This window comes from Lynx rufus, unplaced genomic scaffold (genome assembly GCF_022079265.1).
Source record: "Lynx rufus isolate CCGP_SWC_20201006 ecotype Redwood Valley unplaced genomic scaffold, mLynRuf1.p SCAF_8, whole genome shotgun sequence".
Classification (NCBI taxonomy): domain Eukaryota; kingdom Metazoa; phylum Chordata; class Mammalia; order Carnivora; family Felidae; genus Lynx; species Lynx rufus.
Genome location: NW_025814896.1, coordinates 78,484 through 219,465, shown reverse-complemented (window position 1 = coordinate 219,465; position 140,982 = coordinate 78,484). Strand labels below are relative to the sequence as shown.

The 140,982-nt window shown below is 49.9% G+C and overlaps 2 protein-coding genes across 7 annotated transcripts; both read left to right on the top strand.

The window, feature by feature from the left end:
• The first annotated feature begins 32,285 nt into the window (after window positions 1-32,285).
• MYT1 (myelin transcription factor 1) lies at window positions 32,286-72,274 on the top strand. The gene is made up of 21 exons (XM_047069568.1): window positions 32,286-32,340; window positions 33,330-33,360; window positions 39,289-39,351; window positions 40,039-40,286; window positions 41,601-42,533; window positions 44,258-44,392; window positions 44,947-45,037; window positions 46,072-46,185; window positions 49,035-49,249; window positions 50,713-50,837; window positions 51,364-51,633; window positions 54,528-54,682; window positions 55,714-55,776; window positions 55,888-55,956; window positions 60,645-60,707; window positions 61,071-61,154; window positions 65,652-65,873; window positions 66,926-67,017; window positions 67,652-67,755; window positions 69,857-70,000; window positions 70,356-72,274. The coding sequence occupies exons 1-21, from the start codon at window positions 32,286-32,288 to the stop codon at window positions 70,494-70,496; spliced, it is 3,417 nt and encodes a 1,138-aa protein (XP_046925524.1). The 3' UTR covers window positions 70,497-72,274.
• Window positions 72,275-82,970: 10,696 nt separating this feature from the next.
• Window positions 82,971-109,116, top strand: PCMTD2 (protein-L-isoaspartate (D-aspartate) O-methyltransferase domain containing 2). 6 transcript variants are annotated; one of them, XR_006960385.1, is made up of 7 exons: window positions 83,365-83,905; window positions 87,753-88,083; window positions 91,775-91,877; window positions 92,899-93,070; window positions 98,950-99,073; window positions 100,213-100,302; window positions 102,241-102,328. XR_006960385.1 is itself a non-coding variant. In XM_047069841.1 (6 exons), the coding sequence occupies exons 2-6, from the start codon at window positions 87,777-87,779 to the stop codon at window positions 102,618-102,620; spliced, it is 1,086 nt and encodes a 361-aa protein (XP_046925797.1). In that variant the 5' UTR covers window positions 82,971-83,079; window positions 87,753-87,776; the 3' UTR covers window positions 102,621-105,104. The 6 variants fall into 6 exon arrangements, 5 of the variants coding, with proteins under 5 accessions (XP_046925797.1, XP_046925796.1, XP_046925798.1 ...); XM_047069841.1 differs by lacking the exons at window positions 83,365-83,905; window positions 100,213-100,302 and adding an exon at window positions 82,971-83,079 and having other exon boundaries at window positions 102,241-105,104; XM_047069840.1 differs by lacking the exons at window positions 83,365-83,905; window positions 100,213-100,302 and adding an exon at window positions 82,971-83,079 and having other exon boundaries at window positions 87,492-88,083; window positions 102,241-105,104.
• The last annotated feature ends 31,866 nt before the right edge of the window (window positions 109,117-140,982 follow it).

The following is a 140,982-nucleotide window of genomic DNA, read 5'->3' as shown; positions in this document are numbered from 1 at the left end:
GCTTCTGCTCTAGAGGAATGCTCTGGAAGACATGGGGCTTCATGTACCCCTCTTACCTTGCAGGGGTCCATGCCTGGGGCCCTTCATAGCCTGGAGAGCCCCACCCAGTCCTATCTTCAGGCCTGCTCCAGAGTCAGTGAATGTAGGACTCCTGTTATGGGCCTCAGCCTCCACACACTGCACCCAGGCCTCCACCTGTGGGAGGTAGACACCTGCACCCAAGCAGGCAAGTACCTAGAGCTGAGGATGGGATGGGGCTTCCTAGGGAGGTGACATCTGAGTTGCCTCAGGGGTAAGTGGGAGCTTCCTCCCAGCATCGGGGAAATCTAGCAGAGGGGATGGCCAGGCTCTGAGTTGGTACTGTCCAGCCGGGTCCGATCCTTGTGCCAAAGGGTACTGGTAGGCAGTGACGGGTCATGGACATGGAAGGAGGCAAGAGGGGCCATGCCAGAAAGGCCTCCTCCACTCCCACCCTCCACCTCCACTCCCCCATCATCCCCACTCTTGGTCTGGGGAGCAGTTGAAGGTCCCAACCCAAGTTCCTCCCCTTGTCCCTGCAAGTTCCACACCTCCTAACTTTACATCTCTGAGGGAGTTGGTTCCTGGCCCTCCCATTCACCTTCCTTCACCCCTCCCCACAAGGCTTTCCACGTGGGTGGTAAGTAGTCCATAGTTCAGGGGTACAGGGGCCTGTCCCCTTGGCTCCCATTGTGTCAGGGGGAGGCTAGGACTCTGGGGAGTCTGGACCTGATCCCACCCCACCCATCCAGCCTGGTCTTCCACCAGGTTTCTGGCCTGACTCCAGTCTGGGGTGCAGCAAAAGAGAAAGGGAAAGTAGGAGGAGGAAGGGGAGGGGGAGAAGGAGTGGAGAAAGAGTGTGGAGAGAGGGAAAGTGGGAAGAGCCCCTCCCCTCCCTCATTTGTTTGTCCCCTGGCGTGAGGGGGCTTCCTCTTTGCTTTCCCCCACCTGCAGGCGGGGCTCATTGTCTGGGGTCTCCAGCCCATTGTGTGGGGAAGGGAGCCTCATTGGCAGGGCATCAATTTGTGATTATCTGCTCCCTGGCCCTGATTGGCTGCATGAGAAGGAGACTCCCCAGGGCCCTGTGACACAGAAGTTTGTGTAGCAACTTTTTCCAGCATGATGTGACCGTGTGTCCAAGCTTCCGAGTGGAGGTGTGCCCGCCCAGCCAGGATGATGCTCTGTGGGACCTTCCTGGGTGCGTACCTTTCTCCAGCCCTGCGCACCCCTCCCTGGGCCTGTTCACACATTTCTGCCTGGCTGCCAAAGGGACTAATTAGCTGTGTGTCCGTCAGCACTCTGTGCTCTTTTCTGGGCAGCTGAGGAGGTGACAGACATACGCTTGTTCCTGAGCGAGGCCAGGGTCCTTGGCCTGATGCCTCTCCTTTCAGCTGATTGCGTGGCTTGCAGACACCCCTGTTAAGGCTGCCCTGTTTGTGGGCTTGCCTTCAAAGGTTGAAGGTGAGAAGGACAGTGGGTGGGGGGAGGTGTATGTGTGCAGGTGTAGGGACCATGAGACTCCGGGAGAAGGTGGGGTGGAAAGAAGGCATGTGTGTATACTGACCAATATGCACCTGAGACTAACTGTAGTAAAGGGGCTTTGGCTGGGACTGCTGCTGTTTGTGTTCCCAGCATGTGCAGAGTTGTCCTGTGTGTGTGTGTGTTTGTGTGTGTGTGTGTGCATGTGTGTGTGAAACATTAACACAGTGTTAGAGCAAGAATTAGTGTGTGAGCCCCACAATATCCTCCCAAATTTGTATGTCTTCTTAGTATGTATGTTCACACAGTGTCAAAGGGTTCGTGTGTTTGATGTTCCAGCATAAAACCATCTCACAATATGAGCCAGAGAGAGAGAGAGAGAGAGAGAGAGAGAGAGAGAGAGAGTGTGTGTGTGTGTGTGAAAGGCTCACAACCCAGCAAGTGTGAGACAGGCAGAGTCAGCCCAGGGTGTTGGTAAGAGAGGCTCTCGGTTTTGTTTGCTCCATCTGCCAGAGCCTGCCTGGGGCAGCGGCCCCCTCGCCCTCAGCTGTTCCTATACAATATTAATGCTGACCATCTCGGCTCCACACACAACGGCCCTAATTGTCGTCTGCAGCTTTAAGGCGGGCGCCCATCTGCAGGGAAGCTTTCAGAAGGAAACAAGAAAACTCTCACCCCCAGCTGGTCACCGGAGAAGGTGCCAATTACAGATGCAGAAAGTTTAGACCAAAATTACTTGAAAGAGTTTTTATGAAGCAAATGAACTGACACTTGGAATGTCTGTGTGCAGATTTGCACAAGTAATTACATTTTATTTGAAATGATCTTACCAGCTAAGCAATCATTAAGCCTGCTTCCCCCACCTCCCACAAAGCACTTCCTTAGCAAGCAGTCACAAGTTTGGTTTTGCAAATCTCCCCCTTTTCTCCCTGTGTGGAGTTAGGAGGACCCTCCAGTCGGACGGATGTTGTTCCCTGTGGATCTCCCAAACTTAAAAGTCCTACGCAACTTGCCGACAGATTTTTACCAAATAAAGCTTAAAGAACAATATACTCCATTCTTAGTTATGGAAAAGAAAATATGTTATGATTAAAAGAGTCCTGGCAGTTTTCCACCCTGTATAAGAAAGTTTTCAGTTATGCCTTGCTGTTGTCCCTTGCAAGCGGGGCCCGGGGACTTGGGTTAGACCTGCTTCTCCCAGCCCGGAGTCCTGACAAGACTTCAGTGTGCTGAGAACAAAGGGCCTGGCTCCAGGGGCGGGAGCGCTGTCCAAAGTGCTGATCAGACCGCAGGCGCGTCCGCACCCACCGCTCGGGCTGAAGGAAGAAGCCAAACCTTAGCAAGTTGCCGGCACAGTCCCTTCCCTGCTCCTTGCCTGTAACCCCTCTTTGTTCTCTAGATGGAGTCGGCTAAAGATTTTGAACCTTTCCTCATCAAAACCCATCTTCTGAAACGGCTCATTCAACTGTAACCTCCCGGGGCTTCTCTCCAGGTTCTTGGAACAGGCAGCGATTTGAAATTTCCAAGCACATTCAGAAATGCTCACCCGAGCAGCCTCAGGTGGAGTCCGAAGGGTCCGTTCCCGGCCACCGGAGCTACACACCTCAGGAAGCCGTGGTTGCTCAATGGGGGAGGTGTGAAATGCTGAAAGGCAGAGGTTTGCACAAGTACAATTTATGTTACCTGGAAAAGAGTTATGCTGCACCGGGGCCTTTGGTTGCACATACTGATCTCTCCCCGTTGTTGATTCTGTTTGTTGTTGTTCTCTAAGTTTGACTGTCACATATCTGAATTAAATACTTTCATGAAACACTGGGTATTGTTGGGGAATACGGCTGATTCAGCACCGGCCCTCCCTTTGATTCTATCTTCCTCGCGGAACAATGGCGTGCAGGGCTGCCCGAGCCTGCAGCCTGCCGATAAGAGTTTAATAGAATTTCTGAATGCCAAAGGTTTGGGATGTAAAATATCCCAGCACTCACAGCGTGTCCAGAGGAGACAGAAAATGGCTTTTCAGGAGAGCTCTCAACTGAATATGTCCTTCTATGCTAATGGATGTGAGCTCACAAAAGAATAAAAACAATGGTAGGCAGTCATTGTAGGAGCCTCAAACTGTTCTCATTTGGCTAATTAATATTTCATCCTCAGTTTTACCAGTGAACGCTTGCGTTTATTTCCTTTTACTCAGTTTAAAAGATTGCCCCGAGTACATTATGCATTTTGTTTGTTGAGAATAATGTGTGTGTATATAAGAACTGAACATACTTGCTTTTAGTATGAAGCTCCTTGGTTTACGTGTAATGTGGCAACAACACTGCGTGTTAAAAATAATCGCTTGCGGAAGAGTTTCAGCTGATTTTTAGAACATGCTTTCTCTGAGGAAGCTGTTTTCTCTCTAATTCATGCTTTTGGTAGCCTGAGCTTTTTAATGCTGATTAAGTTGCCGGGGTGGGGGTGGGGGTTGTGTTCCTGCATAACGAACCAGGAAATGATATTTACTACGTTGAAATCTCTGCCCTGAACTTCAGAGCCAAGGGCTGGCCTGCTTTTGCACTGGTCTGAGGCAGCCGCTCTTCACAGGCATCTAAAACCCAGCTTGTGTCCTGTCTCACGGTACAGTTTCTAACAAACTGATTATGATAATGAACGTTTGTTTGCCTGATTTATCAGGCAAGTTTGGAAGGAAGTTTGGATAGTAAGCAAGAATACCCTGGCTCTCACTGAGGTAGTTCCTGCATTTATCCTTGAAAGTGGAAAACAATTCGGCTGTTTGAGGAGTAGGTGGGCAGTTCCATTATGTGTGTGATGCCTTTTCCTCCTCTCGATTTTCATTGGATAGCTCCTTTCAGGCAGTTGAAAAAGACTCAAAAAGAGCAGAGAACTTGAGCTGTGTGTTTCCCTCTGGTTGGGATAAGCTTAGTGACTTTAGGGCATAGAGTACTTGTGACCAAGATCTCATTAAGAGGATTTTATTATTTTAAAACTTAAACCAAAAACGGAATGTGTGATAAAAGAAAAAATATCTTTTCCTGATCTATTCTTTGTGTGTATGCCTTTATTTTTGGGTCTGTGGTCGTAGGTACCTTTTACGAACTTCAAAAAAAAAAAAAAAACAAACACATATCCTTGTAAGTCACTGATACTTGAACATGCAGATGAGCCACTATGTAACCCTCCTGGTTCATCTGAGTAATAAATTCTGCAGTCCATTCTTTATGATGGTAGGTCATATTCCTAACCACCAATAAATATTGTAAAGTACTTTCGCTGCAGCCGTGCTAACCCAGGGCATCTGTCATTCTGGTTGCTGCTATTAGGAATTATTGGACTGAACCACTGCTGGAAACAGCACAGGGGGGTGAGTATGGCGGCTGTGACGCTCTCTGCCCTTTTGTGTGTTTTGCATAAAAAAACCCCAATCATGCTGCATATTAATTATGATTCAGTGTGGGCAAACACAGGCACCTTCTGTTGGCTGATGCTTGGAGCAGGAGACAGGGGCTCTGCCGGCCTGGGCACCTCTCACTCCCCAAGTCAGCAGACCCATCTTTCTGATGCTATACTGTAAATTTATTTCACCTCGGAGAGTAAACAGATATATTGGAGCCCCAAGGGTTCATGGGTAGCGTATTTACAAAGGAGCCTCTCCGCCAGCCCGTGCCACCGCTGCTAATGAGAGCGGTCATTAAGTAAATGAGACGTCGCCTTTAGCTGGCTTAGGAGTCGCACACTAAGGGGAGAAGATATTTAATTGAAACCCGCACACAGGCTTCCCCACATGTGACCGCTGTAAGGGAGGCAGCTGCCTCCCCTCTCCTCCCCCGTCCACCCTGCACCCCCCATGTAAATTTCATGATTGCTTTCCGTGATGTCATTTTGAAGGAGGACAGACAATAGCTGTGGGGAAAGGTAAGTCCATGTTATGCTCTTTCGCTGACAAAGGCAGATATCCAAGCGCTTGGCTTTTCCCCTTGGACCGAGACAGGGAGAGGGCGCGCGAGCAGAGTTAATTTCTAAGATGAAGGCTTTCTTTGCAGGAAAAGCAGGTCTGGGGATGGCTTTTTAAAGCTGCTCTGTTGGACTGAGGCTTTCTTCTCCTACCGGGTCTGCCCGTGGCTGTTTTCCTTCTCTTTTTCTGTCTCTCCCTGGCTTGTTCACGCGCTCGGCCTCTCTGAGAGTCTAGTGGACACGTAGTGCGTCTGACAGAAAAGACATTGGGGGTATCGTGTACCAAGGCAAGAAACTTTATGTGCATTTCTGGAAGAGGAACCCAGCAGCTATGTGGTGGGGGGAAATGCTGCCTTGTTAAACAGAAGACTTCTCTGAAGTGGGGATCTCAGAGTTGGTACCTCGTGTGAGCCCCCACCCAAGACACCGAAGAGAGATGGTCATGTGAGCATTTTGTCTTTGCGTGTCATGTATTTCTAAACTTAAGGAGCAGCGTCTAGGGTGCATGTGTTTGTGGGGTAGGCGCACAGAACTCAATACTGGCTGTCCTTCTCAGCTCCGTTTCCTGCCGTGAGGGGGGTCATGAGTGTGGTTGCTTATAATATTAGTGTAACTGAATTTGTGTATTTAAAACTGAAAATCAGGGTTGGCCAGGAAAGATGGTGTGAGCTTTGAACAACATAATGCCGTTGCCCGTGGGATGATATGTTCTGGGGCGAGGGACTTTGTTTTGTCCGTTGGATTCATTTCCTTCTTTGTGAATCAGGAAATAAACAAGCCCATGGTGGCCCTAGTGTTGTGGTAGCGGGTCCTCACCACGAGGGTCCTACTTACTGTTTCTGAGTCACAGAGGGCTTTTCTGGTCTCAGTGCCTCCTTCGCATCAGTGGGCATCATTGGCTGGTCAAGTTGGGCATGTAATTTCTGAAACAAAACATCTGAGAGGTGTGTCTGGTAGTGGGCCGTCAGGCTGTGTCACTATAGTGGTGATAATGATAGTGATTATTACTATTATCCTTTTGGGAGAGGGAGGTGAGGAATTTTGCCCCAGTGGTCTAAAAAACAAACCTTGAGGTTAGAGGAAACTGAGGGCATCTCTGAGGCTGGTGGCTGAGCGAACAAAAGGCAGGAACAGTGGTGGGACAAACCTCGAGGAGGTGAGCCTCAGTCTTGGCGAGCGGCTATGCTCGGACTCTGACTCTTGAGATGCTGGCAGAGCCCGCCCTGCCCTCACTCCAGCCCTGTGTGTGTGGGGGGTGTCCTTGCCTGGGGCTGGGTGGAAGCCGGGGAGAGGCCCAGGATCCTCACCACCAGGGCTTCCTTCCCATTGGTCCTTGGCTGTGATTATCACCTCCTTCCATATGGCCCTGTTAATTAATGGTAAACAAAATAGTAGGAGAGCAGAGATTGGAGTTTTGTGGTGCCAGCAGGGAGGGTGTCACCAACAGGGCAGGACTCTGCCTGTCTCCCCAGAGTTGTTCACTGTGTAGAGGAGGCTGATCGGGGTTTAGAGAGCAGTTTGTTTGCAAAGACGAGGTGGCAGTTTCATGACCCGTTGTGTTCCTGGACCTGGAGACTGGAGGCCCCTATAAGTTCCCTCTCCACCCCCGGCACCACCTGATCTCACCGGATGTTTAAGGATCCAGGGACCTGAGCAGGGGCCGTGGAGAGCTTGACGTGTGTGAGAATTTGGCGTGGAGGCCTTTCCATCCTGGAACCACCTGGGCTCTAACTTCCTTGGACCACAGGGCCCAGATGTGGGCCTGGGAGCTCTCCAGGGCAGGGGAGCTGCTTCTGTGTAAAGTGTAACCCAGGGGGCCTGTGTGACCCTCAGGCATTGTCCGCAGGTCTGGAGGCAGCCCCAAATATTCAGAGCCAATGCTCTGGGCGCTCCTGGAAGATTCTGGTAAAAGCAGCTGTCACCCATTGCCCTGAGTCCTCCTGGTGCCAGAGGGGGAGAATCTGTGGGCAGAGCCTTTGGTGCTACAAAGTTGCTCTGTCCTGGAGCTGGGGCAGGGGTCTCAGCAGCTTTTACTGGAAAGCCCCGTCAATGCCCAGAGGCATCAGGGAGAGGCTGGCAGAGAGTGTTGCCATGGGAGCCCTCACTGGGCACTCAGATGCGCCCCAGGCAGCTGACCTATCCCCTGGCCCTGGCTGTGGGGGGCAGTCTTCCTTGGTGCCGCCCAGAGCCCAGCCCCTCCTCTCTGGGCCCTCTTGTCCTCCTCTGGCCTGGGGTCACCAAATGCGTCCATGAGGACATGGGTGGCTCTGAGTGAGCATGTGGGGTGGGGCAGGGAGGGTCTGTGCTAACTCTGGTTGGTGGAGTTGGGAGCGTGTGCGGCTCAGAGCTGGGCCGATAGCTGTCCTGGGGGCACCCACCCTTGGGCAAAAGTTTGTGCGGACCAGCACTGGGCAGAGACAGCAGGACAAGCTTCCTGCAGACTGAAAATGTACCAGACAAGTACCCCTGGGCCTCCCACAGCCACCCTGATGGCAGTGGGCAGGCTGGTGGGGCCGAGCTCCTCCCTGATGGACTCCACTCAAGAGGCGTGTCTTCTGGGTGAAGAGCGAGCAGGTCATGGTGCTGCTTAATTAACCCTGCCTGGGCTGGGGATGGTGAGAGCAGAGTCGACCAGAACACCTTGGTCAGCTCTTGTCCTGGAGCAGACCGGGAGGCAGGAAGCTGGCCTGGCCGGCAGGACCGAGGTGTGTCTGTTGGGCAGGAGGGGACAGCCAGTAGTCACCTGATCCTGGGGCAGACAGGGCACTGGGCAGCCAGACTTGCACATTACTCAGGCATATTGGAAAGATAAACCCTGTGCCTGTCCTGGCCCTGGAAGACCCATTCCAGATCTCCCTTTTGTTGGCTTTCATCTTGTAGAGTACTGGACAGGAGAGCCCAGAGGGGGCCTGGCTGGGGGTGCCCTCCCTCTACTCCCCTCAGCTTCTAGATTCTCCCCCTCTGCTCTTTCCTTGTGAACTCACTCAGGAATAAGCCAGAATTTAGTTGTCTACAGACGTAATTTTAATGGGAATTTTGTGGTGTGACTTTTACACAAAAATGGTCTTCGGGAGCCAGCAACATTTCGAGATTATCAGCCCCCAAAATGCTGTGTTTCCCAGAAGGAATGAGAACAGCTGCCACTGGTGGTGCCCCCAGGGTGGCTCTATGCTACTTGAAGACCACTCCCCCCCCCCAGGATGGCTCTGTGCTCCCTGAAGACCCCCCCACCCAGGATGGCTCTATGCTCCTTGAAGACCCCCCCCCCAGGATGGCTCTGTGCTCCCTGAATACCACCCCCCCCGGGGTGGCTCTGTGCTCCCTGAAGACTGCCCCCCTGCCCAGCTCTGTGCTCCCTCAAGACCCCAGGACCTGTTCTTTCTTAGAAGCCCCTCTATAGGGATAGCCTGCTACCCAGCCTAGAGTGCTTGCTGGAGTGGAATGTCTTGAGGTTCTCCACATATTTTCTGTCTTTTATGAACAGCTGAATTTCCCCAAGTCGCCTAAAGAAAATCCTCAAAACAAAACGGGATAGACGTTTTTCACCTGACTTGAAATGCTTTTGCTCTCAGACTTCCATCAAGCTTGCTTCACAGAAGATAGATTACTGAATACTTACAATTGGTGTCCTCTCTATCTTCAGCATTACTGAAGCCGACCCTGTGTTGGTTTCGCACGTTTCCCCTTGCTTGGCTTATGCGGTTAGGAGCAAAGATGCTTTACTTATGAGAACAGGGGCTTTAGCCATTGTTTCTTCCTTCCTGCCTTTTACAATGTGTACTTAAAAAACGCAATGTTATTTCAATCAAATGACGTGCAAGTAACTCAGAGGACAGTTCCAATGTGCCCCAGCCAAGCTGTGAATATACCTGCCTCTGTGGGGATTAGTCCAGCGGTTGGAGAGGTTGTCAAGCACTGACGAGCGTCCAGGGCCTTGTGGCCACCTTCCGGCCAGCCCTGGGGACCGGAAGGGGCGGTTTGCCCCGGGATCGCTCGGATTCGGTACGCCAGGGGGTTGTGGCCTGCACGGAGGGTGCGTGTGGCAGGTCCTTGAAGGACGGGCTGGCTCGGTCTCCCTGCATTGCTCAGGGTGGTGGGCAAGGTGCGAGTGAGCGTGTGTGATTTGGATGTTGTGAGGAAAAGCGGACGCGCCATATGGTCTGAGTTGCTGACAGATTAGCCTGCCGGGCTTCCACCTCTCACCCTCACGCCTGGCTTCACACCTTGATCGTGCTCGACATCAGTCTGAGGGTGCCGGCAAAAGCCATCTGGGTCCTCTCCCTTTTCCCCACTTTGTTGCCTAAAAACGACACGTGAGAGGAGTAGCACAAGGGAGAGGGTCCCTGGAGCCCCAGGGCTGCTCTGCCTCTGCCCTGGAGGGAGAGGGTCTTAGGTTCTCTCTGCTGGGCAGGACCATAGCGCCCCACCAGGCTCTGGTGCCTGTTTTAGAAGGTCCTAGAGGGACTGTGGCGCTCCCAGACCTCAAACGGACAGCAGCAAATGCCTCGGGAGTGATGCCCTGGGTCGCAGTGCACCAGACCCGTAGTTCTGAGGGTCCCTGAGGCGCATCGCTGATTTCGAAGCCCTTCAGTCTTTACGGGACTTGTTGAATCCTGACATGAATCGGCATCAGCAGCCAACCCGTGTACATCCGAGTGGTTCCTAACTGGAAGGGCAGGCTGTTCTCCGAAAGGCCTTTCATAGACTCAGAGCTTCTCCTGGGATGTGAATAAGGAGCCTAGGGACAGGGGTCTTCTCAGTGCCGGTTTTTCTGGGGCAGTGACCGTCCTAGGGTCCCCTAGACTAGGTGGTTCAAAGCAGCCTGCTCAGTCACAGGACTGCTAACTGAACAATTAATTGGTTTGTTGATCACTGTTTTGCACGTGGAACTGTGCAAAGTCAGAGTCTGGCATCCAAAGTAGAGAGTGCCTCTTGTTAGCACTTTTTAATGGTCTGACTTTGTTTTTGGAGAGATGGTTTAGATTTTTGTGTGATCTGTTTTATTTCCACAAAGCTGAGGCCCCAATCCCAGGAGCCCGATCCCAGCTGCGAGTGCTTCTTGAGGCCTCATTTTGCACCAAAGCAGATTAGCTGGGAGGGTTCTCCTCCCTGCAACACACACAAGCCAGCAGTTTCCACCATCTGTGAAGGGCCTAAAGCCTTCTCTCATCTAGTGGTTCTGATGCTTCCTAGAGAGGCCACTGAAGCAGTCAGAAAAGCCCACAGAGGCCCTGAAGTACTGAAGTTGGGGGTCTGAGTCCTCGGTGCATCAGCCCACAGGGAGAAGAAAGGTGGATTTGTTATTAGAACTTCATCCGGCGAAGCTTTGTAGCCCCCTGGAAGGCTGGAGCAGGTCATGAGGGATCAGCTGTCGGCTGCTGGGCCCTGGCTTTGCTTGTCTGGCTGCCAAACACACACGTTCGGCTTCTAAGTTCTGAACCTGTAGCTGGGTGTGGAGCTCCCTTCATGCCCCAGCATCTGGGCTCTCTGGCTCAGCTTGCGGGCTGCATCTCTGGCATCTAGAGGCCCAAATGGACTCTGGTAATGAGTTAGAGCCCATTCTTGGGATGCAGGATGCGCTCCTAGAGAGAGCACTCTGATGAGCACGTGTGTTAGCACAGGGCGGGAGGTTCTCCCAGCCCTGTCCTGCTTTGCACCCTCCCAGTGAGGGCCCCCTTCCTGCCCAGAGTCACTCCCAGGCCAGTGGCTTATGGTCTGTGTGAAGTGTTTTTGTTTTCTCCAATTTCTATTGAGTGCTGGTTCTCTGGGTGCTGAGCACTGAACACTCAGATTGGGAAATTAGCATGTGCACTCCCCAATATTTCTAAGCCTAAAAGGCAGCCAGGTGGGCTGTTGCTGGGCAGTGCTAGGAGGATGACAGGTGGGTCCCCCCCCCCCCGCCTGAAAATCGGGGGTGACTCTCAGCCCTGGAGCTGAGGCTACAATTAAACTCACCAGGGAAGAGCTGCATCATGTCAGCCGCCTGGGGGCTCACCCTTCTCTCCCGAAACAGGAATGCTTCCATGTCCTGCAGTTAGAGGGACCGGGGGTGGGAGAAGGAAAAGGGCACAGTTGTCGAAACTGCCTCCCCCACCCCTGGGGCTTTGAGCCCCCCCCCCCCCCCCAGCTGCCTGTGCCTGCCTACAGAATGCTCTTCCTGCCTGGATTTTCAGGTCAGCCGCCTGAGAGCCTTCTGACTGAGGGGGACACAAGCCAGGGTGCAGACAGACCCTAAAGGAAGCTTCAAGCAGCTTACTTTTACTGCTTGTACGAGAGAGAGAGCGAGCCCATTCTAGTCGGGTCACCTTCAAACCCTAAATAAAGTGTGTTTTCAATGAGGACGGAAGTGACCATCCTTCCTCTCCCTGGGCTGGACAGTTCTGATTAAGAAAGGCGTTTCTGGGACTCATGGACAGGAGGCACAGGAGCAGAATTCCAGAGAAGGCCTCTCCTGACCCTGGGAGGCCAGTGTGTGCTCTGAAGACCCCAGAGACCTACAGGAAGGGTGCCCAGAAACTAGCCCTCTTGGTTCTCAACCTGGTGGATGAGGCCAGAGCCGTCCTGTTCCCTTCTCACAGCCTTTGTTTCCCCGTGTGCTCTCTAGGATTGAGGCAGGTCACTCGAGATGTAGCCGGTGTCTCTGATCTCGGCTCAGTGAGGCAGGCCCGGGGTCAGCCTAGCCTTCCACACCCTCCTTTCTGAGCACCTGGCACGTCCCATGCTCTGGGCCTTGGAGAGCAGCAGCCACGGACACAGCAGCGGGTGGTGGGGTCCTGGAGGCTGTGAGTGGGTGTCAGTGATGAAGTGGACCCCTTCCCTAGCTCCTCCTCTGGCTTGCAGCCAGGCTTGGTCAGCGGGGTTGGTCAGGAGGAGTGGGACGGAGGTCCCCACCCCAACGCCTTCGCAGACAGGCTAGCTGCATCCATTTCCCTTGGGCTCCCTCCTTGCTTCTCCTAGCCTCCTGTTCTCTGTTTTTCCTGTTGGCCTGGAGGGGTCTGGGATGTGGGAATGCAAGGGCTTTTGGAAGCCACCTGGCTCCTCATGTGGGGGCAGAGCGCATGTGAGTTTGCTGGCTGACTCACCAGCCCGGGTGGAGGTGGCGATTGGGGTCACCATTGAACCCCACTTGGGGTGGAAAGGTTCTTGAAATTCCTGTGGACCTGCATGGAGGACCCAGTTGTGCCGAGTGGTCTGCTGCTGTTGCCGTCATTCCTGGCACCTGCCTGGGTGTTGGAGGCCTGGCCCAGGTGACTCTGAGGTAGAAGCAGGTCGCCACTGTTGTGCCCCTCCTGGGACACTTGGGCACCCTGGAGCTGAGCACTCTCCCCTCGATCCTGAGACGCTCCCTCCTCTGCTGGCGGGCTCACTGACAGGCCTCCTGGAGAGCTGTCCTGTGATTTCTTTTGGAAAGTCATTATTATGCCGAGCAGTTTAGCTGTTGTTTTTACAGCACTGGTAAGGTTAAAAGCAATAATAATAATAATATAGGAAAGACTCAGCCACAGTAACTGCCTGCAACATGCTATTTGCATTTTTAAGGAAACACTTCTTTGAGACAGCTTGGGTGAAAGGTCACTATTTGCATATAAATGGAAAAGAAAGTGTATGAAGCTGGAAGTTACATCTGTATTATTTTCCCAGCAGTGAGCTGCTGTTGGAGAGATTAAGGGACATGGCTTGGATTTGGCTTTTATAGAATAGAGAAAGTACCAGCGAGGCTGATTTAGAAGCAAAATAATGAGAGAAATGTGCAAAGCTATAGAACTGCCAACTCCCCTGCCCCCACCTCTCTCTTCCCTCATTTTCACCTAAACTCAGCAAAAGCAGGTCTGCTTTGCTCCACTCAGCAAGTCTCCATTTTACTTCTCTCTGAATTCCAGCTTAAAAAAAAAAAAAAAAAAAGAGCAAACCTTGCCCTCATTTTCCCCTTGGCCCTGATTGTGTTTCCTGCCAAAAGGTGGTCTAGTGGGTGGGATGCCAACACAGCCTCAAGACCTCCCAAACTCAGGACAGAGACCCCACTGCAGCAGAGCTGGCCCTTCCAGGGCCTGGAGCAGAGAAGGACCCCTGAGAAGTGGGGGCTGAGGACAGGTTGCTCAGGTCTGGGAGCTTCTGGGGGCTGCAGGAATATCTGGGGGGGGGGAATGAATGAGGGGTCTCGAGGGTGCCCCACCTTTCCTTCAGCCCCTACCTGAAATGTTCAGGGCACAAGGTGCCCCTTCCTTTAGGGTTTCCAGGGTTGTTAGACTCTCCCGAGGGCCTGCCCCGCCCTGCCCCACTGTCCCTAGGCTCTCTAGAGGGAAGTGGGCAGGCTGAGACAGTTGGAGCTGTTCTTGGCCCAGGATGTTTTGGCCATTGTAGGCTTTAAGGAGCAGTACTGGAGACCAGAAGGTGGAGACATGAAGCTAGAGGGGCCTGAGGGTCCCTGTCCCGAGCTCTGGCTTCAACCCCTCCTCAAAGAGGCCTCCCCTGACCACCTGTTGGTGAAATCACACCCCACACCCCACACCCCACATTTTAAAAATATATTTTGAAACAAGCTCAAGCTCATGGAAACGTTTCAAATGCAGGACAAAACCCGTTTTTCCTGAGGCACTTGAGAGTATATTTGCCAAGTCTATGTCCATGACCCACTTGTTTGGGTGTTTCCAACAAAGAAGAATTTCTCCTGCAGAATCACGGTCACCTGTATGGGCATCTGGTCCTCAGACAGTGTCCAAACTCCTCCAGATGCCTCGAAGGATGGGCTGAGAATCATGCTATGTGTTCAGTCTTCGTCATGACTTTTACCCTTCGGAAGAATGCTTGTCAGTTTTTTGTAGAATGCCTCTCAATTTGGGTTTATTGGCTGCTCCCATGACTGGACTTGGCTCATGTGGAAACACCCAGGTGTGAGGCTCTTCTCCATGCACCTTGATGCTGCTACTTTGGTCACCGGGTTAGATGGCACCATTCCACCCTTTGCTGCTGCAATGACACTTTTTTCCCTTTACAATTCCTAGGTATTTGGGAAGGTACTTGGAAACTATGGAAATACCTCACTCATCATCAAACTACCAATTTACTTATTTTTATTGATCCCTGTATTGACTCATTACTTATTTTATCCAATGGGCTATAATTGTTATTTCGATGCTTCTCCTTGTGGGCCAGTGAGACCACCCAAAGTGGCTTCAAGTCCTGATGCTTCCCCATTGCTTTCTGAATGCATCCTTGCTCACCCCAGGCTTCTGCTGTGCTTTCCTGTCCACAGCTTGGAACCCACCCCACAGCACGTTTTCGGGGGAGGGCTTGGTGCTGGGTGTGCTCCCAGCCTTTCAGTGGACATGTGTGTGCACGTACACACAGTTACACACGTGCATACTTGCACCTACATCTGGACTTACTTCTCTATTTTCTCTATATGTCAAAAAGCACAAGTTCACACTGATGCCCTCCAGTATGAATTCCCCCACAGGGTATATTCTAGGTTTCTGCCTTTCTGTGTAACTTCTTGCCCCAACAGCAAGAAACCTGGTTTCCATTATCCTTTTTTTTTAAATGAATATAATTTATTGTAAAATTGGCTTACATATAACACCCAGTGCTCATCCCAACGAGTGCCCTCCTCAATGCTCATCACCCACTTTCCCCTCTCCCCCACCCCATCAACCCTCAGGTTGTTCTCTGTATTTAAGAGTCTCTTGTGGTTTGCCTCCCTCCCTCTCTGTATCTACTTTCCCCACCCCCCCTTCCCTTCCCCCATGGTCTTCTGTTAAGTTTATCAAGTTCCACATATGAGTGAAAACATATGCTCTTTCCTTTTCTGACTGACTTATTTCACTCATCACAATATCCCCCAGTTCCATCCATGTTGCTGCAAATGGCAGGATTTCATTCTTTCTCACTGCCAAGTAGTATTCCATTGTATATATAAACCACATCTTCTTTATCCATTAGTCAGTTGATGGACATTTGGGCTCTGTCCATAACTTGGCTGTTTCCATTGTCCTGAATATATATACTTATTTGATCAACACCCCTTCCCTCCTCTCGGGTGCTGCCCACTATGCCAAAGCCCCCTCCTCATCCACAGTTCATGGGACAGCCCTGTACTCCACTTCAGGCCAGACCTTCTAGGGGATGCTTTCTCCTCCTGCTTGGAGTCTGACACTAGGGGGACTCAAGGGCCTAGTCTGCCCAGGACTGTGGGTTCATGGGCTGTGCTGCAGGAGAAACCCAGTGTAATGCATATATAGCTTCAGGGCTGGATTCTTCTGCTACCTTCCCTTTGAGCAACTTTCTTACATTGAGCAGCATCTTTTTTTTTTATCCATTTATTTTCACTGTTGGGCCAAGTAATATATACCAGGATTATTTCTCATACAAGTTTTTGTTTTTCTTTTTCTTGTAGATAATCATCCCCACCCCTCTCCCCCTGGCTTACTTAGTGTCCAGTGGGTGGCATGCTTTGGGGACTTATGTGTCTCTGGAAGTATTTTTATTTTACTATTTCCCTTGATTGATATATTGTCTGGGCATAGACAGCATACGGGTTGATTTTCAACCTTACAGTTTTGAAGTTCTTGCTTCCTCACTGAGAAACCTGATACCATTTTGACAATATCTTTCGTCTGTGACCTTTCCCCTGTGGAAGCTTGTAGGGCCCTCTCGGTACTCCTGGTAGTTCAGAATTTTACTGTGGCTCAGCTTGGTTGGAGCAGGTGTGTGTTCACTAACTGCTGGGTACTTAATGGGTCTTCCAATCTAAAAATATAATTTCCTTTAGTTCTGGGAAATTATTTTTTATTACTCAGTTCATACTTTTCTCTCCCATTTTTTTGGTTCTCTTTTTTCTGGACCTCTGGAGTCGGGTGGGAGGTCTCACCTAGTTTCCCTCCTTATTCCTGTCTCCTTATTTACTTTTCTAGTATACATCTTCACTTCTACCTGCTAGGTCTTGTACTGGATTCTTCATGTTGGGTTTACATTGTATTTCCAAATTGGGAAAGACAGACATGGTGCTGGGGAGCCTTCCCAAATAACTCCCATACCAGTCTCCAGCTTCTGCCACTGGCTGGGCCGGGCCAGGCCACGTCTACTCTGTCCAGCTGTCCTGGGCTCTGTTCTAGCTCCTGCTCTGCTGTCCATGCTGTGGAGGAGGGAGCCTTCTAAGACATGGGCCTGTTCATCCAGCACAGGTTCCTAGATGCACTGCACCCACCAAGGTTCTGGCCCATAGATGTGGGAAAGGTCCTAGGAACAAGGGTCTGGGATTGGGGTCTTAATTTGAACTTGGAGAGGTGCTAGATTGCCTTCTGCAGCCACTGGGAGCTGTGTGACAGGGGCCTTTGTGCCCTTTAAGGGCCTTGCCTACCTGCCTCCGGAGGCATGGTTTGGACCTCAGGGCTTTGGGTTCAGAGATTCTCTGGGTCTAGAGGGAGAATTCTGGGCTGTGCTCCCCCCAAATGTCTACAGTGACATGTGGTCAGTTTTGTGTGGGCCTTAAGTTATTTCTACAATTTTATCCTAACCTTTTTCTCCCTGCCTTTCTGGGCTTTGCCTTATGTCTGAGTGGCAGGCAAGGAGGCCTTGGAGCTGAGGGGATGGATGAAGATTGAGATGAAAAACAGAAAAGAATGTTTAAATGGCAAGATTTGTTTACACTCAATTCCAGGGCCCAGGTTTTCAATGGATATATTCAGTTCATGTCTTTGAAGTGATGTGAGGTAGAGGGGAGGAGGAATGCACACTGCCAAAGTTTCACCCTGCATAAGAAGCCAGGAAGGCTGAGGGGGCCTGCCCTGTCCAGGGCAGCAGCACCCCAGGCAGGGGCAGCTGGAGCATGCCCAGCAAGCACAGGCACGGGCAGGACAGGGGTCCCTGTGTTTGTTTAGTTACAGGCTGGGGTGGGTGAGAGATTGGCTGAGCGATAAAGCTGCCGACACATTCTGATGGCAGAGGGGTGTCTGTGCTGCACTCATGCTGACCCGGCTCATGATGCCTCCTGGTTGTCAGTGTTCACTAAGCTGCTGGGGTGGGGTCTCTGATGCATCCCCCTGCTCTCCATGGTCTCCAAGATAGGGAGTGGGTGGGGGGAGTCCAGGCCAGACCAGAACATGGGCTCGCAGAACCCAGGCTGGGAGAACCAAAGGCAACTCCCTCAGACCCCTGCCCTTTGCAAGAGTCTCTAGAGGTGGCTCCAGTGACCAGCCATATGCCTCCCGGCCAGGGGTCACACATCATAGCGGGAGGCAATCTATCTCTTGTAAGGTAGCGCTTGTTGTCTTATTGTTGTGAACATCCACTTGGTGGTCCTCCTAAAGCTACGCGGAACACACTGAATCCTTTGTGGATGGCCCCTGATGTGTGAGGCAGCCCTCACTCACCCCGCACCCAGTTTCTTCTGTGACCTGGTGTTCTGCAGGAGGACTTGCTCTCCCTTGACGTCCTCAAGATTCACTCCCCTGGGCTAAGCAGGACGTTGCAGAGGCCATCTGACATGTGCGGGCCTCTCCCCTCCTTAGAGCTGGTCGTTCTAGTCCCGCTGGTGAGCTCTGGTGAGTGAGAGCTCCAGTGTGTCACGAGATTCACACTTAGGCTCCTTCCTGTGTGTGTATGCCAGGAACTGTTAAAAAAACAGCACTCTTGCAATATAATTTACATGTCATATAATTCACTCATTAGAAGAATATGGTTCAGTGGTCTTAGCATAGTGATAGCCATGCCTCTGTCCACATTTAATTTCAGAACACTTTTGTCAGCCCAGAATGAAACCCTGTTCCCATTAACAGCCGCTCCCCATTTGTACCCTTGGAAAGGTACAATCTCCTAATCTCCTGACCTGCTTTCTGTCTCTGTGGACTTCCCATTACTGGGAATTCTGCAGATTTTGTTCCATAAATATGGGACTGCACAACATGTGGTCTTTGTGTCTGATTTTGAGGTTCACCACATTGTACCACAGAGGAACACCTTAACCCTTTTTGTTGCCAAATGCTAATAAGTGGCATTCTGTTCAGCAGTTGATGGACACACTCGGGTTGTTTCCATTTTTGGGTTAGTATGAATAAAGCTGTGATCAATAGTCGTGTACGAAACTTTGTGTGGATGTATGTTTTCATTTCTCCTGGATCTGTTTCTTGGAGTGGAATTGTTAGGTCATATGGTAACTCCGGTTAATATTTTGAAGATTTGTCAGACTGTTTTCCAAAGTAATTGTGCCATTTTGTGTTTCCATTGGCAATGTATGAGGATTTCAGTTTCTCCATATTATCTCCAGTACTTGTTATGGTCTTTTTTTTTTTAATTATAGCCATTTTAGTGGGTGTGAAGTGGTATCTCATTGTGGGTTTGATTAGCATTTCTCTAATGAGTAGCTACTGAGGATCTTTTCATGTGCATATTGGCCATTTATATGTTGTTTTTGGAAAAATGTCTATTCAGATAATTTGCCCATTTTTAAAGTGTGTTATTTGTCTTATTATGAAAATTTAAGAGCTCTTTATGTATTCTGAATGAAGTCTCTTATCAGATATATGATTATAGAGTCTATGGGTTGTCTTCTCACCTTATTGATGGTATTGTTTGACATGCAAAAGTTTAAACTTTGATGAAGTATGACTTACCCATCTTTTCTTTTATTGCATGCTTTTGTGTTGCATCTGAGAAGCCACTGCCGAACCCAAAGTCAGGAAGATTTACTATAATGTTAGGCAAGAGTTTTAGCTTTTACATTTAGATCTAGATCTGTGACTCATTGTGTGTTAATTTTTGTGTATGGTGTGAGAGGGGTTCAATTTCATTGTTTTGGTTATTCTATGTTCCTTGAATTGCCATATGAATTTTCAATCAGTTTGTCAGTATTTGCCACCAAAACAAAACAGCTGGAGAGGTGAAAAATGGTCAGATTCTGGCAAGATTCAGTAAATAGCAGTGGCAGGATTTGGGACCCAGGATGATCCCCAGTGATTGTGCTCAAGGAGCTGATTACTGAGACTGGGGAAGGAAAAACTTGAGTCCTGTGAGAAGGTGTTATGAACAGGGATGGAGTTGGAAGAGGAGTCCATGGCATGGCAGGTGGGCCAGTGAGTGGAGTCACTCTATTTATGGTGATGGAATAGAAGCTTGGGATACAGGGCAAAGTGGGGAGCACTCATGGGTCAAGGAGGGAGGGATGTGCAGGACAATGGGGATGTGGCATAGACATTAGTGGTGACCCTCCACTTGCTGTAGGTGGAGGACAATTGGAGTGGAGAGTGGGGAATAAAGTCAGCAAATTTGAGTTCCTTAAGAAACGTGGTTGTGAAGGGGGTGGGGATGCAGAGGTAGTGGGGCTGGGGTGTGGAGTCCAGACAGATTATGTTCTTTTTTTTTTTTAATTTTTTAATTTTTTTTCAACGTTTATTTATTTTTGGGACAGAGAGAGACAGAGCATGAACGGGGGAGGAGCAGAGAGAGAGGGAGACACAGAATCGGAAACAGGTTCCAGGCTCTGAGCCATCAGCCCAGAGCCTGACGCGGGGCTCGAACTCCCGGACCGCGAGATCGTGACCTGGCTGAAGTCGGACGCTTAACCGACTGCGCCACCCAGGCGCCCCCAGATTATGTTCTTTAAACATAGATGCCTCAAGCTTCTGAAAGGTTGAAAAGGCCCAGGAAGGGTCCAGGTTAGAGGGAGTGATCAAATATTCAAGAGGAATATGGGACATGGTTGATACTCTAGGGACCCTTTAATCAGTAGTGGGAAGGAGAGGATATCAAGCCCAGATGGAGAGATTGGCTCAGCTGGGATGCAAGGCCTCCCTTCCTATGTTGGGGATGGAGAGGGGACAGAGAAGGGCTGTCATGAGGGGCTGACATGTCCCACTAAACAGTGAGAATCTCTGATGAGTTTGTGTCCGTGGGGGTGGGGGGACATGGGAGAGGCCAGATGTGGGTTGTCTCCATGTGAAGACACTTCTCTCTTTACATGCTGGGTGAGGGGCAGGTAGGAACAGCTTCTGGCTCCAAAGGCTGCCTGTGGTTTACCAGACACAAAACCTAATGTGAAGACTCTGAACACATCTAGGCTTTTTGCAATTACCACTTGACCCTTTGCTGAGGCTTCTTGTCATCTGTTCTTATTTTGGGGTGGGTGAGGGAGGGTTTGAACTGAGGAAGGTGTCAGGCTGTCAGTGGTTTGGCAGGGCTAGAGGGAGAGTAGTCCAGGAAGCCTCTAGGAGGACATATCCTCCCTCCAGGAGTCTGTGGGGTTGGAAGTGGGCACAGAACACCAGCGTCTGGAAGGAGAAGTGGATGCCATCTGTGGGTTCCTAGATGGGCCACCTGGGGGTGTCCCCAGCTGTGGGAAGGAGAATGTGCTCTGGCTCTAAGGTTTCCTGCTGCCTTTTCAGGGGCCTGGCTGGGCTGGCTGCAGGTCTGCAGTGTTCTCAGTTGGGGTGGGTGGGTGTCATTAGTAGAGGGATAGACCTGGCTGTCGCCTGGGTCATGGCTCTAGCCTAGTAGAAGGAGAGGACAACTGATGGGTCAAGAGATTTTCTTCCCTGAGGACCCAGATGTATCTGCTAACAGGCCGTGTTAGTTTCCTGAGCTTATCTGTCTGCCAGAGTCCCATAAAAGTGAGTTTGGGGACTCTGTAGAGATAGATGTTGGGGCAATACAGAGCGGGCAGGGAGCACAGTGCCAGGTCCCAAAGATGGGTCCTGGCCAGTGACACTGTCCTTGCCACCTGCTCCTAATCGGCTTGTTTGACATCTGTGTCTATGAGTAAGGTTTCAGAAGACCTCATTAGAGACCCAAGAACCCAAAGAAAGCACCCGTCTTGAGGAGAATGTCTTCCTCACTTGCAGTTCCTGGTAATAAAGGAGGTGATATTCTCATGCATTCACTACGTGCCAGATGCCGAGGGGCCACTTTCTGCACGTGCTCTAATTCCCCTAACGCTTCTTCCCTCTGCTTCATGTGCAGGTGAAGAAGGTGGCTTGCAGGTCAGGTGTGGAGCAGGTCCCTGTCCATCCCCGCCGCCTTCTGAGTGTCCACTGGCAGCATGACTTCTAGAAGGGGCATCCTGATGGGACCCCTGTGTCTCTGTGCAGGGCCTTCCTCTGGCTTGGAGACTCTGCAGTTGTCTCGTGTGGGGGGTTCCATGTGCTGCTTCTGTGCAAGCTGGGGAGCTGGTTGTTCAGTGTGTCCAGACAGGAGGGGTCTTGTCTGTGGTAGGGCCCAACTACACACAGCCCCCAGCAGGGGGCAAAGGGGACAAAGAGGGCCTGTGGCCGTTGCCCAGCAAAGGAGAAGCACTGCCATACTTTACGGGGCTTCTAATAGTGACAATAGTTTGCTGCCAAAAATTCCCCAGGAAAAGGAAGGAATTGCGTCAAGGTAAAGGTGGGTCCTGGTAAATGAAGTTCTGACCTTGGGGTGTGTACGTCTTGCTTTACTTGGCTCTGTGTCCTGTGGGTGTGGGCTAAACGCATCACTAGGATGCTGTTTGGCTCTCTTGCCCAGAGGAGGCAGGAGTGGATGTTTAGAGGTGGTGATGCTGGAGCAGATGTTCTGAAGACCCCTAGTACTTTGCCTGAGCTGATGCGTGGCTGCAGAGAATTCCATGGGTCTCTACTTCCAGACCCCCAGGGGCAGTGAGAGTATCACAGAGAAAACTAGAGGCCCCTTCACAGAGACTTGCAGTTCATCTTGGCTGGGCTTCCCTGGGAAGCAGGAGAGACCTAGGGCAGAAAGAGCTTGGCCCTGCTCAGCTTCTCAGGTACCCTGCTGGGATATGAGGAGCAGAGAACAATCCTGCTTCTGCCAAGATCTTAGGATCTTATGTCCTTTCCTCCAGCTGTCAGTGAGACGTGCCCCAGTTACCTCATATTTTTACATATGTTATCGTGACAAGAAATTCCACTTGAGCCTTGCAGATCAGCCCCGTGTGCAGGGTTCTGCAGTGTCTTCTCTCCTGGGAGGTATGTGTATAAAGTGAACCCCACCTACTTTGTGACCTGGGGTCTTCCAGCTTCCACTGCCACCAGAGATGCAACTAAAGTGTGACAGGTGATTCTTGATTGCCTCCTAAATTTCCTCTCTTCCACCCCCTGGGGATGCTTCCTCCTCCACCCTCACCTGTTTGTTTGGGTTAGGGTTAGGGTTAGGGCATCCTCTTTGTGAGTTCAGGGCAATCCCCCACACTCCCAGCATAGGTTTGGGAATGTGAATACCCCGCGGGTGGCCTGGCCCCACTTCAGAGTGTGCTCATGACTGCTGGGCACCCTCCTGGCCCCAGGAAGAGCCTTACTGCTCACACTTCCCTGGTCAAGGCCAGTCCTCGCAGGGTCCCCTGCAGGTGACCCAAAGCTTAGTGAGGGGCAGGCACACAGTAGGTGCACACAGTAGGGGTCAAATCCTGGTGGTTTTACTCATTCCTTTGAAGACCTTGCATTAGGCTGTCTCCTTGACAACCAATCTGCTTCCCTCTGTGTCTGTGCTCCTTGAGGTCACAGGAGGCCCTTTAATGGGATGGAGACATTTTCAGACAAGAGGATGCTCTGGCTGGAGCCACAGGGCTGTCTGGGGCAGGAGTGGTGGAATTTTAGAAAAACAGCATTTGGAGTGCGCTCGTGAGGGGAGAAAAGATAACGGGCATGACAGCACTGTGCTGACCTACCTTCAGCAGAATCCAAACTTACTTCTAGAGAGAAGCAGAGAGCAGAATGCAGAAATACTCATTTCCTGTTTTTATTGTTGGTTACTTAATGACCTTCCTTTGAAAAGCTGCAGTTGTAGAAAGCTAGTTGTCATGGAAACAGGGAGTGCCATGCAGGGAATAGGCATTTCTTTGTCATGTCCAGCTGATGCCTTCAGCCTCTGCTTAGACACATGAATTTATGTGAGAAATTAAATGTCGACTGGAGACATTGCCCTGGAGAGAGGCAGAAAGGAGAGGAAAGATGGCGAGGACCAGGGCAGAGGGAAGGCAAAGCAGGCAAAGTGTTGGACTTGCACCAGCCCCCTGGTTGGAGTGGCTGCTCATGGAAACCACACCCACTGGAGGCAGGTTCCAGGAAGATGGTGCAGGAATGTAGGGTGCTAGGAGCCTCTGAGCATCCCAATCATAGACCAGTTTTCTTCAGAGAGCTCCTGTCCCTTGTCCCTGGAACAGCCACGGGGCCGTGACATTGTGTGTCTTTCTGATGGATTCCAGAAAAGAAGGTTTACATTAATGCTTTGGAAAAGAGTAGTCCAGGTTTTCCCTTTTCTCCCCTTGAGCTGGCACAGCTGCCTTCATTAGGTTTTCTTTTTCTGACCCTCAGAAAATGAGTTCCGGGGTGAGCTGCTGAGTCAGAGGTGGACACAAGGAGACAAAGCCAGCAACTGCAAGACCTCGAGGCTCCTCCTGGGCAGACGCAGCAAGGTGAGGCACCTGGAGGGCAGCCCCTGCCCTGCCACACCTCCCCCCCCACCCCCACCCCCAGGTCTGGGCAGGGGTCCTTCTCATTTCCAGGCATGGGCATGGAAGTGACTTTCAGTCTGGTCACATCAGTCTAGAGAGAGGGTAAGTGGGGGCTAGGACCATCAGTGATCTGGTCACTGTAAAATTAAAGGAAGAAAAACGACTCTGAACAGAGTAAAACTAAAATATGACAACAGACTGTCACCTCTGGACAGGTCCCTGCTCTGGATCTGGTCATACCTGGGCTGCATCCATAGCTGTTGCCCAGGTAGGCTGAGAATCCTTGGTAGACTTTCTCCTTGGTATGTTGATCATGTTTATTTCCATCTTCCCAAGTGGAGGTAGATGGTACATGCCCTTCTCATACCTGCCACCACTAGAACTCAGTGATGGAGGTGACTCAGGGTCCCTGCCTCCCCAGGGATGCTCCCAACCCAGGGTATCCCATATGCCTACAGCCACACCAAGCCTCCAATTCCGGAACTTCCCATGACATACTCTGGATGAAGCTGGATTTCCAAGATCTGGTGACCCTCAGAGATGGAAGTAAAAGTGACAACAGGCTTGTGGGCATTCCTTCCCAGGCCTCAGATTCTGGTCTCTCATTTTCCTGACGTGGAGATGGTCCCCAACAAAGATCCAAGCCATGATGCAGGCCATGGCCACCCAGATGTGATGGCCCAGGGAGTAGTCTGGAAGGGCTACAAAGTTTTAGGTGGCTACTTCACTTGAGGGTGCTTGTAGTTTGCTCTTAAAACCCAACACTTTTCCTTTGAATGTGGTGACTAGAATATATGTTCTAATGGGTCTCTTGTAGCACCCTGTTAAGTACTTCCACTCCCACTATTATTCCTGTAGGGTTATCACTGCTATGCTGAGCCATGTTGGAGCCTGAGGCAAAGGGAAAAGTCAGTAAATGCTGATCCTATCTTTCTTTACATTTTTAGTATTTTGTACATCATGTATTTTGATGTTTTGATGTTTTGAAGTATCGCATTAAACTGTTATTTATCTTGTTTTTTTTTCCACCTTAAATTTGCCTTCTTCATTTGCCCCTTTCCAGCACTGAGCATTCAAACAGAGATATTGTGACTGACAAAGTTATTTGATGTGAGGCCAGGGGCTCTGGATAACATGTATCTACAATTGTGGGATCTGTGTAAGGGACAGATAGGAAGGTTGCTGTCCCCCTGTGGCTCCAGCTGACAAGCGCAGAGGGTGTTAGGACCTGCTGTGAGCAGCCTGGTGGCCCCTGCTCAGGCTTTCCTGGCAACACTGGCTGTTTCACAACTGCCCCATTAGAGAGTCTTACTTCTAGTTTGGGCCTGAGTTACTGTTCTGAGCAGAGAAGCTAAGATGCCGGACAAGGAGGGAGGATGTTCCTTCGACAGAGCGGATTTCCAGAAGGACTGTAGGGTGGTATGTGCTGACTGAGGAGGCTGGGGAGGCCAAAGCATGGGAGCAGTGGAGGCCATGGGAGAGCAGAGTGCCACACAGCAAGTGGGGACTGGCTTTACATGGCTTTACATGGTGGGGGTGGGGTGGTGGAGCCTCAGTTCCTGGAGGGTGGTGGGAGCAGAGGAGTCCCGTGTGAGTGGGTGGGTACTCATGGCTTGGTTTGCTGTGTGCCTCTGGCTTCAGCACCAGGCATGTGGACAGCTCAGAGATGGGCTGTGAAGGGGCTGTTAGAAAAGATTAGGTGGTTGTGGGTTTGGGGAAGGTGCTGGGCATTGAGCTCTTTATTTTTATTTTTTAACTTAAGGAGAAAAGGAATAGGTGTTGATGGTAGGTACTTAAACTTCCTCCTGACCTTCAAGAATGAAACATTTGGGCCCCAATCACATAGTATTGAATGGAGGACTCCAGGTATGAATCCAGGAGAAGGTTGATTGCATGGACGCTTAGCAGCCCTTCCTCCTGACAAGGGAGGGAGGTGCCACTGGGCATGGCCTTTCTGGCCTGCTTCACTGGATGTTACTAGATTCCTACACTTGGGTAGGTAGATATTCCATTTATGTTGGAGCTTTTTCTTTTTTTTAATGTTTACTTATTTATATTTGAGAGAGAGAAAGAGCAAGAGAGCACAGGCAGGGGTGGGGCAAAGAGAGGGAGACAGAGAATCCAAAGCAGGCTCCGAGCTCTGAGCTGTCAGCACAGACTCCAACACAGGGCTCGAACCCACAAACTGTGAGATCACGACCTGAGCAGAAATTGGACGCTTAACCAGCTGAGCCACCTAGAGGCCCCTATGTTGGAGTTTTAAACAGATGGACCCAGACATGGCTGCTTTATCAGAGTGTCTACTATATAACTATAATTTTCTAAAAATTTATTTATTTAGTTATTTTTAATTTCCAGTACAGTTAACATAAGGTGTTATATTTAAGGTGTACAATGCAGTGATTCAACAATTCTATGTGGTACTCAGTGCTCATCACGATAAGTGTACTTTTAATCTTCTTCACCTATTTCACCCATTCTCCCCCCTCCCCCCAATGCACCTCCCCTTTGGTAACTAGCAGTTTGTTCTCCATAGTTAAGAGTCTATTTTTTGTTTCTTTGTCTGCATATAATTAAAAAAATTTTAAATGCTTATTTATTTTTGAGAGACAGAGAGAGACAGAGTACAAGTGGGGGAGGGGCAGAGAGAGAAGAGGACTCAGAATCCGAAGCAGTGTTCAGGCTCCGAGCTGTCAGCACAGATCCCGACAAGGGGCTTGAACTTATGAACCATGAGATCATGACCTGAGTTGAAGTAGGATGCTTAACCAAGTGAACCACTCAGGCACCCCTGTTTGCATACAATTTTTAATTTGGGGTTGGAGTGAGCCACAATTCCCTGCCCAGAGATGTTAGGAGAACCCCTCCCAAGACATGTGCTAGATAATGCTCCATGGGTTATCCTTTCTACAAACCAAGGCAAAGTCTGCTCTATTCAGCTGCCAGTAGGTCGAACAATGGGTGGGTGTCAGGAGAATTTCAGACATGCATTTGGACACCCCCAAAGAGGCGACAGAACTATAATTTCAAGGAACCAAGGGTGCTGTGGTAGCCATGGTGGGGAGCAGGGGTGTGGGCATGTGATTTAGCCTCACATATCAGAGAATGGAAAGCAGAATGTGTGCAGAGGGTTCCTGAGGTAGTAGAACCTGTACACCTTTGAAGAAGAAAGCTGCTCTTCGGGCTGACTCTTGATCTGTCATACAGGTATGTGCTCGAAAGAACAGGAAGCCAGGAAGATTGTGCAGGTAGGCAGCAGCATATGGGACTGGCACTGGGGGTTCTGGAGGATTCTATTGGAAAGCTTGATGGGGAGAAGGAACAAGGAAGACACTTTAATGCTGCTCCCAAATCCTTCAGTGAAGCTTCATCTCAGTGTTAGGTACATGGATCTGCTGGAAGGGCTTCATAGTGGTGATGTGTGAGTTGGGTTGGCATTGCCCTTGGCTGTGCACAATTGAGAGAATAAAACAGCCCATATTGCCCCCCCTTCCTTCCCCTGGAGAAAGGGGACACTGGCAGATGCTGTTGGAGCCAATATGGTAGGTGACAGCCAGTTCCCTGCCACACCCCTGTTATGTCCCTCCGCCCTCCGCATCCCATGTCACCCCTTCCTTCCAGGCAGGTTTGCCTGTGGTCTCCTGGGAGTCAGTGAGTGCTCCCCTCTCTTTGTCTAGGTCTTCCAGCAGGGAAAACACCAAAATCCTCCCACAGAGACGCTATAATCCATATAATCTTGTGGATTTAAAAAATTGTCCCAAGTCCAGTCTAATTTTCCAGCTTTGCTAGCTGTTGGAACACATTCTAAACAAAATGAACACTAACCTGTCTCTCCCTCCAGGCCAGGGGTGGGATGAATGTCCCCAGTGGTCTCAGGGGGTCTGGACCCCACCCAGCTTCAGGGTCTGGTCCCTATTCAGCCCCTTCCAACTGCTCCTGGCCACATTTTGCAGTTCCGGGATCTCAGACATGTTTCCAACTATTGTCATTCATCTTTTCACCTGTCTGTCTGTCCTTACATAATATGTGCTGAACAGTGAATGAAGCCATGGTACCTGGCTCTGTATAGGAGAGGCAATGGCCTTGAAAGCATGAATGAATGAGCTTATTTCAGACTGAAGTGAGGGCCATGAGGGAAATGACAAGGCACGGAATGGAGAGTGAGGGGGAAAGGGTGGGAAAATGGAGGTGCAGGCCTGACTGTTGAGAGGCCACCCAGGGATGTTTCCTGTTTCCCAAGACTGGAGTACCTCCCACCCTGAAGCTATCATCCCTAAGACCCTCAGGTCTTCACTGATTCATTGAGCCTCCTCACTCCCACCCAGGCTCCCAAGTCTAAGCAGTTCCCTCCCTCTTGAGCTCTACCCTGCCACCTGGGTGCTGAGGCTGGCTCTCCTCCTACAGGGGCTGGGGGGGGGGGGCGGTGCGGCAGGAAAGCTTCAGCATGAATTCTGTTCTTTGGCCCTTAGCCATCCATGCAGAAGGGCAGGGATACGGCATAGGGTGGAGAGGAAGGAAGCTGGAGTTGTGAATGCCTGGGAAGAGCCAAGAAGAACTGAGAGAGAGAGAAAGAGAAGAGAGGGAGAGGAAGGATATAAGAGAGAGAAGAGGGAGGGGCACCCCTTCAAGACCACCACGGATGCTCCTGAATGTGGGGGTGAGGGTAGGGCAGACCTGATCTCTGAGGGTAAAGGAGAAGATTGGCACGAAGTCTGTTAAGCATCATTGCACACCTCATGAACAATCTATGACTGGATGTTCTCGGACATTGAGAGTCTGCTCTCTCTGCTTTGTGACTGGCTGTGTGTCTGGGTTCTGAGTGCATTTCTGACAACCACAGCCTAAGAATCCAGACAAACCCATGGGTTTCAAGGCTGCATAATTACTGCATTTGCTTTTTTGGTTCCCAAGTTTATAAATGTCCAACTTAAGGAACTCAGTTTTGGCAAGGGTGCTATGCAGATAGGTCTTAAAAGGGGCTGGTCTTTGGAGCATGGTGTTGTGAGAACCGTTGGTATTTAAAAAGAGCACACCTGATTAATCTTGACTTTACAAAAAAATACATTACAGAACAAAATAGTAACACCTTCTTGAATGAGACCCATTATATGGTACTAACAAAGCAAGTTAAAAGGAAGGGTGAAGAGACAATTCTCTTTGGTTAATGGATGTGGCAAAACAGGATGTATTTGCATTTGTAAATTATTCTCCTCCCATAGTTTTCCTATTGAAGATGGAACTACTGAAATATTTATTAGAGTGGAGTGATGGTTTAAGGGGCACAGGGAAGCTGTTAGACATGCTCCTGGTGGCAGAATGAAGTTGGCTTATGGAAACAGCGCAGACAATGTTCTTGAGAGAGATCACTGCCCCACAGTGAGAGTGGGGGTTGAGGTTGGCTTGGCTGTGACAAGGGGACCTTCTCACCCTCCAGGTGAGAGGCCATTCAGTTATTTCTGGGCTGTACAAAAATAGGGACTTGATTGGCTTGTGCTTGGAACAAATGGTTTTTAAAAATAAATCAGTGAACCACTGGGAGTGTCTCATTGTCTTTGCACCAGTGAGTGGCCTGTCTTTGTGTGACGAGGGACAGAGGGCCCTGGGGGGCTGCCAGTAAGCCAAGCAGCACAAGCCTCGGCGGTGCTGGGCTGTATGGGCATCAGTTCTCCGTCTACAACACAGGGCGTGAGGCCAGAGGAGAACCCACCTCTGAAGTGCTTTCAGTTCTCCAGGAAGGAAAACAACGTAAATCGTAAATCAAGTGGAGCTGGTTTTATCACGGCTTTGCCCAGATGCTTCCGAGGCAGCCACCACTGCTAGTTTCAAACGGCTCAGAAATCAAAGTCTCCCTGCTTCGTTGTTGATGTCCCACGTCATCGGGTCTCACAGATTCATCCTCATATTAAAGAGCTAACCCATTTTTCTTCCTGTGGTTGAGTTTTTTCCCCCTTTTAAAATCAAAGCTACATGCACCGAAGAGAACTTCTCACTTATTGACCGTTTGATGCAGATAAATTGCAAATGGAAAGGTGCTCAGCAAAATGAATGCCACAGCTGTTAGCTTCATCAATGGGAGCTCGCAGTTTGCAAGCAGCGCCCATTACGCATCCCTGCAACTCTCTCTATTCTCTGCTCTTTGAATAATTTATCTGCAGGAAATCCAAATTGCCAAGGCACGCTTTAACCTAGCAGAATGATTGCCAATTTCCTTGGGAAAACTGACAAAAAAAAAAAAAAAAAAAAAAAAAAAAAGAGCTGTAGATTGCATTTCAGCTGAAAGCAGGCGCCCGGCAATCAGACGCATTAGCTCCATTGTGCGGCCTACATCGGAAGGCATTGCGCTCGGGCTCAGTGCAGATGACATTTGAAGGCTCATAAATGTAATGAAGTCCCTTTGACACCTGCTCCTCTCTTCACTTTAAATATGAGTCATTGGTCCACGGGGAACCTCTGCTTTAAAAATAGAGATTATAGTAATTGTCTTCCAAGCTTTTGGAAGGCTGTAATAAACGCAGAGCTCATGGCACCGTGGCTCTGCAGCCTGGGGTCGACAGGTTGCATAAATTACCCCAGGTTTTGATTTTTCTTCCTTAACAAATCACATAAATCACTGCATGTTAGTGCCACCGGGGGGGGGGGGGGGAGGTTCACTTTGCGAATTTTGTCGTACCTCTTGGGGGGATTCCTTCTCTTTCTTGGAGGGTGGTACCTCAGCGCTTGTCTCTTGCAGGTCTTGAGGCCCCACAGCCCCACTTTTGTAGCCCTTCCTTGCTTTCTCCTGCTTCTCTTCCCACTGTCTGGCTTTCCCTTTGACGACCTCGGCTACAGCCTGGGACAGATGGTGAGCCCTGTGGGCCCTGGCTCTCCTGGGGCTCCTGGGGTGCCTGGGGTTCATCCTGCCAGGCAGAGGTTCCTCCCCACCGGGCCTCTCTCCCTTGGAGACAAGGAATGTTTCAGGGGTCCACCCATCTCCTACCTCTTCATTACATATCTGCCCAGATTTGTCTGGGTGACATAGGTCCAAGATCCTAGGTGATGACCTGTAGCCCCTGGGGGCGTCCCCCACCTCAAGCCTCTCTGTGACCTTTGTCCCCAGGCTTCACCCTCCTGCAGGCTCTCCCTCGACTCCCTCATGGGACTACACAGGCAGTGTTCCCCTTGGAAGTTAGCAGGGGGCAGGGAATGTGGGGTATACTGATGGGCTCGGGTGGGGTGGCCAGAGGATATGAGGGGTTCTCCACTGTGTGGGGTGCCCCATCCCCCTTGGGAAGCTCTACTCACCCTCTCCTGGGAGAAAGGACATCCCTGGGAGGGTGGACTGTGGGTCCTGTCCAGATGGCCCCTTGGCCTGCATTCCTGTTTTTAACCGGCTTTCACCTGAGACTGCTTCCCACCTCTAAAGCTGGGCTATATGGTACAGTGGCCACGGGCACTTAACATGTGGCCGGTGACACTGAGATGTGCTGTGAATCCAGGAGACATGCTGGGTTTCTCAGAGTTAGCACAAAACAGAATCCAATTCATAATTTTTTATACTGATTACTGTTGAAATGATGTTTTGGATAGGTTAGGCTAAGTAAAGTTTACTATTAAAATCTACTTCATGTTTCCTTTTACATTTATAACATGACTATTAGAACATTTACAGTGGTGTCATAACTTGCATTTCGTTTCCCCAGGGTGGTGGTGCCTTGGCAGCCCCTGTACCTCTCAGAGCACACGCTCATGGAGTGTAGGAGCACACACTCATCGAGCATAGGAGCACACACTCATTGAGCGTCCCGTCTCACGTTAGGGAAGGTCTGCTCAGGCCGCCTGTCCTTGGGCTCTCCCTGGGACGGCACAGTAAAAATTGAAGTCATTCATTTCTGGACACTTTGTGGAGGCCTGTTCTAGTCCCAGCCACCCGTTTCTAAGAGGATGATCCCAGTGTGGTAAGGCACTCACTCCTGTGGGAAGCCGGGCTCTGGGGCCCAGTGGGTGACCTGCCATGGTGCCTTAGCACCTGCCACCCCCAGAGAGTGCTGGGTGGAACCCTCAGCCTTGCCAGGAGGCCATATTCTATGAGACCCTAACATTTATGAAGAGCTGGTGGGTGGGGTAGGGCTCCTGCCTGAGGTTCCTGCTCTGGTGTGTGTGGGGCAGTGGGAGGGCTGGGAGCAGGAGGCAAGGGACGCCCCCCCCCACCCCCCCTTGACTGGTGGTCTCTGTCCTGAAGCACCTCCCCTGTACCTGTTGCTCCTGGTCTCAGGCCTCCCCCTCCTCGGAGCCCACTCCTTGTCTTTCTGTGTCACAGATTCATCTTCACCAGTAAAACTTGAGCCAGAAAACGGCTGGAGGTCCAGTGTGGCCCTCGAGGGGTGGTTCTGTGCTGGGTTTCGGCTAACATCACAGTTGTTTTTGCTTGCAGATGAGCTTAGAACATGAGGATAAGCGGGCTCGTACGCGATCCAAGGCCCTCCGAGGTGAGTGCCGTCCCCTCCCAGCTGGGTCTGGCTGTGAGTCCCAGGCCCTAAAGCAGTAAATGTCACTTTCCTCAGGAAAACAGAACCCCACAGTGATGACCAGGCCCTGGGATGCTCCTCCCCTTACGCTGGGCAGTTGGGGTCCATGGTGTCTGGCGGCTTCAGGCCTCTTCAGCTTCAAGGTGCCTAGGAGGGCTGCTGTGGGGTCCAGACAAAGCTGCCTGGGGTGGAGGTGAGGAGGCAGGCAGTCCCACAGAGTGGGGAAAGCAGAGCTCGCCCAGCAGACCTTTCTGTTTGGAACTGAGACGCTGCCAGGCTCCCATCACCAGCCTCCTTGCCTCCCAGGACGTCAGTCTTGGTGCTGGATGGCCATGGGCAGTTGTCAGATTTAACTGGCAGTGGGGTGGGGAGACAGGGAGCCAAGGCCCTGCTGAACCCTTGGCCAGCCTCACCTCCCTGACTCCATGAGCACACACGGGCCAGGGCTGCGTGTCCCCGTGCGTGGGTGGCCTTCACGGAGGGGCTAGAACACTGAGCTTCTCAGGTGAGCTGCCCAGTTGGACCCCGGTGCATGTTGCCCCCGGTGGCCTACGTCACTGAGGGACCAGCCGCTCGGCCCATCTGTTCTCTCTGTCCAGCTTTATCTGCTGGGTCAAGTTTCCTGCTGGAAGCTGACTTCTAGCTGCAATTAGAGAAAGGGAAACCATCCTGGCCCCGAGGGCCCAGAGAGCCTGTATTAGGTGGGGCGTCTGACCCAGTCTGCAAAACTACCAGCCTCTCGTGGGGAGAGTCTGGCACAGCGTCAGGTTAGAGGTGGCAGCTCGCTCCACTGGACCCTGCAGGACATACCAGGAGGTCAGGAAAGGACGGGGTTCCATTCTCACTGGGATTGCCTCCGCTTTTGATTCCATTTGTGCCATGAGGGCGATGTGCCTTTTCAATTCGGACTCCCACATGTGTTTCCCTGTTTCTCTCTTTCTCTCACCCAGTGCCCCCAGAGCCCACAGGTGCCGACCTCAGGTAAGAAAGGCTTTCTGCTAGCTCCCAGCATTGCGCATGCCTGTGACCCCGAACACCCAAAATGTCCCACACTGGGCACTTTGGACTGACCAAGCACACCCCCGAACCCCTTTCCTCCTCGCCATGAGTCCAGCTATCTTCACCTTTCTCGGCCCTCCCTCCACCTCTGTCCTGGCCCTACCGTGCAGCCAGCCTCGACACAGGGGCACAGATACGCTCGCATCTGGTCACCACCAGGCCCTGGTAGTCCCCACGGTCCCCAGCCAGCAACAAGGTGCTGTGTTAGTGGGCTCTCACAAATGCTTCTGTGTCTGGTGGTTTGGCCAGAGTTGAGGAAGCTGGCTGTCCAGGTCCCAAGTTTTCCGCTGACTCTAGATGCAGACAGTGTTTTTGTGTGTTGGTGATCTGGTAATGGCTTAGCCCTGTGACTTTCCAGATTCTAGGTCACGTCTCACAAGGCATGAGCACCCTGAGGAGGAAGGGAGGACAGCCTACTGCGGAGATTTGCTGGGTCAGGGCAGAGGGGCCAGGCTCTCCTCCCCAGAGGTCGACTTGCCCTCACCTGCTTGCTTCTGTCCTGGGCTAGGCTCCTGGGGCTGTGGGGGGTGGGGGTGGGAGAGGCCAGAGAGAAAGCCACCCAGTGCTTGTGCGTAAGGACTGCTCCCCCAGCACCACCCACACATCCTTTGGACTCGCGACTCTGTGGGCCTGGGCTCTTCTGGTGCCAGCCCTCGGTGCTGTTTTGCTCAGACAGCGCTGATGACGTCCTGCCACCAACCAAGAAAATCAGCCCCTAGTTCTCCCCACCTTTTCTGAGGAGGGGTAGTGCCAATGTGTTCTGGCTCAAACACGAGAGAAGAAAGGGAAGTGATGTTGTCGAGGGTCCCAGTGTGTCAGGTGGGCACCAGGGGCCCCATTTAATTTTCACAAATTTCCTGTGAGACGAAGCCAGACTTGGTCGCCTGCCAGAGGCTCATCCTTGGAGGAAGGAAGGGCTCCAAGCCCACCCTCTTTCCAATGGCAGCTCTGGTGCTGAGCACACCACAGAGCCCCCAGTGCTCCCCGCACCCTGAACAGTGGGCAAGGACTGTATCGGCTTGGTGCTCTGTCCATGCTCAAGGGCCACGGGTGACAACCACACCCCAGGGGGGGTTTCTGTGATCTTCCAGACCCCCAGCTGGGGACAAGCAGAACAGTCTAGTTTCTGAGGGTCAGTGATGTTCCTTCCCTGCTCTCTCTGCCACCAGCCTGGAACGGTTCTTCCTACGTAACTGCATCAATCCAGGGCATCAGCGCTTCTCAGTTCTTAGGGGGAAAGATTCTCACTAAACTGAACAAGCCTGGGGCCAGGACTGTCATCGCCGTCTTCTTCTTCTATTTCTTCTTCTAAATTTATTTTTATTAAAAATTTTTTTTTCAATGCTTATTTATTTTTGAGAGACGGAGAGACAGAGCATGAGCAGGGGAGGGGAGGAGACAGAGGGAGACACAGAATCCGAAGCAGGCTCCAGGCTCTGGGCTGTCAGCACAGAGCCCAACGTGGGGCTCAAACTCATGGACTGTGAGATCATGACCTGAGCCGAAGTCAGACGCTCAACTTACTGAGCCACCCAGGCACCCCAGGACTGTCTTATTCTTCACCAGACCTGTTGATGAGTGGCTTTTGCCAGCCAGGGAAAGGAGAGGACCCCAGAGTGTCCCAGCATCCCTCTAACTGTTGAGGCTATAAGTTGGTAACAGAAAGGAAGGGGCACAAAGGGAGGCCACATACTCAGAGCCCAGGTGCGTGGCGATCTCTGCTATAGCTGCACAGCATAGTGTTGCTCTTAGGACACGGTTCCCAGGGCTATTATTGTCCTGTTTGTGAAGTGGGGAAACCAAGGCTCAGAGGGCTAAAGTTTGTCCAACCACAAGCGCTGAATCACACACTCCACTGCTCAAAGCCCTGGCCTCGGTCACAGGGTGGGAGGGTGAGGGTGGAAAGGCAGCCAGACCAGGCCGATGGAAGCTGCACAGAACGCGCTTTCCCTGAGCACAGGGTTAGCTCGCTGGAGGGGAGGTGCCCTCTCCGACGGGTGGGCCAGTGGATGGATGCTCAAAGGGGCAGGGGCACAGGGCGAGAGCTGGTTTCCAGGAGGAGGTACCACTTCCCCTGGGCCGTGTGACGTTCAGTGGGGACATCTTCAGGACAGTGAAGGGGAGGAGGCTGGGCATAGCACCTGAGGAAGCTCTGGGGTTTGGTAATAGCAGTTAACTTGGGCAAGAGATGAAGTCACGGCGGCAGTTGGAAAGGCAGATCCAAAGGGCTAGGTATTCTCTCATAATTCTGCAATAGTAGAACCAAAAATGACTCTGAGAATAGATTTGTTCTGAAATATTCTCAGAGAGGACCCAGCCAGTGCATGGGAGAGGGTTGCGTGAGCACCTTCGTTTTTTATGTGGTCTCAACCTATTTACTTGGTGATAGTGAGACCCTTATATTTTTTAGTGGGGAAACTAGGGACAAACGCATTCATGTCTGCTAGCAGCAAGGTCTTCGGCAATTCTTCCGGTTTTGGGGAATGGCTGCTTGGAGTGAAATGGAGGGGTCTATGCCAAAAAACTGCCCATGTCCTGCCGGGAAGGTGCCAGTCACTCCTGTGTTCACAACCGTGCACCGGCCGTGAGCTACACGTGGGGTTGTGATCTGTGGTGCCCTCGCGGCTCTCACCCCTTTATTTGCACGTCAGCCGCCCTAGGCACCTTTGCGCCACAAGAATGGGCAAATGCTGCAAGCCAGGACTTCTTCCCCCTCTGGCACGGCAGCGGCTGTGCCGCACAAGCAGAAGAGACCCCCGTCCTGGTGAGGTGTACACGAAAGACGCCAGCACAGGGAGAGAACTCGCTGGGACCTGGAAGAGAAACGTTGTGATGTTAGACGAAGTCATGCAGCATCACTGGAAGGGGGGCTGCGTTAGGGTGAAGCTCCACTTGGGGGCTCACCACGCGGATGAGGGAATGATGCCTCCCAGAACTTGCTGCCATCCCCTGCTCCGGTCTGTCTCTTCCCCAGCTCACGCAGAGCTCCCAGGAAGCTGCTTGTTCTCGGGGCAGTGGCATGGCGGCTGTTGTGATGAGAGCAGAGCAGAAGGTTGGCCAGGAGTGGGTGAGGCTCTCATCGCCTTCTCCTGCCTCTGGAGCCCACTTTGCTGCTCCGTGCCCTGAAGTTAATACCGAGCGCCCAAGAGAGAGCAAATGGATCTGGTGTTTTTCCCCTTCACGTTAGTAAAGAACCGATAGACACTGCATTTGTGTCTTGGTCTGGGCCCATCTGCCGTCACACAACCTCAGAGTGACTCTGCTAGAGGCGACGGCTAGTGTGAAGTTGGGGCACCCAGCTCCTTTGCAGACGGAAGCGGTTGGACCCCTTCTGGAGCCGCCTCCAGGTTCCAGGAGAGTTGCCCATCTGTCACCACTGCACCCTGGTTCCCGCCCAGCCCACCTGACCTCAGCTGAGGGCCTCCTGTGAGCCAGTGGTCAGCTCCTGCCTATGGGACAGATGGGAGTGGGGGCGGAGCTCTCCACCTGTCTCCAGGGGGCTGGAGGGAGGCCAATCCCTTGGAGGAACGGGAGCTGAGTGTGGGGCTCTAGCTGGGATCTGGCTCCTCCTGGCCTCGGCCTCGGCCTCGACTTCCCTTGACACCTGTGGTCTATGTTCAGACACCTCAGAGCGGTGGCCCGGACCCTGCTCAGTGCTGACTGTGAGTAGGCAGTCTGTGAGCCTTCCTGACCATCTCTCCGTCTCTGCCACACTCAGGGAGCCTGGGGGGTTCAGGGACAGGGTTTGGCTGGGTCTTCCTCATCCCACATGCTGGGAAGAGGCTCCAGATGCCTGGAGCTGGTGCTGCTTCCACACTCTGGCCCTGAGCACCCTCTGGGCCTCAGCGACGCCACGCTGGGGAAGCTTGCAGGGGAAGCTGTGTGAACTGGGAGGCATAGGCTGCTGGCATCGCAGCCCCTGGGCTTTGGTCAGGTCCCACGTTGCCCTTGTTGGACGTTCCCTTGGCTGCTGCGTGGAGGGCAGGAGCGTGGGGGTTCCAGCCTCTCCTCCCAGAGTGGCCCTCACCTGCTCCACACACGTGGGCTCCCAGCCTATCCTGCTCCGTTTAGGCTGGAGGCCAGGACTCTTCTGAACTGGCGGGTGGAGGTGTGGCTTGGAGCTGGTGACGTGTTTGGGGGCAGTGCCAGTGGCCTGCAGGCCTCCACGGCAGCTGTCACATAATTGCCTGATTAACTCAGTGATTAATCGGCTAATTGGGACCTCAGCTTCAAATCCCCAATAACAAGGACCTTTTGTGAAAAGTCTCAAAGCTAGCTCTTGAGAGAGTGAAAGCAAGCATGGGGCATAGATTTTAGAATAGACAGGCTGGGGGCAGCGCTAAGTCCTGTCTGTCTGGAAAGGAAACCCACAACGAAATGTGGCACGTCTTCCCTCCCTGTCTCCCATTCTCTCCCCACTTCCTCCCTTTCCTCCTTTCCCCTTCTTCCCTTTCTCCTTTCCTTTCTAACTTTTAAACGCATGAAAACCAGCACTGAGATCAGCCATGGTGGCCATGGGCTGCAGGGAGGGCCTCAGGGACACTGTTGCTTCCCCTTGCTACCCCGAGGGCTGTTGGTGAGCTCAGGGTGGGTGGGGCTCTGTCTCCACAGACTGTTCTGTTTCTCCCCGACCGGTTGATAAGTGTGGCCTGCGTGGCTACTTGGGCCCACAGTGCTCTGCAGTCAGGTCCGTGATCAATCAAATTAGAAACTATCAGGTGTGCCTAGACAGAAGTCTAGGGCCGTGCCCCTTCTGGGGCCCACCCCATCCTTCCCTCGCAGGATCTGGGAAAGCCTGATCTGCGGTGGGGAGCTCTGACCCCGTGATGCCAATCCTAGATCTAAAACCTAAAAACAAGGTCTTCCTGTCTTGGGCACCTGGGGACGGCCCCCCTCCCAGGAGGAGCTCAGGTGCCCCTCCTCTAGGTGATCTCCCATGCTGTCTCTGTTTCTCCGGGCATCAATCTGCCATTCCGGACAATGAGGTGATGGCAGCTTCTTGCAGTCTGTGGCTTGTGGATGTGCTCAGCAGCCCACAGGACCGTGGCCTCGCATGGAGCTGACTCTAGAAGAGGGCTGGGTGGCGTACCCTGTGCCCACGATCAGAAGTTTCCAGAGCTTTCTGTGGTTTGGTTCAGTGGGGAGACAGATGACAGTGGAGAGTGGGGAACTCCTGGGGGCCGCACCTTTAACCGCATTTCCTGGCCCCCGGGGGGGAAGCACGAGGCCCAGCGGCACCCCCACCCACATCTTATGGCTGGGTCATCAGCCTTCCTGGACTCACCTTCCTGCACCAGGCTGCAGGTTCTGGAGGAGGGTGGCAGCTGGGGGCCTGTAGCTTGGGCCAGGCCTCGATATTTACACAGAGCCGTTCCTGCCTGGAGGTACTTGCTTACTTTGCCAGGCCAAGGGCATGCCTGGCAGGGGCTGCAGGCCTCACAGCACCAGCGATGGCCATGGAGAAGCCCAGTGTTTCTGCTCTGCCCTTGGGCCAGCCTCAGGTGCTGGTTCTGGGGGCTCCACAGAGGGTCCTGTGTCCCAGCTGCTTGGAAGCCTGCAGTTCGCCTGCAGTGGGAAAGACTTATCCACAGAAAAAAGAAGCCATCTAGGAGGTGCCGATGTTGGAAGTCTTGGTCTCGTACATACAGATCTTTAATTAAACACGCTCATAAAATTGCAATGAACCATTCGTTTATTTAAATGGGGTGAGTTATTTCATTAATTTTTAGCAAACTGCAAGCAGCCATTCTGAGACGCACTGTTTGGAGACAATCTTCTGCTCCTCAGGGTGAGGGCCTGGGGTGGGCGGGTCCTTCCACTGAGTGACCAGTCCTGCTTGTCTCCCCCCAGCTGCCCCACCCCAGGGTGCACCGGCTCAGGACACATCCGGGGCAAGTACTCCAGGCACCGCAGGTAAGGTAAGGGGGTTCCTGGGAGAGATGTTGGGCTGCTGGGGAGCTGGAACCCCACTCCTGGCCCTTTGTAGATCTAGAACCTTCCATTTCCACCTGCGGCTGCTGAGGCCGGTGTGGTCGTGGCACGTCATACTGCAGTCTCTCTGTTGGGGGCTGTAAGGCTGGATGAGTCCATGGGGGAGAGCTCAGAGCAGACCTCGTACACACTGATGACCCAAATGACCTGGTTGTCGCTGTTGTCGTCCTGGGGTGTCAGCTTGACTTCAGTGGGTGAGGGTGTGCAGGGTCTGGAGGTGGAGAAGGAAGGGCGCCGGGGACCCTGCTGACCTGCTTGGTGGGAGGAAGCGGGCTGTGTCCTGCAGAGGGTGTGAAGCAGAGCCGCCTGGGGCCAGTCCCCTCCCCCTCCCAACAGGGGGTGCCGTTGGGATGGGACTGCTGAGGTTAGGTCTCATGAGAGAAGCAGGAAATAATCTAAGTTTTTAATGTGGACAATTAATGTAAAATTTTAAACACATCAGCCTGCCAGTCTTGAATGTGGGGCTTCTGGCTTGGGTTGGTGATGAGACGCAAAGACAAACTTTCACAACAGGGAAAGGGGCTGCGGAGGGTGAGGGGAGGAGCCGGAGGGAGGACCCCCCAGGGGGTGTTGACAAGGTGGCCCCTGGCCTGGTCTCCTTCCTCCCAGTTTGCAGAGCTGCCCTCTGGCCAAGAAGAGGAAGCTGGAGGGTGCCCAGCCAGAGCACCTGGTGTCCAAGCGGAAGTCCCACCCCCTGAAGCTGGCTCTGGACGAGGGCTACAGTGTGGACACCGACGGCAGTGAGGATGCTGAGGTGAAGGACGCCTCTGTTTCGGATGAATCGGAAGGAACTCTGGAGGAGGACGAGGCTGAAATGTCAGGACAGGAGGAGATTCATCGTCCTGAACCAGCTGAAGGTGCTTTGTGGCTCTTTCTCCCCTGAAATAAAGGGCGCTTAGTGTGGCCCTGGAGAATCACAGCCTGTGAGTGGGGAGGGGGCCCACTCTGAGTTAGTGAAAGGGCTGCCGAGGAAGCCATTCCTGAGAACAAGCGAGGTCTTGTCCTGACATTTGTTGGGGCTTCCTGGAGAGGGGCTGGTACAGGGTGCTTGGGGGGTCTGTGGGCGCATCTCTGTGCGAACACTGTGTGCATGACCGTGGATGTGTGCCTATGTGCATATGAGAGATGGATGGACAGATGGACATGGGCTGTGCGTCTCTGCTTGGGGGAGGGTCTCATGTACAGCAGAGGGGGATAGACCCCACTCCACTTGGCGCTGGGAAAGAATAGCCTGGGGGTGGGAGTGAGGGGTCTGCCTGGCATCAGATGAGACTCGGTGGGGGTGCCCAGGGAAGCCTGGAGTGGCAGGGGGAAATGAAGGGATTCCTTGTTTCACTTTCTTCCCTGTGGGGCTCAGCAGCACCAGCCTCGTTGGGGCACCCAGACTTTGGCAAATGCTGGTGTAAAAGTGTCCATGTCCCCCGAGAACGCCGGCAGACTACAGAACCCTGGGGGTGGGACTGAGACCTGAGGTCCAAATCCCCCAGCACCCCCCACCCCAAAGCTGCCTGTGTCTTCTGAACCTGCAGGGTCTGAGATGGAGCTTTATTTTGTTTTGGAGCCAATTCAGGGAGAGTCCTTACACCCACCTCCCTCCCGAGTCTTTGGTTGTGTCTCAAGCAGTATGTGGCCCCAAGGGCTCTAGGTAGAAAGGACTAGCTTGCCTGCTCTCTTACCGAGGAGTGAGTTTGGCGTCTGGGCACCGGCCCTGGCTGGGCTCCTCTGGGAATGGTCAGACGGCAGGGCTGTCTCCTGCACCCTGGACACTCCTGCCGACTGTCCTCCAGGGCCTGTGTGTGGCGAACACCTGCTACGTCATAGCCATGGCAGTTAAGAGGTTCAACTTTGAGTCTTTTGAAAACATAAATTCATTTAGTACTTGTTAATTATGGAGCAATTAAAAAAACCCGATGGTGCTTTAAGCTCCATCTTATGAGATGCAGGTTTTCTTGATTTGAGAAAGTAAACATCGAGGGGAGGACCATTAGTAAAACATATCGGAGTACTCCTCAGCTTCAAAGACAGCAGTGACTACTCCATCTAGGACTGAAAATAAGTTCACCGTGTCTCCAGGTCCAGGCAGAGGGGCTGGCAGAAATGACCACAGCCCCAGGCTGTGCTGGGACAGCCCGCCTCTTGTGCTCTTCACACTTGTTTCCGATTTTGTGCAGGAAGGAGCCCTGTCAAGCCCCACTTCGGATCCAACCCCATCAGCAGCCCCACGGGCCCCACCAAGGGCAGCTACAGCAGTTATCAGGAGATCATCGCCACTTCTCTCCTAAATTTGGGCCAGATTGCTGTAGAGACGCTAGTTGGGGAGGATTTGGGTCAGGTGGCCAAGCCGGGCCCCGGTGTTGTGCACCTGGTGCAGGAGGAGGCCGAAGAAGGGGCCACCAGTGATGAGGGGGAGAAGGACGTGTTCATCCGGCCAGAGGATACAGAGGAAGTCATGGAAGTCACCAGGGAACGCTCCCAGGAGCTGGGTCCCCAGTCTGGGGAGGGCATGGTCAGCGAGGAGTCAAGCAAGATGAAAGTCAACCTGGGTAATGAGGAGGAGGAGGAGGAGGAAGAGGAGGAGGAGGAGGAAGAGGAGGAGGAGGAAGAGGAGGAGGAGGAAGAGGAGGAGGAGGAAGAGGAGGAGGAGGAAGAAGAGGAGGAGGAGGAAGAGGAGGAGGAGGAGGAAGAGGAGGAGGAGGAAGAGGAGGAGGAGGAGGAGGAGGAGGAAGAAGTAGCCGCTCCCGATGTGATCTGTCAGGAGGATGCCCCCCATGCCCCCACCCAGAAGGCCCCGGAACCCCGGCACCCAGCGTCTCCCAGCCCCAAGCCCGAGTACTCTGTCATCGTGGAGGTGCGCTCTGATGATGGCAAGGACGAAGACTCGCGCTCCCAGAAGTCTGCGGTCACTGATGAGTCAGAGATGTATGACATGATGACACGTGGGAACCTGGGCCTCCTGGAGCAGGCCATTGCCCTGAAGGCTGAGCAGGTGCAAACCGTCTGCGAGCCAGGCTGCCCACCCACCGAGCAGGGCCAGCCGGGCCCCGGTGAACAGGGCAAGGTGGTGAGGCCTCTGGATGCCGCACGGAAGAACTACTGCAGCAAAGGTAGGGCCGGAGGCCCGGGCCTGCACACCCATCCTTAATGCCTGCGTCCAGGGTTGTCCCCAGCAGGCCTGGATGCGGGCTGAGTGAGAGGCATGCTCACACTTCTCACAGAGGGCGATCCAGAGACAGACACAGGGCTCCAGGTGGGAGGAGGAGCGTGGGAGGGACAGTGAGCTGGCCCCAGCACCTCAGGCACAGCCCGGGGGGCCCAGCTGGGTCATGGAGAGACACAGGCAGACCCTGGGGGGACACACCTGGGTCATGAAGAGACTTGAGTGAGCCCTGGGGAGCCCCAGCTGGAAGACAGGTGGGGACACAGGGCCCAGATTTTCTGGGAATCCTCACGTGAGACAGGCCTGGGGCAGATACTGAGGGACACAGCTCTCAAGGGGACACCCTTCAGAGTGGCACAGGTGTGGGGGACAGCTGCTTGGGAGCCCAGATTCAGGCCAGCACAAGTCTTGAGGGAACACAGACACAAGGAGACCTAGGTAAATGTGATACACATTTAGGGACAGGGTGTTGAGGCCTGTGTAGGGTATCAGCCTGAGGGTGGTGGGCTTGGGGACCACAGATCAGGGCGGATATTGGTGGGACACTATTGGGGAGTGGCACGGCTGGGGGACACAGGCAGAGTGACAGCCCGGGTGCAGGTGTTTGGGTGACGCAGGCCTGTGGGACATTGGGGGGACCCAGACGCAGGGTGCCTTGCCTTCAGGGGTAGAGTTGAGGGCGCGGGCCCGGGGGACAGAGCCTCAGGGTGAGGCAAACAGCGGCGCTGGAAGCACCTGGCAGTGGGCGAGATGCGACTGATGTCGAGGCACCGCCACAGCGCGAGCCCGGCTAGAGCCCATGTGGCAGCGGTAGCAGCTCAGGAGGCAGGCTCCGGGGATCGTTTGTGATGACCCTGCCTGCTAGGTTGGTGAAGGTCCAGCTTCCTGCCTGTTTGAATGTGAAGAGGAAGAGCCAGGGGTCCTGTGCTTTAGAACCCGCTCGGGTTTCTGCCTCAGCCGGGGTGGGCATTCTGAGTGTGGTTGTGTGAGTTCTGTGTTCTCCCCAGGGGAACCGCTCCGTCTAGGAACTTCTCTGGGACACTGGCCGTGCTCTGGGGATCATCTGTGTCCCGGCAGGTGTTCCCTTCTGGCCCCCACACTCAACAGTGACCTCTCTGGGCTTGCAGAGCCTAGGTGAGGTCAGCAACTGAGCTTTGAGTTTAAGTTTCTGCCCAGGCATTTATATTAGTCCTGTGGCTTTGGGCAAGTTAACTTCTTTGTCCTCGTCACTTTGTCAAATCCAAAGGACATATCCCGGCAGGGACCTCGTCACATCTTTCACCTCTCTGTGCAGAGGCTGGACCTCAAGGCATGGGGGCTCTTGGAGGCACGGCCCCACCCTGAGTGGGACTCACACAAGTCAGGAGGAGCAGGGAAAGAGGGCACCAGCTGCTACCTGGGTTGTCCTCTTTAAAATGCTGCACAACTTACTACATGTTCGGGCAGTTTACAAACTTACAGTTTGGGCAGCTTCTGGGCTTTTCCATGAGGACAGTTGATGTGGACCAGTTTCTTCAGAACTAGCTAGCCATCCCCTGGTCCCTCTCAGGCTCTCGGGCAGTCTGGCCACTCTCCTCTCTGGACAGCCGGAATGAAGAGTCATGGCCGTTCTGTCCTCCTCCCCACCTGGCTTTCTGGCTACCCTCTAACCGATGCCTCTTGTGTGTTTAGATCCCTCCAGAGCTGAGAAGCGCGAGATCAAGTGTCCAACACCAGGCTGTGATGGCACTGGCCATGTGACAGGGCTGTACCCTCACCACCGCAGCCTATCTGGTTGCCCCCACAAGGACAGGATTCCCCCGGAGAGTGAGTAGCTATGCACAGCTCAAGCCATCTCTGGTGTTTGGATGATGTAGCCCCCCACCCCCACCCCCATCCCAGGGCCCTGTCCCTTTGGATCGGCACTGTCCGGGTGCCCAAACTTGAGTCCTACGTGGCCGGGGATATGGAGTGTGCCCATTTACCTACCTTGAGACGGCAGCCAGGGTCAGGGCCCCCAGGAGGGCCTGCCACAAACGCAGGTACCCGGGAGGGAGGAGGAGCCAGCAAGCCAGGGAAGAGCCAGCCATCTGTGCTCTGAGGGCCACGAGGAGGAAGCCTAAGCTTGTTCACTCCTAAGCCAGAGGCAGTAATTGTGAGCATTCATTTCAAAGGGTGACTCACAGAACAACCAGGGGGTTTGAAGGCGAGGGAAGCAGGGGCCACAGCGGGCGGGAGTGTGCCTCGACTGGGCTGAGGCTTGGGAGCCACTCTGGGTTGCTGCTCTAAGTTGCCGCCCTGCAGAGTTGGAGACTTCAGATGGGGCTCCTCCATGTTCCTTGGTGGGGCTCACCATCTCCCTCTCCCTGGTTCTCTTCCAGTCTTGGCTATGCACGAGAATGTGCTCAAGTGCCCCACTCCTGGCTGTACAGGTCAAGGCCACGTGAACAGTAACCGCAACACGCACAGAAGGTACTCGGGCTGCGCTGGGAGTGGCGAGGGCTGTGTGGTGGGGTGGGCGGGGCCGTGGGCTGAGCCCTGGCCTGGGACGGGTGCGAGGTTGGAGCAGGCCTCTTGGCGGGGAGTCAGCGTGGCACCCAGAGGCATGGTCGCTGTGGTGGGGTCCTGAGAGACCAGAGGGCGGCTGCAGGGATGGGTGTGCGCTCTTCAGAGAGGCCTGCTGCCTGTCGGGAAGGCCAGGTGGAGGCTGCGAGACGTTTGGGAAGCTTCTGCACTCTAGCTTTTGCTCGTGGTGGGCCTTGGCTGGCCAGGACCGAGCTCTGGGCTACACCGTGGCTTCTGAGACCCAGGTAGAAGCGAGACTCCCATGATGCACTCAGGGTTTAGCCATCTGCTGTTTTCCACAGTGAGAGGTGACCACACCCCCCACCCTTGCCTGGCGCGCCTTGGGCAGCAGGGCTGTGATGGGACGTGCTCTCACAAAGGAGGCCAGAGCTTTTGAGGTCACTTCATTGAGAAGAGGCTAAATTCCTGAGCCCTTTTGTGACTAGTCACCTCTCCAGCAGCCATGGTCAGCTCTGTCCTGACAGATGAAGTTGCTTCCCTGATGTCCCAGGTTGGGTGCTTCCCTAGGAAGGGCTGGGGCCTCTTGCCGTGGCCCTGGTACAGTCTGTAACCTCTAGGGTTAGCACCCAGGTTGTGTGGCCCATGGGGCCCTGGGCTTCCCTGAGTTGAGCCAGAGACGTGTTGGCATATCGGGGGAGAGCAGGGAGGTGAGAGGCAGGCCCATTGCCCAGACCTGCCTAGAGGAGGTGCCTTTGCCCAGAGCCCTGAAGGCTTTTAGGATGTACTTTGTCTGTGTGCATCATTGCTTAGAATTTCCCAAAGCAGAAAGTGACTGTGCAGCTGCTACCTTGAGGGCTTGAGGACAGGCCTGGAGAGACAGGAGCCTTCTCTGGGCTCCTGCTGGTGTCTGTGGGCTTCTGGGCTTGGACAGGCAGGATCTGAAGGAGAATGCTCAGCTGCCCTCCTTGCCTTTTCTCTAGTTTGTCCGGATGCCCCATTGCTGCTGCTGAAAAATTAGCCAAATCTCATGAGAAGCAACAGCCGCAAGGGGGAGATCCTTCCAAGAATAGCTCCAATTCAGATCGGATCCTCAGGTGAGTGAATTGAGCCACACAACTGAAGGGGCTGCCTCCCCAAATGGTTAGAGGAGGCTTCCCACATGTGCATGTGTGTGTATGTGTGCGTGTGTGAGTGTTTATGCTTGCACGTGTGTGCATGTGCATGTGCATGTGCGTGCTGATGCCCTCAGCTGCCCTCGGGGCCTCCCAGAGGACAGTTTCTGGGCACACACAGGACAGCATCTGACATCTGCCCCCCTCACCGGTGCTTCAGCTGTGGCACAAACACCCACGAGGCTGCCCCTGCCTTGCTCTCCCCAAAGGCGTCTGATCTCACCGCTTGAGATTACTCAGGGATTTGTTTGTGGAGACGCTGGTCCTGTCTCCAGAGGGCAGACCACACCAGCCGAGGGTCACTGCTGTCCAGAAGCACCGGAACTGCTCCTTCTGGCTGTCTCACTCCAAGGAAGGACCATAAACCAAGGGAGAGAAGTGGGTGCATGTGGTACCCTTCAGAGCATTGGCCCCAGAGGTTCTGAGGCAGCAGTGGGCCTGTGTGTGTGTGCGTATGCATGTGTTCACGTGTGCACACGTGTGTGCGTGCATGTAGACACGTGTCAGCAATAAGGGGGCTCCTGAAAGAGCACTCAGAATGCATTTGCTTAGCATTCCTGCCATCCATGTGACCCTGTGAAGCGGGTACCACAAGTAAGGCCAGAGTCTCGGGAACTTGCCCAAGGTAACACCTACTGGCTGGGGGAGTTGGCACTGGCCCCCGGCCAGCTTGGCTTCAGGGTCTTGCTCTTCAACATAGTTCTCTACCCGTTGGGTGATTCCCTTACCCCACCCCTCACTGTCCTCCCTCAGCGGACACGCTGCTTCCTGTTTCTCTGAGGGACTAGGATTCATACATTCTTCCCCTTCCTCAGTTTTCCAGACCACAGTTCCATGTCTGCCTCCCAAAGGAGAATGTGGGAGATGAGGGCCACTGTACCCTGAAAAGGCCTAACACCTGGAAGTCACAGACATGGGCAATAGCATGAACCCTGGTCTGGAGAGGGGCCCGCCTCCTTTCAGGGCCCGTCCAACCCTGGTGTGTGCCTGGCAAATTCTCAACCAGAGGAACTTGGCTGCCCGCCTTGACCTGCTCTGTGGGTCCCATGTGTGGAGTCTCTGGGCGGGCCCAGGGCCGGGGTCGGGGCCTCACCTTCCTGTGCTTCCGTCTATGCGTGTCTTTGGCCCTGCACATCCAGTTGGCTTCCGTCCACCTGTTGGCTCTTAGGATGGTTGGAAGCGGCTTCTTACCTTCATCCTGTAACTGCTCTTTCCAGCTTCCTGCCATTTACTATCTCGATTCTTTTCCTGCCTCAATCTAAGTCACTGGTAACATGCCAAACCAGCAGGCAGGTGAGGCCCAGTGAGCCCAGGGTGGGGGGCAAGGAGGCTCCAGACATGGTGGCTGTGCCCCCAGGAAGTCTGACCTCCATTTGTTTGCCTGTAAAAGTGGGCAACAATGTTTTCCTGTGGGCTTCGAAAGTATCTCATGAGGCTTGAACACGATAGTGATGTTTTGCTTCCCCGGGCCGTGGTGAGGAACCTCTCCAATGGTCGTGATGGTGACCAGGATGCAGAAGCCTTCTGTTCAGGTTCTGTTCATTCTGCGTGGCCATGTTTCTGGGTGTCACGCCCTGGGGTGTGGGGAGAGCCTTTGCAAATCTCTGCTAGTGTCACAGACACTGAGTCTTTGCTGTGGGATGGAGCCTTGGCCCAGGAAGCCATGGTACCAAAGTTAAATTTAGGATTCTCTTTTCTCCTGGGAGGTGCCTGAGCACACTCCAGTAACTTCTTCAGATGCTACCAGGCCCTTCCACCCTCCTTGGGGAAGGAGAACGTGCCCACGCTTGGGGGTATCTGCTTTTCCAAGGTCCAGACTCAGAGCTGGTCTCTTCATGGTTGCAGGTCTTTCTGTCACCAGGCTCCTGTTTTGGGGCCACATGCAAGTTCTTGTAGTACTCAGCCCCTTGAAGACCTCGCCGTTGACCCCTTCTTAATTCTTGTGATCCACTCTTTTCAGACTGAAGTCATTTCTTGGTTCAGACTCAGGAGCAAAGAGAGAGTGGGTGTGCAGATGGGTCTCCCAGGCCTCCCTTCCTCTTTTCCTTCTCTCTGAGCTGGTAGCGCAGAAGCCTGTCCACACCTTGTGCGGTTGCCACTCTCCACCTGGCTGCTCTTCCTGCCCTGGATCCTGTGCTGTCTGGGCTGGTGTCTTCACGCTAGCTCTTGCGCATTCAAAACTCTGAGCTCTTCCAAGGGCTTCAGAGATGATGAACTGAATGCCTGCAGTGGCCCTTTCGTTCCTGTCCTTAACTCTTTCAGCCCCACCAGGGCTCTTCTCAACTGCCTTCGAGCAAAGGGTAGTGAGGGCTAAAGCTGAGTTGGGCCCTCCCTGAGCCTGATTCTCAGAAACACACCCCGTCCCCTCTAGATGCCCTGACTCCCTCCTCACTGGGGAGCTCTGTTATTCCACCAGGAGAATTCTGTCTAGGTGTGGCTAGCCACCGTCCTAGGGATGCCCCTGTAGGGTTGCCTGCCAAGGACTCATACCTCTTGTAGCAGAGCAGTTTGAAACCTGCTCACCTAAGTTCTGGGGCAAAGTCTAGGGCCCTCCCTCTCTGGCTAATGCCATCTGCAAGGGCACATGGCATTGTTTCTCCAAGGTTCCAGTTCTTCATATAGATCAGGTCCCAGGCACCGTTTAGTAGAGGGACATGGCGGAGGGTCTCTGTGCACAAAGGGTTCTGAAGGGTTCCTGCCCAGGCTGTGGGATGGGGCATGGGGTCCCTGAGCCCTGTCCTCATGGTTCTGCACCTCTATCCGCACCTCAGGCCCATGTGCTTCGTGAAGCAGCTTGAAGTCCCTCCGTATGGAAGCTACCGGCCCAGTGTGGCCCCTGCTACACCCAGGGCCAACCTGGCCAAGGAGCTGGAGAAGTTCTCCAAGGTCACCTTTGACTACGCAAGTTTTGACGCTCAGGTTTTTGGCAAACGCATGCTTGCCCCAAAGATTCAGACCAGCGAAACCTCACCTAAAGCCTTTAAATGTAAGTAGGGGAGATCTGCTCCTGGGAGACGCAGGGTTTGAGAGATGGGGGAGGAGGGACCCCCTTCGCCAGGAGCATGTAGGGAATCTCTCCCCTAGGGGACCCTAGCTGTCCCAGTGTCCACTGAGGTGGCTTTCCCAGGGTCTATATTTCCCCCATGTTTCTGCCACCATGTTCCCCATCAAGCTTGATGTATCTCTTCACTATTCGTGAAAAAAACAAACAACTTCCCCCCCCAAATAAAAAACAAAAAACAAAAAACAAAAAACAAAAAACAAAAAACAAAACAACCCAAGCCCTTTATGGTGTGCATGTCCAAAGGCTTGAGAGTAACTTCCCTGATACGGTCCACTCTGCAGGGGCTCAGACAACTCAGCCAGACTGTGCTGAGCCTGGGTGCCTGACAGAAGCTATTGGCTTTCCTGCACGTGGACCATCTTGCTGGATACAGTGTGTTGTGTTAGCCACAAGTGTTCTGGATACTTGTAACTAACAAAATGCATTCCTACAAACTTTTGAGAAAAATCCTGCCTTACTGTTTTGGTTACTCAGTGTACTAATCTGTGGGTTGCAAGCCCCTTAGCCCTGGAAACACACATGAAATGGAAGTGTGCCCACGAGACTGGAACTGGCATCTCGGAGTGGGTATTTGGCCCTGAAATGCAGCAGTGAGGAGTTTCTGTCATGTTAATAATGAAAATCCTAACTGATGCAGCTGCCAGCTACAGTGTGGACACCTCTTCCCCTTGTTAGGGCCAGGGGTTTCCTGCCACCATGTACAGGCACCAACAAACACTCACAAGGAGCTTTTCGTATATCTGGAAACTTACTGGTGATATTATGATATCAGAAATGTCATGCTTGAGAGTCACTTTATGACTACCGTACAATTTCTGGAAGAGATAACATTTTATGTCCTCATTTGTCACGTTTGTTTGAACAGTAATGTTACTTTATTGAAGTGGTATCATGGGGACACCAAAATCAGCCTTTTGAGATGTTGTGACAAAAATTTTTCTACTTGAGCAATAGTCCCATACACTCCTCCTCTTATAGAATTCTTTCCTGTCTCAGGAAGCATTCACCAATAGACGACTTGTATTTGTTTGAAATAAGAGGGATGCTGGAATGTCTTTGGAAGGTTTTGTTCTTTCTGCCCAAATTTTAGATGAGCCAGAAATAGCGTCCTCAGTACCCTATGGGAGGACGAGTAGGAGTGTGTTGTGGGCACATGTGACTGGGACAAAGACCCTGCCCCAAGCCCCTCCACGTAGCTGTACCCTGTGCTCCCCCAGCCATCCCGAAGACGCCCTCCCCCCAACCCTCCCGCCCCACCCGTGTCTGTGTGGCCACCATGCATTCAAGTTCTATATCAGCCTGGTGTTGTTCCCTTTTTGCAGCCAGACCTTTCCCAAAGGCCTCCTCCCCCAGGCACAGCCCCAGCACTTCATCCTCTTCTGCAGGCTTCGACTACACGCATGATGCTGAGGCTGCACACATGGCCGCCACAGCCATCCTGAACCTCTCCACGCGCTGCTGGGAAATGCCTGAGAATCTCAGCACGAAGCCACAGGACTTGCCCGGCAAGGTTGGTGTGTCCCCTACAAGGAGCTCTGTCTGAGACAGCGGTGGGCCGGTGGGATTCACAGTCAGGACCATGAGCCTACACACAAAAGGTGCTCAGGGACACCCGGTGTCCACCTGAGAAATTGTCTTCCTCCCGGTGGTGGCTCCTGATGACCAGAGGGGGTGAGATGGGTTCCCTCTGGGAGCTCTGGGTGCCGTGCCTGAGGAGGACCAAAGGGCTCTGCACACGCACGTTTCCTCGCGTTGCCCCCGCGCCTGGATGTCGAGCGCCTGCCCGTGTGTGATCATGCTCACCGTGTCTCAGGCGTCTGGGTTTGTGGTGTTAGCAAGACCTGAGAGGCAGTGGAGGCTCCTCCGGGTGAGGTGCAGGGAGGGGCAAGTCAAGATTCTTGCTTCCCAGAGGTTCTTCTGTTCTTGCGTGGCTCTGCTTCCTTCCGAGGGAAACCCTGTGCCGGGCATTCTGTAACGCTGACTTAAAGTGCCAGAAGGCACACGTGGGAAGCACAGACCCACCTTCACAATTGCAGGCTGCGGACATCGAGGTGGATGAAAACGGAACCCTGGACCTGAGCATGCGCAAACACCGCAAGCGGGACAGCGCCTTCCCCAGCAGCGGCAGCAGCGGCAGCAGCCCTGGCGTGAAGTCCCCTGATGCTTCCCAGCGCCACGGCGGCACCAGTGCCCCAAGCGGCTCCATGACCTCGCCCCCGTCCAGCCAGGCTTCCCGCCAGGACGAGTGGGATCGACCTCTGGACTATACCAAGCCCAGCCGCCAGCGAGAGGAGGAGCCTGAGGAGGTGGGTGTGGGACCCGAGGGCTGACGTAAAGCAGTGTCCGCTTCTCCAGGAGGAGCTTCCGAGCCCTGTCCACACCGCGCCTCGCCGCCTCTAGGAAGCTAGGACTCGGCCCGCCCTTCTGGGGAATTTTTCACCCTTGGGCTGTGGTGTATCTTGTCCCATCCAAGAGAGAAGTGGTCTTCTCACTTCCGTGGACACGGTGATCAGCACCGTTGTGGGCTCGGGGGAAGCATGGGGAGGAGAAGGGCCTGTTTCATATCTCATCGGAGACATTTGGGAGTGGCCCCAAATTCCTTGGTTCTGTGGCCTCCCCCCAACCTGCTGTCCCGATAGGGACACCCTGAATTCCGGCAGCAGTCCTTCCTCACCATCCACAGGACACTCTGGCCACCTGGCTCCTTGGACAGAGGCAGGAGAAAGCTCCTGGCCCTGGGAGCCCCTGTGGTGGTCAGTGGCCCGAGTCCCAAGACCAGCACCACCTGGTAAAGAGCAAGAAGCCAGGCGTCTGTGTTGGAGCTGCAGTCTGGGGACAGTGAAACATCCTTTTCCAATCATTCTACCCTCCGAGAGTGGGGCCATTTGAAGGCTCTTCCTCAAAGAGGTGTGCATCCTGAGTAGCAAAGCCCAGCCGTGAGGATGGTGCAGACTTCAGGCAGCCTCCGCACGGTATGGGCAGGCCTGCAGGTCCCCTCCGTTCTCCCTCCCCATCTCTGCCAGCTCCCCACCAACCCTAGAAGGGCAGGGGGGCAGGTCCCTGCGGAGGAGGAGGTGGGGTGACTAGGATTCCTCTCCGGGAACCCACCACCCTTGCAGTTCAGTCTCCCCAGTGAGCCAGGCTCCCTCTACACACTTCACGTGTACCCCTACTTTGCAGAGTAGACTGGGCCCCAGGCTGAGGTCACTTGGCTCAGTCATGTGGCTACAACTTGGTGTCAGGCCGCAGAAGAGCGGTACCTCTCAGACTGAGCCCTGAGTGGAGGGGGCTGAACTGTGTGGGTGGTCTTCTCTGTGGTGGTTGGGAGCCCAGTATGAGGCCAGATGGGGCCCTCCTATTCAGAGACCACCAGGAGAGCCTGCTCTTATCTTGTTCCAGTCTTGCCCCCAGGTCTAAGCTGCTCCCTGCCCTTCCTGGTGACTACAGTCCCTCCCTTGACCCCTCCCTGCACCTGTCTGTGATCCCCAGCTCAGGCTACATCCTTGGCTGCCTTGCCCCTCCCCTCCTCCCTTCACACACCCTCTGAGCACCCCAGGATTCATGTCATCAGTCTCAGGGGTCCTGAGGTCCCCGCCCAGTCAAGTCGGTCCCCACACTCCACCCCACAGTCACTCTCTGTCCTAGAGCCTCCGCTCACTCCCAGGCCCTTCCTCTCCTCCTGGGCACAGGAGGGTCATCCCCAGAAAGGCCTTCTGTATCAGGCCTTCCTAGTCCCTTTGTCATGGCCCTGGGCTCCCGACTCAGACTCTCCTTCCAGCTCTGCCCAAGGTTCCTTGATCCGTCCTATGTGAGGCTGCATCTCTACTCTCAGTCTCACTTCCCACTCCAGGTGGAGGTGACCCACACTCCTGAAGCCATGGGAAGGAGCCCACTGCACTGGGCAGCAGCCAGGACAGTATCCACGGGCCTCTGGGAGGCTCTCCCTGCTCTGGGACAACCTCCTCCCCGGGGCTTCCGGGAAGTTGCCATTTTTTCCGAAGACCCACCTTAAGTCGAACTTGCTCAAGGGAATGAGCCACTTGGTCTGCACCTTGTCCAATAATAGTATTTGTGGCAGTAATAGCAACACCCGCCACATTGACAAGATTCACTGTCAGTGGCTCAGAGCCTTCGCTACGTTGGGCTCCACTCCCCAGAAATCCCGTGAGGGGCTGCTGTTCTCTCAAGTTTAAAAGTGTAGCCTCTAGGAGCACCTGGGTGGCTCGGTCGGTTGGGCAACTGACTCTTGGTCTTGGCTCGGGTCGTGGCCTCGCGTTTTATGGGTTTGAGCCCCGTGTCGGGCTCTGTGCTGATGCCTGCTTGGGGTTCTGTCTCTCCTCTCTGCCTCTCACCTGCTTGTACTTTCTCTCTCTCTCTCTTTTTTCTCTAAAAATGAATATGAAAACTTAAAAAAAAAATTAAAGTGTAGCATCTGGGCCCCAAGAGGTTGAACAACTTGCCTGGGACACACAAGTGCCAGCACTGGGATGTGGACCACGAACTGTCACACTGGTTAACTGCCTCTGATGTAGACCCACTTGCCGGGCGTTGAGCTTTCCCACTCTTGTGGACAGGGACTGTCCTTGTCCACCCCTGTGTCCGTAGTACCCTGCCCTCTGGTGGTTGCTGAACAACTGCAGACATAGAACTCGAGCTTATGAACTGCCTGTTGTGGTCAGGGTGTCGTGCTGGGTGGGGAGGCATAGGGCCACGGGGTCACAAGGTCACTGAGTATTTTTATCACATTTTTATGTTATTGTTCTCCTTGTGCCATCTCATCATTACAGCATTTCAACAAGCACTTGTTGAGTGCCTACTGTCTACTGAGCACTGAAAGAGCTGCACTTTGCATAGGTTCTTGTGTCCAGAAGGTGACCCAGTGGCAGTTAGGTGGAGGTGACCCACAGGCCTGAGGCCACGGGAAGGTGTCAGAGCCCACCAGCTCCGGGCAGTAGGCAGGGCTCCTCGTTCCTGGGGCGGCTCAGGAGCTCTTGCTGGGGGGGGGGGGACACTCTAGCCCCTCAGGGGTGCTGTCTCCTGTGTTCTTGCGGGCAAGTCTTCCTCCCCCATCCAGAAGGCAGGAGAAACCGGAAAATGTCTCTGTGAACACTGTTCTGAAGGCCCCTCTCCCTCAGCCCCCGGCTCGGGCACCCGGCCCCCCGCCAGCCGGTTAAAACGTCTCCCTGCTGGTTTTTTGCAGTCAGAGCCAGCAGCCCATTCTTTTGCTTCTTCTGAAGCAGATGACCAGGAAGTGTCGGAAGAGAGTTTTGAGGAGCGCAAGTACCCTGGGGAAGTCACCCTGGCCAACTTTAAGATGAAGTTTCTCTCCAAGGACATAAAGAAGGAGCTGCTCACGTAAGTCCCCACCTGGGCCAAGAGGGCTCCTTGAGGACCTGCCTGGTCCGGAAAAAAGCATGTCTTAGTCTGAGCCCTGAATGACCAGGTCTTCTCAGTCCTGGACCTGTCCCTGCCCTGGCCTAGCTCTGACCGCCCTCCTGGCCGGACCATCTTGCTGGGCAGAGGTTGGGCGTCCTGCACTGCAACGCTCTTGAGCCGGGCGATGGGTGACAGCTTTCCTGTCATCTCGGCACCGCGCTGGAATCTCACACAGCCCTCTGAAGTGATTCAGAGCAAGGAAGGGCCTCTGTTCTGGCCCACAGAGCGGGAGGGCTGAGGGAAGCCAACCCTCTCCCGAGCCCCAGCTCTCGGCCCTGGCTTACGGAGCCCAGGCCTGACTTGTACTCTGCTCTGAGGCACGGTGCCCTCAGCTGTGGCAGCCCAGCCAGCGGCCCCTTTGAGTTTGTCCCCGCAGGGTTCAAGCAGACATCGTTACAGAATGGGGCCGCTGCTGGTAGATACGAGTCATCCCCTGGTCAGATGCCACCCCGCAGCCTTCCGGTCAGCCCCACTGAGGACTGCTTCTCCTTAGAGGACTGTGGGGGGTGGGACCTGGCACCTGCACCACAGGTGGAACCTCACCCGTGCTCAGTTTGTTTCTGGGGTTCCTGTTCTCCTTGCGAGGAACCCAACCAGCTTCCTCCTACCCTGCTGCTGGCTGTCCCCAGGCTCTGCTCTCTGGCCTTGTCCTCAGGGAAGGAACTCCCTGCCTACGCGTTCACGGGTGCACACGTGTGCACGTGCAGAGCGCATGTGCTCCAGGGACACCCTGGCTTCGAGCTGAGCTTTCATTTGGTTCCTCTTTCCTCCTCGAGTTAAGTTGTGTGGGAGAAAGTCGCAGTCTGAGCGGTGAGGGCTGTGCTCTGAGGACTGAGGGGGTGAGTGGAGAGCAAGTGTCAGCTGCTCTGCTGAGTAGGCTCCGCCCGGGGGGCTGGCCCCCGGCAGGTGTGCCTTGCTCTCTGTTCTGACGCTCTGTTTCCTTTGTTCAGCTGCCCCACCCCTGGCTGTGACGGCAGCGGCCACATCACCGGGAACTATGCCTCTCACCGCAGGTTTGTCCCTGCTCGGGTCCAGCCTGGCCTGGGTGCTGCGTGGTGGGTCTTCCCCTCTCCTCCTCTGCTCCCCCTCTGGCTCACCCCGATGTCCCATCTCTTCTCTTTCAGCCTCTCTGGTTGCCCTCTTGCTGACAAGAGCCTCAGAAACCTCATGGCTGCCCATTCTGCTGACCTCAAGTATGTCTGCCCTCCTGGCCACCCATCTCTTGGGCGGCTCCCTTGCTCTGCTCTCTCCTTCCGTGAGACTCCAGCCAAAGTCGGCCTTCTCCAGGGCTCCAGCCCCAGGGGAGCCCCTCCCGGCGGGATGGGGCAGAGAGAGAGGCCACGGAGGGGCCGGCTTGCTTGCCTGGGGCTCCTGCTGCTGCTGCTGCTGCTGCTGCCGCTGCTGCCTGTGTCTCTTCGCTCTGAGTGCTGCTATCCGCCTGTCCCTTGCCGCAGGCTCCTGTGCTGCCCTCGGGTCTGCTAGCTGCTCTGAGGACCGAGGGCTGGAGGGCCTTGAGGGGAGCAGGACCCGCCTCTGGCTGCTGGTGGCCCAGCCCGTCTCTCCCTCTCCCGAGGACCCTGTACGGGGTTGTCTGGGCCTGCTTTTCTCACCGCCCTTGAGATTCGGGAGAAGCCCAGAGCTGGCCTTGGCTTCTAAGTCTTGCTGTGGCTCAGCGGGCTTTAGGCTGTGCAGCTCTTACTGAAGGAACTGGGTGCTGATGATGAAAGAGGAAACTCTTTGCCCTTCCTTCTCCTACTGCCCCTGCAGCTGCTTCTGTCTTGGCCCCTGGTGATCCTCCCACACTCATCCCTTCTTTTTGCTGAGCTCCCCTCCTCTCTGCTTCTCCTCCCTGCCCCTAACACACGGGCACCATCTAGCCTGCCTGATAGCCCCGCTCAAATGCGACGCAAGCACCCAGAGGTTTCCCAGGTATCAGTGTCCTTCCTCTTGGGGCTGGAGTTGGGGACTGTCACTGCCTTTGATTTTTATGCATTTGGTTGAGCTGCGACATTGCAGCCGCTGTGACCCTGAGCCCTGCCGTGCTGACCCTGGGCTCTCCGGCTGAGCAAAGGCTCAGGAAGGAGGCCCTACTCTTTTCCTCGAGGGTCACTCCCTCTTCCAGGGTGTTCATCCTCTCCATATGGAGGGGCCCTGAATCTAGGCTCATCCTGTTCTGGGACCAGACAGGAGCCAGGGCCCTAGAGACTGTAAGATGAGGAGCTGTTATTGCCAAAGGCGTCCAAGGGGCTTGAGCTGATTTAGAAACAGGGCAGAAAGCTGTAGATCTCTGGAAGCTCCCCATCCTGCCAGTCTCCTCTTTGTCACTCTGGGGAGGCCTATCTGGTCCCGGCAGCCATGGCGTGTCATTGCTCATTGTTACCCATGGGGCTTTCTGCTCTGAGCAGGGTTCACCACCAGAACTGTCCTTCTAAGTGTTGACAGCTTTAATGTAAACATTTTCTGAGGCTCAGCTCATCATGGCTGATTTGCATAGTTACTCATCCATTCACCAGGTCCAGCCCCAGAAGTCTATCAGTCCTGCAGGCTCAGGACCCTCTTCCCCCAGCTCCCCTCCTCCTTTCCTCCCTGTCTTCTCTTACCGTCTTTCCCACGTTCCCTTTTTCCTGTTTCCTTTTCCAATTCGACTTGCTTTTTAACTATGATTAGTTTTCGTGGTTTTCCAGTTTGAGGGTCTGAATGATTTTAGAGCTCTAGGTGTGAACACATGTGTGCGCGGTGGACCTTTCTCCCTGCAGAGCAGGTGCTCGGGGCTGCTGGAAGGACAACGTGGGCCTGGTCTGGGCCTGGAAACGTGGCTGTCTGGGAGGGTTAGCACTCTTCTGAGACTAAGAGCCTGTGGGGAACTTTAACCTGAACTTGTTTAGAAATAGCAACAGGAAGTCTTCCCCATGTGAAAACAAGTCCTGCATCAGTCTCAGCAAGGGTCAGCAAGGTCTGGGAAGGTGGCCGAGGTACCCGACTCCTCCCAAGCTCTTCTCTGGCCCCAGAGGTCTCTGTGTGGGAGTCCACTCTTTGCCCTCTCAGGCCACAGCGTGGGCTTTGGGTGGACGTGGCGGGGCTCCACTGTGTTCCCGGTGTGCTGGTGCTTCTGCTCCCTCCTCCCTTCTCTTGTCCCGTGGGCATCTCGGAGAGGCTGCTCCTGACCAGCCTTGTGGCAGTGGTGCGTGATGGTGACCTGACCCCAGAGGGGCACAGACGTCTACATCACTGCCTTGCAAGCAAGGCCTCCTTGTCAGTAACTGGGTGCAGCGACAGTCTCGGGTGATGTGTTTTCCGTGTTTTAATCCAGTCTCAGGGGCTTCTACTCTTCTTTCTCATGTGCCCAGTGTGGTCGGGGGCAGGGCACACAGCTGCCCTGGGCCCCTCAGCCCACTCTGTGTGCGGGGAGTTGGGGTGCAGCCACATACCCTGTAAGGTGTGTGACCAGGTGAGGGACAGCCCCCCCCCCCCGCCACTGTGGGTCAGGGAGGGGGCTCAGAGGCGAGACCTGGTGTGCGTCGCCAAGCTGTAGTGAGTCCCAGAGACGCAGGACTACGATGCACCCAGAAGCAAATGTTTGGGAGGGTTCCTGCCACTGACCCTGTGGGTCCTCAGGGGCGCAAGAGTGGCTGACACTGCCAGCGCCCAGCATGGGTATCTGCTTCTCCAGGCACATGAACCTCATCCTCTGCTGGATACAGCTGTGGGGAAAAGCCATTGAGTCAGGCCTCAGCAAGGAGAGCCGGTGCCCCACCTGTCTGCAGACAGCGTGCCTCAGTGGGACCCCCGGGGACGCCAGGCCCACGTGTGCTGGGGCCTGGCAGGGTCCACCCCCACGCGCATGCTCTCCCCTGCCAGCCTCACTCACAGGTGCCACTGGGGGTCGCACCACAGTATGGACCTGTACTTCTGGGCATCGAGGCCCCGGGCTGCTGCGGGGCCATGCTGCCCTGGCCGCCACCCGTAGCACTGAGCCTGAGTTCTGCCACGTTTCCCTGAGGCCGAGAAGAAGCAGAGCCCAGGCAGCCACCTGAGCTGCTACAGACTCAGGAGAAGCACCACCCGCACTCTCTGCACTTGGCCTTCCAGAGGGCAGGAGAAGGGCTCTAGCTTCGGCAGGCCAGGAGAGTGCTCAGCAGGGCGCTCTGAGCTGAGGAGGGGGCAGCAGGGCATCAGCGGGGCCTCGGCCTCAGCAGAGAGTCATGTGAGGCATACCCTGACATGCCTGAAGGACTTGGTGCCCACAGCCGGGGGCCGACCCCGGCAGCTTGCACCCCGGGACCTCGGATGATGCAGAGACACAAAGCATCCCAGCAGGAGTGGTGCACCCGTTCGGGGTTTGTTTGGGAGGACGAAGCCCACCTAGATGGAGGTGGTGTGTGATTTCTATGAAAATGCAAAAACCTCCTGGCCCTAGATGTGTGTGTGTTGATATGTGACCACACATGCCTGGAGCGGGAGCCATCATAACCTCAAGGGGTTTGAGTTACCCCTAAATCCGACAAAATGGTGATTTGACCGGTTGGCCTGCCAGCAGGCCAGGGAGGCATCTCATGTGTGGCTCATAGGGCAGGGATGAGGAGGGTGCCTTGAGAAAGTCCAAGGGACTGGAGAAGGAGCAGGTCAGATGGGCACTGAACTCCTCCACGTTGCCATGCCAGCTTTGAGCGTCCTCTGATGCGGAACAGGCAGTGTTGGCCTGCTGAGGTCTGGGAGGCAGCCCGAAGCTGTGCGGGAGCCCTTTGGCTGTGCTGGCTTCCTCTGTCTCACTCCAAATGTCAGACGCTGCACTTGCCCGTGGAAGAGGGTGCCGACAAAGCCTTGGGCACAGCACAGGGGCCTGAGTGCCTCAGAGAACTCTGCTGATTGAGAGGCAGAGACCTATGTCCTGTTCCAGCTGATCAAGTCTCCAGAACCCTTTTGGGGCCACTTGTATATTGAGAAAGAGCCTCGGCACCCACGGTTTTTTCTGCGTGCGAGGCTGAAACCAGAAACGGTAGACAAGTGTTCTGTGAATAACAGGCTTTCCAGATGCAAGCCCTCAGATCCTGCCAAGTCCCACGGGGTCAGAGCTGCACCCTCACACGGACCCAGGTGCAGAGCGGAAGACCTGCTCCTGCTCCAGAGGGTTCTGGTGGACTCCCCTGCAGAGTCAGGCACGCCTCCCCACTCTGACATTCTGCCTCCACGGACATTCAGGGAAAAACAATTTGAGAAAACCCATACTTGTACATTAAAGTGGAATTTTTACTTTCTATGTGGTATGTTTGTCAAACATTTTGGATGCATACAGTTGGGCTTTTGTGTCTTGTGCCCCCCCCCCCACCTCCTTACCCTTGGCCAGTGCCTGCCACCCCTGAAAAGCCTCTGGTTGTGCAAATTCTGTACTCACTGAGAATCACACCTCTAGGTGACCAGCGCTGTGGATGGTGGGTCATGGGTGCTCAGTAAATATCTATTCCTTTGCTCAGATGGTGGTAATCCTCCCCGAGAACAACCCTTCTTCCTCCTAGCCACGTCAAGGAAGATGAACCTGTCTTAAGTGTTAGGTTTGCCTTCCTGAACACTGTTCAAAGGCCCATGTGTGTCCTGGAACCTTTTAGCCCAGCCTAGAACCCTGCAGAAAGCCGAAACGGGAGCCTGTCATTCCTGCAGTGGAGATGTGCTCTCATCTTGGCCTTCCTGGAACCCTTGGGGAAATGGGGTGGCAAAGTTCTGAAGGCCGGACGTCTCGGCAGCAGGCTAGCCAGGACGCACACACTGTTTGTGAGACCAGTGCTAGGGAGGCGGGTGGGCCTGCATCGGGGCTGAGCACGGAGGGGGTCCTTGTGTGGCCAGGTGTCTTCGCTGGCTCTGGTTCCAGCTCCGCTGTCCTCCACAGGTGCCCCACACCCGGCTGTGACGGCTCTGGCCACATAACGGGGAACTACGCATCACACCGGAGGTGAGGCTGCCGTGGCCTGGGGTGCCGGGCTGGATGGGGTGGGGTGGGTCTCCTCCTCAGATGCAGTTGCGGTGCCCCAGATAAGGCGTCAATGTTGCGGCAACCACAGCCTGTTTCCTCGCTGTCGTCTGAATTGCCGTGCCCAAAGCCTGATCGTGTTGCTATTAGCAGCCAGAACGAGAGGGCTCGTGGTGCCACTTCCTGTCGTAGCCCTACTGTCCAGTAGAGTGCTCGATGACAGAAGTTTCCTTGGGATCCTCTGGGGCTGCTGATCACAGAGCTGGAGGGGTGGGGAGGGGCAGATGGGTGTGAGAAGCTGCTGTTCTGGAATGACCACGGCTTATGTTCCTCTTTCAAAACTAGCTTGTCAGGCTGCCCTCGTGCCAAGAAAAGTGGAGCCAGGGTGACGCCCACAAAGGATGACAAGGAAGATCCCGAGCTGATGAAGTAAGTTGGGATCTTGCTGATGCCCTTGGTTGCTTTGCAGAATTGGGATTTTCCTGTGTGTTATGATCCTGAAAAGCTGCTTCTAGGCTCCTTTTTCAATTAATACAGCTGGGCAATGACAATGCCCATTTTTACAGAAGTCCTCCTACTGTGCATGTGGACACCTACGAGGCTGTGAGCCACGTGTGTTGTATTGAGGGCACACACAGTGCCCTCCTGTGTGGGCTTTTCAGTTCTGGGGGTGTTTGATGGGGCCAGGAGAGGCAGAGGGCCCTGCTGCCCATGCACCGTGGTGGTGGGGGGGGCACCCGGGTGTAGGCTCAGGGCATGGGGCAGCCCCACAGGGCGCTCGTGGGTATTGCAACCTGCACAAATGTGGTCTGATGGGAAAGGTCAGGTGCAGGAGGAGGAGAAGAGGGTGAGGAAGATGACCAGTCTTCAAATCGTGTGTGTCTGCACACTCACATGCCTTTGCAGGGAGCTGGTGTGGAAAGAGGGAGCCCAGGAGGGTCGCCCCGAACTGGGACCTCGACACTGCCGTGGGGGAGGAAAGGGGACATCCTGGGCCTTACGTGACTGAAGTCCCTGAAACCCTCTCCAGACTGTCCCACTGGGGGTACCTAACGTGTCATCAGGGGGATTGCGTGTGAACTCTGAACCTGTGAGTGCCCCGCTTGGTAGGGGCCTGTATCGTTGCAAGCTTATCTTTCCAGAAAGAAACTTGCCCCCAAACCCCCCACTTGCAGGTATGGCTAACAGACTGACCCACCATTCGATTTGCCCAGGACTTTCAGAGCCAAAACTGGACGAAGCAGGCAGTGGGTCCCCTTGCCCGTTGAGGAGTGGAAGGGAATGGTTCTGGCTGTGTTGTGGCACAGCGCCTTGGAGCCGGCTTGGTCAGGGCATAGCCAGGCAGGTCCACAGAAAGCGGGTCTGTCCTGATTGCGTGTTACCTTTGGGCCAAGAACAACTGGATGCTCGCCCCTACAGAGGGAAGCAACCTGGACAGGTTGCTCCTCCTTGGAGCTTCAGCTCGTAGCTCACCCCAGCTGCGCCCAAACATCCGCTTGGCCACAGGAGGAGAGGTCTGATTGACCAGCGTCACATCCTTCAGGGGGCCGGCTCCACCAGCTGTTCGGTGGTAAAAGGCTGTGGCTGGTTTATTTCATTTATTTTTTACAATGAAACTAGAATGGGTGCTAAGTCAAAAACACAAAATTTGTGGATATTGGTGTCCTGAATGCAGCCTACTAAATGCCAGGCTGGATACAGAGTATTTATCTTTCTGAGAAGCCAGGAATTTGCCTGCGATCATATAAATGCAAGCTGCTATGGATTTAGCAAGGATCCTGCTGTAAGGATATGATAAGTGAATTGTGCTGCATTTGCAAATGATTAAAATCAAGATCAGCATTTTTCAAATTAACTGGGAAAAATGGTTTTCCTCCTCCTAATGTGCTGTCAACTTTGCTTTTTAAAAACGAGATTTTTTCAGCCCAGTGGAGAATATGACTTAGGAGCAGGTCAGCATTTACAGGATGGCTGAAGTTCCTAATGGCTTCATGGCACGGCGGTGGGGGGGAGGGGCGCCTATTCAGCACCTCCATATTCTAGGGCCTCCTCCCCAGCCATAAACTTTAACTGTATTTATAATTGACTATCATCTTTAAACAAATGCAGACTGCAGCAGAAACTTTAACCGGGGCATCAGGTCCTGCTGCGTGACGGGATTTCGTGAGCGCGTGCTAGATGGGATTATGGAGGCTGCTGGAGGAAGAGTTCCCTTTATGACATCTTGTGTCTGCACCGTTTGCGATTAAGTCATGTCAGCACATTCTGCTAAATCCCTTTGCCAAAACTAAATAACTGGCCGTAAAGGTCTGTGGGTGTTCCAGCGTAGGGTTAGGAGCTCAACGCCTACCGCCTGTGGAGAGCCCTCCCCGCCCCTGCCGTGCCCCCTCCCCCACCCCACCCCCGCGCTATCCCCAGCCACACTGACATCTGACAAAAGAGATGTGCCTCTGACCCTGGGACCCTGGTGGCACAGAGCTCCTGTGCCCTACCACCGGCCTACCTGGCAAGTACAGAAGCTGCCTGACTTGGCACTCCACACACACCTTAATGTGAGGTCACCCGACAGCTCCGAAGATTTGGACACTGGTTGTGGAGGGACAGAGAAGTGGTGTTACCACCCACATGTCCGAAATACTCACTACGAATAAATTCCCGGGGGTCATTCGTGATGAGGAGGGTTAGAGTTTCGCAAACAAAGTTGGAAAAAGGAATTTAGATTCAACTGTGTGTTGTAACTGTGAAGGGCTGCCTCTCATTTGGCCTTTGATCTTGTGATGGCAGGTGCTCACAGGCACTTTCAGAGCACCTGGCCCCGTGTCCCTGGGACCCCACAGCAGAGAGGTGTCCAGGTGCGAGGGGCAGACATAGAATGGAACGTCCCCGGGGTCCTTCCAAGGCCCTTGGCAGTGTCTCCACTCTGGACTGATGGCTGAGATGACCTTGGACCGGATCAGTGGCCATGCCACATGTCTGAGGCCCATGTGGCTGGGATGAGGAAGAGAGGGATGGGCACCAGGAGAGGAGACAAGTGGGGCTGGATCCAGGCAAAGGAGGCTGCGAAAATGTCTGCAGTGGCCACCTTGGAAGTGACGCCCGAGTATGGGGACAACTTCTGGGCAACGAGGCCCCGTCCCCTCACCTGCTGGAGCAGGAGCCCCGAAACGACCCTTGCCCTCCTGAAGGCTTTGTGCCTCGGACTTCCCCACCCCAAGGAACCCCATCTCTGTAAACTGGGGCCGTGTGTCCCCTTTCAGGGCCCTGTGTGTTTGCCACGTCTGTGGCTTATAAAAAGTGGGTAACAAATGGGAAATTACATGAGTCTCATTTGTTGCGGGGGAGAAAACCGAACTTCTAGGTGGAGGATGTTGTCCCCAGTCAGTTGTTGGTTCCTAGGTGGTCCTGAGCTCAGATACCATGATTCTGAAATGTCGGTGCTCAGAAGGCATTGCAGGGAGCTCCTGGCCCAGGTCCCACCTGGATCCCATGAGAGTGGATGGCCAGGGCCCCCTGCTCCAGCCAGTTTTCTGTGGTGCACTCATTCCAATGGCAGCACGAGGGGGATTTGCTCTGAACCTTTTCTCAAGTTACTTCAACCATTCCTGGGGCATTTGCTATTTCCCAAGAGGATTCTCTCCCTGTTCTGCAACAGCTTGGCAGGAGTCATTATGGAATGTCTGAACTGAGTCTTTCTTGAATGAGCACTGTGGCCTGTGTTCTTCCTTCCAGAACACACATTTCGGATGTGGGGACATCCACGGACATCATGGCGTGACAGTCTCATTCTGGGATGCTGTGGGGTGATGGAGCCCCTGCTGTCCCCGCGCTGCCTGGTTCAGGGCACTCTTGGGACTTCTGTGACCGCCCAGGCCCCCAGGCTCTGTGCTTGGTGCAATCTCCCAGGGAGTGGCCTCTGGATGGTTTCATCTGACACCTTCACTTCACTACACATGGCTGGGGTGATATAGAAGTGATGTGGCAGCAAGAGGTCTAGGTGTGGACCCAGAGGCCCCTGAGAGACATCCCAGGGCACGGGGGCATCATGGCTCCTTCCAGAGAAGATAGCTGCTTCCAGAGAAGGTAGCTGCTTCCGGAGAAAGTAGCTTCTCCTTTCAGAGAAGGTAGCTTCTTCCAGAGAAGGTAGGTTCTCCTTTCAGAGAAGGTAACTTCTCCTTCCAGAGAAGGTAGCGTCTCCTTCCAGAGAAGGTAGCTGCTTCCAGAGAAGGTAGCTTCTCCTTTCAGAGAAGGTAGCTGCTTCCAGAGAAGGTAGGGTTTCCTTTCAGAGAAGGTAGCTTCTCCTTCCAGAGAAGGTAGCTGTTTCCAGAGAAGGTAGCTTCTCCTTCCAGAGAAGGTAGCTGCTTCCAGAGAAGGTAGCTTCTCCTTCCAGAGAAGGTAGCTTCTCTTTTCAGAGAAGGTAGCTGCTTCCAGAGAAGGTAGCTTCTCCTTCCAGAAAAGGTAGCTGCTTCCAGAGAAGGTAGCTTCTCCTTCCAGAGAAGGTAGCTGCTTCCAGAGAAGGTAGCTTCTCCTTCCAGAGAAGGTAGCTGCTTCCAGAGAAGGTAGCTTCTCCTTCCAGAGAAGGTAGCTTCTTCCAGAGAAGGTAGCTTCTCCTTTCAGGGAAGGTAGCTTCTCCTTCCAGAGAAGGTAGCTGTTTCCAGAGAAGGTAGCTTCTCTTTTCAGAGAAGGTAGCTGCTGACCTTCCAACTATGCAGGAGGCGTGAGGGTGAGGCTGGAGAGGGAACGTGATCCCTGTTGCCTTCACATCTGGTTGGGAAGGCCCAGGTTCTGACTTGTGGCTTCAGGAATCACTCCAAACGTGGTAGTTCATCCAGGAGCCCCCAGCAGTCTCAGTGTCTGGCATGGGAGAGTCTCTGGGCTTCACCTCCCCCATCTAGTGCTCAGTGCTCACCTCTGACCTCTTTGTGCCAGGTGCCCTGTGCCAGGCTGTGTGGGGCTCGGTCACATCAGCGGCAAATATGCTTCACACAGAAGTGCATCTGGCTGCCCGCTGGCCGCTCGGAGGCAGAAAGAGGGTTCTCTTAATGGCTCACCGTTCTCCTGGAAGTCACTGAAGAACGAAGGGCCCACCTGCCCCACTCCAGGCTGTGATGGCTCCGGTCATGCCAACGGTAGCTTCCTCACCCACCGGAGGTAACTGCCCTGCACGGCTCGCATTTCATAGGGACCCTGGCCTTGGGCATGTGGGCAAGGTTCTTCAGGAAGGACCAGACTCAGGAAGGGCTCAGTTGTGGCCTATAGTTTCTCCAGGGAAAAGCAAGGCCCGGATTGGTAGCCGACTGGAGGAAGCCATAGAAAATCTGTTAGTATCAGATCATGGTGTTTGTGACATGTGGCACCCCATGTGGCTGCTCCACGTGGAGCACGTGGAGTCCCTCCAGCAAGAGTGAGTGGAGCCCTGAGTCTCGTGTGTGCATTCTTGACACAGGCTGCCGGCTTCTCATGAAAAGCTGGCCCCTCCTGCTGGGGTCTCTTCTTTGAACTTTGGGCCCACGTCTGCCTGCTGTGGAAGGGAATGGCGACAAGACCCCTCCTTGCCTGGGCTCTCATTTGCCCCCAACACCTGTCCCAGGCCTGGGGACGGCTTGCCTCCCCCATTCTATTCCTCTGTGTGCCAGGCAGCTGAGGTATTGGCCAAGGTGCAGGGGTCACTACACTGTTCATCAGCAACCTTCTCTTTCTTTTGTTCCGTCCCTGTCTCTCCACCTAAAGATTAATGAACTCATTCGTTCCACAAGCTTTGACTTAGAGTCCACCAAATACCAGGCTCAGGAGAGCAGAGGACAAGAGTTGATTTGGGCCAAGTGAGGGACAGACTATAACCAAACAAATGAGTAAGATATTGCAGTGTGGCCAAGAGGATAGATGCTGTGGGAGAGGATAGTGGCAGGGAGGAGGGAGGGAGGCCTCTCTGAGAAGGGGGTGAGGAGCTTGGCCCAGGCAATCTGGGGATAAGCCTTTAGGGCCTAAGCGGGGAAAGGCCTGGGCTACTGAGTAAGGGGTGTGGAAGCTTGGCGGCCGGAGCCGGGGAGCAGGTGGCAAGAGGAGACGAATGAGAAAGTTCCAACCAGGGTCCTACCAGGCTGCCAGCCAATGAGGACTTGGCTTTCATTGTGATGTGTCATCACAGACTGGCCCTTGGTATGTGACCTTGGACTGGTTTTTGGTGTGACCTTTGCTTCCAGCTTATCTGGCTGTCCCAGAGCAACCTTTGCTGGAAAGAAGGGAAAAGTCTCAGGGGATGAGGTTCTCAGCACGAAGTTCAAGACGAGTGATGGTAAGGTGTCCCTCCTGCAGTTCCTCCGAGCGATGTCTGTGACATGGGTGAGTGAGCAGGTACTGGCGGGAGGAGGTAGGGAGACAAGGCCCCTCCTAGAGTGAGTCATGGTGGAGACAGACTGCTTACTTGAGTTGACGGGTCTCCCAACCTAGCTCTGGACCCCTGGTCGCCTCAAGTCTGGGATCCTGGCCCTCAAGTGGCCATGCTTGCTCTAACCTGGGTATTGACAAGTGGTGGCATCAGAGAACCCTGATGGCGGCATCAGAAGCCACGCTCTCAGGGTTTGTGGATTCGTGAACTCAGTTAGTGTCAACGAAAGGGGAAGCTGAGGAAATTCGGCACCACCTGGAAAACTTCCGTCTTTATCTTGGCAATTAACACTTGCCAAAGATTTATACTCTCCTATCCGTGCCCCAGGGTCAGGGGGAAAAATGTAGACACACGGCTGCTAGTCTCCAAGATCGACTTTTCCAGCACAAAAGTGGGATACGAGCTGCCCACCGAGCCAGGCAGGTTGCCTCTGCTTGGACGGGCCCCCTAGGCCCCCTAGAAAACAGGCCTCCACTGCACTCCCACCTGCTGGCCTGGGCGCAAAGCTGAGGGCCACAACCAAGGTTTCTCTCTGGGGCAGTTCTGGAGAACGATGAAGAGATCAAGCAGCTGAACCAGGAGATTCGCGACCTGAACGAGTCCAACTCGGAGATGGAGGCTGCCATGGTACAGCTGCAGTCCCAGGTGGGTGGTGCTGCCCACCTGCACGTACGCCCTCTCCCTCCCCACCGGAGAGGTCCTGGTCCTCAGCCTGCGCTTCAGTGAGGCAGGAAAACTGAGCCCCTTATCAAACTTGCTGCCAAGCTGAGCTGATGGGCGGAGCGCTCAGCGAGACTCAGAACATGCCACACCCGCCCACACTGGCTGTTCTTCCAGCGGTAAGGGGTCTTCAGGTGGCCCTGCCGGGGGTCCCATCAGGGTTACTGGCGCCATCAGAGTTGGCTGCCAGCCCTGTAGGAGTAGCACCACAGTACTACACAGTAGGAGTAGCACCACCAGGTGGGTTCTGGGGGTCTGGCTGGAGCCTGCCTCTACCACAGTACTGCCATACGCCAGCCGAGTGACCTGGAAAACCCGTTGACAATCTGCATCTTGACGTCCTTGCTGGTGAAGAGAAAAATGGGAGTCAACTCTGTGAGGTTGTTGTGAGGTAAAGACATTTGTATGAGGAGGAGCCTGACCCAGAAAGAGCCACTGTTGCCATGTGATAGAGTTACACATTTCTTTAAGGGTATTTGTCATCTCTCTGATTTCCCCAAAATGAACATTTGTCGTCAGGAAAAAATGCAGCGAAAGCCTTATTCCGAAAAGAAGACAGTGCCCTGTCCTTAGCTGTTGAGTAGGGGGCTGGAGCAGAACCTGGGACACAGAAGGAGTGGCCACACATAGCTGTGTCCCCTATGGCTTGAGGGGCAGAGGGACAAGGAGGTACTGGGCCCTGCAGGATCTGAGGGCAGGAAGGACAGGTGGGAAGGTGGTGAGGCTCCTTCCCAGAGGCTGCAGTGTGACACATTGGAGCTCTACATGTCTTGTTCCTCTGTTCCTTCCTCCACTGGAAAACAGGCTTTCACGCTGACCTCCTGTGTAAACAGAGCATCAGCCCATGGAGATTAGGAAGGATTTTCATTCTGCAGCACTTTCCCCAGGTTCCCAGGCAGTAGAAGCAGAGGAGTGTTGGGGCGTCTCTGGGTGCCGAGACGTATCACTGTGTGACTGCCACCCTCTGTCCCTCACTGCTCCCTCCCTTCTCAGAGTGTACCCTTGGGGCAGCACCTCTGATTTCTCCCTTTTTGCTGATTTCCACCTTTTTATTTATCGGCATCCATTTGGAAGGACCGAGAGCCCCCTTTCCTCTAGAGGGAGTTTTGAGTCATGTGCTCTGCCGAAGGCTCAGGCAGAGAGAAGGCAGGCCCCTAACTCCTACTCCCGAGTGTTTTAAGCCAAAGATTTGTCACCAGGTGACGAAGCATGGTGTTTCCCAGCCACGTGGTTGGAGGAAAGCACTCTACCTGATCCATAGCTTTCTAAAAGGCAGCTTACCTGTCTCTATCTGGGGACAGCTTAATGTGTCACACATGTCATGTGAACTTGCCTCTGCCCTGAGGCCTCCTTAAGATGCGGTCAGGTTGGGGGCTGCCCTCCCAAGCAAGTCTTCTCCAGATCGGGCCCCAGGGAAGGTTTCCCACCTTCCCCATGCTGGCTGTGAATGTCTGCATAGGGTTATGCAGACCCTGAGACTCACCTGATCGCTTGAGCTGCTCCGGGTAGGCCGGACTGCCCATGACCCGTAGCCCTGCTGTCACTGTCACTCTCAGGGTGTGCTGGAGGAGTCACTGACTGGCTCCACTCAGCTAGGAGTGGCTGTCTTCCACAGCTTTATTAAGGCACTTTGTTGGCCTCTCTGGTGGGGAGAAAACCCAAAGGCAGCCAGACACCCCACAAAGTGCGTGCAGTATTCCCATTACAGACAAGGAAGAAGAAACATGGCGAGGTTAACTGCACGGCTAGTGGTGGGCTGGGATTTGAGCCCAGGGTGCTCAGAGTCTGTGTTCCTCTCTGCCCCCGTAGGACAGGTGTGGCATAGAAACCCATGGTCCCACACCACTCCTGGCTGAGTCACTGTGTCCCCTCCTCCATCCAGGGACCAGAGTCCCTACGTCTTTGCCTTCTCCCAGAAAGACAGCAGACGTGGCGCAGTTAGCATGCTGGGTGTGTCCCAGGAGGACATGATATGGTTCATGGGGCCCCCATGACAGGAGGCATTTCCCACCTTGGTCTGGCGCAGATCTCCTCCATGGAGAAGAGCCTGAAGAATATCGAAGAGGAGAACAAGCTCATTGAGGAGCAGAACGAAGCCCTGTTTCTGGAGCTGTCGGGCCTGAGCCAGGCCCTCATCCAAAGTCTCGCCAACATCCGCCTTCCGCACATGGTAAGCAGTACGTGGCCCTGTAGGCACACCAGTGAGCTTGTGGCTGACTGTCCCCCCACCCCCCGCCAGGACTCTGGGGAGGGCAAGGAGGGCGGGGCACTCCTCCACCTCTGGGGTCCTGCCAGAAGGGCAGGTGCTCTGCCCGACAGGCTGCTGGCCACAGTGGTTCCAGCTGTCCCGAAGAGCTTATGAATCTACAGCAGGATGCTCATGGTTGTTTCAGCCCACGGGTGCCAGTGGTGGCCCTAGTAGGTGTGAGGAGATGGGTCTGATGTCCTGCCACAGACTTCTGTGGCTTCTGAAAATCACGGGACACCGTGTGGATGGAGCTTGCTAACCTGGTTCTGTTCTCCAGGAGCCAATATGTGAGCAGAACTTCGATGCCTACGTGAGCACCCTCACTGACATGTACTCCAACCAGGAGTGCTACCAGAACCCCGAGAACAAGGACCTCCTGGAGAGCATCAAACGGGCTGTGAGGGGCATCCAGGTCTAGACCCCATCACTCCAGAGCCACCCCGCCAATCGGGACATCCGGGGCAGCCCAACTTGGCTCCCGCGCTTACCTCCCTTGCCCTGCCCCCGCAGTGGGGAGCCCCAACTCACAGTGACTTCCAGTTGGCAGCCCAGGGAGGCCTCAGTTGGGCTTATCCACAGGGGTGCCTGGAAATCAGTGGCTTTCTCGTTGCACTTGCCAGGCTGGAGGCCTTGACCTCCCCACACGAATGCAGGGCAGGGCATGAAGTATTACAAAGTGATTTATTTTTGTTTTTTGAAAGAAATCTGAAGAGCAGCTCAAAGTCTCCAGTGAAAGCTCATGGACAAGGTTCTCAGGGAAGTTTTGGAGTTTGCAACCACAGTATTCCTTTGTCTGTCGAGGCTGGGAGGGTAGCCGTGGGCACGGGGCGGGTGGTGCGTGTGACAGTGTCAGCCTGGAGCATGTGCCCCTGGGCACACGTCTGCTCAGTGAGGTCAATGTGGCAAGTGTGTTTTCTGTTTTCATTTAACTCAGTTTTGTCTTAAGGATGGAATAAAGCACTGTTCCAGAGGGTTAGAAACAGACCTGCAGCCCATGGCCAACTTGAGGACTCTAACCTGGGAACCCCTGGAAGTTCCACATTAAAGCACCTCACTTCCAGGGGCAGCTGGCACCCCAAGCCCGCACAGACACGTGCAGGCTTGGGGTCACGCTCCCCCTCGGGGCTGCCGCCTTCAGACCCAGGTCTGGGTCAGGGCCAGGGTCTCTGGCTGTCTGTGCGTCCACTCATGCCTGTGACCCGTCACTGCCGCTTTACCTGGGTCGTGGCCGAGCTTGACTGGGGTGGAGGTGGCATCAGCAAGGTCAGGGGATAAATCCCTAATTAGGAGACCACCAAGGTTTCACTTCTTTTTAGATCCATTCAAGACGCGAAAAAAAATTTTAATATAATGTGTTAAACACAATGTTCCTAACGTGTAAATAGAGTCCAAATCGGTTGTGACTGCAATTCCAAGTTAGTATTTAAAAGTAGAGAAATTGCACTTCCTGGAAGAAAAAAAAAGTAGTTAGTTTAATTATTCTGTACATTATTTAATTTTGTCAAGATGTAAGTATTTATATTCACAACCTCTTGTGTTAACATTTGCTATTTATTTAACATTTTTATTTATTAATTTTGTACTGTTTCAACTAGACCCCACACCAGGACACCATGAGAGGGAAACAGATGAAATCAAAGCAAAATTGACTATTTGACAAGAGATAGGCCACAAAAAAATCTTGCTATAGCTTCTATATATAGAAGTCTTCTTATAATTTTGATGCAACCAAGTTATTTTTTATATATTTTGTTATTTATTCTTTTAATAATGGAATTTTTTAAAGAGTATTTTGTAACTGAGGAATTTTGATAATTTGGGGACGCTTTCCCCCTGGTCCAATGGAAAGAAAGACTTTTTGGTTTTCTTCATCCCTTCGGTTCCTTTTGTTTCAGGCACGGACAACAGCAAGTGGAATTCTGTATTTATTATTTATTTAAGTGTAGCGCAGATGTGTGTGCTCTGGCGTGTTTCTTGTGTTGCGTCTGTGTGCTGGTTCTTGATGGCTGAGTCATGCTGCTGTGAAGGAGTGCTGGCCACCGGCAGCACCGAGCAGTCCCCGCTCACAGGCTCCCTGCTCCTCCGACAGCTCCGAAACTGTGACCCCCTTCCTCAGGAAATGCGTGGAACCCACAGCACAGCACTTCTCGGTGTGTTTGCAGGGTGATTTCCTAATAAAAGTCCACTCTGACTGTGTGGGAGCGGTCTGTACTGTGCCGGCGGTCTGTGTCCCTGAGAGCCCTAATGAGTCACCTTCCTGGGGAGTGGCTGGGTGGGTGGGTGGGTGGCCTCTTCCACCTGTGGTCTCTTCTTGGGACCTTAATGTGGAACCAACATCCTTCCCCCAAGGGGCGGTTCTAGGAGGTCTAAGTCACTGTGCTCTGCCTCTTCCCACATGACTGGGTATGTGCAGAGCAGAACTTTCTCCTGGGCTTGGACAGAAGTCTTCCTGTTGGGGTTGTCAGACAGGGTGGGGTGGCAGGGGTGGTGGGGTTGAGGGGTGGAATAGGGGTTGCCACGGGGACCACCTCTCCTGGCCACGAGGAGGAAGCCAGCTGCAGTAGGAGAGAGTCTGGACATTCTGGAGGGAGATAGAGTCGAGAAATGGAAAGAGAAAGGTGGAGGTGGAAGGGAGGGGATGAGAGAACGCTCTAATCTTTTCAGAGCTCCTGGTCCAGCCATACCTGAAGGTTGCCCATCCTCGCATTTCCCAGTTATGCAGGGAACGAACTCTTCTCCTTCTCTTTCCTCCTTCTCCTTCCTCCCCTCATTCCTCCTCCTCTTTCTCCTTCTCTTCTCTTTTCCTTCTTCTCCCTCCTCCTCCTCTTCCGCCTTCTTCTTTGCTTAAGCTCTTGCGCTTGGCTTTTTGGCCTTGCAGTGGCGCCTCACCATTTTCACACTTTGATGTCAGGTGGAGCTCTAGCTCTCACAGGGTGAGACTTAGGTTTGGAGTTTCAGCCTGAACTGTCCACACCTTTTGACCTCCTTGGGAATCTGGCCTTGAAGGCCAACCTGGAGCTCCCACCTGACATGATGAAGGAAAATTCTTAGAAATTCTGAGCCTCATTTCCAACCACTGTCTGAATCAGACAGGGTCCAGGACACCTGGGGGCATTTGGTGTGTTTGGAGGGCAGCTGCGCTTGGGCCTTCGCTGTACCCCCAACCCCCCTTCCCACCCCAGTCCACACTGTCCTTGTCTTTCTCTCTTTCCTTTCAGTGTCTACAGCGTGCAGGCCTCTGAGGCCTGGCCTCTTTTCTTTGGGCAACGTCTATGGCTTCCTCCTCCCGTCCTCCACTGGTCCCTCTTCTCACCTGCCTTTGGCCACGGGGCCTCTCCCCTAGCCTATTCTTGGTTTCTGCCCCACCCTGCATCTGCTGTGTGCTGTCCTCCTGTGTGCTCCACAGAGGCTGCCCCAGTCCGCATCCTGGCCTCTCTCCTTCCCCGAATCAACATCCCTACCGCTCATGTCTGCCATGTGCAGACTACTCCCACACTGCTTTCCAAGTCTGCTTTTCCCAGTTCTAGAACCTTCTGGGTCTCCACTTGGATGTTCCACAGGCCACAGGACATGTACCCAAGTGACCACAACAGCCCATCTGCTGCTCCCAGCCTGACCCTCCCTGGGCCCAGCAAGATGCCAATCCTCATTAGCTGCCTGTCCTGATTCATCCAGCTGAAGAGATCGTGGCCATGTGGAAGCTACCAAGAGGGGCCACAGTGTCTGTGGTGCCACATGGATGTGGATGTTACCATGGAGCACCAGTCGGGTCGTGTGTGCCCCCCAGACGGGGCCACCCAGGGGTGCTTCCCTAATGAGGCCAACGTATGACTTGATGAAGAACAGGCGAGTATTAGGGCTACATCCAGCTGTGCAGGGATGCATGTACGGTGGCATCAGCCATGCCCTGCCTACCACAGGGGACGGGGTGGACTCAGTGACTACTGAACTCCAAGGGAGGTCCTCCCACTGAGGTATCTATTTGGGCTGGTTCTGGCTCTGAGGGTTGCTCACACCCCCGGCAGCTTCTTGAGCCAGTAGAGGTCTTAGGGGCACACCTGGAGCCCCAAAGAATCAGAGGAGCTGGTGCAGTCTCAGCCCTGTGGGGCCATCCCCAAGCCTCCCGCTTCCGGGACGAGGGGCCGGGGGGGAGGGGCAGGGGAGCCCACAGAGCAGCCCTGCTTCTCACACAGGATCCTGGAAGTGGATGCGGAGGACACAGGTGCAGCTCCCTCCCCAGCACCATGCCAATGGACCCCCTCGTTGGACCCACCCATCTCTGCTCACTGGGTACCTTCTGCCAAGTCGGACACATTTCTGCCCGTGTCTTTCACACACCGTCAAAAATGTTTTCCTCGTGTTTAATTCTGTCATGGCTCTCTCTGTGGCAGTTGTCAAAACAGCAGAGGAGAAACCTGGTGCTGTTTGTGACTAAAGATGGTAAGGAGTCCACCCAAGGCTCACCTGCTGCATTGTGAACAAGCAGAAGAGCTTGTAAGTCCTCCAACACGCCTCCCAGGGCCACTGCTTGCATCCCCACACAGAGCTCGATAATCCAAGACACCATGAGGCACCAAACATAGAAGGGCTCAGTCACAGCTGAGTCACCCCACATAAAACCCTACCTGGATCAGCCCTGAGCAGGTACAGGAGAGAAGTACTGACAAACCCACCTCTTGTCAACGACTGTGGTGCAGGCACTAGGATTGTCCCTGTCATATACACCAGAAGGCTGAGGCCCACGAAGCTGCTCAGGGTCACGCAGAGGACTGGCTATGTTGCCAGGATTTACACCAGCCCTCTGGTCCCTGGGGTCTGTCCTCTTCAAGAAGAGGAAGGGGTGCCAGCTCAGCTGAACCCCACGTAGCAGTCAGACCCAGTGGGCACAGAGGAGCCACAGGAGAAGGAGCTACTATGATCCCCAGGCCAGTGGACAGAGAAGGAGCCACCAGGAAGAATCTGTCCAGGCACAGCATGGACAGATAGGTCCCCCAGTCTCGGGAGAGTCGTACTGGCAGATACCATTGCCTCCCAGGAGGCTCTGACCATTCCCTAAGGTAGCTGGGACTGGACAGAGACTCTGAAGCCCTCCTTGAGGTGGAGGGGGTTCTCCAGCACTCCTATGGCTCCTCCTGCCTATGGGGCTGAGCAAGGTATACCCTGTCCCCAAGGGGACCTCTCCTTGCCCCCATCAGCCTGGGCTGGCCTGCCTGGATGATTCACTGTCACTGTGCCAGCCAGTGCTTTCCCACAGGGCAGTTAGGCTTATCCAAGATCTGTTTCCTACACTCCTAAAGGCAGTTTCTTCCCATGTATACATTTTCAGTCCACAGCAGAAAGAACTAAGGTGTGGTCCTTGTACTGGGACCACAATCTCCAGAATATTCCTGATCATTCCCTAGCCATCACCACGCTTGTACCCTCCCTGGAGGACCTCTTACCCTCATGTTGTTCCCAGAGGGTATGACAGCTAGCTGCCTGACCCCATCCCATGTGCTGGCCCTCTGTGTGATTTCTGCTGAGCTCAGGTCTGAGGGGGGCCCTGGAAGCAGGTCTGGGATCACGGGGAGAGACCCCCAAGCACATTTCCTTCTTGTAGAGCTGAATCTGTGGGGGCCTTTTTGGAGTTTGGAACCCCTTGACATTGTTTGAGAAATTATGTGTGCATGTGCGGTGACAGGATTGGCAGGGGATCTTTCTCCTGATCCACAGCCCTCCCACACTCTTGAGCAGTGGGGAGACTTAGCTCACAGTCCCAAAGTGTCCTATGAATATGATACTCCTGTGGCCATAGGTTAGGGACCACATCTCGCATTGAGTAGCCCCTGACAAGTTGACTCTCTGTGCTACGGTTTCCTAGTAAGTACAGAAGGAGGGGCATATGAAGACTTGAGACATGTGCATTCACCACAGTGGGGACCTGGTCATTCTGAAACAGCTGAAGCATTTGAATGCCCCCGCTCCCCACCAGCTCAGGGTCCCTGGAAAGCTGTGTCAGAGGCATCAGTGGCAGGGGCTCATGATGGTGGTGGTCTGCTTCAGGCCTCAAGGCTCACTCCATGCCCACAGAATTCTGATCCAGACACCATCCACTTGCCACCCTACCATGCTCAAAGTGTCCTGGGGAAGCTTTCAACGGTCCTAGGGCACCCCTGGGTGGCTACTGGTATGGGGGGAGGGGCTGCTGTCACCACCCTGCATTTTGAAGCCCTGGGTCAGGACTGGTGATCTCCAAACATTGTTCAAGCATGTAAACTGTTTAGATGGAATGTCACACAGAGTCCCTGTGCTATTCTGGCCAAGGTTGAGGGTCAGAACTGGTGTGGCCTGAGGGAGATGTCCAGTTCCCTGGGGTAGGTTCAACCAGATGTCCCATCAGAGGGTCTCTAGCCACCTCCCTCACCAGCCAAGTACAGAGCCTAGGAGACCAAGTGGGGAGAAAGGGCCAAACACAGGATGTGTGCTCTGTTGGGTGGGGGGTGGGCAGGAAGCATGTCTGCAAAAGGCAACTGCGTGGACTACAGTTAGAGGTGCTGGGCAAGTCCCCTTTGTGGGGGCTCCCGGTTTCTGACATAGTAGCACTGGCAGCAGCTTTGTTTGAGTCAGAGGCCATCTCACACCTGGGAACCTTGAGCATGCCACTTCTGTGCTTTGGTTTTCTTCTCTGTAAAGGGGTCCACAGCACATGCTACTGAAGGAGGGGAGGAGGAAGGTGGAAAGGGTTAGCCCAGGCCACAGGTCATGCACTATCCCCTGACACTCTGAGGACACCCTTGAACCCACCTCCCCTTCCCTGCATCTCCCCATTTATACCAGTCATCACTCCCAGCTCCAAGATCTGCCTCTGTTAGGTGCTAGCCACCCCCCAGGGCCCTCCAAGTCTAGGTACCTCTCACCTGGTGCCCGAGGATTGAATACATCTGCTGCTGTCACCACTGTTAGCAACTGGTCTGGCCTGCCAACAGCTGCATTCAGAAGTTCTGAAATTTGGTCTTTCCAGACTGGCCTTCCTTCTCCAAGGCTGCTGCCCACCCATGTTTTCCCCTGATGCCTTTCCTCTCGTAAGTCACAGGAGCCAGGGAGGAGAGTCGGAGGGGCTGGCAAAGGGGGAGGAGACCCTTGAACCCTAGGACTCATAGCTTAGGAAATGTGGCTGTCCGCTCCTCAGGAAGCTTCCACCCCAGGTGCCCTGGAGGCAGGGCTCTGGACCCTGGGCTGACACTGCTTCTTCATGTTATCTATCATCTATCATCTATGTATGTATGCATGTATGTATCTATCTATCATCTATCTATCTAGAACTGGGGTGGGGAGGGGATTTATTTTATGGAATCTGCTCACTCAATTGCAGTGGCTAAGTCTGAAATCTGCAGGACAGGTGGCAGACTGGAGACCAGGAAGAGTTGATGCTGTAGTTTGGTGTCCAAAGGCCATCTGGAGGCAGAATTCCTTCTTCCCTGGGGAATCCCAGTCTTTGCTCTTAGGGCCTCAAGTGCTTGGATAAGACCCACCCCACATTATGGAGGGTAGTTTGCTTTACTCAATGTTTGTTGATTTAAATGTTTTTTTAAATTTTTTAATGTTTATATTTATTTGAGAGAGAGAGAGAGCGCAGAGCGCATGAGCACAAGCGGGGGAGGGGCAGAGAGAGAGGGAGAGACAGAATCTCAAGCAGGCTCTGCACTGTCCTCGTAGAGACCTACACCTGAGCTGAAATCAAGAGTTGGACGTTAAACCAACTGAGCCACCTGGGCGCCCCTGATTTAAATGTTAATCACATCTAAAACATCCTGTCAGGCATCTAGACTCTTTACCCAAACATCTGGGCACCACATCCTAGCCAAGCAGATACATAAACTTCAGCATCGTTCTTCACCAGACCTCTTCCCTGTGCCCACACATTACTAATTTTTTATTAAGGTGGTTTGTTTTAAGATGACAAATTATTTTTAGACCCCCTTCTCAATCATCTTACATCTATGAATACATTGGAGTTCACCAGCACTTTCAGATAACCTCAAAGTGCACTCACCTGCACAGCACAAGTAGCAGAGAAGCCGTAAGGTGTGTCTGAAACTGGTAAATTCCACTTGCTGGCCACAAATGGCTCACTGTGAGGAAAAATGGTTTTTGCTCTTTTTGGAGGAGAGTGTGGATGCTTTCAACACAACAGCTGTGCAGGGGCGACGCCTTGTGGCATCTTGTGACCTGCCATCATCCTTGTCTGTACTTCTTTGTTTATAACGTGTCTTTGTTATCTGGGAGTTTACATTTTTTTTTCTCTTCATCATTGGTTTTGAGCAATTTGATTATACTGTGCCTTGCTAGTTTCCTTCATGCTCCTGTGCTTGGGGTTCATTGAGGTGTATAGTTGTCAACAGATTTGGAAAATTTTCAGCCTTTACTTTCTTTTTTTTTTAATTTTTTTTTCAACGTTTATTTATTTTTGGGACAGAGAGAGACAGAGCATGAACGGGGTAGGGGCAGAGAGAGAGGGAGACACAGAATCGGAAACAGGCTCCAGGCTCTGAGCCATCAGCCCAGAGCCCGACGCGGGGCTCGAACTCACGGACCGTGAGATTGTGACCTGGCTGAAGTCGGACGCTTAACCGACTGCGCCACCCAGGCGCCCCATCAGCCTTTACTTTCTAAGCTATTTTTTCCTGTCCCATCGTGTCTTTCCTTCTTTCTGGGACACTAATTACATGTATTTCAGGACACACGAGGTCAAAGTCACCCCACAATTGCCATTGGTGCTGTTCGTCTATTCTCTTTTCACTTTTTATTTGGGAGAGTTCTTATTGCTGTGTTTTCAATCCTTTCTTTAGCAACGTCCAGTCTGCCGCTAATACCATCCACTGTATTTCTCAACTCAGACATTGTAAGTTTTCTTCCTAGAGGTTATATTTGGGTCTTTTTAGGTAAGCTCTGTGTCTGCACTTAACTCCTCATTATGCCTCGTCTTTATATTCCTGACAATTCTAGGAGTGCCTGGGTGGTTCAGTCAGTTAAGTTTCTGGCTTCTGTTCAGGTTGTGATCTCGGGGTTCATGAGTTCGAGCCCCGCGTTGGGCTCTGTGCTGACAGCTCGGACGGAGCCTGGAGGCTGCTTCGGATTCTATGTCTCCCTCCCTCTGCCCCTATTCCACTCAAAATTAAATCAACATTAAAAAATTAAATTTACATTCCTCACAATTCCAGAGCGGATACCAGACATTGTGAATTTTATCTTGTTGAGTGTTGGACATTTTGTTTCTCGTGAATATTCTTGAGCTTTGCTCCTGGACACAGTGGCCAGGACACATTTTGATCTTTCAGATCTTTCTCTGATATGTCAGGAGGGGTCTGATCAGCGACGGGTCTGCGGGGAGCTCTGACTCACTCCTGAGGCAAGATCCTCCTGTGTACTCTTCTCACTGTTCCAGAGACCAAGAGGTTTTCCAGTGTGGCTGCTGGTAACCGACGTTACTTTCCGCCCCGCTCAACTGTGGGCAGTGTCACCTCTAACCCTTTTGGACAGTTCCTTCCCTGGCCTTGGGTTGTTTCTGCACACACGTGTGCTGATTAGTTCTCTAACTGAACACTTGATGGGGACCTGCTGCAGGTCCCCAAGTCCTCTATGTATCTTTCTCCCCACCCGTAGTCTGCCCTGGGACCTCTAGTTACCTTGGTCTCCCTGCATTCTCAGTTTCGTCTCCTCAGCTCAGGGAGTCCTCCCGGCTCCGCTTGGGATGCCCTCCTCCCTGCCGCTGCAGGCTGAAGACTCTCACAGCGGTGAGATGGGGCAATTGTAAGGGCTCAGCCCTTTGGTTTCTCGTCTCTCGGGAGTCACTGAGGTTTGTTGCACAACGTCCAGGTTCTGAGAACTGTTGCCACACATATTTGTCCATTTCTTGGTTGTTTCAGGCACGAGGGCAAGTCCAGTCCATCTTGGTCATAGCTTCAGAGTTTCTTGGCACATTTCAGTTAGGGATGATGAAAAAATTCTGGAGATGGATAGTGGTGATGGTTGCACAACCCTTAAAATGCACTTAATGCCGCTGAACTGTGCACTTAAAAGTGGCTCGAATGATAAATGTTATGCTCTCTCTATATCACCACAATAAAAACATTTTTAAAGCTACCTCAGCCAAAGGAAGTATTAGTACTGCACTTTGAAGGTAACAACACAACCCACTGCCTGTGGCTCCAGCCACAAGTACCCAGGTTCACCCCTGCCTCAGGCCTCTATGTGACCTTCCCTGTGCCAGGGGACTCCTCCTGTAGGTATGCTAAGCACGAGTGGCCCACAAATCACCCATCCCAAGTGCATACCCTTCAGTAAGCCTTCCCAACACCTGTCAGGGACACCCCACAGCTCCCCATGGTAACATCCTGCACACTGGAAGAAGAAAGACAAGCTCAGCCAACTGTAGGTTGGTCCGGTGGCCTTTGCAAGGCGCTGACACCTCCATTTTACAGAAGGGGGAAACTGTGAGTGGACTGGATGCTGTCAGGAAGCAGAGGCATCTCAGAGATATGTGTTAGGAGGGCAGGGCAGGGGGAGGCTCATCTGTAAGTGATGAAGGAGCAGGGGTCACTGGTATTGGTTGGGACAGAATATATTTGAGATTCTGTGGGTGACACAGGGGCCTTGTTTCGGTCCGTGCTTGGGCACAGTTACGACGTTTTGTCTCACTGTATCATAATGGAGCTCCTCTGCGAGGTTGTCTGGGTCCAACGGGAGAAACACACGGCCTTGCTGTGAGCGCCAGGTGAGCTTCCAGTGTCAGGGACTGCTCTCGTCATTCTCAGAGATCTTACTAGTATCCACTTCACGGAAATAATCCACACAAAGTGCTTAGCGTGACACCCTGTGAAGATTAATCCTGATGGTATATGGATGGTGGAGTTGACATGGAACGGGCAGGGAATGATCCTGGAGAGCCAAGCAGATGGGTCTCATGGCTAGGTAGAAAAACAGAGGGCTCACGTGATCAGACTGTGCTTTAGGAAGACCACTTGGAAGAGAACAGGGAGGGGTGGTGAGAAAGCAGGCAGGAGGCCAGTTATCATCCTGGTGACAGGTGAGACACACGGGAGACAAGACAGGGTGGAGTATATGGAAGGCGTGACCGCTGACAGTGGGGAGAGGGTCAAGGAGAGCGGCGGGACCTCTGTAATTTGAAGCCAGGGTCAAGGTTGTGAGGCTGGTGGCAAGCCCTCTCCTCCATGGCAGCGATGCTTGTAGTCGTTACATAAACGGGGTGGCTTGCAAGGCTAGGTTCAGAGGAAGGGTCTGCTGCTCAAAGCTCATTCGGAAAGGCACACGTGAGGTCGGGCTGAAGTGAGAGGAAGAGTGGGAGGAGTGTCGCAAAGCTTACTGGGTAGCTGGGCAGGTGGCTCACAAAGGGACACGTGGCATCAAGGTGGCAGAAGAGGACAGGCCCCAGGGTGGCTGGGGCTGGTGCGGGGAGGCAGCGTTAAAGAAAGTACTGCCAGTGGATCTGAACACAGAGCCACGAGGCCCCTTTCGAGATGCAGAACGATCTTGACTCGTGTCCGGCGAAGGTATCTCCGGCTATTCTCACGCGGAGGGCTTATCAGGCAGCCTGTGCAGGGTCCGTGTCCCTGGTCAACAACATCTAAAGCATGATGCCGTTGAGCACAACTTCCCTGCTCCGAGATCACGTCCACCTTCAACCCTCAGTGGCTTGGCCGCCTACGTGGTGTCCCACGGGCCCCAAAGCTTAGGTTCACGAGGACAACCTTGACTCACCTTGAGACAAACAAAGGAGACGCACCCTTACTCTGCGCTTTCTGTGTGGGACGCGCATGTGGGTGCACACACACCCTGACTCCTCCAGGTCTGCAGGGTCTGCAACCGCACTCTCCTGTCATCCAGCACATGGCCCGCCCGGCATGCTTTCCTAGGGGCAGCTTCCTCCTCCTTCCTCCAGTGCAGTGGGAAGTTCATATTGGCATAATGTTCCCTTTTATATCACTCCTATTCATATTACTCAAAAACAGTTCTCTTTGCCTCGAAGGACCCAAAGAAATTCGACCAGTCTGCCCCCTTGCCCAAACTCCATCATCCTCTAGGAATGAAAACCTTATGACAGTAACTTTCATTTCTTGAGAATCTACTGTGCTGGGTCTTTGTGTCATTTGGGATGTCTTCCGTTGTCTGTTATGGAGACTGCTATGTAAACCAGCTCCACAACATGAGAATGTACGGGTTCACGGTTCACTTTGTGGGACAGAACTTACACGGGGTCTGTTCCAACTCTGCGTTTCTCTGCGGAGGCCCAGAAAAGAGGTGAAGGGTTTGCCCAGGTGCAGGCGTGGGAGTTGGCAGCCTACTCGAGAGGAGTAGGGGTGGGTGGGCCGGAGGCCTGCTGTGGCCTCCTCTCAGGTGTGGGCACGGCAGGTGGCTCCTGTCCACGTCTGCTTTCCCCGATCTGCAGCCATCGGCCCCTCTGTTGGCTCAGCCGGATCCTTCTTGTCCTGCAGACCTTTGCTCCAATGTCCCTTCCGTGTCGCCCAAGCGAGAGTAGTCACCGCCTCGAGTTACTGTCCATCACACAGCGTTTTCATTTCTTCTTCACCGGTTAGCCCTTCCTTGCTGGGTCCCTGCCTGGTGGAGCGCGGGCCTGCACTGTCCTTTGTCCTCACCTGCAGCTGTCCTTTGACCAACCCCTCCCCAATATCTTCAGGCCCTGCGTCTCTCTCCTGCCTCGCACGCGCCTCGAGGTCAGTCTGCGGTCGGTCCTGCGGTCGGTCGGAAAGTCGTCCGGCGGGGACCGTGCCTGGGCCCACCAGCCTCGCCGTCGCCCCTTTAAGCGCCAGGCGGGGGCGCACGCGCAGTCGGGCCGTTGCGCGCACAGGCGCAGTGGGGCGGCTGATGTTTACGGCGGCAGAGGTCGGGGCAGCGCAGCCGGGCCGCGGACGGGCGAGGGGCGCCCGAGGAGCTGCTGGTCGCGGCCCAGGCGGCCTGATCTCGCGGGCCGGCCGAGCCCGGAGGTAGAGCCGCCGCCACCGCCGCCGCCCTTGGCCCGGCCTGCGGCCTGCGGCGGGCGGCGGCGTCTCCCCCCGGCCCCTCCCTCCTCTCTGTCTCCCCTCCTGGCTCCCGGCCCCGAGCGCCTGGACCCCTCCTCCGGGTGGCGTCCCTCTCCGCTCCGGCGTTCTCCTATCCTCTCCCCGCCTCCCCGCCTCCCCGGCCGCCTTCCCTTCCTGTCTCCCCTCTCCCCGCTCCTCCGGCGACTCCCCCCCTCCCCCCTCCGCGGGGCGTCTCCTCCTCCCCCCAACCAGCGTTCCCCTCCCCGGGGTTCCCCCTCCCACATCTCTTCCTCCATCCCCCAACCCGACCCGGCACCTCCCCTCCAAGGAGCCCGGGTCCCTTCATTCCCCTGCTCCGCTGCCCGGGCGGGTGGGCGGTGGGGGGGGGGTTGTCTCGGGGTGAGCCTTGCGGTTCTCCCTCCAGCGTTCCAGGGCTTCCCGGAGGTCTCCCAGTGCCCGTTGCTTGCACGCTTGGATTTGCTCGACTCTACAGACGTGCAATCTAATCTGTCCCTAGTTTACTAAGTAGGAAGCGCTTGTAGTTCTAAGGCAAGTCAAGGTTTATCAGGGTTTAAAACAGATTCTACCTTGGAGCTTTTCAGCAGGTGATAGTCTAGGGGCGTCTGGCTGGCTCAGTCAGTTGAGCATGGGTGTAGAGATTACTTAAAATTAAATCTTTAGAAAGAAAAAAAAGGAGGTGATAGTCTGTGACATGGTTGGTTGGCCTTTCCAAGCCTTGGGGATACTAGAATTGGCACAGAGCCCCGGGACTTCAAGGCATCTGAAGAAGGTCTGTAGCTGGGGAAGGAGAACTTGCTTGGGGTGCCCGAGTTTTGTTTTCTTCCATGGGATGTGCCTCTCAGGTGGATGTTTGCTCGAGTGTTGTCCTCAAAAAAGCTATCTACATCTCTGTCTTTCCCCTTTGTTCGTCACAAACCTGTGATGGTTTTCTTCTTTCTTTTTTGGCAGAGGAGTGGCTGAAGTAAACAACTCTGTTTTGGGTGTTGAGTAGACTGTCCTTCAAGAATCAGTGAGGTCAGGTTCCTGTAAACAACTCCCAACTTGTGGCTCTGCTTGGGTGAAGTAGAGCCTTACAGGTGGAATGAGAGGGGACCTCTGAGGTGATGGGGTCAGTGCCTTGACCTCTTGGACCCACCTCAGCTGTACCTAGCCTGGGATGTCTCTGGGGGTGAGAGGCTCTCCAGGTTCTGAGAACAGTGCAGTACTTGGAATCTAGTTGTTAGAAAGCTTTTCTGTGTGTTTAGTAGAAATGATCTCCATCTGATGTGTTCTGCCCCAGTTTTTATCGGTCCATGAATATTGTATATGTGGCAGCCTTTCAAGTATTTGAAGAAAATCCCTCTGTATGTATTCCTTTCGAGAGTTTTAGTTTTCAAGATGAGAAATCTGTGTTTCTTTCATTATTCTGCCAACAGGAGGTGTGGTTTTAGGTCTGTTTTCTGCTGGTCTCAGCCTATTAATAACCAACGTGGTCGGACTGGCCCTTGTGGTTATTATGATTGTAAGACACCTTTCAGTAATAACCATCAGGAAACTTTGAAAAAAACAAAGGTTTATTACTTACAGAGCCTGGAAATTTTATAGCATACCTGGGGCCACACAGTGAAGTGGGAGGCTGTGAAGAGAGAGATTGAGGGAGCACAGGCCTGGGTTCTGCTTTTATTGGAGTCGAGGGTGAGGGCCTAGGGGTTTCTGAGGCTTGATCTTTATTGGGGAGTTTACAACCAAACTTAAAGCTTGGGAAGAGAAAAGATAAGTGGCCCAAAAGGTCTCTTATCAAAATCAACTAAGAGCTGATCTCAAATAGAGGATACTCTGGGGGGAGGTGTCCTGGTTCTACCTCATTGAGTGGCAGGAGGCAAAATGTTTATTCCTCACCAATCTAAACTTAGGCACTGGCATTACAGACAAGAAAAACCTCACGGCTTACACTGCAGGGTCCTTTTCCTTCGCTCATTTTGCGTATGACATTACCGTGTCCATATTTCCCTTAAGAAGGGATATTCAGGTTGGAACACGACTCTCCATGTGTAGTCTGACAAACTCAGTGTGGACTGGAATCCTGAGCCCCCATTGTCACAGCTGTGCAGCTGTGTTGACCCGGCTATAGCCTCCTTGGTTGTCAATCATGAGACCTTCCCATGCCTGCTGCTGCTTGAACCATCTTCCTCACTGTCCACAGGCAGTTGATTTTGGAAGGAGCACTGTGAGAGTAAGGTTGTCCTGTTGGCCATTTACCCCAGAGTAGTGGATTACGTTGAGAATTGCAAGTCACGTGGGTGGTCAGTAATAAGCAGTGATTGTATCCAGTGTGAGGGAGGCAGGTTAGCAATATCGAACCCTATATAGATGGTCCCATGCATCCCACCGGTGACAACAGGTAGGGTTGCCCCATAGTTTTTAGTCTGTCATCTGGGGCAAAGATCACCAATGTGTTTTGTGTTAAAGAATGTTTCTCCCTTGAGAATTTTTAAAAGCTGCTTTTGGTGTGGGGTAACGAACGTAGGCCTTTGGCTAGACAGCCCTGAGTTTGAATTCTGGCCTTCTTCTCACACACTGGTGTGTGATCATGAGCAAAGTAGCTGCTCAATTTGCCTCGTCATGTCGTGAAACTAAAAGGAGCTCCAGTGGCTGGCAGGTGGTACCTGTAAAAAGTTGTAGCTCTTTTTAGTAAAAGGCTAGCTTTTGCATACTTTCAAAGTGAGGAGAAGTTGAAAATAAATGATAGGTTACTTAGTGGAAAATAAAATATACCCAATATATAGTTTTTGCTTTCTGGAGATAGAATGATGATACTGAGGTAGAATGATAGAACATTGTATGCAGGGTTAGAGCCTCCGTGGAGTATATGTGGTTTCCAGGCCTTTTCCTAAATAGACCTTTAAGCAGCAAATGCAACTCCACTTTTAAGCAGTGACCTAAATTTTCAGATGACTGCCCCAGACTAGAGGTGTAGACTGTCACCTCAGCACTAAGTGGCTTATCCAAGATTAAGCATGACCTCATTAGCACTCCCCCTGCAGCTAACTTTGCTGGCCGTGGACCCTAACCCTAACAGTGGCTCTGAAACGAGTTGAAATGGGGTGAAAGTCTAGTAATTGGACCACCCCAGTGCTTTGGAAAGTATGACCTTCAGCTCTAAAATCTTGATGAAGATGAACGATCCCAACCATAAATGGAAGAGCGTTTGTGCTAAGCCCCATGTTTTACATATTTTGTGTGTTTGTTGTGAGAAGCGGACGATTCATCGTGCAGTCACTTGTTTTTATTCCTGGAAAACCTCTCCCGGTGCGGTCGCCAGCAGCGTGTGTGTGTGTGTGTGTGTATGGGGTCTCTACTGCTGATGGTTCTCGTTCTGCTGTTAGAAATGCAAACGACTGGGAGGGGGGAGGTGAGGATAAACCTTGTGATCATAAATTATGATACAGGAAGTTGTCCTGATTCGGAGAATGTGTCAGTCTTCACGAAGCCTGGTGGTTTCTGTTTTTCCCAACAGTTTTATGTCAGACGTTTTGTAAAACGTTACCATTTTATGTGACGTAAAGTCATTCTTTTCAAAATAGTTATGTGGAGTAAGTATAAAATTGGAGAAGATATTTTTTGTGGTTTAGGAAAAGTAAGACCTCCTCAGCTGGGAGAATGTTATCCCTGAATTAGATGGAGGAACATTGTATGTTAGCAGTTGGCTCACAGGGGGTCACGCTTTTGTCTTCTTGAAGGCAGCTGGGAAGAAAGTAAGCAGTGGACCTTCTGTTGGTCAGAGGTGGAGAGGTTGCCGAGCATACACTGCCAGAGGGGTGTAGGACGTCTAGTAGCAGCTGTAGCCTGGAAACAGATTTTGTACTTGTTACGATAAAACGTCACCATTCATCCAGTTGGGTGAGAGAGTTTTGTTAGTGGTGTTTTTGCCTGAAATTTGTACATCCAGATATCCAAAAGAACAGACTGAATGGATCGCTTGCCTTGATGTTTATGTGTATGTGGGGGTGTAGAGTTGTCAGATAAAAATAGGACACCAGTTAAATTTTAATTTCAAATAAGAATGAGTAACTGTAGTATTTGTTGTTTACCTTAATTTCATTCTTTTTTGCTTTTAAAGAATGATTTACCAAAAGTGATCTACAACACTTGAAATATTCAAAGAGAAGCTGATATTAGCATGATTTTTTTTTTTTAGACCTATCTGTGTTCTTTTTGTGTTTATATTCGGTGACTTTGTCTTGTGTCCCTGTTAGGGCAGATCTATATTCAAGATAATTTCAGTCCTAAATAGCTGACTTTGTAGATTGACAATTTGTACTGAAGTATCGAATTCATACTTAAATGATGTTTTTCAGTTGTCAAATATGTTTTAGGTACCTCAGGGTCATTTGGATTCATTCGATATTACGAACTACAAACTTACTTCTGGATGGATACAATGGAATTTCATACATAACTTTTGGTTTGTTTTTAACCTTCTGAATTTGGCATCCTTGGGGTGGGGTGGTGGGTGGGTACCGACAAAATACATTCCACGTGTATTATTTTAGAATTCGAAATTGGCTGTTATTAGAAACTCTGTTGGGCTATTACCTGTTCCGTAAACAGCTCTTTGGAAACTTTTTCCATTGCAGTATTGCCTGAGTGTGGTCTTGACGATGGGAGGTGCTGTGAGTGCTGGTGAGGACAACGATGAACTGATAGACAATTTGAAAGAAGCACAGTACATCCGGACTGAGCTGGTGGAGCAGGCTTTCCGAGCTGTCGACCGTGCAGACTATTATCTGGAAGAATTTAAAGAAAATGCGTATAAAGACCTGGCATGGAAGCATGGAAACATCCACCTCTCAGCCCCGTGCATCTACTCAGAAGTCATGGAAGCTCTGGACCTGCAGCCAGGCCTCTCCTTCTTGAACCTGGGCAGCGGCACTGGCTACCTCAGCTCCATGGTGGGGCTCATTCTAGGTAAACCTGGAGAGAGTGTGGGGCCTTGTCTCACGGCACTTGGCCTTCTGAGCACCCCCCCCCCCCCTCCCCGGGATTGTTTACGCACAGCCATTGGCTGGGCTGGTGGAGGGAGGCCTTTGAGTTTTCTGCGGGGACCCCTCCTGTTCCTACCCCCTCCCACCTGAAGTTCCGCAGTCCGTTCAGCGCACCCTCCTTCTGGACAGCACAGGACCTAGAGAATTACAGTGGGACCTTACAGTGATTTCCTGATTAACACAGTCACACAGCCTGCCTTGTCTCTCTGTCTGTAAACTGAGACTAATTAAGTTTAAAGTTCCCTGGAAGTTAAAATTGTTCCACGCAGTCTTGCTTTGCTTTATTTTAATGCTAAAAGAGTTAATACCTGTAGGTTTTTCTTTGTAAATAAATTCCAGGGATGGGAAGGACAAGTTATCTTATTTGAAGACATTTTGCCTCTTTCTCCAAACAAGTTGTGAGACTGCACATGGGAATTGGCATTTTTGTTGTTGAAACAACAGGGCTCTCTGATAATTGAGGGCTCAGGTGTCTGTTTTTACTCTGAGTGAGGTGGCATGAGTAACGGGAGCTAACCTGTGCTTTAAAAGATTGCTGTAAAGAGGGGCTGGGGCTGCTGTAGCGGTCCGTGTGAGAGGGTGGCATCTGGACCACAGGCCCCAGGTGCCAGGCGTCGTGACGAGACCCGCTAAGGAATATCAGGAACGTGCCTGTGCGCACACACCTCTTGGTCAAACCAGTGTGAGATTCTTAGTTGGAGATTTCAGGCGAGAGCCATCGCTGTTCAGGCCACGACATTGTTTCTTTGCGGTTGTTACAGACAATCTTAGCAGTAACAGTTGGTATTCATGGGTATGGAATGAAATTTTTGTTTTTTGTTTTTTTTTTTTTAAATGTTTATTTATTTTTGAGAGCGGGAGTGGGGGGAACCGAGGATCTGAAGCAGACTCTGCTGTCATCATGGAGTCCGATGTGGGGCTTGAACTCACAAACTGTGAGATCATAACCTGAGCCGGACTCAAGACGCGTAACCAACTGAGCCACCCAGGCACCCCAAGATTTTTGGTATCTTTATAAGTTTATAGGCTTGGGAATTTGGTGATGTTTTGAGACTGATCATTTGACTTCAGGCTATAGATTGGTATCTTCAAATTTTTAAATGTGGTTTTTTGTTTTTGTTTTTTTCCTTTTTTAATGTTTGTTTATTTTTGAGAGAGCACGTGAGTGGGGCGGGCGATGGTGAAGTGCTCTGCGCTGACAGCATGAAGTCGTGAACTTTGAGATCGTGACCTGAGCAAGTCTGACCCTTAACTGACCGAGCCACCTGGGCGCCCCTTGTTTTGTTCTTTAAAGCTAAATGATTTTTGCACGTACTTTGTCTTGGATTTAAACTGCTTTGCACAGGACCCCAGGTTATGTGTCATTCTGGTATTAGTGAAGGGCAGTTCCCTTCAGTGGAGCAGAAAATGGGGGAGCTAAGGATGATACGATATTTGGCGGAGAGGGGGATGGGGTATCATGTTGACTAGGTTAGAAACGCTATTGAAAATAACTAAGAGCCTCAGGAAAAGAGGGCATATGGTAAGCCTGAGGTGACCTGTTGCACTGGACGTTCCCTAGAAGTCATAAAGAAATGGCTTGTGTTCTCTGAGTCCCCTGTTTGCTGGGAATGTAACTAGATGTTGCAGTGGGGAGAGAGAGACCTGAAGGGGGGGAAGTTTTGGGGGGCTGTAGAGGACACTGTGTACTGCTTGGATGTATCTGAAGGAGGTGACTGGAGAGTTTCCTTTGCTGCACAGACATCTTGGATCTGCAGGGAGGAGGCTGCGTGCACTGGACCGATACCTCTGTCCCGACAGCACGTGTCCTGGGCCTCTCTCCAGCTCATCCGGCCTTTAGCGTTGCTTCAAGCACATCGCTGGAGAGCTGAAGGCCATGGTGGCCACCCAGTACTTGCAGGTGTGAGGTCTGGAGTCTTTCATCTGACGTTTTTGGCCTCAGCTGCCCTTCCACCTGGCCCTGAACTCTTTGCCCTTTCTGCCGCATTCCTGTCCCACTGACCCGAAAGTGCAGTGTGATTAGGGAGTGCAGTGCCCTCATCAGGGGCCTTGTGGTCTGGGTGTAGTGCCACGCCCTTGATGTCTCGTCCTGACTGTTGCTCTGTGTCCCCCCCTCCCCTCTTAATCGTCTTGTTATTGGGGTGGGTCAGGAGCTATGGATTAACACTGTGTTTGGTGTTAAGCTTCTTGGGAACTATGTCCCCTATGTGTTATTAGAATGAACTATTTAATAGGTGTTGACAGGGGGCGGATGAAACTATGACGACTGGGAAGGTAGAGAAAGGTTTTCTTGGATTCCGGTACAATGCTGCCAGCCTGAGAGCAGTGGGGGTGGAAGTCAGCGACTGGGCAGAGGGTCTTGAAGTTAGATAATTTGGATTTGATGTTGTAAAGAGTGAAAATGCGACTTCTCAAGTAAGGTGTGTTTTAATGAGAGAATGTTTTGGCCGCAGCTGTGTGTATGACAGGTGTTGAGAGAAGAGAGTCGCAGGTAAGTTGTCCAGGCGGAGGAGAGGGAAGCCTTGGCTTGGCATGGCTGTAGTGCCGTCAGGGGCCAGGGAAGCCCAGGTGGCAAAATGTAACAGTACGGGTGTGCGGATGGTTGCTGATTTTTCCGTATTTCTGTTGGATTGTGGTATTAGGTGCTGCACTGTGACTTCAGTCCATCTGTCTAGTGAATAAGGTATTACATGCCCCGTTGGTTTTCACACGGAAGCTTCTAATAATGGCAGTGTGACTTACCTCTGGTACACAAACAGGTGTGAGGTGTGGGGCTTGGTGAACCTGTACGTAAGTATTCACGTTCCTGCAGGCACAAAGTTCCGAATAGAATCGGCACCCCGGTGGCTGTCATGCTGCCCCTCCCCCTCCAGAAAGGAGAGCACTCTTTGGCCCTCCGTGATCACAAATGAGCGTTGCCTGTTGCTGACCTTCCTATAAACGGATTCCCACAACAGAGACTCCCCTAGCTGTCTGTGTCCGTAGATTTCATCTGGAGGCAGTTCTATACGGAGGCAAAAACTTTATCGTTAAGTGGGCGTCCACCTTTTCTTACAGCTTTATTTCCAATTACTGACGATTTTCCTTTGGTATAAAAAAAATGTTTCATTGTGACTTGGTTATAGTTTTATTTTAATGATGATCAAAACCTATTTGTGAGGATTATTAAAATTTTCATGTCTGAGTAGGGCGACCTCTTATGGCAAATAGGCCTGTGTCCAGTTTCATTTGGAAATACATTTTTCTTCTTCAATTCATTAGTGAGATCTTGAATTCCTGGTTGCAGATCTTGGTTTTTTTGTTTGTTTGTTTGTTTTTGTTTTTTTTACATCTTCAAATGATTGAGAGCAGGGAGGCCCAGGCTTTGGAAAGGTGTGGAGTTAATAATGTCAAAGAAATGAGTATTTACAATGTGGTGAGCATAGCCTACCCTGCATATTTAAAGATTAGCTTTTTGATTTAGGTCCAATAATGCAGCAAGACCTCAAAACCTTGCAAATTTCTTCATGTAATTATACGTGCTGAATCTGGTGCATTGCAATTGAAAAAATAGAAATAAAGAGTAAGAATTTTTGCCCTAGTTCTAAAAGTTTTCTTATTCTGAAACCTTTTAGGTCCTTTTGGTGTGAACCACGGGGTTGAACTCCATTCAGATGTAATAGAATATGCAAAGCAGAAGCTGGACTTCTTCATTCGAACCAGTGACAGCTTTGACAAGTAAGATCAGATACTAACTAGCCTTGGGTTGGTGTGTGAATGACAATTTAAACTTTTGATTAGTTGAGAGAAACGAGTTTATTAGTGTTCGGCTACCAGCAAACATGATTCAACTTTGGCAGGAGAATCAGGGGTATATGTATAGCTGTTCTAATTATTTTTTGTTTAAAAAATTTTTTTTTCTTTTAACGTTTATTCAGTTTTGAGAGACAGAGTGCGAGCAGGGGAGGGGCAGAGAGAGAGGGAGACACAGAATCTGAAGCAGGCTCCAGGCTCTGAGCTGTCGGCACAGAACCCGACGTGGGGTTTGACTCAAACTGTGGGATCATGACCTGAGCTGAAGTCCAGCTCTTAACTGACTGAGCCACTCAGGCACCCCCTGTTCTAATTGTTTTGTAAATATTTTGTGGTTTTGAGGGCTTTAGGGTTTTTTTTTTTTTTTTTTTTTTAACTATGATACCAGGGCAAGACTGATTTTTCACCAACATAATAAGAGAAAGGAAATAGAATATTCATTTTGCTCAATTTTCGTGTTTCTGACACAGACAACATGTTTTCATCTAATAGCTTCTAGAACAGAATTGTTGCATTTGTCTTTAAGTAGTATATATAATTACCTCTTGCCATTTTTAAATAAGGCATTAAAGTTCTTATTTTAGAGTTTACCATTTTTGGAAACACCAAATGTATTTTTCTTTCATTTTACTTGTTTTTAGTAGGTCCTAAATAAGGTAGTCCATAAGAACGGAAGAAAGACTGTGATGAATGGAGGGTGGATGATTTAAGCGTGGGTCGTGCTTATGGCATTCACTTCCATGATGTTTTGTTTGGAATTTCTTGGATTCTGTTAATTAAGAGTATAATTCTTTTTGGAAGTCTGTCTTCTCGCTTTAGGCTCTGTGAATTGCATTACCTCACTATAGGGCTGTTCAATGAAAAACTAATCCGTGGTTAACATAGATTTACTCTGTAGACTTGTAATATGATCAGTTCAGTTACGGAAAACATTTTTTGCTTCTAGATTTGACTTCTGTGAACCTTCCTTTGTTATTGGCAATTGCCTGGAGATTTCTCCAGATTGTTCTCAGTACGATCGTGTGTACTGTGGGGCTGGTGTGCAGAAAGAGCATGAAGAATACATGAAGAGTCTTCTCAAAGTAGGGGGCATCCTTGTCATGCCGCTGGAGGAGAAGGTCAGATCCCTTTCATAACTGACGTGTTTAACTATGGGCCAAGTTCTGTTCCGGGAAGTTTACATACATTTTTCCTTGTATCCCTCAACAATTCCGTCCATTTCACAGATGAGGACCCAGGCAGGGACAGGGCATAAAGACAGCCTAGCTGGGGCCAGGGCAGACCCAGGAAGGCACCCTGGAGCCTGCACTGTAAGCCCTGTGCTCACATCCCTCTGTCTCTTCCTGTTTTCCTTCCTCTCTCCCACCTCCCTTCCCTCCTCCACAGTTATTCTAGTATGCTTATTCTGTTGTTAGGCTCACACATAAAAATTACTTCCGTAATTCTGATTGTTAGTCTGATTGTTTGGTTCTGTGACAGTGAGCATTCTACAGGAGTCTCTTCCTTAGTATGAACCTTGTCTAAGTCTGCTATTTGGTCATGTTTCTGTGTGCTGTGGATATTGTGCTGCACTGAGGCAAACAAATTGTAAGAAATGAGCAAGATTAATCGATCTTGCGTTGGTCCTAAGGAAGAATGTCTCCATCACAAAGAAGTAGGAAAAATGGAAATGATAAAAATGGGAGATCGTGCATTTTTGTGTGATTTTCTGCAATTTTAAAATGTTAGCATTTATTTTGTTTAAAAAGTAACCATTCATTGTAGAAAATCCCGAAGATATGATAATTAAGAAAAACTGCTTACAATCCCACCCCAAGTGCTGTTCGTGTAGGATTCAGTAATTCCTGAAATTACGATCAAGTAATTCTTAGTGTTTTCAGATGGTCAGCTGGTGTTCAGATTTTCCTGATTATCTCAGAATTTATTTGAATAGTTTATTTGAATAGGGTTTCATTTGATTATATCTTTTTTTTTAATTTTGTCAGTTTTATTAAGGTACAATTCACATAGAATAAAACTGAACAATTTTAACTGTATAATCCATTGAATTTTGACAAGTGACGACAGAGGTAGCATACAACGCAAACAACATATAGAACATTTTCTATTGCTCCCCCAAATTCCCTCTTGCCCTCCTTTTTTTTGAGATGTAATTCACGTATTAGTTTCACGTGTGCAGCGTCATAATTCAACAAGACAATTGTGTTTTCATACTGTGCATTTGTAAGACATATTTGAATGTGCTCCAGATCCGTTTATCGGCTTTGGGCCACGTACAGAGCGTTGTGTTCTCCCGCAGAGCAGTTCAAACAGCAGAGTTCCCAGACCTGTGGTATCAGTAACTTTTCTGGAGGCAAAAGTCAACTTACAGGGCTGATGGAATTTGTGAGAAACATTTGGTTTGTGTCTTGCATTTGGTTGGTATCTTGCTCTCTCCTTTTTAAAGATTTTAGTTTTAAGTAATCTCTGCACCTGACGTGGGGCTTGAACTCACAACCCTGAGATCAAGAGTCGCATGCTTCACCGGCTGAGCCAGCCAGGCACCCCTGGTTGATATATGTCTAAAGTGTTTCTTATCTATAACTTTTTTTTTTTTTTAACTTTATCCTTGCATTTGTCTGATAGGGTTTCCTACAGCCTGGATTTGGAGATTACATATCTCTGTAGTGGTATCTTACATATTTCTTCTGTTCTCTGTTTTCGCTGTAAATTGCTGATTGGATCCAAAGACTTGCTTAGTTTGCAGTTTGACTCGACTTTCGGTGGGGAGGGAGGGTGCGAGGATACTCACCAGGTATTACAGTGTATGTCCATATACACTCCCGTCATACCCGATGCCAGCAGTGCAAATGTGGTCCTGATCCACTACTTCATTAAGGGATACAGGGTGGTAAATTCTGCTTCCATCATTTCTCACCATTCAGTACCTCGAGTACTTTTTTCTTTCCTTTTTTTTTAATTTTTTTAATGTTTGTTTATTTTTGAGATAGAGCGTGAACGGGGGAGGGGCAGAGAGCGGGAGACACAGAATCCGAACAGGGTCCAGGCTCCGAGCTCTCAGCACAGAGCCCAACGCAGGACTCAAACTCACGAGCTGTGAGATCATGACCCAAGCCGAAGTCGGACACTCGACCGACTGAGCCACCCAGGCGCCCCGCTTTTTTCTTTTTAATTTTCATTCTAATATAGTTAACGTAACAGTGTTACATTAGTTTCAGGTGTATGATACAGTGATTCAGTGCTCCCTGAGATAAGTGTACTCTTTATCCCTTTCACCGGTTTCCCCCGTCCCCCACCCACTTCCCCTCTGGAGACCATGAGTTTGTTCTCGAAGAACCTGTTTTATATCCTCCCCACCCCCTTCCTCGTTCATTTGTTTCGTTTCTTAAATTCCAGATATGAGCGAAATCATGGTATTTGTCTTTCTCTGACTTGGCCAGATTTCATTCTTCTTCATGGTTGACTAATGTCATTTGCAAATACGATCCTCTCCCATTCAGTAGGTTGTCTTTTAGTTTTGTTGGTTGTTTCCTTGGGTGTGCAGAAGCTTTTTGTTTCGACGTAGTGCCAACAGTTTATTTTTGCTTTTGTTTCCCTTGTCTCAGGAGATGTATCTAGAAAGAAGTTGCTGTGGCCGACGTCAGAGACGTTACTATCTGTGCTCTCTTCTAGGATTTTTATGGTTTCAGGTCTCATGTTTAACTCCTTAATCCATTTTGTGTCTTTGTGTCACCTTCAGTTACTTTCATCAGTGTTTTATAGTTTTCAGAGTACAAGCCTTTCACTACCTTGGTTAAGTTTATTCCTAGATATTTCATTATTTTTGGTGCAATTATAAATGGGATCATTTTCTTAATTTCTCTTTCTGCTTCATTGTTATTAGTTTTTAGAAATGCAGCGAATTTCTGTACATTGATTTTGTATCCTGCAACTTCATAGTACCTGGAATACTTAAGGAGAAACACCCTCTTCATTTATTTGGTTACCCTAGGCACACTGTAGAAGGAGAGGCTGGATACATTCTGATTCTTAACTTTTGTTTACTAGTTTCCTCAATAATCTGGTTCTCCAGCATCTGCTGAAGGTGGTGACTAATAAGATTTTATTTGATTTTTAGTGTCGGTGTAAATTAATGGATATAAACGTACTTAATATCTTAATCATGACGCCATTCTTTTTTTTTTTTATTATTAAACATTTTTTTTTTTCAACGTTTTATTTATTATTTTTGGGACAGAGAGAGACAGAGCATGAACGGGGGAAGGGCAGAGAGAGAGGGAGACACAGAATCGGAAACAGGCTCCAGGCTCTCAGCCATCAGCCCAGAGCCTGACGCGGGGCTCGAACTCACGGACCGTGAGATCGTGACCTGGCTGAAGTCGGACGCTCAACCGACTGCGCCACCCAGGCGCCCCAATCATGACGCCATTCTTAATGAAGCTTAACATGTCCTGTCTTGGCCCGTGGGGACCTCTCCAGCTTGGCTCTTGGGCTTGGATACAATTTCAGTAGTCTGTGATAGTTTTGTTACTTTCTGGTAAGAAAAGATGTTCCATACCCACTTTGTATACATATGTATATTTTTTACAACAAAGTTGGAGCTAGCCATTTCTGAGGATCTCTGTTAATTTGAAGTTCAGTGGGAATTGGTGTTTAGAGAACACAGGTGGGGCCTTTGTGGGAATCTTTGATGCTGGGTGAGTTTTCCAGTGGAACTCTGGAGCTAGGAAGGTCACACACACACACGCAATCTTATGTTTTTTGTTGGTTTGGTTTTTTTGGACATAAAATACACCATGGATTTATATTGGTACTTCCATCTTGAAGTCAGGACGAGAGGGTTTTTCTGACTTCTTCGGTCTGCCATGCTTGAAAGTCCCAGTCCTCGACTATGCAGCTCCTTGTTTATCCACAGCATCGGCACCAAGAATTTGATTTCTGAAACTGGGTCAAGATGTGGGCGGGGGCTTGGGGGGTGGGGAGCTTCTTTGGCCCTTATATTACACTAGGGATGTAGAAATTAACATGTTTTAAAGTCACTGGAAATAGTGCTTTCCTGTGAGGTTATACCATCAGCCTGACTCACAGCTCATTTGTTTTCAATGTTTAGGGATTGCCGTTTTAGGTTTTGTAACTTGATAAAACATTTATAAGATTCCAAAGTTTAAGTAATGAATACTCACAGAATTTTTTCCCCTCTGTGTTCCCTCTACTTCACCTGTAGGTAACCATTTTGTTTGTTTTCAGTTTATGTGTTTATGCAAAAACTATATAAGCAAACACAGTTTTTCATACGTGAAGATATGCACACTTTTTTTCCATCCCATGCACCTATCCAGACATATGAAATGGGAATTGATAGTTTGTAAGTTTTATACATCATTTATCGTTCATTTTAGGTATTTGGTGTTCAATATAAGTAGAAATTCTTCTTTGTCCTTATTTTGTTTATTTAAAAACGTTTCTTGGTGGTGTATGAGAATGTGATTTTTTGGTGGCCAGTTCGGCTCTTTCTAGCTTCTTGCTGTTTCCAAGCAGGGCCGCTGTGACAAGGCTGTGCATATCCATGTTTGTGGACGTTCTTAGTCTTTGTCCATACCCATGACCTCTTCCGGGTGCTTGATTGGAGACTCTGTGTTTTGACTTTGGCCAGCTGCCTTTCCAGCAGCTTCGCTGTCAGCAGCAGAGGAGAGGAGCCATCCGCGCCTCCACCTGCTGTTGCTGTCCCACCTGCTGACAGTCCCACCTGCTGTTGCTGTCATTGCTAGTAGGTTGTTGTATGTGGCAGGGCTGGATGTCCCCGTTTTTGCTCTTCTTTCTCAGAATGTTGTTTTAAGTACGTCTGTACTTAAATTATTTTAGCAATCTTTGTTGCATCACAGAAATACTTCAGACCTTTTATTGGAATTGTGTTACATGTTGAATAATTTGAGGATTATGGACATGTTTTCAGTATCTGTCTCCTCGTCTGGAATGTAGAATATGGATTTACAGTTTTCCTGAAGGGTTCACACATTATTGACGGATTATATTTAAATGTTTGGTGTTTAGCATAACTGGAATTTCTCCTTGAAAAAAAGTTTTTGAAGAAGAAGTTTATGCTGGGGTACAGGAATGTGAGCGACCTGTTTACCCAGTACATGGCCACTTAATGCTTTCAGTTCCCAGATTCATGACATAGAATCTTAGTTTTCAGAAGCTTTGCTGGCTTAGATATTTTTAGACAAGAGAGCATATAATCTCAGCATGCCAAAGCTGGGCAAAAATAGTACTGTCACCTGTTTGGGTCGTTAGACACTGGTTACACAGAACACACAGGAGGGCCATGTGGTCTAATTAGGCTCTTCCTGTGCTTCTAATACTGCGATTCACTGCAAATCTGTGTGTTTTGGTGGTGATGTCACATAGAAATTCACGTAAACACCGTAGTGAGGAGAAGCTCCAACATACCCAAGATGGCATCGTCACCTTCAAGGAAGTCATGGCAAAACTGTAACAGGAGCTGTTGTTTTGTGTGTGGTCATGTTGCAAGAAAGTCTTTTTATTGTTTCTGTTCTGGAAACAACAGCCTGGTATCCAGTCTAAACTGAAGCATTATAGGTGGTCAGGAGTGTCTGTAATGACTTTGACTTTAGGATGTTCCCCCCCCCCCCCCCGCCCTACTTTTGCCCCCAGCAGGGACTCTTGCAGACAGTCCTGGGAAGTCATCTCATCTGATTGTCTCTTCTTGTTATCCTTTGACTTCTTTTCTCTAACGTATGTATTTCTTGTAAACAGAAATTCGGTCTAGAAGCTTTGAACGTATTCAGGCGAAACATATTTGCAAAGATTTTAATAAGTACTGTGTACTTCCTGCCACATCACATTAGGGGCCCCTGATGTCAGGTTCTTTCATTGTTAGCGTATCTGTGTTTTTTTAGTTTACGTGTAGGAATGGTTAAATATAAACTAACAGTAGCCAAATCTTTTGAATATTCTCATTTTCTCTTTGGGATAGTTGACTAAGATAACACGAACTGGTCCTTCTGCTTGGGAAACCAAAAAGATTCTGGCTGTTTCTTTTGCTCCTCTGATCCAGCCCTGTCATTCAGAGACAGGAAAATCAAGACTTGTCCAGTTACGTAAGTACAAAGATCTTCACTTACCTTTCAGATCTTTTAAAAAATCTCGTTAGAATTTGAAGAGAAAGAAAACTTTTAAGGAGCCTTTTAATATTAAAGAGGATTCTGAAGCCTTACAGTTTTACAAATGGTTTTTTACGTATTGTAAAAATCATGATCTGTTTTTAGCCTATTTTAGGTTATTTTGGCCTTCTTTTAAATCCACAGGAGTTATTTCTGGTCATGCCATTGGAAGCAGAAGACTCCCACAAAAGGGAGTTAATTCTGCTACGTGGAAAGTTCTTCCAGAGAGAGTGTGTTCCCAGTACCGTCGAGCCAGAGGGCTCTTGCTGAGTCATGGGACCTTGTCCTCCTTGGGGCCACCTCATGGGCACACGTCTCAGCCGGCTGGCTGGTGTGTGGTGGGAGGCTTGCTGAGGAGCATTGACTTGACTAGGCCTGCAACTCCTTCAGGATGTAGACCTAGAAGGAGCAAACATCAGGGCTGGCATTCATCCAAATACTGTTTTCTAGTTTAAACAAATTTACATAGCAGTGAGAATTGCAAATGACTTTATTTAAAATAAAACTATTCAGCATGGTTTCTGCATTCTGATCATTTAGAAGATTCGGAAAATGTACAAAAAGGAAAAATAGTAACCATGATCTTACCACCCAAAGGTAATACATGTGTTGGCAAATTCCTTGCAGGATTTTATTTTTTATTTTTTATTTGTGAGGAATCGTTTATCGAATAGTAATGCTCCGCCTTTGTCTCTGCTAAGTGGAGGTCACATGCCATAGATGTGGTCCTTGAAATGTAACAAACAACAGTAGAATATAGACAGTGCCTGAGAGGGACCAGGCAGAGGATGGGACCTTTCTTTGTGCTTGGTCTTTCTGGGTGAAAATGAATTCTCTGAAGAGAGAAGAAAGGGAGAAAAAGCATGAGCAGAGGCTGATGTGGACTTTCCACATGCCCGCTCCCCGGTGTGGTCTGAGTGAGGCTGTACAGGAGACGCCAGCCCAGTACATAGGTTAGACATGAGTTTAGCATGTAGGCTGTGGAGAGCCACCAGATAGTACAACTAAAAGATGTGGGGCATCTGCCTTCTTGATTACCCTTGTGGCCGGCTGCAGGGTGATTTTGTCACATGCAGGCTCTCTGAAAATCCCACCAGGATAAGCTAACATTGCTCGCAGTTGGCCGGAGCACTCCCTTCCAGAATGCTACCTGAGTAGCACCAGAGGTGAGGGCATAGTTGGAGTATCTATGGGACCCGGGGGGGGGGGGGCAGGGGCGGGGTGTTGAAGACAAGTCTCTTGGTGTGAGGGCTTGATCCGATCTGGGTAAGAGTTGTGGTGACACGGGGGCGCCTGGGTGGCTCAGTCGGTTAAGGGTTCGACTTTGGCGCAGGTCATGATCTCACGGTTCGTGAGTTCGAGCCCCGCGTCGGGCTCTGTGCTGACAGCTCGGAGCCTGGAGCCTGCTTGGGATTCTGTGTCTCTCTCTGCCCCTCCCCTGCTCATATTCTGTCTGTCTGTCTCTCTCACAAAAGAAGTAAACACTAAAAAAATTCAAAAAAAGTTGTGACAACATGGAGGGCACCTGGAGATGCCAGCTTTGAGGCTAGCGCTTCAGAGCAAATGCTGGATGACGGAGAATCATGTGATGTTTAGGGTTCCTGAAGCGAACAATCCAGTTGTTTGTAACTGCTTCCTGCTGGGCTGGAGTTTTCTGGACTCCTAAAGTTGTGTCGATGGAGACAGTGGCCTCTAGAGTGGAAGGGACTCAGGGGCAGGCACACAGGGCCTTTCTGAGGAAGGATGTGGAGCCTGAGGTGTCCGGCATCTGTTGTAGATGTGGGTCTGTGGGAGGCTTGGGACCCCAGTCAGGACTGGAGCAGAGCCCTAGGAGCCGTTGCCCGGTCTTTGTTACTCGAAGCCACAGAACGGATGCCGAAACAGAGATCGATAGGCACACAGAGAGGGGGAAGTGGTGGGAATCAGCACGTGAGGGAACACCACTGGCCTGGGTGGAGGGGGGAGCTCACAGGAGAGGCTTGGGCCTGGTTAGTTCCCTGCAAGTGGGCGCCTCGGGGGGAGCCAGGGAAGTCAGAATGTGAGTCCTGGAGGTCTGGTGACCTGTGAAGGAGTCCGTTCAGCAGACTGAGTGGCAGCAGCCCGTGAAGAGGGAAGGGAAGGGAAGGGAAGGGAAGGCAGGACGCGCTGAACGGAAAGTCGTGATTTCGGTGTTGCGGAGTGGGGCGAGTGCTGGAGCCTGTCCCGGACGAGAGAGGGGACAGTTGAGCAGGAGAGGAAGCCTGGTGTGGACAAAGGGGAGAAGGTGCTGAGAGCCTCCAGTAAGAGCACTTTCCAGGGCTCCTGTGGAACAGTGAGCCTCGCACGGGATTGTGTGCAGGCCTCTCTGATTTGGGTGATAAATGTCACGGACAATCTCAGAGCCCCCTAGATTGTAGGTGGCCATCTCTTCTGGCAGAAGCTAGGTACTGGAGGGAAAGAAGTGATGCTGCCTTTCAGTATAATGTACTTAAACACACAGCCCCTCATTCCTCTCCCCTTGAGAAAAAAGCTCTTCTGTTGCCATGCGCGTGCTGCCTGCGTTAAATTGAGCATTAAACTGAGCCTGCGCTAATCACCAGATTCTGTTTTTCCTCAGTGTGCTTTGGAGTTTTTGTACTTACTAAAAACGTTTGGATTTGCTGTTCTCTGCTTAAATCGAAAAAGAGGAACTAATACTCAATTTGTAAAGTACTGTGAAAATATTAAGATAGACAAAAGAATTCTGGAGCCCTACATCCTCTGTGTTTCCACTGGATGAGCTAGAACCCACGAATGAATACGTAAATAGAATAATGAACCTGGCTGTCCAAGAAGCAAAACACCGTAGCCCAGGGTTTTCCCTTGCTTCTGACTGAATAGCCAGACAATCTCGAGCTTGCTTATGTAAGTTCAGGGTCGATGTATTTGAAAATATCTTTCGAGAAGGACCACATGCATGCGCACTAGAGCACTAACTAATCGACTTTGCCAGGAACGCTCTCTCGTGCCTGTTCTGTGAATACGCCAGTGAATGACAGTGACGTGAAGACTTCCCAGGGTTAGGGCTCTGTGCTGTCCAGGTCACTCTCAGACAAGGTTGACACGTCTCCTCCTTTGCTTCGCAGCGCCGCTGGCCGTGCGAAGCCTCCAGGACCTGGCTCGCATCGCCATCCGGGGCACCATTAAAAAGGTCATTCGTCAGGAAACGGTGAGCAGCAGCGGAAACGGACTAAAGAGCACTCCGGGGGTGAAACGAAGGAGAGTGCGCCGCCGTCGAATGGAAACGATCGTCTTTTTGGACAAAGAGGTTTTTGCCAGTCGGATTTCCAGCCCCTCTGACGACAACAGCTGCGAGGACTTGGAAGAGGAGTCGCGGGAGGAGGACAGAGCCCCCCCGCCCGAAGCCAAGCCAGCCCCACCGGTGAACTTCCTACGGGAGAAGGTCCTGAGCCTCCCTCTGCCAGACCCCCTGAAATACTACTTGCTCTATTACAGGGAGAAGTGAGGGCACCGAGGCAGAGCTGATGCTGTGCCTGCTGTCCCCGAGGGGTCGCCCGGGCACGTGCCGTGGGGAAGGAAAGTGCTCTCCTCTCGACCTTCCTGTCTTTAGTTCGTTCTTGGTTTTCCTGTAGAATCTCCATTCAGTGGTATCATTTCAGTAAACATAATCTGATAAACATAAAGTGCATAGAAGAAGGTTTTCTCAGAAGGGAGAGCATCTCTTGAGAAGGGTGTTTGCTTTTTGTTCTGATGAAACTCTGACGTCTGCCTGCAGAGACCGCTTTGGTGACCGTCTCCCACTCAAGATAACCTACGAAGACTGAAGTTGAAAGGAACCTGTGTTGCTTAGAAAAAGTGAAAGTGCAAGTTTGCAAGTGTGTAAAATCTTTTCTGGGTGTGACACACCTGTGTCCAAGTTAGCACTTTATGGTGTCAGCCTCGTAATTACTGGCGCTGAGCTCCCCTAACCCTTTTAGTTCTCTGGATGGGGGGAGCGTTATTGAAAAGCTCTCCCTTATTTTAAATAAATGTAATTAGATTGTATGTGGGTTGTCCACTGTAATTGTAAAAGAGAGAAATTTGTGATGGGGGAGGAGGAATAAAAGTATCAAACTGCCAGATGTCTTTCTGGGATTCCAAAATAATTCAAGGAATATCTTCCTGACGCCTTTTCTTACCTTTAGAAGAACCAGTGTCAGATAATCCCTTAAAGAAAATACTCAAGAATGAAGCGAGCGTTGTGCACAGTGACCTGCCTTACTTTTACTCCAACGGTGGGGATGACTGTTGACGCAACCTGAGTGTGTTAATGGGTGTCCAGGGCATGGATGTGCTCGGTCCTCAAAACAGGTGGGAAGTATTAAGACTGCAGGAAATACATTGGAGACAATGTCACAACAACCTGTGCTGTTTTTTCTTTTTTCCTTCAGTTGGCTACTTTTCTGTAATCACATTAAAGTAATGATTAATAGATTTTATCTTTTATAATTCCGGAGAAGAAGATGTGTTAGTTTTCTAATTTTTCTTAATAACAAATGTATGTATTTTAGTAGCTCCATTGCATTAGAATAACACCAGTCTAACCCCCAGGGACTTGTGGATTCTACCTTCTCTAGGCCCTTTGTGTTGACAGGTTTCTGTGTTTACCAAGTTCCAAAACATTGGTTCTTTTCAAACTTGCTTTTTGTGCCCAAAGAAGAAAGCAGTGGTATCAAATGTTAACGGTAGACCCAAACTCAGAGTGCTGCTGTGGGATCAGTCATCCAGGTTTTATGACTGATTTTATCCGGTGTTGCTGAGCTTGAGTGTGTCTTTGTGGTTTCACCAGCTGAACCGAGTTCTGCTTGCTTATTTATTTATTTATTTATTTATTTATTTATTTATTCTTAAACTTCTCTTGTTTTTTAAGTAATTTAATCATTTTCTACAGGATACTATGTGCATGCAGAGCTGGGAAAATATGTCTGTTGCCCTAGATCTGGAAATGTAATTTTTTATAAAGACAGTTACTTCACAGTTGTTCTCAACCTGGCTTCTAACGGAAGGCTGGGCGTCACTGTCTCAGAAGCGCCCAGGTTACGTTTACGTGAGGACTTGAGATCACTTAGTGGTGCGCACCTCTGTGCCGACGTCACGCTGACCGGAGTGTACTGATCTCTGCGATCCACGGACATTCGGAGCATAAGGTCAAATACATATTTGTGAAATCTGTCACACTGGGTGGCTTGACTAAGTTCTTTTCCTATAATTGTACATGGGTTTTATTTATTTTTTAAATCACATTTGCCTTCACGCTAGACTGTAAAGCCTCTTCACCGTGCATAAGACATGTTTTTCCCTACATAGGTTAGACCTTTGCTAACATTTGTGTTCGTATTTACATGTTGTCTGTTTGCGATACTTAAACCAGAATTTGGTTAAAAAAATATATATAGATGTAATATATGTGAAATAGTTTGGTGTTTATCTTATACACGTAGAGAAGAATTGTAAATGGGTTTTCCCGGGCCGCAGTGCCCCTCCCCAGAGTCCAGGATGATGCACTGCTGTCTGTTCCCCGACAGATGGATTATGTATAGTCTGTGTGGCCTGTAACCTCTGTATTGTAAACCACTTTCTAGACAGCTGTGGACGTTTATGTTCTGAGGAGTATGTATTTCTGTGTGTGATTTGTGTCTTGAAAGTAGTAAAGCCACAGACACGTACACAGCAAATGTCAAATTTATAAATATCAAGGATGCAGTGTAAAAATCAACTGTGTATGTAAGAATGCTTTTGCCAGTCTGGACCTTTCAGGGAATTAATGCCAGAAGTTTGAAACCAAGATTTTAATGAGCAGATACACATTGGGTAAATACAAAGGCTGTCGATAAACCTCGTTCAGGCACTTCAGCCTTCTTGGCATGGCTTGTGTTTCCTGTGTGGGATTGAAATTCTTGACTACATGTTTTCCAAAAATCTTTAAAAATAAACCTTTTCTTTATCAGAATCATGTGTTTTCTTTCACTGTTGTGTTATGGCTTCATTCTGTACCATGGTGGTACACTTGGGGAAGACGTGATTTTAAATGAAGCACACTTAGGGGCGCCTGCGTGGCTCAGTCGGTTGGGTGTCCGACTTCGGCTCAGTTCACGATCTCATGGTCTGTCAGTTCGAGCCCCGCATCGGGCTTTATGCTGACGGCTCAGAGCCTGGAGCCTGCTTCGCGTTCTGTCTCCCTCTGTCTCTGCCCCTCTCCAGCTCGTGCTCTCTCTCTCTCTCTCTCTCTCTCTCTCTCAAAAATAAGATAAAAAAAAAAAACACACCTAGTTTGGATGGCGAAAACAGAAAAGTGACAGCTACGACTCCATGAGAGAGTATGTGTCTGAAGCATGTTTGTGGTTAGTTTCTTGGCACAGTTTTCCTATTTTGTGAAAATGTTAAAAGATAATTGGGTTAATGGTCACATATCTTCCATGGCAGCAAGGGGTGAGGGTTAGGGTGATGGTGAGAATTTCGGGTTTAGAGTTAAGGTTTGGGGTTGGGGTGCCAGGGCCATGCGCTAGAGTTGGGGCCTAGTGTCAGGATCTAGGGTCAGGGTGAGGGCCAGAGATCAGAAGTAAGGGCCCAGCGTTCAGGGACAAGGTTAGGGGTTAGTATTCAGGATCAGACTGGCTGCTGACCGTTGTCCATCTGGACTGCTAAGACGGAACCGTATTTTGGTATTTTTGGTGGCTTATAACCAGTAGAAATCGATGCCTTACAGCTGTTGAGGCTGGAAGTCTGAGATGAGGGTACCAGCATGGTCAGGTGAGGGCCCTGTTTGTAGTGGCACACTTCTCCTCTTTTGACATGTAGGGGATGGGTTAGGGTCTCTTATAGGGGGAGTAATCCCATTCATGAGGACCCCACCCTCCTCACCTAATCACCTCCCAAGGGCATCCTGTTCTACCATCATCACATCAGGCATTAGGATTCCAACAGATGAATTTGGGGGGAAACAAACATTCAGATCATAGCACTGATGTAAGAGATAGATGGAATTTTTTTTTTTTATAATTGACCTTTACTTAAAAAAACAAACAAACAAAAAACCTCTTTTCCCAGTCAAGGTACCGGAATGATGGGCTCTATCTCAGTTGGAATTTCCAAATCGTGGCACTGAATTTCAGAGATTAACTGGATGTGCCACGAGGGGCTAAACTGTGAGTCGGGTGTTCCCTGTGCCACAGCCCAGCGGACAGCAGGGGGCACCCTAACCGGGCTCTCTGGCCTGAAGGAGATCCTAACGTATCCTGGCCTCAGAGTCAGACCCACATCTCGATGGGGATGATGGGCTGCAGGATGCTCCTGCAGCTTCGGGACAATTTGGGGCAGTGAGGACGAGGCTAGGAGATGGTTTCTGTTGGCATCTCCAATGAACTTTAAGAAAAAAATGTTTAATGTCTGTTTATTTTTGAGAGATTGACAGAGTGTGAGCAGGGGAGGGACAGAGAGAGTGGGAAACACAGAATATGAAGCAGGCTCCAGGCTCTGAGCTGTCAGCACAGAGGCTGATGGGGGACTCGAACTCACAAACCGCTAGGTAATGACCTGAGCCGAAGTTGGACGCTCAATGAACTGAGCCACCCAGGTGCCCCAGTTAAAAAAAAATTTTTAACGTTTATTTATTTTTGAAAGAGACAGGGATAGAGTGTGAGCCGGGGAGAGGCAGAGAGAGAGGGAGCCACAGGATCTAAAGCAGGCTCCAGGCTCTGAGCTGTCAGCACAGAGCCCGACGCAGGGCTTGAACCCACAAGCTGTGAGATCGTGACCTGAGCTGAAGTCGGAGGCTTAACCGACTGAGCCACCCAGGGGCCCCTATGTTGATAGTTTTTATGTATCATGGGGAAGAATATTATAGAGTCCACTGTTTATGTGCTTTCAGTACACATTTCATTCATTTCCAAAGCTGCTTAGGTTAGCACTTTCTGCCCCGGCACCTACAGTGAGTTTCTTCATACATTTCTAGTACAGTTAGATTATGTATCACATTCTGTATTATATCTTGTGACAATCCCACATCCTAAATAATTCAGTTGGAATAATCATGATGTAGTCTTTGGGCTGGAAACATCTATGAGTTTTGCCAAATGCGTAGTGGCACATACCTATCACTAAAATATACGGAATACCTTGAACTCTAACTGCATGATCTGTTTATCATCTCTGTAGTTTTGCCGTTTCCAGAATGTCCTATAAACGGGGCCATACAGTACGTAGCCTCTTCAGACTGGACTCTTTTACTTCGCAAAATGTGTGTAAGATTCATCCATGTCTTTGTAAGGGGTGATGGATCATTCGTTTCTACTGCTGAGTAGTAGTGCATTGCATGTATAGGTGACTAAAAATAATTTTTCTTTACTTTTCTAGGTTCTTGGCTGAGACGACTTCTTGTGATAAAAGATTAACAGGAGAAAAACAGAAGTGTAATTGCGTGTATACATCCTGTATACGTGGGACATACTCAGGAAAACTGATGAACTTCCCAAAATGGCTGAAGTAATCACTTGGAATGTTTCAGTAGTCGGAAGGCCAATTAAGGGAGGCTCTCAGACCAAGCAAGAGTATATGAGGGGTAAGGTTGTTAATCAGGTTTAAGTCCAGAGACTTTGTTACAAATGGAGGGTTCCTTTGTAAGTGTAAATTGTTCTCACCAAAGGACAACTTTTATTCGGTTTTCAGAGATTCTCCTCTGTCTTCTGTCTGTTAAAATCAGTTAGCCCCAAATAATACTTGTGCCCAAGAGACTTATCTTGGGCATGGTGGCATATTCTGCTTCCTTCACATGGATGCACCTGTTTGCTTATGGATTCATGTTTTGAAGGACATCCTGATTTCTTGAAGACTTTTGCCATTACAAATAGAGCTGCTGTGCATAGCTGCATGTGAGTTTTTGTTTGGAAATAGTTTTCAAAGCAGTTGTGTGAGTACCTGAAGTGTGATGATGGTTGATTCTTAAGGCAAGACTTGTTTAACTTTGGGGAAAAATGCCAAACTATTTTCTGTTAAACTTAAAAATGAAATCGCCAATTATTTTACCAGCAAAAACGGGTTTATTTGGGAATAGTTGAGAATTTCAATCCAAGACAAGCGAGCTTAGGCAAAACCATAAGCAAGCACACGGAACAAAGCAGAGGAGCATTAGTCTTCTATAGAGGAAACCGAGGAAGTTGGGAGGCACTGTCCTAAACAGAAAGTTCACTGGAGTAAACTGGGGGCTTGATGTGTAGTGGCTTCTCATTGGCTGACCTGTGACAGTCTGTCATTGGCTGAGCTGTTGTCTGGGGAGGAGGAAACCTTTCTTCCTCCTGCTAGGATAGTAAAAGGGTCCTGTTGGGTCTGCAATTGATGTAGAGTGGTAGGTGTGAGAGTCTCTCCTGCCAAGCCTTCCTAGACCTTCATTTTAGTGGGGTTTCCTGTCACTAGTTTTCACTTCCAAAGTGGCTGCACATGCATTCCCCAAATGAAGGAGGGTTCTTCTCATTCTGCACTCTCTAACAATTGGCATTGTCAAAATTTTTTTGGAGTTTAGCAGTTTTAATAGGTGTGTAGCAATTTGGAATTTCCTAATGATACATGGATGTAGAGCATACTTTTGTATGCTTATTTACTATCCGTCTATTTTCTTTGGCCAGGTGTCTCTTCAGATCCTTACCCATTTTCATTTAGGTTGTGTGTTTTCTGATTGTTGACTTCTGAGAGTTTTCTGAAAGTTCTTAATGTATTTTGAATACAAATCTGTTATCAGATGTGTGTTTTGCAACTATTTCTTGCAGTTTGTAGGCTTGCCTTTTGGGTCTCTGAACAAGGTCTTTCATGGAGTAAAAGTTTTAATTTTATAAAGTTCACATTACCAGTTTTTTTCTTTTGTGGATTGGCTTTGGTGTCTTAAAACCCCAAGGTCATGTAGGTTTTGTTTTATGTTTTCTTCTTGATATTTTGATAGCTTTGCACTTCTAAAAAAATATTTATTTCTGAGAGAGCGCAAGCGGGGGAGGGGCAGAGAGAGAGAGGGACAGAAGATCTGAAGCGGGGTCTGTGCTGACAGGCTACAGCAGTGAGCCACATGTGGGTCTGGAAGTCACGAACTGCCAGATCATGACCTGAGCCAAAGTTGGACACTCAAATGACTGAGCGACCTGCCCTGACAGTTTTGCACTTTAAATGGATCTGCAATTTTGAGTGAAATCTGGTGTAAGTTGCGAAGTTTGTGTTTATATTTCATTTCACCTTGTCTTGTTTCGTTTCATCATTTCATTTCATTTCATTTCATTTCATTTCATTTCATTTCATTTCATTTCATTCCATTCCATTCCATTCCATTCCATTTCACCTCGTTTCGTTTCATTGCGTTTTGTTTCCAATTAGTTGTTCTTTAAGTATTCCTGGAGAAGTTGGGGGATATTGGGCTCCGTTTCAGTTTGCGTTTCCAAAAGTTAACGGATTCACCTAGACTAGAGGTAGCCCAGGGAATCCTGCACTGCCTTCACTGCCTGCACGGGGCGCCAGAGCTCAGCTCCCTGACCTGAGTGGCGCATGCGCCGCCAGCCGGCCACCTTTCCACCTGCACAGACTGGTGTTCCTCCTCCTCAGGACCCGCTACGGGGTGGGTGGGCGGGTTTCGGGAGGGGAGAATGTGGGGACTTGTCCATGCTGACAGAAGCTGGGTTTCCTGAGGACCTGCTCTAGGGGCTACGGGGTGTGGAAATGTCACGGTGCAATTCTGGGTTTGTGGCTGAATAATTCTGTACTGGACATGAGCCCCTATGTCATTTATTCTTCAGACCTAAGCAGTGGGCCCTCTTCAAGCTAGAGCCATGGCTAGGATCAGGGATCAATCGAGCAGGGTGGCAGTGGCCAAAATGCCGGCCAGTGCAGTGATCTGCCCAGAGGGTTGAGTGGAGTTCAGTTGTTAGGGTGTGCATCAGGCTTAGGGGTTGCATATAGGAGCCAGATGATGGGGTGGACCAGGGTTAGGTTTGGGCTCAGGATCCCCTCCTGCACCTCCATCCCAGCCTTGGAGATATAGCAAAATTCTGGGTTCCTCTCTGAAATATTCTGTGCTGGTCATGGTCCCTAAATCTGTTCTTTCCTCAGACCTAGGAGGTGGAACCCCTTTAGGGCCAAGCCATGGCTAGGGTTAGGGTGAGGTCCTGGGAGGTGGCAGGGGCAGAACCGACACCAGTTCAGTGGTCTCCACGGAGGGCTAAGTTGAGGGCGTGAGTTAGGGTGTTGGACAGGCTTAGGGTTTGTGATCTGGGAATGGCTGATGGTATGGGTATTCCAGGTTCAGGTTTTGGCACAGAATCCCCGAGTGCAGCTCCATTCTGACCCTGGAATTGTCATGGTGAACGCCTGGATTCCTCTTGGATAATAGGCCCCAAATTCATTCTTTTCTGTGACCTAGGAGGTGGACCCCTTTAAGTCCAGAGCCATGATTAGTGTTAGGGTTAGGTCCCAGGACCTCAGAGTCTGACCACCAACAGCACTGCAGTGATCTCCCTGGAGGGCTGAGTTGAGGGCGCCTGTTAGGGTTTGGGTCAGGGTTAGGACTGGGTTCAGGAACCAGATGACTGAGTGGGCCTGGGTTAGGTTTTGGCTCCACATCCCCATCTAAGCTCCGTCCTGGCCTTGAAAATGTTACTGTGAAATTCTGCATTCTTCACTGCAATATTTTGTTCCAGTCATTGGCCCCAAATCTGCTCTTTCCTCAGACCTAAAAGGTGGGCCCCCTTAGGGCCAGAGCCTTGGTTATGGGTAGGGTTAGGTCCTGAGAGGTGGCAGGGGCAGAACTGACACCAGTTTAGTGATCTCCTTGGGGGGTTGAGTTGAGGGTCCCTGTTAGGGTATGGGACAGGCTTAGGGTTTGGGATCAGGGATCAGTTATTTGTGTGTTCAGGATAAGGTTTTGGCATAGGATCCCCTTCTGCAGCTCCATTCTGACTCTGGAAATTTCATAGCAAACTCCTGGATTCCTTGCTGAATGATGCTGTGCCAGTCATGGGCCCCAAATCAGTTCTTTTCTCAGACCTAGGAAGTGGAACCTCCTTGGGGCCAGGCCATGACTAATGTTAGGGTTAGGTCCCAAGAGGAAGTAGGGGCCCAACCACCACTCATTCAGTGATCCCCTCAGACAGCTGAGTTGAGGGCACGTGTTAGGGTGTGGGTCAGTCTTTGGCTTTGGGCTCAGGGGGAAATCTATTGTTTGGGCCAAGGTTAGGTTTTGGCTCAGTATCCCCATGTGCAACTTCATCCTGGCTGTAGAAATGTCATGACAATATTCTGTGTTCCTTGCTTAATAATTCTGTGCCAGTCATGTGCCCCAAATTCATTCTTCCCTCATATCTATTAGGTGGGACCCTTTGGGGTCAGAGCCTCAGTGTAGCTTATTCCCTGAAGGGGCTGGGACAGGTGGCTTTCCCATCCAGGGCAGCCCATGGGACCTCACCCCTATTGAGAAGTTTTCCTGGCACTGGTTTCTCCCAAGCTTATCCTTCATAAAGGAAGTAAGAGCTGAGAATGCCCTCTCGATTCATGTGTGTGCAGGCCTAGAGCCTCCCAGGAGCGAGGAGCCAAGCTTTGGGGCATCTCTCTGCAACCTCCCATCTTTGGAGGACTTCTTGTTTTTGAAGTTGACTGCATCAGGCTCCCTCTCCTTGTTTAGTCACTGTGGGCCAGCTTGTTTTACTGTTTAACGCCTTTGGTTCATTTCATTAACTTATTAGTGGTGGGAAATCCAGGGTTTCTAAGCCAGAGGCCAGGTGCTTTCATGGGCATGGTCTTCCCCTCCCCCACTGGTAGGCAGTTTCCTGGGAACCCCATGGAAGGTGCTCTTCCCTGACTGAGGGTCCTGGGGTCTCCTTGAAGGCCCCTGATTGCTGTCACCTCCAGCTCCTCCCTAAACATCACCACCTGTCAGTTTGGTCTCTGAGAATGTTCCTTCATGGTCACTTCTCTATTGCCGGCATAGCCTGGAGCCCAGAAACAATGATGCAAGCCCCCCCCCTCCCCCCCCCCCCACATCCTGTTTAAAGAATAGAGAGATTGAGTTCAGGACAAATCATTTACATAGATAGTGATGTAGTAGGTATTCCCTTGTTAATCTGCCTTCTCAAAGAGAGAGAGATTTTGTTTGTAAACTTCAGACCCAGAAAATTTACTGTTCTGCCAGCATTAGATAATTATCTGTCCTCCCTGAAGCAGAATGCTGTTTGTCTGGAGCCCCGCCTAGCCATGTGCCTGTGCTGGACGCCATGTGCACAGTGAAGTGACAGGCCCCCAGAGAAGACTGCCAGGAGACTTGTGCGGACGCACAGGACCAGAGGCAGGGCAGTATGGCACTGTGTCCAGAAGAGGACGGTGGGGCCCTGACCAGAGAAGCCTCCAGGCCTCCCTCCCCTCTGCTTTGGTACAGGGGGCAGGGCTCACAGGCTCGCTGGGCAGGGCTTTTGCAGTGCATGGGACAAGGGCATGCTGCATGATAGAGGAAAGCTAGTTCTGAAAGCCTCAGTCTCCTCCCTGTGCCTTCACAGTGGGAGACCGAACATTCACTCAGCATTGTGCCCATTGGGAAGGAACATCACCAAGGAGACCCCCTTCCACTTCTGCGCAGGGCACACACTGTCTTTTATTTCTCTGTTTCTGAAGCGTGTCCAGGCCCCTGGAGAATCTCTCAGGACTGCACTGTAGGATCACCTTGCGAAGCTCAGAGTCCTCAGGCAGTGGCATCTGCCCTTCCAAGCATGCTGTGCTGCCTGTGATGCTTAAGCCCTGCATGCTGCCCACATCCAGGAAGTTTGAGAATTTTTCTAAGACCAGGTTGGGGAGGGGAGCAGAACCACCATGCCATTTGGCCTGGGCCCTGGAGAACCCCCCCCCCCCACCTCATCATCTGCATGTTCTGTGTGATGTTGGTGTAGGGGGCACCCTGGCTCAGGGGACACACCCCAGGACAGTAGAGAGCAGGGTCTGGCTTAGGCTGGGGCCTGACTGTGAGACCAAGCAGTGTAGAACCTTGCCCAAGGGAATACATGAGCCCATGAATCTTCTCCTCATGGGGACAGGAGATATTTCTTTGTGCGCCCTGTCTGCACTCAGTGAGTAGTGAGTCCAAGATCAAGATGCCCACAGATCAGGTGTCTGTGAGAGCATGTTTCCTGGCTCCCAGACAGCACCTCTTTGCCGTGTCCTCACTTGGTGGAGGGGTGAGTGAGCTTTGTGGGGTCTCTTTTGTAAAGGCCCCACTCCCATCCATAGAGGCTCCATCCTCCTGATCTAAGCACCTCCCACAGGCCCTTCTCCTAACACCATCATCTTAGGTGTTGGGATTCTAATATGAGTTTGAGGGGCACACGAACATTCAGACCATAGAGGTATGGCATCTCCAGCCTCATTGCCAGCTGTCTCACGAAGGGTCTCCACCTTCCATAGACACTGCCTTTGGAAGTCCCAGATGAACCTATCCTCTGTTCCCTGCAGTCATGTCTTCAAAGCCACAACCTTCCTTGGAGCCTCTCTGTTGGGGATCAAGAATATATATATGCACTGGCATATATTTCAGGTACAATGTAGGCCAGGTGATCATCTGAACACTGAGGGCTGTGCAGGTATGCTGCGACAAGGCATACTTGTCCCCATGCCTGTCTGATGGAGCCAGTGTGTGCCATTTGCCCTGGGCCCTTCCAGGTGTGGGACTCTTGCTCAGACTTGAGTTTTGGTCCCCACAAGCAGGAAAGGCTAATGTGACAGAGTGAGACTGGGCATGTTAATGTTTGCACCCCTGGATTTAGGTAATATGTTCCTCTGTCTCATCCCCTCTGCTTCTCACTGTGCCATTCAAATTTATGTAAAGAACTTTGTGATTCCAGCATACTGATTTGGTCGATGAGCCTTTGTGGTCCATGACCTCTGGGGTAGCTTGTCCGGCAATGCACCTGGTGGAGACAAAGAGGTGTCTTCACCACCTCCTTCAGCTACAGCTCCTCCCTGTGCTCCAGAGGTGGAAGGAGACTTCCTGCCTGCCTTTGAGAGACTGTGCAGTTATGGAGGCAACTGGCCCCAGCAAACAAACCCCATGTTCTTCTGTGAGTCGGACACAAGGTCTGGGCTGGCCAGAAACAACTGTTCCTCAGGGCCGTCAACCTAAGGAAATTAAATGTCACCTGGAGTGTAGGGCTGTAGCCTCTGTAAGATCAAACATTTTGGGTAACAAGAGTTTGGCACAGCCAGTTGGTCACATATGTGCATGTGACCATGTGACATGTGTGTGGATAACCCAGACATCCAGGAGGCCCTAAGTAGCCACATGATGTCCAGACAGTCACAGTGATGGCATGACTTTGCACGCAGGTGCAGCCCTCAGGCACCGCCTCCTGACTGCTTGCTCTCTTCTGTGCTATATTCTAACAAGTGAAGCTGCAGGATGGCTGGAACATAGACCATGGAAGGTAGGAGGTGGTTGCTCTTGAGGAGAGGCATGCTGGCCGCAGTGACACGAGCAAGAATGGGGAAACCGTGAGCAGCAGATCCAAGAAATAAAAAAGCCAGTAGATGGGTAAGGGGGTGTCAGGGCTGCTTCCTGGGGAACCTCATTGCTTTACTGTTCAATGAGCCATGGCCTGGCCTGGCAGACATGTGTGCCAAAGCCCCAGTGGGATCTGGGATCGCCCAGGCATCTCTACCGTGTGCTCGTCAGCCATAACTCAAGCTTGTGTCCTTCTCACCTTCTGAGGATCAAGGGTATCGGTGGTCCTTGCGAAGTACATCCTGTGTCTTCACAAGTTTGCAAACATCACAGTTTGCAAAGGGATGACACTGGGGACCTGGATTCCCGATGCAGTACTTTCTGATTTCAGGATGCTTATTCATTGGCAACCTGGTGAATTCTGTCAATAGGGCCCATGTTTGTTAATTCAGCTGCATCAAAGATAATAAGATCAAATAAGGTCCTTTCATAATACATTAGTTGACATAAAATCCAATTAGATATTTCTGAAAATCTTGAGTTGACAGAGAAGGCTGCCCCCACCAGTGAGTTTTCCAGAAAACGAGCCCTGACTCATGGAGCAGCAACTCAAAGATTCATCTTGTAGTTGAGACCCTCCTGTAAGCTCCCCTCCCATGGCTTGTGTCAGGTCTCCTGCTGCTGCCAAGTGGGGATCAGCCCCAGGGTTGGCCTCCTTTCCGTGACATTGTACTTGGCCTCAGCACAAGCAGATGGACTGCTGGCATGGAGGCTGGAACCGGGAACTAACAGAATCTGATCCCAGGTGTAATTTCTAAGGGGATCCAGTATGCAGAGCAGAGCCACCAGGTACATGGGGCTGGCTTAGAGAGATGTCCATAGTTTTGGAACAACCCCTGGACGCCCCCTTCCCACCTCCTCCTGCCACCAGCAGATACTGAGAGATTCTATTACCAGGTGAGTGAAGGGCATCAGCCCAGGGACACGGAGGGCAGCAAGTTGTCCCCAGCTCTGACTGCTCCCCACTGTGGGCCCATCCATGGCAGCATCAAGACATCTTTGGCCTCAACTACTGTTTCAGGAAAACACTTGAAAACGCTAATCTCAGCATTTATTTCCAAGGTTCCAAGCCACATCTGAGGAATGAAAGATCAACAACAATGCAAAGACAGCCTCTCAGCCCAGCCCTGCTCACCAGCCCTGAGTTCCAGGGGTCCAAGGGTCCAGAGGGAAGGACTCATAGGGTTGGGGAAGACAGTCTTCTCAGCATTTACTCTAAAGGGGTGTCAATTTCTTGGCTTATCCCCCTGCAGCCTGCAGATATCCAACAGAATATGTGGGTTTTCTGGAAACTTGAGGGCTGTAGTGGGCGGTGGGGGCATTCTAGGTCCGTGTTTTTGAGGAAAGATGCTGCATGGTTAAGACCCCAGGCCTGGATGCTCTGGGGATGGGCCGGCTGTAGATGTGTTCAGAGGTCATGGCAATGCTCAGGGCTCTGTGGTCAGTGGTGGGCCTGGGGTCAGTGGGCCCCTGCAATGTCCTTCCGGCACAGAGTGGGGCTTTTTTGTCTTTGCAATCCCAATGACTGGTTGGCACCTGTACCTAGGTAGGCACTTAGGAGATGTTAAAAATAGAATATTAGAGCTAGTCCAGCCCAGTATGCTGCTCCCGCTTACCCACACTGCTCTGGTATCTCCCTTGATGCCTGCTTGGCACAATGTATCTGGAGGACCAGTGCCTGGGCAGAAGCTGTGCCCATCGGTGGTCAACAAGAATTCCTTGAATGCCTGATGTGTTAAGGAACTTCTCTGATCCCAACGTGAAGGGTGAGGAGACAGTTGCTGGGGTGGGGGGGGGGGTCAGAGTGAATAGGGGAAGGGATCAGATTCAATGGCTGGAATCCCCCAAGACTCTGATACTTGGAAGGACCCACAGATGGTGTTCATGGGTAAGGCATGCACCCTCCCTCCCAGCCCATTTTATCCCTCTCTGGCCCACCTCTCAGAAGTCTTCATGGGAGGGCCCCCTTGTAGGTAACCTCTGATGTGTCTGATGACCAAAGTGTCACCCGGATCACATACTTGAGCAAGGGGTGTCCTATGAGGATTCTGACCCTAAACCATGAAATGCATGTGCAAACTTGTAACACCCCTCTCCAGGACAGCATCCTCAGTCAGGACTGAGAGAAGGAGCCCTGGCATGGAAGCAGTTGCTTGGTCCTCGTGCCCTCAGAACCGGGCCTTTCCCATGTGCGAGGGAGGCACTTGGTGTGCTGCTGTCCATCACTTCCTCACTGTCTGGTCCTTGCCTCTCCCCACAGGGGTCGTTGCAGGAAAAGCTTCTTAGGGTTCATCCCTTTCAATTTCCCTCTTCCTTCCCTCATTGAGGAAAGTTCTGAAGCACATTCTCTTGTTCCTTTGTAAAACCATTGTTTTCAGAGTTGGAAACATCACCAGGTGACAGCTGAGCCCACCGTTGTCTTAACTAATAATCAGGGGAGCTCAGGAGGAAATCAGAACCACTGCAGGTCCCACCAGTGTCCTCACTGGGAATGAATCCCATCAGGGCACCAGGGGTCATTGACGTCAGGGCAGCCATGCCCTCTGTACTGGTGCTCCTCCTTCCTCTCAGCTGTTGTAGGTTTTTCGTTAGTTGTTGTGTGGTGTGTAAGATAGGGGTCTAGTGTTATGTTTGGGCTGTCCAGTTTTCCCAGCACCATTCATTGAAGAGACTGTCTTTTCACCATTGTGTATTATTGGCTCCTTTGTTGTGAATTAATTGCCCACATATGTGTGGATTTGCTTCTGGTCTCTCCATTCTGCTCCATTGGTCTTTCTGTCTCTTAGCCCATAGCATACTGTTGGTTACTGTAGCTTTGTAATATAGTTTAAAATCAGGGAATGTGATGCCTCCCAGTTTGTTCTTCTTTATACACATACTTTGGCTATTCATGGTCCTCTGCGGTTTCATACACCTTTTAGGATTTTTCTAGTTCTGTGCAAAATGGTACTAGAATGTTGATCAGGAGGGATTACATTGCATCTGTACATCACTTCGGGTAAAATGACAATTCTATAGTATTCACGTTTATAATCCAGGAACACATAATATCTTTCCATGTCTTCATCAATGTCTTATCATTTCCATGGTATAGGTTTTTCATGTCTATGGTAAAGTTTTTTCTAATTGTTTTCTTAACTTCTTTTGATGGTTCATTATGTGTTTGTCCAATGTAATGATTTTTGTATCTTGATTTTGTATCCTACAGTTTCACTGAATTTGTTTATTTGTTTTACCTTTTTTTTGGTTTTGTTTTGTTTTGTTTTTTTTTTTTTGGTGGAGTGATGTGGAAGATTGGAACTCAAAATGGCATGTTTCTACCATATCCTTGGCCATCCACAACATCCATAGCATAGTGGCCCTAATATAATTCTACCACAGTGTCCTTTAGTAATATGCTGCATCTTGTGAACTGTGTCCAGGTAGGGTTTGGCCTCCATAATGAAGTTTGATGTGTTCTACACTTTTCTGGTATGTTACTAATATAGTTGTTTTGAGAAGTAATGTAGTTTCCATGAATTTCCAACATATAGAAAGTCTGCAATAGCAGTAGAAATACTCTTTATCTCTACACTCAGCTTCACCAGCTGTCATTTTACACAGTTGCCACTTCTTATGACGTACTTCTTTGTTTTTTATTCAAAACAGGACACCTTCCCCAGGAACTGTCATAGAACTCCCAAACAGGGAAATCATTATGGTTTCCTCATTATAATCGAATCCAGAGGCCACTTCAAGTGTCATCACCTGCCCGAACTCTGTGACAATGACTCCTGTTGTGACCCACTTTTCTGCCCTTGAGACTTTCACTCACTTCACAACCATGATTGATTTAAAGATCATAGAGGGCTCCAATCTGGGCAGCCTTTTCTGTGTGGCTTCTGTAATTTAGTATGTTTTCAATCTTTGTTCATGTTGTGACATGTTTTAGTACTTTAGTCATGATTTTAATTGTGGTTCAATTTTTAAAACATAATAGTGACCATTTAAAAGATTTTTTAAAAGTTTTTAAAATGTTTATGTATTTTTGAGAGAAGAGAGAGAGAGAGAGAGCAAGAGAGAGAGAGAGAGCATGAGTAATGGAAGGGTGGAGAGAGAGAGACAGAATCTGAAGCAAGCTCCAGGCTTTGACCTGTCAGCACAAACCCCAACGCAGGGCTTGAACCCACAAACTGTGAGATCATGACCTGAGTCGAAGTTGGACACTTAACTGACTGAGCTATTCAGGCATCCCTAGAACATTTTAAGTCTACAGTTGTATGCCACTAAATATATTCCCATTGTGCACAAATCACCACCTTCCACCTTGAGAATGTTTGAATCTCAACCAAGTGAAAGTCTATGTATTTTAAACATTAACTACCCATTCCCCTTTCCCCTCTGCCTGGCAACCATATTTTACTTTTTGTAGGTGAATTTGATTATTTTGGATACCCCAAACAAGTAGAATCTTATAAGATTCTTTTCTGTGATTGGATTATTACCCTTGCACAGTGAATTCACGGTTCATCCATATTTTGATCTGAATCAGTACTTTAGTCCTTTGCATGGCTGGGTAATATTCCATTGTGTATACATCACCCATTTACCCTTCAATGGTTAGCTTAGCCTTTTGACTATTGTGCATGATGGTGCTACAAATTTGGGGGAAGAAATACAGAGTGAGTCCCTGCTTTCAAATATTTGGGGTATATACCTGGATGTATACTGATTAATTCTATTTTTAAGATTTTGAGGAACTCCCATTCAGTTTTCCTCAGTAGCTGCACAAATTTATTTCATTTTTTGATATGTTGGAAGAACATTTCAGTTTATGGATCTACCCCATGTTGTTGTATATTCATTTGCCCTTTGTGGCATGTTTGGATATTTTGTACCATTTTCCAATTATGAATAGTATTGGTATGAATATTTATGTTGGCTTTGGTTATGATTACGGTTCTAGTTCATGATGTGTGAATCATGGTGTGTGGTTTATAGATTATGGTTTCAGTATTTTATTGTTTAGTGGTGTACGGTTTTGGGTTAATGGCTATGGCTTTTCGGTCACACGCCCTTATGATTTGGGTGTTTTTGTGTGAGGAGGTGGGAAGAAGAGTGTTATGGGGTTTGAGATGAAGTGTTTCTTGTGGGTGAGTGGATGAGGGGGTAAGCTGGTGGATGTTTGTGGGGGGAGGGTTTAGGAGGTTCAGTGGGTGGTGTGTGGGGGAGCCAGTGGGTTCAGAATTTGGAAGTGATGGTTTAAGGGTGAGTGAGTGAGGGTTTGAGAAGGTAATTGTTCAGGTGGTAAGGGGGTGACAATATTGGGTGTAGGTTTAGAAGGTTTTGGGGATGAGTGCTTATTAGTTGAGAGATTAGAGAGATCAGGTGCTAATGGCTTAGGGCATGAGGGTTTAGGAAATGAGGATGGGAGTAGGGTGGGCCTTGAGTCATTGGAGATAATGGTTAATGTGTTTAGGCTGGGGTGGTGGAAGATGCACGGAGAACCTGGTTGTCCAGAGAACTCATTAGGGAGAGCACTAGACTGATTAACTGGAATTTGTGATAAAAGGTAAAAGACCTTGAGAGAGCTAGGGTTTAGGATCAGGGTACATTCTGAATTCAGATATGTGGTTTGCAAATATTTTCTCTAAGTTTGTGGCTTGGCTTGGTTTTTTGAACAAGGTTTATCAGGGTAGAAGTTTTATTTTACAAAGTCCATGTTATCAATTTTTCTCTTCTTGGTTGGTCTTTGTGTTTTATTTTTTTTAAATGTTTGTTAATTTTGAGAGGGTGAGGGTGAGGGTGGGGGTGGGGGTGAGTCTGAGGGTTAGGGTTAGGGTTATGGTTATGGTTAGGGTTAGGTTAAAGCTTAGGTAAGGGTTAGTGTTAAAGTTAGAGTTACAGGGTTAGAGTTAGAGGGATAGAGGGTTAGAGAGTTAGGGTTAGGGTTCGGTTGAGGGTTATGGTTAGGGTTAGGGTTAGATCCCAGGAGGCTCAGGCTCTGAACCCACAGCAGTGCAGTTGTCTCCCCGAAAGTCTGAGTTAAGGCACAAGGGAGGATTCTGGTCATGATTAGTCTTTGGCTTCCAAGGCCACACAACTCTATGGGCCACCGTCGGGTAGGCCTCAGGAATCCTCTCGGGCAGCTGCAGCCGGGCCTTGGAAATGACATGATGATGTTCACGTTCCATGCCGAGTAATCCTGCACCGCATTGTGGTCTTTGTTTGTGGTGTTCTCAGAGATGGGAATTGGGTCCCCTTCCAGAGAGATTCTTAACTATGGTTAATGTTCGGTCCAGGGACTTCACTGGTGTTGAAGTGACACCATTCTTGTGTGTCATGAGTGTTGGGTTAGGGTTTGGGTTTGGTGTTAGGGGTTAGGGGTTAGGGGTTAGGGGTTAGGGTTATGGTTAGGGTTGGTGTTAGGGGTTAGCATTAGGGGTTAGAGTTAGGTTTATGCATTAGGGTTGGATTTAGGGTTATGGTTATGGTTATGGTTTGGAGTTAGAGTTAGGTTTAGGCATTCGTTTTGGTCTTGGGTTAGGCTTAGGTTTAGGGTGTGCAAGGGTGTTCACCCATGGGCACCACCACCCTAGGCGAGGGAGGGCATTTGCCCATGCACCCTGCCCTCCTAGGCTCAGGAGGGTGTTCAGGTATGTCCACAAACCCGTCCCCCTGGCTTTGGAGGTGGGTCAAGCATGTGCCCTGCCCCTCTGAGGCGATGGAGGGGGTCACCTGTGCACAGTGTCACCCCTCAGCTAGGGTGTATTGATGTCACTATTAAATCTGACGTTAATGGATGTTTTCACTTTCACAGCTGAAGAAGCATGCATCTCTTAAGGTAAGGGGTTGGGTTTGCATTAAAGTTAGGGATTAAGATAAGGGTAGGTCATGCTTGCTACCCCCCCCCCCCCAGCGTGGGAATTTTTCACACATTACCCCACTATCCTCAGCATGGGAGAGTGTTCACCCTTTCACCCCACCCTCTCATAGTGGTAAAATATTGAAACATGTGCTCCGCTCCACTTCTGCTGGGTAGGACTTTCTCGCATGCATAGATCCCCCCTTCGGGACAGATTGTTCACAGATGTGCACCACCACCCCTCGGTGTGGGAGTGTGTTCACTCTAGGGCACACCCCACCTCTGCACGGGAGATGGTTCATGCATGTGTCTTGCCCACCTCAGAATGGGAGGGTTTTTACCATGTGCACAGCCTCCCCTTGGTGTGGGAGGAGGTCACCCATGCGGAGCACCACCCTTCAATTAGGGAATAGTGATGCCACTATTAAATGTGACGTTTCATGAATGATTCTTTTCACTTTCACAGCTAAAGTAGCAGAGAACTCTTAAGGTAAGGGTTAGGGTTAGCATTACCATTAACGGTTAGGGTAAGGGTTAGGTCATGGTTCCACAACCCCTCATCACCAGAGTGCATTCATGCAATAGCACTGCCCCTCAATGCGGGATTATATTCATGCATGTACCCTGCCCCCTTCAGCGTGGGAGGGTGTTCACACATGCACCCCATCCCCTTCCGCTTGGAAGTGCGTTCAGGCATTTGCACATTTGCACAACGCCCCCCCCCCCAAAGTTAGGGAGGGTGTTGAAACATGTGCCCTGTCTCCCTCCGCATGGGAGGTGGTTCACACATGCTCCTCACCCCCTCGGGGAGGGAGGCTGTCGCCCATGAACAGTGCCACCCCTCGGAGAGGGAATAGTGTTGCCACTATTAAATGTGACATTTCATCAATGATTCTTTTCACTTTCACAGCTGAAGAAGCATGCATCACTTAAGGTAAGGGTTAGGGTTAGCATTACATTTAGGGTTTAGGGTAAGGGTTAGGTCATGCTTGCTCCCCCTCTCTGCACAAGAGGTGTTTCACTCATGCTCCCTCCTCGGCTTAGCAGGTGAGGGTGATCACGATGTGCACAGCCCTCCCTTGGGGTGGAAGGGTGTTCTCACGCACAACCCTCCTTGGCGATGGAGGGCGGTTGCGCATGCACCCTGCCCCACTAGCATGAGAGTTTGTTCTCGTGTGTGTAAGGCCCCCCCCCCCCCGGCAGTAGGGCATTCACCCATGTGCACCCCCCCCCTTTGGCATGGGAAGGTGTTGACCTCTGTGCCTTGACACGTCAGCATGGGAGAATTTTCACGCATCTGCCCTGCCCCCCTCTGTGCAGTAGGGTGTTTATGCGTGCGCACAGCCCCCAGTTGGTGAAGGACGGTATTCACGCATGCGCACAACAACCCCTCCATGAGGGAGGGCGTTCACGCATGCGCCATGCATCCCTCGGCAAGGGAGATGGTTCAAGCCTGTGTCCCATCCCACTTTGGCACGGGAGGGTGTTGACCTATGCAACTCGCCCCCTCAGCGCTGGAGGGTGTTCATAGATGTGCACAGTCCCCCCTCGTGGCGAAAGTGTGTTTACACTTGCGAACAACCCTAGCTAGGGGAGGGATGGCATTCGCTCATGGGCCCCGCCCAATACCACAGCGGGGGTGGAGGGTGGGGGGCTGTTCACACATGTGCACAGCTCTCCCTAAAGGCGGAAGGGTGTTCACGCATGCACAAAACTACCGCTCCGGGAGGTAGGGCATTACCACATGCACACAACTCCCCTCAGCGAGGGAGGGCATTCATACATGCTCCCTGCCCCCTACTGCAGGAGGCTGTACAGGCATGCGCACAGCACCCCCTACTGGCGGGTGTTCACACATGCACATAGCCCCCCTCAATGAGCGAAGGTATTTGCACATGCGCCCCCCTCCCCTGGGCAAGGAAGGGTGTTCAGGCATGCGCAGAACCACCACCTCAGTAAGGGAGGTCGTTCATGCATGTGCCCTGCCCCACTTAGCACAGGAGGTGGTTCAGGCTTCTGCCTGGTCCCCTGTCAGCATGTGAGTCAGTCACCCATGCACAGCGCCACCCCTCAGGGAGGAAGTAGTGATGTCACTATTAAATGTGATGTTTCATGAATGGTTCTTTTCACTTTCACAGCTGAAGAAACATGCATCTCTTAAGGTTACGTTTAGGGTTAACAGTACCATCAGTGGTAGGGTAAGGGTTTGATCAAGCTTCCCCCCTCCCCGGGCAAGGATTTCCAAGCATTAGCGTGTCCCCCTTTGGCACAGGAGTGTGTTCACCGTGCGCCTGACCCCACTTTGGCACAGGAGGGTGTTGACCTATGCGCCCCGCCCCCATATCGTGGGAGGCTATTCACGCACGGGCACTGCCACCCCTAGGGACAGAAGGGTGTTCACACACGTGCACAAACCCTCTCATTGTGGGATGGTGTTCGTGCGGGTGCACAGCCCTCTCCACAAGGGAGATGGTTCTCATATGCACCACGCCCCTTGTCAGGCAGGGTGTTCATGCAATGCGAACAAGCCCCTCTCTGGGGGGGGGGTGCTTTCGTGCATGCGCCCTGCAACTTTACGGCAAGGGAGGGTGTTGATGTATGCCCCCCGCTCCCCTTGCGAGGATGGTGTTCACGCATGTGCAAAGCCCTCCCCCCCCCTCCGCGGAAGGGTGTTCAGGCATGCCCACAGCCCCCACTCTGTGAGGTAGACCATTTGTACAGGCGCACAACCCTCTCTCAGCAAGGGAGAGCGTTGATGCTTGGCCCCACTCACCTTGGCGGGAAGGGTGTTCACACATGCACAGAACCCTCCTTGGCGATGGAGGGCGTTCCAACATGCGCCCCACCCCACTTGACGCCAGAAGTGGTTCAGGATTCTGCTTTGCCTCTGGTTGGTGTGTGAGATGGTCATCCATGCACAGCGCCACCCTTCAGGGAGAGAGTAGTGATATCACTATTTGTGTGTGTGTGTGTGTGTGTGTGTGTGTGTGTGATGTCACTATTAAATGTGATGTTTCACGAATGGTTGTTTTCACTTTCACAGCTGAAGAAACACGCATCTCTTTTTTTTTTATATATATATATGAAATTTATTGACAAATTGGTTTCCATACAACACCCAGTGCTCATCCCAAAACGTGCCCTCCTCAATACCCATCACCCACCCTCCCCTCCCTCCCACCCCCCATCAACCCTCAGTTTGTTCTCAGTTTTTAACAGTCTCTTATGCTTTGGCTCTCTCCCACTCTAACCTCTTTTTTTTTTTTCTTCCCCTCCCCCATGGGTTTCTGTTAAGTTTCTCAGGATCCACATAAGAGTGAAACCATATGGTATCTGTCTTTCTCTGTATGGCTTATTTCACTTAGCATTACACTCTCCAGTTCCATCCACGTTGCTACAAAAGGCCATATTTCATTTTTTCTCATTGCCACATAGTATTCCATTGTGTATATATACCACAATTTCTTTATCCATTCATCAGTTGATGGACATTTAGGCTCTTTCCATAATTTGGCTATTGTTGAGAGTGCTGCTATGAACATTGGGGTACAAGTGCCCCTATGCATCAGTACTCCTGTATCCCTTGGATAAATTCCTAGCAGTGCTATTGCTGGGTCATAGGGTAGGTCTATTTTTAATTTTCTGAGGAACCTCCACACTGCTTTCCAGAGCGGCTGCACCAATTTGCATTCCCACCAACAGTGCAAGAGGGTTCCCGTTTCTCCACATCCTCTCCAGCATCTATAGTCTCCTGATTTGTTCATTTTGGCCACTCTGACTGGCATGAGGTGATATCTGGGTGTGGTTTTGATTTCTATTTCCCTGATGAGGAGCGACGTTGAGCATCTTTTCATGTGCCTGTTGGCCATCTGGATGTCTTCTTTAGAGAAGTGTCTATTCATGTTTTCTGCCCATTTCTTCACTGGGTTATTTGTTTTTTGGGTGTGGAGTTTGGTGGGCTCTTTATAGATTTTGGATACTAGCCCTTTGTCCGATATGTCATTTGCAAATATCTTTTCCCATTCCGTTGGTTGCCTTTTAGTCTTGTTGATTGTTTTCTTTGCTGTGCAGAAGCTTATATCTTCATGAGGTCCCAATAGTTCATTTTTGCTTTTAATTCCCTTGTCTTTGGGGATGTGTCAAGTAAGAAATTGCTGCGACTGAGGTCAGAGAGGTCTTTTCCTGCTTTCTCCTCTAGGGTTTTGATGGTTTCCTGTCTCACATTCAGGTCCTTTATCCATTTTGAGTTTATTTTTGTGAATGGTGTGAGAAAGAGGTCTGGTTTCATTCTTCTGCATGTTGCTGTCCAGTTCTCCCAGCACCGTTTGTTAAAGAGACTGTCTTTTTTCCATTGGATATTCTTTCCTGCTTTGTCAAAGATGAGTTGGCCATACTTTTGTGGGTCTAGTTCTGGGGTTTCTATTCTATTCCATTGGTCTATGTGTCTGTTTTTGTGCCAATACCATGCTGTCTTGATGATGACAGCTTTGTAGTAGAGGCTAAAGTCTGGGATTGTGATGCCTCCTGCTTTGGTCTTCTTCTTCAAAATTACTTTGGCTATTCGGGGCCTTTTGTGGTTCCATATGAATTTTAGGATTGCTTGTTCTAGCTTCGAGAAGAATGCTGGTGCAATTTTGATTGGGATTGCATTGAATGTGTAGATAGCTTTGGGTAGTATTGACATTTTAACAATATTTATTCTTCCAACCCATGAGCATGGAATGTTTTTCCATTTCTTTAAATCTTCTTCAATTGCCTTCATAAGCTTTCTATAGTTTTCAGCATACAGATCTTTTACATCTTTGGTTAGATTTATTCCTAGGTATTTTATGCTTCTTGGTGCAATTGTGAATGGGATCAGTTTCTTTATTTGTCTTTCTGTTGCTTCATTGTTAGTGTATAAGAATGCAACTGATTTCTGTACATTGATTTTGTATCCTGAAACTTTTCTGAATTCATGTATCAGTTCTAGCAGACCTTTGGTGGAGTCTATCGGGTTCTCCATGTATATTATCATGTCATCTGCAAAAAGTGAAAGCTTGACTTCATCTTTGCCAATTTTGATGCCTTTGATTTCCTTTTGTTGTCTGATTGCTGATGCTAGCACTTCCAACACTATGTTAAACAACAGCGGTGAGAGTGGACATCCCTGTCGTGTTCCTGATCTCAGGGGGAAAGCTCCCAGTTTTTCCCCATTGAGGATGATGTTAGCTGTGGGCTTTTCATAAATGGCTTTTATGATGTTTAAGTATGTTCCTTTTATCCCAACTTTCTTGAGGGTTTTTATTAAGAAAGGATGCTGAATTTTGTCAAATGCTTTTTCTGCATCGATTGACAGGATCATATGGTTCTTTTCTTTTATTAGTGTGATGTATCACGTTGATTGATTTGCGAATGTTGAACCAGCCCTGCATCCCAGGAATGAATCCCACTTGATCATGGTGAATCATTCTTTTTATAAGCTGTTGAATTCAATTTGCTAGTATCTTATTGAGAATTTTTGCATCCATATTCATCAGTGATGTTGGCCTATAGTTGTCCCTTTTTTACTGGGTCCCTGTCTGGTTTAGGAATCCAAATAATACTGCCTTCATAGAATGAGTCTGGAAGGTTTCCTTCCCTTTCTATTTTTTGGAATAGCTTGAGAAGGATAGGTATTATCTCTGCTTTAAATGTCTGGTAGAATTCCCCAGGGAAGCCATCTGGTCCTGGACTCTTATTTGTTGGGAGATTTTTGAAAACTGATTCAATTTCTTCGCTGGTTATGGGTCTGTTCAAGCTTTCTATTTCTTCCTGTTTGAGTTTTGGAAGCGTGTGGGTGCTTAGGAATTTGTCCATTTCTTCCAGGTTGTCCAGTTTGTTGGCATATAATTTTTCATAGTATTCCCTGATAATTGCTTGTATTTCTGAGGGATTGGTTGTAATAATTCCATTTTCATTCATGATTTCATCTATTTGGGTCATCTCTCTTTTATTTTTGAGAAGCCTGGCTAGAGGTTTATCAATTTTGTTTATTTTTTCAAAAAACCAACTCTTGGTTTCATTGATCTGCTCTACAGTTTGTTTTAGATTCTATATTGTTTATTTCTGCTCTGATATTTATTTTCTTCTTCTGCTGGGTTTAGGGTGTCTTTGCTGCTCTACTTCTATTTCCTTTAGGTGTGCTGTTAGATTTTGTATTTGGGATTTTTCTTGTTTCTTGAGATAGGCCTGGGTTGCAATGTATTTTCCTCTCAGGACTGCCTTCGCTGCATTCCAAAGCGTTTGGATTGTTGTATTTTCATTTTTGTTTGTTTCCATATATTTTAAAATTTCTTCTCTAATTGCCTGGTTGACCCATTCATTCTTTAGTAGGGTGTTCTTTAACCTCCATGCTTTTGGAGGTTTTCCAGACTTTTTCCTGTGATTGATTTCAAGCTTCATCGCATTGTGGTCCGAAAGTATGCATGGTATGATCTCAATTTTTGTATACTTATGAAGGGCTGTTTTGTGACCCAGTATGTGATCTATCTTGGAGAATGTTCCATGTGCACTCGAGAAGAAAGTATATTCTGTTGCTTTGGAATGCAGAGTTCTAAATATATCTGTCAAGTCCATCTGATCCAATGTATCATTCAGGGCCTTTGTTTCTTTATTGACCATGTGTCTAGATGATCTATCCATTGTTGTAAGTGGGGTATTAAAGTCCCCTGCTATTACCACATTCTTGTCAATAAGGTTGCTTATGTTTGTGAGTAATTGTTTTATATATTTGGGTGCTCCCATATTCGGCGCATAGACATTTATAATTGTTAGTTCTTCTTGATGGATAGACCCTGTAATTATTATATAATGCCCTTCTTTATCTCTTGTTACAGCCTTTAATTTAAAGTCTAGTTTGTCTGATATAAGTATGGCTACTCCAGCTCTCTTTTGACTTCCAGTAGCATGATAAATAGTTCTCCATCCCCTCACTTTCAATCTGAAAGTGTACTCAGGTCTAAAATGAGTCTCTTGTAGACAGCAAATAGATGGGTCTTGTTTTTTTTATCCATTCTGATACCCTGTGTCTGTTGGTTGGTGCATTTAGTCCATTTATGTTCAGTGTTATTATAGAAAGATATGGGTTTAGAGTCATTGTGATGTCTGTAGGTTTCATGCTTGTAGCGATGTCTCTGGTACTTTGTCTCACAGGATCCCCTTAGGATCTCTTGTAGGGCTGGTTTAGTGGTGATGAATTCCTTCAGTTTTTGTTTGTTTGGGAAGACCTTTATCTCTCCTTCTATTCTAAATTGTTCTCCATATTTATGAGTCTCTTCTGTTTTGTCCCCCTCCCTGTTTTTATATTATTTTTGTTTCTCTTCCCTTATGTTTATCTGTTTTGTCTCTTAAACTCCTCATATGAGTGAAGTCATATGGTTTTTGCCTTGCACTAACTGACTAATTTCACTTAGTGTAATACCCTCCAGTTCCATCCACGTAGTTGCAAATGGCAAGATGTCATTCTTTTTGATTGCCAAGTAATACTCCATTGTGTATGTGTGTTTATGTACATACATAAATACATACATATACATATACACACACACACACACACACACACACACACACAGACACACACACATACCACATCTTCTGTATCCATTCATCTATCGATGGTCATTTGGGCCCTTTCCATACCTTGGCTATTGTTGATAGTGCTGCTATAAACATGGGGGTGAATGTGTCCCTTTGAAACAGCACACCTGTATGAATGCCTAGTAGTGCAATTGCTGGGTCGTAGGGTAGTTCTCTTTGTAGTTTTCTGAGGAATCTCCACACTGTTTTCCAGAGTGGCTACACCAGCTTGCTTTCCACCATTCATTCTTTAGTAGGATGTTCTTTAGTCTCCAAGTATTTGTTATCTTTCCAAATTTTTTCTTGTGGTTGATTTCAAGTTTCTTAGCGTTGTGGTCTGAAAATATGCAGGGTATGGTCTCGATCATTTTGTACTTGGTGAAGGCGGATCTGTGTTCCAGTATGTGATCTATTCTGCAGAATGTTCCATGTGCCCTGGAGAAGAATGTATATTCTGCTGCTTTAGGATGAAATGTTCTGAATATATCTGTTAAGTCCATCTGGTCCAGTTTCTCACTCAAAGCCATTGTTTGTTTGTTGATTTTCTGTTTAGATGATCCTTACATTGCTATAAGTGGGGTGTTGCAGTCCCATACTATTATGGTATTATTATCAATGCATTTTTTTATATTCATGATTAGTTCGTTTATATATTTGGGTGCTTTCACATTTGGAGCATAAATGTTTACAATTGTTGTCTTCTTGGTGGATAGACCCCCTCAAATATGATACAACACCCTTCTTCATCTCTTGTTACAGTCTTTATTTTAAAGTCCAGATTGTCTGATATGAGTAAGGCTACTCTGGCTTTCTTTGGCGACCATTAGCATGATAGATGGTTCTCCATCCCCTTACTTTCAATCTGAATGTGTCTTTAGGTCTAATGTGGGTCTCTTGTAAATAGCATATAGATGGATCTTGTTTTTTTCCCATTCTGTTACCTGTGTCTTTTGATTGGAGCATTTAGTCCATTGACATGTAGAGTGAGTACTCAAAGATGTGAGCTTATTGCTATTATGTATCTTGTAGAGTTGGAGTTGTGGTGGTGTTTTCTTGTGCTTTCCAGTCTTTGGTGCTCTTGGTCTTTTTCTTTCTTTTTTTCATTTTTTCACCCCTCAGAGAGTCTTCCTGAAATTTCTTGAGGGCTTTTTTCAGTGGTCACGAACTCCTTTAAGTTTTGTTTGTCTAGGAAACTTTTAATCTCTCCTTTTATTTTGAATGACAGCCTTGCTGGATAAGGAATTCTTGGCTGCATGGTTTCTGATTTGGCACATTAAATATATCTTGCCATTCCTTTCTGGCCTGCCAAGTTTCTGTGGATAGGTCCGCTGCAAACCTGGTCTGTCTTTCCTTGTAGGTTAAGGACTTTTTTCCCTTGCTGCTTTCATGATTCTTTCCTTGCCTGAGTATTTTGTGAATTTGACCATGATATGCCTTTTGATGTTCGGTTTTTGTTGAATCTTATGGGAGTCCTCTGTGCTTCCTGGACTTTGATGTCTGTGCCTTTTCCCAGGTAAGGAAAATTATCTGCTATGATTTGCTGACGTAACCCTTCTACCCCTTTTTCTCTCTCTTCATCTTCTGGGAGCCCTATGATTCTGATGTTGTTCCTTTTTAATGAGTCACTGATTTCTCTAATTCTTAAATCGTGCTTTTTTGCCTTAGTGTCTGTCTTTTTTTCTGCTTCAGTATTCTTCATAAGTTTGTCCTCTCTATCGCTGATTTCCTGCTCTGCCTTATCCATCCTTGCTGCCATGGCATCCATTCGAGAATGCATCTCAGTTATACCATTTTTTATTTCATCCTGACTAGCTTTTACTTCTTTTATCTCCACAGAGAGGGATTCTAATCTATTTTCAGCCCCAGCTAGTATTCTTATTATCGGGATTCTAAATTCTGGGTCAGACGTCTTGCTTGTTCCAGTGTTGATTATGTCGCTGGCTGTCGTTTGTTCCTGCTGTTTCTTTTGGGGTGAATTCCTGTTTTGTCATTTTGAAGGAAGAAAAGGAATTAATGAGGTAATAAATTAAAATTAAAAAATTAAAAACAACATACGCACACACGCACGCGCACACACACACACACACACACACACACACACATCAAATAAACGATGCTAGATCCTAGGTGTGTTTTGGTCTGGCTATTGAAAGGAGCTTGATAGATTAGATTAAAAATGGGGGGGGGGAAGGAAAACATTTGAAAATTTGAGAAAATGAATACAGTGAAATAGAATGAAATGAGGGATGGAAAACTGATTTGAAAAAAACTACAAAAAATAAAATATATAGCAGAAAACATACAGAAAAAATATTTTTAATAAAAATTGATAATAAAAATAAAATTTTCTTTTTCTGTATTCAAGAAAAAGAAAAGAAATTTAAAAAAAGAAAATTGAATAGATGGACCAGAGAACAGACTGAAATACGATTGAAATTACATTGCTTTTCCCTAGAAGTCAAACTATGAAGCACTTTGTAGTCCATAAACTAAGCAGGCGGTGTTCCTGCACAGTGAGTTTGGCCCAGTCAGGCGTGGCTTAGTGTAACAGCTCTGTTCTCCACTAGATGGTGCTGCTTAGATTACTCTGGTGGAATGCTGTAGTGCTTGTTGGTGTGTACCCCAGAATGGTGAAAATGGCGTCACTCAGCTACCCAGTCTCTAGTATCAGAACCCTGTTCTCTCCCCAGTCAGCAATCCCACACCCATCCTTTGTCTCTGGTTTCTGTCTACTCCCCACCTTAACACTGGCCATGACCAAGCCTTCAAGTTTCCAGGCGCCACCTCCCTTTTGAGTTTTGCCTCAGATGTTGCTGTGTTTCCCGACCCCTCACTTCTGAGAGACTGTGGCTTTGACCTGCTCAGATCCTCTGGGGAAGGGTTTCACTGATCAATGCCTGGGTTCCAGCCTCACCCAGGACCATGCTACTGCCAATGCCAAGAACTGTGGCTGGGTGCCAGCCTGCTCCAGAAAAATTTTACTCAATCCTGTAGCAGTGGCATTTCAGGGATTATGGCAAATCACAGCACACACCTGGCACCATACTTCACCCTCAATGACCTTGTTCCAGCACCAGCAAATGTAGTTGTTCACTGGGGTCTGCTGGTACCAGTTGGCTATACATCCTCTACCAAATGTCCTTCCAGCAGTGGAACCCCTTCTCTTTGGGTGGCCAGAGGACCTCCTGGACCCCACTCTGCTCCTGGGGATTTGCCCTTCCCACCAGAACACTGCCAGGTATTGAGCTGTGGAGTTTCAGACTCTGCACTCCCCCTGTTTATAGAGTCTGAATGGAATTTAAGCCTCTCCTTTCTCCCTTTATATTTCAGCCCCTGTGACTGTTTCCACCTTTCCACTTTCTCTCTGGCTGCTTTGAAGGGGCTGCTTTTCCCGTACTCTCCCCCCATCTCTGTCCTCTCTCCACAAGAAAAACAGCTCCCAGCCCTCTGTGGCTTCTCTCTCCTCCGTTCACCTATATGCGCTTGTGTACCTGCTGAGTTCTATTGCTTGGGTTATACAGATCATTGTGTTAATCTTCAAAGAAGTTTTCTAGGTGTGCAGGATGGTTCAGTGTTGATCTGGCTGTATTTCATGGATGCGAGACACAAAAAATACTTCCATGCTGTTCCACCATCTTGGCACCTCCCCTACTGGGTTAGGTTTATAGAGCAAAATATATATATTTTTTGGTCATAAGAATGAGTTTTAGATACCACAGAGCCCGTATCTCCACTAAAAACTTTTAGCCCATCATGTTCTTACTGACCAGAATTTTCTCTCTGGCAAGCCCAATTAAATTATGCCATTGCCCTGCTTGACAAGCAGGATTAGCTTCCCTTTATCTTGTAGGTTGGAGGATAAAATCCTTAATAGGGTTTTTATACTGTTCAACAAACCTTCCAACTCTTCACTCTCGCCTCCTCTGTACCCATCTTTTCCAGCTGCTTGGTCTCATTGAAATTCCTAACTGCTAATGTTAAACAGGTAGTGGTGACGCCCTGCTTTCCTACTGCGTTTCTCTGGTCCACTCACCTACATGATGCTCCATAGCCTTCATTCCCTCATCCAATCTCTAATACATCAATCTTTTTTTTTAATTTTTTAATGTTTATTGATTATTTCTGAAAGAGAGAGAGCAAGCAGAAGAGGGGCAGAAGAGGGTCAAAGAGAGAGGAAGACACAGGATTTGAAGCAGACTCCAGGCTCTGGGCTGTCAGCTCAGAGCCTGACACAGGGCTCGAAACTCTGGACCATGAGATCATGACCTGAGCCAAAGTCGGTTGCTTAACCAACTGAGCCACCCAGGTGTCCCTCTAATACATCAGTCTTGATCATTCATCTCAGCTGATTCCTTTGTTCTCTATTCCACTGAAAAAGCAGAATTAGGTAGTAGGTATATCTTGCTGCTCCTAGAGAGGAATTGTCCATGCTCCTGGCCGAGGCCAGCCCCTCCAGCCTTACACTAGATCTCATTAGATTCACGACCTTCAATTCTTTCCCCCTTCCTTAGGATGTTGGCAACTCTCACCTCCTTGGCATGGTCAATTTTCTCCTCTTGACTGCATCATCCCCCAAAGCATATAAACATGTTATTGCTTTTCCCCTAGGAAAAATATTCCTCTCCTGATCCCATTGGTCATTTTTAGATGCCATTCCATGTTTCTGTTCCCCTTTCTCTGCCAAAACCAGAGATACATTCATTTTTTCCAGTTTCTCTCATCCATGACCTCTAGAAGCTAGTCAAATTAGGCTTCTTTTTTTCAACGTCACCAAAAACCTCCATATTGCTAAGTCTCTTGGGCAATACTAGACTTCTTTCTTTATTCTTAGTCTTCATGTTACTTGACCTATCAATAATATTTAGATCAATGCAAATGTTCACTGTTAGGGACTGAATGTTTATGTCCTACCCTAAATTTATATGTTAAGACTCTACTCCCCAATATGATGGTATTAGGAGGTGGGACGTTTGGGATTAGGATTAGATGCGGCCATGAGAATGATGTCCTTACGGATGGGATTAGTGCCCTTGTAATGAGTCATGAGAGAGCCTGCCTCCTTTCTCTGCTTCTGCCACATGAGGATACCCCAGAAGAGAGCTCTCACCAGAACCTGACCAAGATGCTCCTTGATCTTGGACTTCTAAATTCCAGAACTTTGAGAAATAAGTTTGTACTGTTTATAAGCCACCCGTGTGTGGTATTCTGTTATATTAATCAGAACTAAGACACTCTCCTTGAATCAGCTTCATCACTTAGCTTGCAATATACCACGTCGATCAAGTCTCTTCTTCCTCAGTGTTTTCTTTGCTGTTTCCTGTTGTCTCCCCAAACCCTAAATATTGGAGGCTCCCCGTCTCAATCCTTACATCTCTTCTTTTCACTGTTATCACTCTCCTAACCACCTTTCCCCTGATGATCCTCAAATTTAAATCACCAGCCCAGACCTCCCCGTGAACTCCCATCTCCTATTTCTCCACTTGATGCCCTTGTTTGTATGTCTAACAAACGTCTCAAACACATTATATTGGAAACAAAAATCATGATCTTCTTACAACCTTCTCATTCCACAGGCCTCTTCCCATAGTAAATATAAATTCTGGGGCACCTGGGTGGCTCAGTCAGTTAGGCGTCTGACTTCAGCTCAGGTCATGATCTCGTGGTCCGTGAATTCAAGCCCCACGTCGGTCACTGTGCTGACAGCTCAGAGCCTGGAACCTGCTTTGGAGTCTGTGTCTCCATCTCTCTGCATCTTCCCCACTCACACTCTGTCTCTCTTTCTCTCTCTCTCTTAAAATAAATAAGGATTACAAAATTTTTAAAAAATATATAACTTCTACTTTTCCAGGTGTTGGGTTTTAATATCTTGGAGTTTTTTTTTTGACTCTCCACTTTGTTTTATACCCTACCTTCATATCCGGTCTGTCAGCAGGTACTGTTTGCCATACCTTTAAAATATATCTAAATCAGACTCCTTTTCATCCTCTGTGGAATTACCACCCTGGACCAAGCTACCATCATTCTTCATCTACAGCATTGCAGCTGCCTTCTCATTGTTTCCTGCTTTATCCCTCTTTGACTCATAATTTTATTATTATTTTTTTAACAGAGAAGCCAAAAGGTCCTTTAAAAACTGAAGTATGACTATGTGACTCTCCCACTCACAATTCTGCATTGTCTTCCAGCTCTCTCAGAGTAAAACCCGAAGTCATTACCCTGTGGCTTACGAGATCTTATATTATCTGCCCCCACCCTTGCTAGTCTTTGACCTTAGATGCTTGACCCAAATTTTTCTTGCTTTATTGAGATATAATTGACAACTTACATTATGTGTGTTCAAGATGTACAATGTGATGATTTGGTACACATATATATTGTGAAATATATATTACCACAGTAAGGTTGGTCAACACATTCAACACCTCACATTGTTACCTGTTTGTGTATGTGGGGTTGGGGGTGGTAAAAATACTTACTCTATTAGCAACTCTAAAATACAGAGTACAGTATTGTTAACCATTGTCTCCGTGCTGCACAATCCCCAGAACTTACTCATCTTACACTTGAAGGTTTGTGCACTTTGACCAACATCTTTCCATCCCTAGCCCTTGGCAATCACCAATTTGCTCTTGGTCTCTATGAGTGAATATGACTTTTTTAAATTCGTAAATAAGTGGTATTATACAAGACTTGTCTTTCTCTGTCTGACTTATTTCACTTAGTATAATGCTCTCAAGGTCCATCCATGTTGTCACATATAGGAGGATTTCCTTTGTTATGGCTGAAGAATATTTCATTATATATATGATATTCATATTACATATCATATATCCATATTATATATGATATATATCATATATGATATGTCATATCATATATGATATATATAAAACACACATACACACACATATAGATGTATGTATATACACACACACACACATCACACCTTCTTTATCCATTCATGTCTTGGCTATTTTGAGTAATGCTGCAGTGAACATGTAGGGGTGGATATCTCCTTGAGGTACTGATTTTGTTTCCCAAGAGAATAAGCAGATTTGGTTGTACATCCAGAGTGGGTTTGCTGGATCATATGGTAGTTCTATTTTTTTAAGTTTGTTTGTTTGTTTGTTTGTTTATGCCATCTCTACACCTAGTGTGGGACTCAAACTCATGACCCTGAGGTCAAGAGTTGGATGCTCCACTGACCAAGTCAGCCAAGTGCCCTGGTAGTTCTTTTTTCAATATTTGGAGGATCCTCCATACTGTTTGCAATAGTGGGCATACTAATTTATATTCTTGCCAGCAGTGCACAAGGGTTCCCTTTTCTGTACATCCTCACCAACACTTGTTATCGCTTGTCTTTTATTATAATAAGAATCCTAACAGGTGTGAGACAATATCTCATTATGATTTTGATTTGCACTTTCCTGATGTTAGGTGTGATGTGGAGCACCTTTCATGTACCTGTAGGCCCTTGTGTGTCTTTGGGAACATCTTTGGGAAAACGTCTGTTTAAGTTCTTTGCCCATTTTTAATTTGGATTATTTGTGGGTTCTGCTACTGAGTGATAGGAGTTGTTTATATATTTTGGATATTAACTCCTAATTGGACATATGATTTGCAAATATTTCCTCTCGTTCTGTAGGTTTACATTTGATTTTATTGACAATTTCCTTTGCTGTGAGATGCTTCTTAGTTTCATGTAGTGCCACTTGTTTATTTAATTTTTATTGCTTGTGCTTTTGGTGTCACATCCAAAAAATGTTGTCAAGACCAATATTAAGGGGCTTTTCCTGTTGGTTTTCTTCTAGGAGTTTTACAGTTTCATGTACAACATTAAGTACTTTGAGTTAATTTTTGTGACTAGTATCAACGTGAGTTCGATTTCATCCTTCTGCATGTAGCTAGTCAGTATTTCCAGCACCATTTTGTAAGGGTTAAATTATAGTGTAGGGCTAATGTGTAGCTTGAGAGATAACAGCTTTGTGTTGACACTGTAGTTTGAAAAATAACAGCTTTGTTCTGACACTGAAGGTTAAGAGATAACAGCCTTGCTTTACTCTTGTAAATTACGCTTCATACCCTTGTAAATCAGGCTTCACCAATTAAGGAAACAAAAGTTCAAAGAAAAGAGCATCAGAGGCAGGATCAAGGAGATCCACTGGTTGCAACTTAATGGCAGAAAGTCTAAAATAATCACCTCATCTGGGAACTGTTTCTAACTCATCTGGGAACTGTTTCTCTGTTCTGTTCCCAGGTGATGACAAAACGATGTGATCGGCTATAAAAACTCTGTACCCTGGCTGTTCGAGGCCGCACTCTGATCAAGAGTGTTGGTCCCGATCAGTCGGCCTTGCCTCTCATTGCAATAAACTTTGTTGTGACTGTCACTGGTGCCCATAGCATTCTGTTTCAGGAGTCGTGTGGATGCAACAATTTATGGGAGAGACTGTCCTTTACCCATTGTATATTCTTGCCTTCTTTGTTATAAATTAATTGACCACATATGCATGGGTTTATTTGGGGGCCTCTTTATTCTGTTGGCCTATGTGTCTTTTTTTTTTTTTATATGAAGTTTATTGACAAATTGGTTTCCATACAACACCCAGTGCTCATCCCAAAAGGTGCCCTCCTCAATACCCATCACCCACCCGCCCCTCCCTCCCACCCCCCATCAACCCTCAGTTTGTTCTCAGTTTTTAACAGTCTCTTATGCTTTGGCTCTCTCCCACTCTAACGTCCTTTTTTTTTTTTTTTTTTTTTTCCTTCCCCTCCCCCATGGGTTCCTGTTAAGTTTCTCAGGATCCACATAAGAGTGAAACCATATGGTATCTGTCTTTCTCTGTATGGCTTATTTCACTTAGCATCACACTCTCCAGTTCCATCCACGTTGCTACAAAAGGCCATATTTCATTTTTTCTCATTGCCACGTAGTATTCCATTGTGTATATAAACCACAATTTCTTTATCCATTCATCAGTTGATGGACATTTAGGCTCTTTCCATAATTTGGCTATTGTTGAGAGTGCTGCTATGAACATTGGGGTACAAGTGCCCCTATGCATCAGTACTCCTGTATCCCTTGGGTAGATTCCTAGCAGTGCTATTGCTGGGTCATAGGGTAGGTCTATTTTTAATTTTCTGAGGAACCTCCACACTGCTTTCCAGAGCGGCTGCACCAATTTGCATTCCCACCAACAGTGCAAGAGGGTTCCCGTTTCTCCACATCCTCTCCAGCATCTATAGTCTCCTGATTTGTTCATTTTGGCCACTCTGACTGGCGTGAGGTAATACCTGAGTGTGGTTTTGATTTGTATTTCCCTGATAAGGAGCGACGCTGAACATCTTTTCATGTGCCTGTTGGCCATCTGGATGTCTTCTTTAGAGAAGTGTCTATTCATGTTTTCTGCCCATTTCTTCACTGGGTTATTTGTTTTTCGTGTGTGGAGTTTGGTGAGCTCTTTATAGATTTTAGATACTAGCCCTTTGTCCGATATGTCATTTGCAAATATCTTTTCCCATTCCGTTGGTTGCCTTTTAGTTTTGTTGGTTGTTTCCTTTGCTGTGCAGAAGCTTTTTATCTTCATAAGGTCCCAGTAATTCACTTTTGCTTTTAATTCCCTTGCCTTTGGGGATGTGTCGAGTAAGAGATTGCTACGGCTGAGGTCAGAGAGGTCTTTTCCTGCTTTCTCCTCTAAGGTTCTGATGGTTTCCTGTCTCACATTTAGGTCCTTTATCCATTTTGAGTTTATTTTTGTAAATGGTGTGAGAAAGTGGTCTAGTTTCAACCTTCTGCATGTTGCTGTCCAGTTCTCCCAGCACCATTTGTTAAAGAGGCTGTCTTTTTTCCATTGGATGTTCTTTCCTGCTTTGTCAAAGATGAGTTGGCCATATGTTTGTGGGTCTAGTTCTGGGGTTTCTATTCTATTCCATTGGTCTGTGTGTCTGTTTTTGTGCCAATACCATGCTGTCTTGATGATGACAGCTTTGTAGTAGAGGCTGAAGTCTGGGATTGTGATGCCTCCTGCTTTGGTCTTCTTCTTCAAAATTACTTTGGCTATTCGGGGCCTTTTGTGGTTCCATATGAATTTTAGGATTGCTTGTTCTAGCTTCGAGAAGAATGCTGGTGCAATTTTGATTGGGATTGCATTGAATGTGTAGATAGCTTTGGGTAGTATTGACATTTTGACAATATTTATTTTTCCAATCCATGAGCAGGGAATGTCTTTCCATTTCTTTAAATCTTCTTCAATTGCCTTCATAAGCTTTCTATAGTTTTCAGCATACAGATCCTTTACATCTTTGGTTAGATTTATTCCTAGGTATTTTATGCTTCTTGGTGCAATTGTGAATGGGATCAGTTTCTTTATTTGTCTTTCTGTTGCTTCATTGTTAGTGTATAAGAATGCAACTGATTTCTGTACATTGATTTTGTATCCTGCACCTTTGCTGAATTCATGTATCAGTTCTAGCAGACTTTTGGTGGAGTCTATCGGATTTTCCATGTATAATATCATGTCATCTGCAAAAAGCGAAAGCTTGACTTCATCTTTGCCAATTTTGATGCCTTTGATTTCCTTTTGTTGTCTGATTGCTGATGCTAGAACTTCCAGCACTATGTTAAACAACAACGGTGAGAGTGGGCATCCCTGTCGTGTTCCTGATCTCAGGGAAAAAGCTCTCAGTTTTTCCCCGTTGAGGATGATGTTAGCTGTGGGCTTTTCATAAATGGCTTTTATGATCTTTAAGTATGTTCCTTCTATCCCGACTTTCTCAAGGGTTTTTATTAAGAAAGGGTGCTGGATTTTGTCAAAGGCCTTTTCTGCATCGATTGACAGGATCATATGGTTCTTCTCTTTTTTTTTTGTTAATGTGATGTATCACGTTGATTGATTTGCGAATGTTGAACCAGCCCTGCATCCCAGGAATGAATCCCACTTGATCATGGTGAATAATTCTTTTTATATGCTGTTGAATTCGATTTGCTAGTATCTTATTGAGAATTTTTGCATCCATATTCATCAGGGATATTGGCCTGTAGTTCTCTTTTTTGACTGGGTCTCTGTCTGGTTTAGGAATCAAAGTAATACTGGCTTCATAGAATGAGTCTGGAAGTTTTCCTTCCCTTTCTATTTCTTGGAATAGCTTGAGAAGGATAGGTATTATCTCTGCTTTAAACGTCTGGTAGAACTCCCCTGGGAAGCCATCTGGTCCTGGACTCTTATTTGTTGGGAGATTTTTGATAACCGATTCAATTTCTTCGCTGGTTATGGGTCTGTTCAAGCTTTCTATTTCCTCCTGATTGAGTTTTGGAAGAGTGTGGGTGTTTAGGAATTTGTCCATTTCTTCCAGGTTGTCCAATTTGTTGGCATATAATTTTTCATAGTATTCCCTGATAATTGTTTGTATCTCTGAGGGATTGGTTGTAATAATTCCATTTTCATTCATGATTTTATCTATTTGGGTCATCTCCCTTTTCTTTTTGAGAAGCCTGGCTAGAGGTTTGTCAATTTTGTTTATTTTTTCAAAAAAACAACTCTTGGTTTCGTTGATCTGCTCTACAGTTTTTTTAGATTCTATATTGTTTATTTCTGCTCTGATCTTTATTATTTCTCTTCTTCTGCTGGGTTTAGGCTGCCTTTGCTGTTCTGCTTCTATTTCCTTTAGGTGTGCTGTTAGATTTTGTATTTGGGATTTTTCTTGTTTCTTGAGATAGGCCTGGATTGCAATGTATTTTCCTCTCAGGACTGCCTTCGCTGCGTCCCAAAGCGTTTGGATTGTTGTATTTTCATTTTCGTTTGTTTCCATATATTTTTTGATTTCTTCTCTAATTGCCTGGTTGACCCACTCATTCGTTAGTAGGGTGTTCTTTAACCTCCATGC

Coding starts and splice junctions, on each gene's coding strand:
- MYT1 (XM_047069568.1), top strand. CDS start 32,286: ATGAGCTTAGAACATGAGGATAAGCGGGCTCGTACGCGATCCAAGGCC. Junction 50,838..51,363: donor CACAGGACTTGCCCGGCAAG/GTTGGTGTGTCC, acceptor TCACAATTGCAG/GCTGCGGACATCGAGGTGGA. Junction 67,756..69,856: donor TGGTACAGCTGCAGTCCCAG/GTGGGTGGTGCT, acceptor GGTCTGGCGCAG/ATCTCCTCCATGGAGAAGAG.
- PCMTD2 (XM_047069837.1), top strand. CDS start 83,828: ATGGTTGGTTGGCCTTTCCAAGCCTTGGGGATACTAGAATTGGCACAG. Junction 93,071..98,949: donor TCATGCCGCTGGAGGAGAAG/GTCAGATCCCTT, acceptor TCTTTGGGATAG/TTGACTAAGATAACACGAAC. Junction 99,074..102,240: donor ATCAAGACTTGTCCAGTTAC/GTAAGTACAAAG, acceptor TTTGCTTCGCAG/CGCCGCTGGCCGTGCGAAGC.